This window comes from Echiichthys vipera, assembly GCF_963691815.1.
Source record: "Echiichthys vipera genome assembly, chromosome: 13".
Classification (NCBI taxonomy): Eukaryota; Metazoa; Chordata; class Actinopteri; order Perciformes; family Trachinidae; genus Echiichthys; species Echiichthys vipera.
The window spans coordinates 7,675,140-7,819,318 of record NC_139838.1 but is presented as its reverse complement, the minus strand read 5'-3'; the positions used below and the strand labels follow the sequence as shown (position 1 = coordinate 7,819,318).

The 144,179-nt window shown below is 43.3% G+C and overlaps 5 protein-coding genes across 6 annotated transcripts; 2 read left to right on the top strand and 3 right to left on the bottom strand.

Moving 5' to 3' along the window:
- Nucleotides 1-2,194: 2,194 nt before the first annotated feature.
- tpbg1b (trophoblast glycoprotein 1b) lies at nucleotides 2,195-5,191 on the bottom strand. The gene is made up of 2 exons (XM_083926234.1): nucleotides 4,717-5,191; nucleotides 2,195-4,396 (listed from the first exon to the last, which is right to left on the bottom strand). The coding sequence occupies exons 1-2, from the start codon at nucleotides 4,968-4,970 to the stop codon at nucleotides 3,547-3,549; spliced, it is 1,104 nt and encodes a 367-aa protein (XP_083782360.1). The 5' UTR covers nucleotides 4,971-5,191; the 3' UTR covers nucleotides 2,195-3,546.
- Nucleotides 5,192-7,707: 2,516 nt separating this feature from the next.
- On the bottom strand, nucleotides 7,708-18,639 carry tmem222b (transmembrane protein 222b). The gene is made up of 6 exons (XM_083925376.1): nucleotides 18,500-18,639; nucleotides 17,472-17,556; nucleotides 16,509-16,540; nucleotides 16,303-16,399; nucleotides 16,079-16,209; nucleotides 7,708-11,696 (listed from the first exon to the last, which is right to left on the bottom strand). Exons 1-6 carry the CDS (start codon nucleotides 18,616-18,618, stop codon nucleotides 11,609-11,611), a joined length of 552 nt encoding a protein of 183 aa, XP_083781502.1. The 5' UTR covers nucleotides 18,619-18,639; the 3' UTR covers nucleotides 7,708-11,608.
- A 12,057-nt stretch (nucleotides 18,640-30,696) lies between these two features.
- On the top strand, nucleotides 30,697-37,072 carry LOC310955446 (membrane progestin receptor alpha-B-like). The gene is made up of 2 exons (XM_083925263.1): nucleotides 30,697-30,781; nucleotides 33,793-37,072. Exon 2 carries the CDS (start codon nucleotides 33,822-33,824, stop codon nucleotides 34,884-34,886), a length of 1,065 nt encoding a protein of 354 aa, XP_083781389.1. The 5' UTR covers nucleotides 30,697-30,781; nucleotides 33,793-33,821; the 3' UTR covers nucleotides 34,887-37,072.
- Nucleotides 37,073-45,676: 8,604 nt separating this feature from the next.
- On the top strand, nucleotides 45,677-46,741 carry LOC310955805 (membrane progestin receptor alpha-B-like; the record flags this gene model as incomplete). Its single annotated transcript, XM_083925850.1, has 1 exon — nucleotides 45,677-46,741. One exon carries the CDS (start codon nucleotides 45,677-45,679, stop codon nucleotides 46,739-46,741), a length of 1,065 nt encoding a protein of 354 aa, XP_083781976.1.
- A 12,883-nt stretch (nucleotides 46,742-59,624) lies between these two features.
- arid1ab (AT-rich interactive domain 1Ab) lies at nucleotides 59,625-115,339 on the bottom strand. 2 transcript variants are annotated; one of them, XM_083925347.1, is made up of 20 exons: nucleotides 114,092-115,339; nucleotides 91,305-91,526; nucleotides 88,000-88,695; nucleotides 86,334-86,450; nucleotides 72,880-73,120; nucleotides 71,428-71,517; nucleotides 70,929-71,099; nucleotides 70,092-70,392; nucleotides 69,373-69,518; nucleotides 69,160-69,254; nucleotides 68,867-69,076; nucleotides 68,552-68,756; nucleotides 66,322-66,454; nucleotides 64,818-64,993; nucleotides 64,610-64,739; nucleotides 64,308-64,427; nucleotides 64,057-64,153; nucleotides 63,045-63,864; nucleotides 62,064-62,194; nucleotides 59,625-61,978 (listed from the first exon to the last, which is right to left on the bottom strand). In XM_083925347.1, exons 1-20 carry the CDS (start codon nucleotides 114,989-114,991, stop codon nucleotides 60,056-60,058), a joined length of 6,924 nt encoding a protein of 2,307 aa, XP_083781473.1. In that variant the 5' UTR covers nucleotides 114,992-115,339; the 3' UTR covers nucleotides 59,625-60,055. The 2 variants fall into 2 exon arrangements, with proteins under 2 accessions (XP_083781473.1, XP_083781474.1); XM_083925348.1 differs by lacking the exon at nucleotides 91,305-91,526.
- Between the last annotated feature and the right edge of the window lie 28,840 nt (nucleotides 115,340-144,179).

Here is a 144,179-nt window from a genome sequence, read left to right as displayed (position 1 = left end):
CCGATGTTGTTACTTTCTCCCCATTTTCAGATCCCATTCCTGCTGGAACTTGTCCAGTTGTGTCCATTTTGAAGACTTTATTGGTGATTTTCCATGGTAGAAAGTGCTGATAACGTTACTCCACAGTCACTTGCCTACTAACTAAGTTACATGAAGCTTTTGGTTTCATGGAATACCATTTCACAGATGAGAAGTTGTTTTTCAATATTTTACGAATGTATTGAATTTGATATATTAAAAAAGGTAGGTCCTAATCCGTCTTTAAAGCTAACATTAAGTGACTGTCCTGATATCAATTAAGCGAATGCTTGCTTATTTCAGGTATTAAGTAGTTAGTGGGATAATATTGCAAAACTTACATTTTTATATTTTTGGTTGATTACAAATATGACAAAGTAGCCCACTCCAAGGAGATGACTTCTTGACAAAAAAAATAATTTGACATTTTACAAGAAAACAGTTGCGACAATTACCATGATTCAGGTGTGTGTGCACATACTGTGAGCTATTAGCTCCAGCCTTTATGAAAGTGATAAATGGGAGGCCTTTGGCTTTAATGGGCAGTTGGGCCAGCTGTACCAACTCCTTCTCGCTCTTGCATCCTCTGGCCAACCCAATTAGTCACATTGATCAAGTGAGCAGCAGAACAATGGCTTATACCCCGCTGGAACCACTTCTGTGGTTTAGTCACCACCTTCACACTGGTTGGACATGATGGATCGCAACATACAGGAAGCTGGGTGATCTCACATCCCAAATAAGTTCATTGTTAAAAGAAGGAGGGAAGGAAACTAGCCTTTGTTGCAGTTGTACGCATGTTTTGGTTTTACAAGTGGGAAACCAAATGTAAAGCAGAATGCATCAGATGTCTGTGTGATGGCGAATATAAATGATGACATGTGTACTTAGTTGAGAAAGAGACAGCTGTATTTGTCATACCATGCCAGTGGAGGGGGGTAGATGCCACTTTGTCTCTGTCGTCATGCTGCTGACTGTTGTGGTCTCTTTTTAACATGTTCAATTCCTCACAGATGTGGGGTTCACTTTTAAGGCATATTCCCTATCATGGCCATTAAACCCATGTAATGGCGCCAAGATGTTCGCAAAGACAGAGGCCTATGAAATAAAAAGCCTGCTGTGCTCCAGACAAACACTCTCGACACTGAAAGAAAAACATAATAATTTGAGTATTTATTTTGCCTTTTACCACATGCTGCACATACAGCAACACAAAGCTGTTAAAGTTTCTAAAACGGCTTCCTTGAAAGAAAACCTCGGCGGTATAACAAACGGCTTGTGGGAATACAAAACATGGCAAGCAAAGTTGAAATAAAGACGTGATCTTTTAATCAGATATGTGCAGCATACAGTCTGAAAGAACACTGTAATTGGACACTTTTAACAAGCCTCTCTTTTGCACCGGGAGTAATGGAGAACGTCTGGCTGCATTTGTAAGGTTCCTCTTTTCATTGCATTCCTGCTGAGAAAACCTTACACGGCTTAAAGCAGACAGACCATATATTTTTCAAACAGCCAGACTCATAAAGAGGGAGAAAAGGCACGGGTCCTAATCCACACTTTAATGAGCGAAAACGGAAGTAATGACATGCAGGGAGTAATCTTTCTTCTCTCCGCTCCGCCAATTGACACCAATAACCCGTGGCCGGCCTAATGCCCCGCCTGTGACATGTCGTGTAATAGGAAAGGAAAACTTCTCCGGGGATTTTCTCCCACAGGCAATTATTAAGAATGATGACACTTTAACAATAGCTGGATCAGAGCGCTCAACTTTGTCATCATGAGTGAATCCTATTATGCGGCGGCATAATGGCCGTCTGTGAAAGGAGAAAGAGAATGGGTATCACAAGGCATCTTTTTGCGCTGGAAAACAAAGCTTATTTGAGGCGTCTCGCCATCCGAGCCGGCCTTTGTGTCAGCGTGCGAGCCTCAATTGTTTTCTCCTCTGCGACTAAATGCCCCGGCTTAATGTGGTTCTGCAGCTCGGAGAAATGATAGGACAGTTTAGTCCAAATATTATGAATGCATTCATTTATGCTGATCACATTTGTATCAAATAAGTATACAGACATCACAGCTTTCCGAAGCTTTATTTTATCTTTACATGCATTAAAATTTCTCTGTTATAAACATTTCTGGATTGTTATCGGAGACGTTTGGAGAACATCTTGACAGGATGAAGATGCTACTTTGGTTTCGAACAATGGGAGGCTGTTCCAGTCAACCCCCCCACCCCAAATACCTAGATAGCTAGCAATTTAGGCAATAAACACTTTAAGGAATGGCAGCTTGCCATCCCCTTTTCTCTGTCTGTGTGTGTTTCACTTTGTAGCATCTTAAGGCCACAGAGAGGTGCTTTTGCCAAATGTTTTGTTTGGGCTTCATGCAGGTTATAATTTGATTTAAACATGCATGCAAAATGTAAGGAGTGAGCAACACATTTACTGACATACACCTCCGGATTTTAGTGTTATTCTAAGAAATTGCTCTTTGAAAACAACTTAAAAGATACATTTCTTAGCAAGACTCCAACTGTAGAGAGTGTAGAGAAAAACCAAAAAGGTTAAGAACTTTCTTTTCATAAAGCTCACCCCTTCACTGCTCAGAGCAAACTGCTGGATCAAACAATGTAGCTGGTGTTTCAGAATCATCTGTGTCTTATCACTGGAAAAAGAAGAAAAAAAAAAATCCCTAAACAGAAAAATATGGAGAGACAGACTTTTCTTTCAAAGAGCCTGCAGAGCGGCTGTTGTCTTTAAGGAGGGAGGGGAGATTGCTTTCAGCGGCCTCAGCCCAGGACTGGTTCTCATCATTTTGACAATAAAACTGGAGCAGTTGAAACAAAGCAACGGTTCATGAAAAAATGAGGGGGCTAGGAGATTTCCGCCGGTCTGCACTGAATTGTCCCCCTGTTTAAATCCAACAGCCAAAAGAGGAGCAGAGTGGTGACTTTAGGGAAAGCTTTGGAAAAGCTTTGGGAGGCTTAATTCCTCTGCGGCACCCTGGGGCTAAAGGACGTAGGGATCAAAGGGCTTGAAATGGTTCAAAGATGAATGAGTGATTGTGCTTTAAATTCCCAGAGGTTTTTTGTTTTTTTTTGTAGTGTCAAGGATTTTATTGCAGCGTTTTGTTGCATTTCTTCAAGATCTGAATCAGTTTAATGAGTGTGCCATGCAGAGTTAAGGTCAGATCACTGTTGATTAGGACACAATACCTAACTGACTTTATGCACTTGTTGTTGCTTTTGTGTGGACACAAGGAGCAGGCAAGAATATAAGAAATGACTCTGCACTCCCTGTACAACATTCATGTCCATTTGACTCACAAAGGGGGACATTCTGTATTAAAAGAGCACATTGGTAATGAAAAGACAGGCAGTGCATGCTTTTAACAAGGCTGAAAGATTATTAACACTATGGTATGTACATATTTACAGACAAAACTGTACACTTTTTACATTTTGCTGCTGATAAATGCATTAGAAAAGAGTCCAATTCATAAGAAAATACAACAGGGGTGATTGTCCTCTCACACGTCAGCGCTCGTGGAGACCTGTGATAACCTGGGGTCAGAGTCGATCTCGAAGCGGTAGTGGTAGCCCTCCCACACCTCCCGGCAGGCGTCCCGCAAGTCATTGATGCGCTTCTTGATGCCCTTGCGGTTGAGATAAAGTACAAAAAGGAAGATGAGGCCTACGAAGCCCAGGACAATACCCAAGAAGACGTAAGAGGTCTGCAAAGCAAGGTCGGCCCCTGCACCCCTCTGGTGGCATCCCAGAGTCAACGTGCCCACAGCGAGCATGGATGTGTTTCTCATGCTGGCTGGGAAGGCGCACACGAGGCCCTCAGCATCACCGATGCGCCCCTGCGATCTGTTGAGCCAAAGAGCAAAAGGTTCGATTCCACACGTGCATGTAAATGGGTTTTCCCCCAGCAGAAGATCAGCTCTAGGTAGGGTGTCCAGCTCTCGCAGGCCCTCCTCGGGCACCATCTTGAGGGCGTTGAGGGTCAGGTCGAGCTCCCCCAGATGCTCCAAGCCCGAGAAGGTGGAGTTGTGGATGGCCACCAGCGAGTTGTTGGAAAGCTGGAGCCGCTGCAGACTGGTCAGGTGGGAGAAGATACGTGAGGGTAAATATATGAGGCCGTTGTGAGAAAGGTCCAGACCTTTCAGGTTCCCCAGGGAGCTCCAGCGGAGAGAGGTGGCCAAGTCCATCACTGACGAGTGGTTGTAGAGAGCTCGGCTCAGGTTGAGCTCCCGCAGAGACTGGTTCTGCACAGTGAAGGCCTCGGGGTGAATGACCGCCAGCTGGTTGTTACTCAGATCCAGGGAGCGAAGGCTGCGGAGTCCGGCGAAGGTATGGGATTCCACCTCGGAAATTCTGGATTGGAGGAGATCCATGAGACATCATTCACACGTTCAAATCCCAGACAAGAGCAGTATATTATATAAAGCGATGTTTCCAGAATCGATTTATTTTGAGGCAAAAATTCAATTCAATTGCAGTTGTCATTTTAATACAAGTTGAACGCCCCCTTTCTAGTGTAATGCAACCAAATTGATGAAATCTTCTTGGCTGCTCTATTTTTGGAATAATGAGGACCTATGTCTGAGTATAAAAAGTAAGTTTTGGACTGTCCATGATATGTTTGTTGTTATAATTCTGACAAAAAGGCCCAGGAGTGTGCAGGAGAGTCTTACCTGTTATTACTCAGAGACAGGTTGGTTACGTTCTCCAGCCCTTTAAAGCACTCCGGACCGATTCGACTGATTTGATTCCCGGTTATAAAGAGATTCCGGGTGTATCCGGGGATCCCGGTCGGGACACTCCGCAGGTCTCTGGAGACGCACTTCACGGTGTGAGCCGCCTCCGAGCACTCGCAGCGCGGAGGACACGACGCGTAAACGGAGCCGAGCAGCGCGCACAAAACAACGCGCTGCGCCAAATCCAGCATGTTGGAGAAGAAAAAGTGTGTGCTCCGGGTGCGGCGAGCATGAACCAAAGAGAAACGCGCGAGAAAAATGGGTAAATGAAACGCTCAGCTCCTCCAAGACATCATCATCAGCTGTTGTCCCGGCTGGGAATGCGCTTCAACTTTGCATGTGTGCAGAAAGTGTGGCCGGGAGGCTGGGTCTGATTTCCATGAGAACAAAACCGGGGGTCGCGCTGATCAGAGAGGGGGTGTTTGATCCTTTTGCCGTGGAAAAGCGGGGCGTCGCTTCTTCTCCAACAATGAAGTTAAAAGGACCATCGCCTGGTGAGATGATATGCGGGGAGGGGCTTCTCCCCTGTCCGGGTCCACGAGATCTTTCTCTCAGCCTCGAGTAGACGCTGCTGCTATGAGAGAGGAGGAGAAAGTGTCTGAGCTCTCAGCTCTCCTTCTCTCCGCCTGATCCTGTGGCGTTGGCCCATAATGCAGTTCTTTTCACCTGGAATTTGGGTCTGGAAATCTGGACTTTTAGGAATGCCTGCAGGACTGCAGAAAAGGCAGAACTATTGCACGAAATGGGTAGAATACATGTGGCATAAAAGTCCCACCAAAGCACAGATTAAAGTGTAATCACTGCCTAAAATCACCCTATGGTTTTTTTCTGGCACTTATACATCAAATAAGCAGATTTTTTTTTATGTAACAACTATTAAAGGAGAAATCTGGGAGAGTCGCTAACAGCAGGACGTGGCTAACACTGATTAGCTCGGGGCAGTACGGTGAAGGCATTAAAACTTCTTTTTTAACCACTAATGCTGCTGAAAATAACACCAAACCTCTACAGTAGCAGTATACGAGTCCCTACACATAAAACGAAGCACCTTCCTTTGGGATTGACTTTGGTAATCCACTAGAATGGACTTAACTATGAGAGGAGCTGGTACAGGGGCCAGTAGGTAAGTAAGCTCTTTTAATAAAATCTGCGTTCACTAACCACGTTGTTGGTGCTTCGGCCTTCACTGTACTGCCCCGAGCTAATCAGTGTTAGCCACATCCGACTGCTAGCGACTCTGCTGGATTTCTCCGTTAATAGTTGTCACAAAAAAACTGTCTCTGTGCCTTATTTGATGTATAAGTGCCGAAAAAGACCATGGGATGATTTTACGCTGAAATGATACTTTAATAGTCAGGGATAAGTCTTATTTTATTACTGTGATTTTGTTTTGTACGTTTATGTATTTTTACAGAATTATACTTAAAATAAGACATTTTATATTACTTACTTAGCCTAAGACTTAGACCTTTGGGATGACTCCCGCAAGGAAATTGAGTTTCCATCACCTTACAAAAACACAAGGGAGGTGTAAAAAATACAGTATAGGATAACCAATAAACTCTTGGCTAAATAAATACAGGAAGTATAAAAAACAAAACAATGAACAGTAACCAATAAACTCTTAGCTAAATAAATACAGAAAGTATAAAAAAACAATAAACAGTAAGCAATAAACTCTTAGTTAAATATGTATATTTATATATATGAATATAGGTCAAATAAAATTCACGGAAAATGAAATCAGATAAGTGTAGAGAAAGCGTATAAGATAAAATCTGTAGGACAGAAATGAGCAGTAAGATTCAATTATTGCACTTAAGTGGTGGATACAGTTATTGCACAAAAAAGAAGAAGATAAGTGTCCAGGTGTGTAAGAGAGTAAGTAAAAGTACCAATACAACCGTGTACAAATAATGTGTTACAAGTAGGCCTATCCCAACAGCCCTGCATTCAAAACTGTAAAAGTACAAAAGTATCAGCATCAAAATGTACTTAAAGTACTAAAAAATGAAAGTCCTCACTATGCTGAAAGGCCCCTTTCATAGTGAAATAACTAATACAATTGGATTATAATAATAAATGCATTGTTTCCATCACTTTAATGTTGCAGCTGCTAATGGTGGAGCTCATTTTAATCACAGTATAAACAGCTGGGTAGTTTCATTTATCATAACGTATTAGCCGGTTTATATTTCATATTAATAATCTGAAAATGTAAACTAACTAAAAGTTGTGAAAAGTACAATATTTCCCTCTGAGATACAGAAGCAGAAAGCAGCATAAAATGGAAACAATCAAGCAAAGTATAGTACTTGAGCTAATGTACTGAGTTACTCTCCACCACAGCTGTTCACTAGCTGGTGAATGTGATGTCCCCGGTCATTCCCGTCTACCCAGGTGGTATGGTAAACGTGGGGGAGGGGTGTATGGAGGCCAGACTGAAAGCCTTTGATCCCCCTTAACTTGAACACTGTGATGCTCGGCAGGATAGAGCCCGCTGAGTGGGACTTTAGCCACTTGATAGTGGAGTATCAAAGCCGTGTCAGCTTCCCTTCCTTAATGTTTATTCTGACAGCTTATAATGATTATTACAGGAACCACTTCAGGGTGTATTTATAGAAACTTCAGGGGGAGGAGGACTTCCTTTCACGGACTGACTGACAGCCTCGATGAAACGCAGTGGTCATAACTGACATCTCTCACATTGTCATCTCTCCATTAGTTGCATGTATATAGGTCCTGTGCATGTGTGTGTGTTTCGGGCCTGTGTGTTTGTAACACGAATAATAACAGAGTGAAAAAAATTGAATTTCCCTTGCGGGATAAATAAAAGTAATTCTTCTTCTTCTTAATTCAGTGATGGAAATCCCAGTTTACAAAAACAAACAAATTTTCACACATGTCTAGAATAATAGACATCTTTATTGGTATTATAGCTGTAAGTCATAAACACATTCAGAGTTCACACAGTCACTTCTCGCAGGAGTCTTAAATTCCTTGTGGGCTTTATGATCTGCAGCATAAAAGATGTTTTGGGGATTAGAGAAACAAAAGCTGGGCTTAAAATTACTGACTAGTACAAGTATATATGGATAGTGGCACTAATAATAGCATCCCAAGTGTCTTTTGTCAGCGGCCTGAATTGCTAGGACCACAGGTCTCCACATTCCTGGACCTGGCTCCTGGATACAACAAGGCACCTCAGCAGGCAGCAACCAAAACCATTCAAGTCATCTCCGCTCAGTTCATGCACTCCAATAAAGCATCATTGGTGTACTTCTCATCTTCTCAATTTCTATCTCTCCTCCTAAAATATACCTATACAGGTTTAGATTTTTTTTTAATGTCAAAAGCCGTTATAATGACAATGTTGTGAGTTTCATGACGTGATCTCAAAGGGCCATTCATTCATTCATAGCTCAAAATATAATGAATGAGCCGTTTCACTAAAGAAAACAAGTCGCATATTCAAGGACAGTTTCCAACATTTAGCGCAATTACAGAGAACCAAAGGGCTTTTCTTCTGTTTGTTTCTATAGGTACTTTCCACAGCCACATTCTCTAAGTTTGGACAGGGACGTAAAATGTCACGGCACTTTAGGCATAATGAGCATATTTCCAGATTTCTTTTTTTAAAACACATGCTACTTTTAGTAGCATCACTCAGAGTGCAGGGGCCACCAGTCTGCGTGCTTGCACAGTCCCAAAAAATCTCTATTTCCCAATACTTTCAAGCATATTTTAGACTTTAGGGCATAAAATGTAACACTTAGCAAGATCCTTATAATAGGCGTTAGTTAATAGGTAGGTAAAAAGGGCCTGATAGGATTCTTGTTAATATTATTATATATTAAGTGTTATTAATAGCATCATAAATGTGATTATTAGATTAGATTATTATTATTAGTTAGATTATAAGACATTTATAAGCACTCATGAGAAACACTCGTATGCACTTATTAACAGTTTACTATGCTTACGTGAGCAAAATGCCTTGTAAGGGTTAATACATCCTTTATAATGCAGTTGTTAAAATATACTTAAAGAGAGATGACATGCTGCAAAAGGCTTGAACTGAAGCTGGCTGCCGCAGGTGCGCACGCTCTTTGCATCTCTCCCAAATGAGCACTACATGTGGTCAACGTTGACACGGTTGCTGTATGTCATCCCGCTCTCTTTAAATATCTTTTTAAAAGTTAATTGGTGCATTGTAGGGATTTACTAACAGTTATGTGCCATTGTCCTAGCTTTACATCTGGTAGCTGCAATACAAGCAATGCATAGTTAACTGATAATAAATGCATTCCTCATAAGTGCTTATACATGTCTTATAATCAAACTATAAACATGTTTATGCTACTTTTGACATTTCTATTGTTATATTAACAATAATAATGTTATAACCATCATATACCCTATTAACTGAGGCTTATTACAAGGAGCTTCATATAAAGTCTTGCCACATAAGGTTGTATACGCAATAAAAGAGTCAACAGTCCTGAAGTGTCACCGAAGGCTTCAAAATCATTGTTCAACTTGAATCTTTCAGTTTCCTTGTTTGAATGCTTTGAGAAACTGACTGCAGCTCTAATCTACAGAATCTGTATAGCTACACACAAAACAGTTCAGACTATTGCATCTACTAATCAGGCATGTCAGAGTCTAATGTAATATTTATTCTTGCTAAGGTCTGCCAGCAATCACATAAAACTTGAACAAGATTGAGAGAAAGATATGGAGTAATAAATATAGAAATCCATCACGAGGCAGTTGTCTGCAATGAAATGCAGCTGATTATTAATCAAGAAGCCACAGCATGTGTCAGAGATCTTTCTCAAGCACTTGTATTCTTGCATGCGACACACACGTGCTGGCATGCAAACGCATGCTCTCTCCGATCGCTGTGTGCGTGACTAACGCACACGCGTGATCGCGCACTCACTCAGGCACCGATCTGCTTTGCTGCAGAGCAGAGGATATGTAGAAGTGAATTAAAGAGGACAAAAATGACACTGTAAATTATTCAAAGGAGAAATCTGTATAGTGAGCGATCAAGTTTGCAAAGTATATAAAGAGCACCTGGTGTAGAGTATAATATGTGATCAAATATTTACAGGCAACATGGGTGAAACACACACAAGAGGCCACAGAATACGTGCTTCCAACAGAAGCCCAGTGAGGAGAGTAAAGTCTAGAAATCTGGCACTGTTAACCCTGACGTTAAATCCTCAAGAAAGAAAAAACAACTGATTTTAACTAATAAGATCAACACTTAAATTACATCTACTTTGGATTATTGCAGGATGTTGGCCGGTATATATCAAAGCTTTGTGAAGCAGCGCTGACATTTCACAATGACCTTCGAATGTGATCTGCAGAGGTGGAGAACAGCAGGGGAGACGCTGGTCAGACGCTGGGGGGAACTGGGGATATTCAGCAGGGGTCGGCGAGTGTGAAAAAACCTGAGGATCCTGGCTACCTGCTGCTTCTGGCAGCGCCGCGGACAAAGAGAGGGCTCAACACTTTTTTCTGTTTGATTGCAAACAAAAAGGGGATTTAAATCTACTCACGACAGCCATGGCAACGGATTTCGAGTGCCAACCATCATATGGAATCAACGTTTTGTTTTTTAAAGGTGTGAAAAATAACTATAAAATGTAATGTGTAAAGGACTTGTGAGAGGGGTTATTTCTAGGCACTGGCTCTTGCTTCTTCCAATAAAGTCAACATTTGAAATGGCAAAAACAACACATCTCTCAGGGTGAACAAAAAGCTTGAGCGGGTTTCAGAACTCAGACACCGACAGGCTGTTTGTTCAATAACCGTGGAGTCACCAACGAGCTGCTCCACTAAAGAACAACATATATTCAAGGACACAGTTTGACTTGGTCTCCCATTCTCCTGCATTTGGCACGAGTATAGGAAAAACAAAAGCTTAACTATTCTGTTAGTTTCATAATAGTTCCCACACCCACATTCATTTAGGTTGCTACAATCTGATGATCGGTAGTCAAAGGCATGAAAACATTTTCCTGTAAACCTATTAAAGTAGTACCATGAGGTGATATATGTAATGCATGTATAATGCATCTGAGAAAATATTCATTTTTAGAAGACGCAGCCTTTTTTCTTTTTTTAAATATGCTACGGAATTAAGTAAGAAAATGCAGAAAAATACAAACTGCTCTGGCATGTTTAGCTTTAGGTTGCAGCACTGTACACGAGCTACATTAGATCAAGCATGAAATGCACTAAAATCCCTAGAAAGGCATCTAATTGATTTAACATGTACTCCCCGGTACAAAAATGGCATTCCGGAAGCACTGAATCATGGGATTACACTCCCAATCCATTACAAAGTAAGATAATCAAAATCTGAAAGCAAGGCATGAATGTGTTCCCTTTGAGAATTCGACAATGTGTGTTCCTCTATCCAACTATCAAGTCTACATTTTGCAGGTGGCCATGTCTTAAACCTGCTGTTAGGCTTTTCAATAATCCTAATCCATTAAGTGTGTTTGTTTGGCGGTGAAGTGGTCAGTCACGTTTCTCCAAATAAATGACTGAATATCAATGAGTTTCCATCACTAGGGCGTTCCAGCTTCAGCGCCACTAACTGGCCGCCTGCTTCCCACAAACCAAGCATGTGTCGGCAAACGTGTGTTAGACATTCCTGTTCAACAATCTTCTCTTGGAGGTAAGCAGTCTTTATCTCCTTGATTACTTTTACGCTTGACACCCTGTGATGCACCCCCTTGTTGGCTAAAAGGTCAACCCCACATTCGACCTGCGGGGGTTCCACTGTGTCCTTAACCTGCTTCCCAGGTCACCGCAGGTTGAGGGCCAGAGCCACTGTAAGGATGACGCCATTCAGCATCAGGAAAGGCAGCCAGGTCTTCAGAAAGCCGGCACAGCTGGATCGAGCAGAGAATATCCACAGAGAGGAGAGGAGAGGAGAGGTGAGGAGAGGAGAGACAAAAAAACATGGGGGTGAGGAGAAGAGCATGGAAAAAAACCCACAAACTGATCTCTTGGCATCAACATTTCAGTATGGACAATACGTAAAAAAACAAACAAATAAAAACAAACAGCCAGACCAGTTTATCAGTCAGCTGATATCACAAGATTTTATTTCATCTGTATTTTACATATTATTTTTTCAGCGTTCATTTCTAGAATTGGTTAAAATTTTAATGCATTGTACGTATAACAGCCAAACTAGATGGGGAGCAGAAGCAGAACATACAGAGGTAGGGTGCAGCATTGCCCACCATTTATGTTTATCATTTTAAAACAGATTGTATTTGGGCTGCAAACTCGTTAGGGTTCATGTGTAGACGGCTTTAACGCTGCCTCCCTTTGAGCGGAGTGATACTAATATTATCGTCTCGCAGGTCTCTGCTGATCGTGGTGGTGCTTGCTGCCGTGGTCCTACATGACGCTTCCTGCTGCTATTGTCACTGTTACTCATATATACTATCACTAGTTTAATAAACTATAAAATTTGTAGCTGTATTGTAGCTGCTATTGCCACTACTCATCATTGATCATGTTTGCCACCATAATTATTATCATTTTCATATTCTGTCACCTTAGCTGTGCTTGTTTCTACTATTCTGTTGTATTAACTGCCTTAACATATACGTCATATTCACATTACTATAAATATTATAGTTACTGTTAGGCTTTGCTTGCATCTCTGGAAGTGTGTCTGTCTGTCTCTCCCTGTCCATCTGTGTGTCTTTTCTCTCTTTCTCTCTCCTTTTCTTCCTCCCCAACCGGTCAAGACAGATGGCCGTCCTCCACAGAGCTGGGTCTGTCTGACGTTCCTGCCTGTTATAGGGAAGGTTTTCGTTGCCACTGTACTCTACAGAGGAATTGTTGGGTCTATGTAAATCATAAATAAGTCATTGAGTGTGGTCTTTACCTACTCTGTAAAGTGTCCTGAGATAACTTTTGTTATGATTTGACACTATAAATAAAATTGAATTGAATTGAATTGAATTGAATATTACTGAACGGTTGGCTCTACTCGTAGGGCCAACAGTTCTCAAATCGACTTTGTGTCAGCGTAAAAGCTTACTGCTAGGAGACAAATGTCAAGAGGAACAGATCGCAAAGGGCGCAGTTACCTAATGTAACGTTAGCGATGCAATCTTCATACAGTAGTTATCAACAGCAGTAGCAGCTGGTAATATCACCATTTTAACTGCAACACCATCACTTACAGCACGTACAGTGCAAATGCGCTCCGTTGTGCCAAAAACCTCTCTCCTGCCGTACTTCTCCGCCTTCTCACATTTGTCTGATAGAGTTAAGAGCAACAACCGCTAAAAAGGCCGCGTTCTAACAGTGCACTATACCTGACTAACAGTCACCTTTTCTCTGCTAAACACAACTGTTAAGATCGCTAAAAGCGAAGGGGGGGATTTCAGCACCGTCCTGCTCTACAGTGAACTTAATTTTGCTAGCTACAAACAGGCTAATCTAACCGCCAACAGCCTAATTACTTCAAGAAGAAGTTGTTTACTGTCAACTTGTTCCTTCAAGTTTCACATAACTTAATCTCGTAAATAAGTTAAGTTGCCTGAATCATCAAAAGTTAGGCATCAGGAATGAGATTGGTAGAGCCGGTCTATTCCCATGGCTACATAGGAATATGCAATGGCAACAGGTGACGTGACACAGATGACGCAGGCCCACACTTCTGTGGCCCACGTTGCTGCTTCAATTGGATATGATTGACGCACTGTGCTGCGGGCACCCCACGACATCCGCGTCGCACCGCCTACGCAGCCCGTGGAGTTTGGCTGTAATGTATAATAATGTTAGATGCTCTCATATGTTTACGAAAGCAACCTTTTGAGTCCCTTTGCAGAGTCATATCTTTTCACTCACACAAGTCTGTTTTTGTTCCAAAATTCACTATATTGATTGCCATATCGGTATCAGTGAGTTTTTCCCCTTTAAAATCGGTATCGGTCTCGAAAACCCCATATCTATCACACACCCCTGCTGAAAAGCAAAACAAGTAGCTTGTACAAATAAAAGCTGTTACGATACTGAGAAAGCAAAGTAAAGGTCGCTGATGTCGTCGCCACTGTTAACCAAAGTGACTACGGAGGGAGGTGACTACAGTGACTTTAATCGTCTTATCTTATCAGCTTCTTATCAACGATCACTAGAGACCCACTGGGTTATGTAGTCCAGCCATGTTACACCAGTATCGAAGGCCTTCGGGAGAAATGTCCTAAATACACTCTCACTACAAGCCAAGAAACAGTCTCTCTCTTTCTCTCTCTCGTCCTGAGACACAACAGGTTCAAGGCATAGCAGTAAAATCATGGCCGGTCCCCTGGGATCACAGGGAGCAACCTCATTCACAAGCTTCAGCCCTACTTCTTATGTTGGCTTTGAAAAGAGCAGCTTTAGATTATAGGGCCGGCTGTAGTTTGGGCCTTAAAAGCAAACAAAATGCTGATATTTTTGAAAAGAGGATGATGATGATGATGATGATTTCAAAACATTAGAAAAATTGCAACTGTACTGCTACTAGTATTTCACCTAAAGACAATAAAGTGTCATCAACATGTCTAGTTTAGGCTTATTTCTGCCTTTGCCAAAAATGTTGCTGCTAAACAGTTTTAAGCTAAGTGGCCACTTTGTTACTGGAACAAAGCACTCAGCAGCCAGAGGCAGGGACGAGCAGGGATGATAGATTAAACACCCCCAGTTATTGCCACTGTTTATAATTGCGACATTATTGGTCGTTTGGAAGAGCAGTTGGTGGCCCTGAAGGCTCTGCTATAGGTCTTGCTGCCTACCTATTACAACAAAGTTCAGCAAAGACGTGGAACAGCTCAAGGGTTTTTGTAGATATAGAAATGACCAACACTTAAATTCCACACTGTTCTAACTGGCACACGATGAGTTGGTCATAATGTATTTGAGGTAGAAACGTCAGTAGCAAATATCAAATCAAATTCACACTTTATTACTGACTCACTATATTACTGAATGTAACGTTAGGCCTACATCTAGATGCTGTGGGTTTGGAGGTCTGAGAGCTGCAGGAGTACCTCAGCAGTCCATGAAGTTATTGCTCTCATAACCAATATTAGCTGCCATGTTTAAAATTGAACCTCACTACGGTGTTCTGAGCAGAGGAGGTCCGCTGGCTGCTCATTTATACAGCGTATACACTGAAACACTGCTGCGCTGTGCCGTCCAGCTCAGCATGTGGTTATACTGTGACACCCTGGTGTCAGTTTCAGGCAATTTAAAGAAGATAAACACAGTCGACGGTCTAGCGTAATGCCAATGTGCTCTGGCTGGCTTCTTCCTAATGCATGCTGCCAGCCCCTCGGACTATACATATATTTAATGCTATCAACATGTTTGAAGTGCTGACTCATAGCTTTGTGTCTGTAAGTCTAGAATGCAGAGACATGAGCAGGCATCTTCCAGGGGATGCTCTGCCAGGCCTGAATGGCAGCCATCTTCTGTTTGTGCTTGGTTCAGGAGCAGCAGGTGGAACACCTGTTCATTTGGATTAAGATCAAGTGCTATGCTTGCTATGGTTTACCTACTATGGATGTGAAGACCCTCAAAACACCCTTTAGCTTCATAGTTATCAGTCACCATTTCAGTTTAAATCCACTGGAGTAGATATGGCCTACTACCATGGAAATCACACCAGTGTCTTAATAGTGCCCTATCTTTCTATGCTATTCCAAATGATACCTTTTTATGTTTAATATAAGGCTTTGTGCTACAAAAAAACGCCAGTATTTTCATGTCAAATCTAGCCTTGGGACTCTATAGCCCCTTTCACAGATGCACTGCAAACCTGAAATGATCTCGACATTACCCAGAGAAGCTGTATGTGAGAATGCAAAGGTCTGAATCAGTTGAATCTGAGCTTACTCTGCCATCCCCCTAGTACAGAGTCTGTGTAGTGTCTGACCGAGCTAGTGTGTGAATAGAGCAGCTCATTGTGGAGAGAATTCACAGTGAGCAAGGGGACGTGTGGATGACATTTATATCATGCGGCTGCTGCAAATCCAGAAGAAAACAAACATCAGAGGGGGAAGAACACGGGTGATTTACTTAAAGACGTCAAGCTAAATGTCTAACTGGAGAGACAACAAGATTTGTGAAATTCTGTCGGTAAGGGCCAACGCTGAAATCATCAAACAAATTCAAGGAACGGCGGTTGTTTATGACCCAATGGCGTCTTCTTATTTACACACGTTTGTTTTCTTTCTTTTTCTACATACATTCGACATGTTCTTACCTGACATGTTTTCCATGGATCAGAGCAAAAAGGCAGAGGTTGACCATGTTCCAGGAGGCGCTGTTTTCATATCGCATCAGATTCAGAGCCATAGCGACATGTGAGTGACAGTTGTCACAGCAAAGGTTGTGCTTAGGAGAAAATAAGAGTACAAATCATCACTGGTTTATACTTATATAAATAAAAGGATATAAAAAAAAATGTCCCCAAGAATGCTTATTTACCATCCTGTGCTTATATTCCTCTGAAGCATCGTGCACCGCTGTGTCCCAGGCATTGGAGCCACTCGCGTAGACTTTGCTAGCATCGAGCATCCAGTACCTACAGTCAAAGAGAAACACCTAACTGCTACAGAGAAATAGGTTTGGTTCTATTTCTTTGTAGCAATATGTTCACTGACACAACAAGACAAAGATTTGTATTCACTTACTTTGTTGGTCTTCCAAAAGCCATGTTGTCTTCCTGCAAAAAAACGACAAAATGTTAACTGCTTTTTATTATTCCAAAACAAATACCACTATTATGTTCCTTTAATCCGCCTGGGCTCATTGTACGTCCTTTTTTCTATTAGACTAATACTAACCCTACATGCAAACAGCCAGATGGCAACTTTAGGTTTTGGTGTGCTACTAATTATTTGGCAGTAAAAATTTGAACCTAAATCAAACAGTTAAAAGATTTTTCAATTTAAAAATGAACTGTTTCTAGTCCTTCTGTATGTACCTGTTTCTGAAGAGCTGCTGTGAAGCTCAATGTGTATTTCTGCTGTAAAGTTGTTCATACTAACATGGGGGTCTATGGGGATTGACCGGCTCTTGGTGCCAGCCTTAATAGAATAGAAATAGAATAGAAATACTTTATTGATCCCAAGCTGGGAAATTGCAGTAAGTGGCCATTCGAGGAACTGCAGCTTTTGTCACTTCTGTGTTGGCTTCGAAATATGTCCTTGAGATGATCAGATGGTTACTAAATTAAGAAATGTGCCTCACAGCTTGTATTCCTTTTTGTGCCAAATGGGGCATTTGCTCTGTTAAAGCAGGGGTGCCAACGCAGAGGGCTTCTGCAAAACAACACACAACATCATCTGGCAAGGTGCTGTGTGGATCAATCCAGCACATGCAAGTGCACCTCCTTCCCGGATGATTCTTTTTGTAACATGGACACAGTATTTCAGTTCATATAGAACAACTGCAACCATGATAACGCTCCAAAGTATTAAATCCTTCCTCATAGACTGCTGTGCAGTGTTTAGCCTTTTCGAGCTTACGGATCTTTAACTTTAAATGATTTTTAAATGTGTTAGTGTGAACTATAGAGCCAGTGTACTGTACTTACTTTAACATACAGGCTAAAATATTCTCTCCAAATCGACTTATGTAAAGTTATTACTCACTGAGACAAAGTAAGGTCCAGCAAAGTCCCGGATGACCCCAGTGGAAGTGCATATTCCCATGTGGCCAATGAATGGAAGCACCCATCTGACCAAAAACACAAACATGCAAAGTGAATATTACAATAAAAGTAGCATTTATGCTCTGCACAAATAGTCACAAAATCACAGTAAAACTGAAACTCTGGTTTTCACCACAGATCAGGTCTCCACTAACATCCTTCCAATATCTGTGTATATTGAAATATAGAACATATAAGGTATGTTGGAGTCCTGGGCCCCAGGCTGTGGAACAAACTCTCTTGGGGTTTCTTCAGTCACAGCTGAACCTTTCTTTTCTAGGTGTTGTGCTTGAGTCATGACTTGAGTTGGGATGCCTGTTGTAATATAATATGGCAATCATATTTTATTCCTTTAATATTTTATCCTTCTGTAAAGCACTTTAAAACCTAGGTTTTGCACTCAGTTACACCCGAGTCCACTGACATAAAAACGGAGGCAATAATACTTGCAAAAGCTGTGAAAATAAATTATTTTCCTCCAACACAATACATACACACACTTTTGGAGAACCGTTCATTTAGGACTAACACTAAAATAATCCTTTGGACTATCAAACCGTTTTAAAACAATGTGACAATATGTCACTGACAAATAGTATTCAAGCATTGTAGCTGTCACAGCAATACGGTGCTGACTGTGGGCTTAGTGAGCTGTAAGCTTCACGTTTACAGTGTAAATCCGTTTCTGTGTTCTTTTCTTTTCCATTTTAGTTTAATTTCTCTTTATTTGTTTTCTAATTTATTCTTATGTATGCGCCCAAACACATTTTCATTTCCTGCTCGACTCCCAACATTAAAGCATGGTGAATTCATATTCTGGACTCTTAACTATGAGCGAGTCCACGCTGAAATAACACATTTTTCACAGGGACTCAGCAACAGGATGGTACGTCTGCTAGCTAAAGCTAAAGCTAATGGAGCTGTCACTTGCTCCCGTGTCCGGGGGTCTGGTCGGGGGCGGTAACTCACGATAACACGGGGATAGGTGTCCACACGATACAGTAGGGGAAGCGACTGGTTTCCGGGTTAATCTTCTCAGACGCTATGCGATAATTCTTCATGGTGTCTTTTTCAACAACATCCGCCATCACCAGCTGTGGAAAATGAACTTCATCTGTCCCACTCACAGATGCGTCACGTCACCCGAACTACACGGAACGAAACCGGAAACGTTGCGAGTATAGCTTCTAAATAAAATTCAATACGTGCCCGTTTTGGTTATAAATACGGTTAAATTTAGGGATGCGCGCCGTCAAAATTAATTCCTGATATTCGCGTAACACCGGGGAAACCCGCACTAGAAAAACAGAGCCTGGCAGTTTATATATTTGGCAATATAATATTTAGTGGGTAAAGGTAGATTTTACGTTGAAAGGTAAAGCCGGAAGCGCTTTCTCTTGTTCCAGCTGGCTTGATTCTGTTGTCTGTCTGGTGCTGGTGTCGGCAGCAGCAGCAACTTCCGGGATCTGTGCGAGCCAGAGGAATACATCAGTCTCGTTAAACTTTAGTCAAACAGGCCAGTTATTTTGTTTACAAATAAATTTAACACTTCAAGAACTTCAATTCACAACTATTTAACTGCCACTCTCAGAAGTAGCGAATGTATTCAGTTGGATAACAGAGTCAAAACAAAACAAGCGAACAGAAAACACCATTCAAATGTTTTATTCAGATTTCTTTTGTTTGGTTTTGGGGTTTTTTGTTTTTTTTTCTTATATTGTTAATTAAACTCCAGCAAGTGATGCAAGTGATGGTTATGTGTTTAAAACAGCATCGTAGACTAAGTAGATATCATTTCCTAGGCAAAAACACAAAGACTTTTCTGGTTCCAGTTTCTTCAGTGTGCAGATTTGCTGCTTTTCTCAGTTTTAAATAAGCCAAAAATAGGAGTCAACGTTAACCAGATTGCAACAGAAGCTAACTCAATGGATTTTGTATCTTCAATAAGTCCTGAGTTAGGAAAAAAAAGCCCAGAAACATCCCAATAAGGGAAAGGTTCAAAAAAAGACCCAAATATACTCTATGAATTCGCCTATTCATTCTTTTTCTCATGCGAATAGGGGGGAAAAAATAACCTTCAGATATCACCGTGAAAATGACTGAGTTGATTACTTACATCAAGACAAACAAAAAATGTATTTTAAAAAATGTTTGTCCACATGGGTAAACGGTACATAATGTAATTATGTATGTGCTAGTTTTCATAAATACCAAACGGATCTTAACATTGGGTATAGCCAGGGGGAAAAGCCCTTGAATCTTGTTGACATTAAAACTTGTAATACATCTTTTGTTTGTCTTGATGTAAGTAATCAACTCAGTCATTTTCATGGTGATATCTGAAGGTTATTTTTCCCCCCCTATTTGTTTGAGAAAAATAATGAATAGTTGAATGCATAGAGTATATTTGGGTCTTTTTCAAAACTTTCCCCTATTGTTCAACCTTTTTTCATTATACGAATGGACTAAAATATAAATAGAATAAATTTGGGTTTGTTGCTTGAACTTGACTGTGCAATTCAAATATAATTACACCGCGGGCCAAATCTGGCTCACGGTGTAATTATATTTGGCCCGCAAGATCATATCGAGGTTCTCTGAGAGCTGGCCCGTGAGTCTAAAGCACATTCACGTCTACTTTTCTGTTAACAAACATGAGCATCCATGCTACCAGTCTCTTTGGACAAACTTATTCCACCCCTCCCCAAAAACGGTCAAAAGAAAGATGGAAAACAGGAGCTTTCAGCAGCGGTTGGAGGCAGATTATCTGTTTATGAAGGTACAGAGCTGTTTGTCTTGTCTGCAGAGCCACCATGGCTGTAACCAAAGAATCAAACCAAAGAAACACCATGACAAGAACAAGGACATGCACTGAAAAGGTTCAACATTACACATCTGGAGAGAAGGGAAAACATGCACATTTGCAGTCTTTTTTTCTTAATTTATTTTTTTAGTAAATATTGAGTTTGGCCGCAACTTTGTCCCAGTTTTTAAATTTGGCCCACTGTGAATTGTAGTTTGACATCGCTGCTCTAATGCTTCTTCCCTCACTTCTGGAGAGCAGGACACATTTCAATTTGATAACAAACGCTGACCAATCAGAGCAGACTGGGCCATTTCAGCAGGGGGTCTTAAAGTGACAGTCGCTAAAAGTGAGTGTCTCAGACAAAGGGCGAATACAGCTATGTTTTACTGGTTTCAATTGAAATGGGCCCAACCCTCTCAAAGGCCCCAACTGGTATGCAGAGTTTTAAAACATGTAATTCACCCAGCCTTTTCAAAGTTTTTATTGGCCACCGGGCCCTGTCTGTCTCTTATCATTCTTGTTATTCATGAGAGCGTGCTGTGTACATGTCCCAGGGCTTGAGGCGTACTGGCCATTGGGAGCTTCAGGAAATTTTCCATACGGCCACTCCATCCCGGGCCAAACCAGCCGGCGGTCATATTTCAATTTCAAGTCATCAAGTCAAGTCAAGGACGTATCAAAACAGGTGACCTGGCTTTCACAATTGCAGACAACTCAAAACAGAGCTCTGGCCTGGCAGTCAGACTGGGTCACTCTAACGCCCTTAGGGCGTGATCACACTGTCCTTTTGGCCGCGGCCAAAACCGGTTTTTCAGCTAAAGTCTAGTACCTTTAAGCCATGTGAGTGCATCCGCTCTGCGCTCAACTGCGGCCAGCGGACCGTCCACGGCCCGCTTGAAAGAGGTGGGCTTTAGCGGAGCCGTTTGCACATGTACGAGCACGAGCGTGCGCATGTGTACGAGCACGAGCCCGTGTGAGCAGACCCTAATACTGTCAATTTAGAGGGGGGATGCGAGCGGCTGAACTGCCCCTCTCAAGTTGGAATGCTCCGCTTTTTGTTTAATCCGTTTGTCTCAGCCTGGGCCTTGGCTGGGTCTTACTTCCCTCAGAGGTTACGCAGAGGGAACTGAAAATGTCGAAACAAAAAAAAAGGTGGTGGTGGAGAAAGAAATAGGCAGCACGGAGAAGTTGAGATTACAAAGCAACATTTTAAAGTTTAGTATTATTACTTTTGTTGTTAGTTAAGTCCAGTTACTATAGTGGAGGTGATGCTGGGACACAGGGTGACTGTAGTCATGGTGATGATGAGGAGGAGGAAAAGCATGAAGAGGAGGAGGACAGTCAGGAAAAACCAGCAAAGATACAGTGAAAGGTACAAGTGCAGTGTGCATGGCTGGATAGGGCTTTGTTCTGCTGTCGCCACTCCGTTGCTACCATTCAGTCTAAAGCCACTACTGTTGCTGTAAAACGCTGGATAGTGGGTCGGAATCCCATTCGGTGTTGGAAGTTTGGAAGAGCCACATGATTTTATTATTTTATCTGTATTCAAGATAGTCATCATATAAAGAATTTATATACTGCATATCAAACCTGTTGACTTCAAATATTTAGTCCCTGGAACTGGGCCCCACTTTAGCTCTTGAAACGGGCCCCCAGATGCGTAAGACCGCCTCTGGGTGAATACGGCTATATTCAGACAGACAACTGATTAAAGACTGTAAACGTGTTCTAGTAGAAACCCAAAATACAAGTATGAATGTGAAAATGAATGTCCCCTTTGTAGCTGATTCGGTTCAGTTGTTTCAGAGGTACCTAAGGTTGCACTCACACTGTCCTTCCATACCGTTCCCAATCACGTTTCACAGCTAAAGTCTAGTTCGTTTGACCAGTGTGAGCGCAACCGTACCGCGCCTAGTTGCGGACAAGTACCCTAAAGCACGGGGCACGGTACTGATGGACAGTGTGAGTGCGCCCTAACAGTCCCAGTGTATTTCAATGGGACAGAGATAAATGTCTGTTAAATATATACTTTAACCACCCAACATGAACTTACGGCAACTTCCTCCAGTCACCAGGCCACATCATTTCATCCCAATTTGAGACAGAAACACTATTTGTTTGGGCATAGTTGTATGTATTGTATACAGTACCGTATGTCTATTAAGCAACTTTTGGGAACACTCAGCCAAACACTTCTACAATAATTTGTCAACAATAAGCCCCGGTTTTGAGTTGGAACTGTATTGCACAGGTCCATTGTTTTTATCCAAACTCAATCCTACCACACACACTTTAATGGGACTTCTGTTAGGTTTATTGCAAAACCACAAATTTGATTTCATGCCAGCGCAAACAGAGCTCTCCAGTATGGAGGAGCTGGAGGGCTGCAGCTTTCAAAGGGGTTATCTATGGCAATAGTGGAAATGGAAACAAAAGATGAACCCAAGGGATCTACTGGGGCCCTGTGTACTCCATACTGGGTCCCATTAGATGTGACAGGTGATATATCGTACGAAGGGCAAAAACAAACTACTCAGCAAAAGCAGGCAGACGTTGATAAACGAAGGCACACTGGGCTCATCATCGGGGAGCGGAGGGAATTCTCCGGCAAAATGCCACCTCGATATCTGGCTGAGCCATCCAACCCAATTAGGCCAGAAGATGTGCAGCTTTAGGGACTGTAACTCGGTGACATGTTATCCTTTTCAGTCAAAGGTTTGTAAAGGAAAATGTCAAGTGTCTGCTAGTTTCCACTTCAGCTCCCTCGGCTGTGGTTACACAGCTGAGAAATAAAACGAGGGTCTAATTCTTCACTTTTAGAAACCCATTTGAGAATGTGTATTTATCAGAAAGCTTGCATAAAAGAGTAAAGGAGGTAAAAAGTTGTGATGAGTCGATCCTGGTTAAAGACAGAGAAAAACAACTCTCCAAGTAGTCATTTTAAAGCGACACAGCACACTCCTACCATGTCACTTAAAAAGCTCCCCAGAGGAGAGGTGCTTGTCACGAAAGGCTTATGAAACCTTGTCAAATGTCTCAAATCGATCCATTGATTCAGTGCAATTTGTTGAAATTGTGATATTGATTTTCTGTTCGACAGTACACTAAGTTTCAAATGTGACATCTCTGAGGCAAAGGGAGGTCATAACCCAGAGTGTATGATGTGCAAGGCTACTGTAGGACCCCGACAGGTCAGAGAGGGGAACTGTCCTGGGAACAAAGAGCACCGCTTAGTTTGTGGTCATTTGACTAATGGAACATTTTCTAGGGAACTTGCACACATAGCAGAACATAGACTGAGATGATAGGGGCCAAGAAGGTCCTGCATGTTTATAACTGAGGCCCTGTAGACCCCTGAGTGAAAAAACAAGTTTTAAAACCATTATTTCACACGCTGATGAGCTATAAATATAACTAAAAACATCTCAGCAAATTATGTGTGAAAAATCTATCTATTCTAAACTGATTTTCCTGTTCAGAGTATCAAAGCATAAATGATCCAATTTGTTGGAGAATGAAGCAGCTATGAACACCATGATTAAAATAGGGAACACTGCCCCTCTGTGGATATGCAGAGAGGTACCGGACATGGTAAATGTTCCCACAGTGGGTCTACGCAGGGCTGCCCAACCCTGCTCCTGGAGGGCCACTGTCCTGCATGTTTTAGGTTTCTCTCTGCTCCAACACACCTGATTCTAATGATGTGCTCGTTATCAAGCAGGTGGACCTTGTCACAGGTTTGATAATTGTTAGACTCAAGTGTGTCAGAGCAGGGAGAAACCTAAAACATGCAGGACAGTGGCCCTCCAGGAGCAAGGTCGGGCACCCCTGGTCTACAGCAACTCTTGTGCGTCACTGTTTTAGCGTCACTGTTTCAGCCAGAACATTTTTATGGCAGCTTTCTTGTCTTTTAAAGTAACAAGTGGGAGTTGTGTTCTTTTTTTTTTTTTTTTTAATCAGTGCACAAAAAAAATCATTAAAATCTATGTTGTTGCTAATAATTGCAATATCCCCAACTGTAAATAATGTAAAAATAATATAGTAGGTCAAAAAGTTGCAACACGGTGGTGTGGTGGTTAGCACTGTCGCCTCACAGCAAGAGGGTTCCTGGTTTGAATCCCAGATGGGGCCCTTCTGTGTGGCCTATTTGTTGTATGGCGCATGGTCTCCCTGTGTCCTCGCACAGTCCAAAGACATGCATGTGTTTGGTTAGTTGATGACTCTAATAAGGCCCTGGCCACACGAGATTTCGTTTTCCTATAAACTATATACATACTATAATATAAATTGCCCCTAGGTGTTAATGGTTGTCTGTCTCTATGTGTGATAGACTGGCGTCCTGTCCAGGGTGTACCCCGCCTCCCGCCCAATGTCAGCTTGGATCGGCTCCAGCCTCCCCGCGACCCCGACAGGGACAAGAGGTTTAAGATGGATGGATGTCCCTATTATTAGTATACATCAAATAAGTGCTTTTGTTTTTTTTCATAAAAAAAGAACAGTTGCATTATGTTAACAAATGGTCATGTAAAGGGTTAAAATTCTGAAATGAATGTTTGCTCATGATGATCAGGACAGATTATTTAGCACCTTTAATAGTAATAATAATTATAGTAATATTAAATGCAGCACAATGTGCTTTACAAAAAACTAAACTAGAGTGAAAATGAGTGAAAATACAATAACCAAGTCATAAAAAGATAAAATAGTGTAGTAATAAAACAAGTTATATATATATATATAGTTTTTGAAGTAGCAGGTTTGTACAAAAGCAAGTGTGAGAAACGCCAAAGTTCAGACACAAAAGCGTTGTCTCACTGTAGGACAGGTTGGACTTGTTCAGCACATACAGGGGACGTGACAACCAAACACCTGACTGGCTGGATCACAGTGTCAGGGGCTCCACCCCCCTCCCCTGTGTGTGCACCCTGTCACAGCAGACTGGACATTGCAGGTTCATTGTACACCCAGACACAAAACCAACAAACCTGGCACCAGTTTTCTGTGTCAGATGGTTTGTGATCATTAGATTAAACGCAACTTTATAAATGTTATGTTAAAAGTAACTATCTCATCTTCTCCCTTATTTGTGACTTTTAAAAAAAGTCAATGCACTTTATAAGTATTATGTTGGTATATATATATATTTTTTTTTTAATCATTCAGCTCTTTAGCAGATATTGTTTTTCAGTTTAATGCAAATCTCCTATTTTCAAATTACAGTAATCAAATCACCAAAAAACAAACAAATGAAAACTCATAAACACAGGCTTTTCCCGTCTCTGGAGGCCTTTGCCGTTACTGGCATTTTAATTCATGCCAATTTTGTGAAATACTCATATTTTTTATTTGAAACAACAAATTGATGTTCACACACACCATGTCCTTTTCAGAAGTTCAACTCAGGATGCAGTGGTAAACATTAAAAACAGTCACAAAAAGCAGAAAATTTCATGTTGACATCTCGCGTGAAAACTATTCAAAAAAATGAAACGCAACATGGTAGAAAATTCATTGATCATAGACAATATTGGGGCGAGAGAAAATAAAATATAAGAGGCGTGGAACAGGAAATTATTGAGCAAGTAAGTGTGGTTAGCAACAGGAAGTGTGTATTTCTTAGTGATCATGATAAATGGAGCGAGAGAGGGAGTGACGGAATGAAAAGACGCGTGTTTATCAGAGGCCAGATGTCTATATTCAACATGTGTGACATTCAGAGGTCCTCCCAGAGCCAAGGCTGAATGAAGAACCAATGAAGAACATTCTGTTAAAAGAGGAACTTAGATACAGTTATACATGAATCTTCTGTAGTTGATTGTAAACCCATATAGTTACTGTTATACTGTCCAGGATGCCTCAGCGGAGCCTGGTTCACTGTTCGTACATATACCTTATAAAAGAAATGTCATTTTTATGTAACCCGCCTATTTATTATTATAGGAATGTATCCGGAGCATAGAAGGCGATGTAGTATAAGAGCGTTAAAATCTGCGTAGGGAGGAGGGTCAGGGCGGTGGATGGGACCCGACACACCGGACTTGCCCCCGGGTGAAGTTTGGTGTTCATGTCCTGGAAGTGTTAAGACAAACCACAATCTTTCCTCTAATCTTAACTAAGTTGTCTTGTTACCTAAACTCAAGCAACAGTAGTTTTGAGTTTTCAATCATCTTTTTTTTTTTTTTAAAGTGTAAAGCCTTTATTTAATAGGGCAGACAGGAAATGGGGTGAGAGAGTGGGAGGGGGCATGCTGCAGAGAGCCGGAGGTTGGAGTCGAACCCGCAGCCGCTGCCTCGAGGACCTTCAGCCTCTTTACGCGGGGCGACTGCTTTAACCACTGTTCCACTGGCCACCCCCATTGTCATCTTTTGTTGCGTAAACTTAGTCAGTCACGCAACGGTAGTTTTGTTGCCTAAACTTTAACCGGTTACATAACAGTGGTTTTATAGCCTAAACTTAACCGTCAACTTTTGGTCCCTAAATTTAAAAGGTTGAATATTTAGAATCTTTACTAAAAGCTTTTTTTTTTTTAAATAATACACCCATAGGGCATTTGAGGGGTACAGAATAAATGCATTGCTTTATATTACATGATATAGTAATGAATGATATATTTTGTCTGAATATATTTTGTTTGAATTAACATTTTAAAAATTTTCGACAGGTTTGACAATGACTTTCTGTCACGTTCTGTTTCCATTGTAGCAGCCAATAGCGTTCGGCGTTGCGGGTTGCCAGGGTTGCCTGTTGTTGGGTGCAGCTACTGTAGGCTGACACTGGGTGAAATTGAGTTTGCCAAACCAGCAGCTGAGTGAGCGGAGACGGGCAAACACCAGAGTCAATATAGGCCAAGCATTCACTCCATGGACTGAGAGAAAGGAGAGAAACGGCATTAAAACGCACGCTGAAATGGCTACGCTTCTCCTTGATCGGTAAGCTAACTGTCATCTTTACTTAGTTGTAACGGCTAACGCTAAAGGCTAACGGTAACTGTCAGTCAAACTCCTTTGCAAAACTTGTTTTTATGGTGCGATTTCCTGGAGGGGATGGGTTCAAACAGGCTCAAACAGACTTAAACGGCCTCTGGTCTCATGTAGGCTACTGGGCCAGATCTGTGTCCAAGACTGGCAACAAGACTGGTGGAATTATGTTTTGTTGTTGTTGCGACTACGATCTTGAGACAGCTCATTCTCCAGATTCAACCTTTCTCCGGTCATGTGCCAGTGGTTTTGATGCCTAAACTCAACCATCATCTGTTGTTGCCTAAACCTAAATTGGTCACATAACAGTGGTTTTGGTGCCTGAACTAAAGCGTCACCTTTTGGTGCCTTAACTTTGTTGTTTAAACCACTGCAGTCTGGTGCTCGTCACCTCTTCACAGTCTTAAATACAGTGTCATAGTTTGTGAGGTATCATACGATTCCATTGATGAGAATACGGTGCCTGGTTTACACCTGTTCTAAACACCAGAACAGACTTAGATATTTATACAGCAAACCGTAACTCTGATTTTAATAAGGGAAATGTGTCACTAATCTAAATGACCCTGAGGCTTTCAAATAAATCTCATCTATTAGTTTACATGCAACTGTAGCTTCATTTGCCCAGTGTGCAAATATAACATTATTTGAATGCTCCCATAAGCATTGAAATGGGGCCAGTTTTTCAAGTATGATGTGAATTTAACCCTGTGAGGTTTCTTTGATGAAATCCTGCCTCCTAAGTCAAACTAGCAGAGCCAAATTTAGTCATTGTAAGTGGAACGCCAGTTGCTGGTGTCTGGTACACTGTGAACTAATTTCCTCCGGGCAGGAGAGAATGGTTGATTAGGACAAACAACTTGTGAGCGGCTGGAAAGCAACTATGTGTGTTTTTAATCCCAGTTCTCCGTCTGCAAGAGTCTCTGATGTTATTTTAGTGAAATGTGCAGTCACACTGGGAAGATATTTTACATCTGCGATGCTTTTCCGCTCCTCTTGTCATCCTTAAGTATACACACTCTCACAAATATGCAAACAAGGGACTAGTCTCTCTGACACGGACTGCCTCTACGCATAATGCCCCCTCTAACCTAACCGTAACCACCCAAATGCCTTATGTTCTAACCCTAACCATAAAAACCAAGTCCTCACACATCTTTTTGAGAGGTAGGGACAGGATCAAATGTCCTCACCTTCCAAAAACAACTCCTCTCATGCGATCCTCTCCCAAAGAAATGTACTGTTCGTTTTTTTTTCTGGCAACATTTGCAATGTAAATACTGCATGTAGGGTTTTCCAGGGCCTCAGTAAATCAAGTTTCAAACAAAGCAATCACAGACCCTGTAAATGTCTACCTTCACGGTTGGAGACAGTGTTACATGCTCACATGCTCCAAAATGAGTCTTGGGAAATATGCAGAGACACCGGACGGTTTACAGTTAGCAGAGCCCACGCCCCAGGGCCAATTCTGACTGTAGCTCAGGCTAAATGCAACTAGTAGCTTTGTTTGTTATGGATCCAAACATAGGAGCAGCTTATATAATATTTACTATTATGCACATTGCGTATTTCCTTCTTCTTTGAAAACTAAAAGGCTCTCCTTTCAGTCTAGTCCAGTTCGCATGAGCTAGGACTTTCCTTTTGTACATTCACTTGTGAGGAGTTCGTCATCCTCATTTTACCTGAGCCATTATTTCAAAAATAATTTAGCCCTTTAGGGGTTTGCAGGTGGGGAAAGGGGTTCTACTACCTCCTATAATCACAAAAATATTTGAATAAACGCCTTTAACTTGTCCCCACATGCCTTCCGGTTTTATCATTGAAAACCTTTAGAACAGTTTGAAGTATCTCAACTGTTGATTCAAATAATGTGAAAGTAGCTGCTGCAGCCTGTATGATAGGCTACACGCAGGGTTCTCTCAAGCAAGTGTAAAAACACCACTCCTCCTGAGGGGATTCATTGACAAAGAATGTTCCAGGATTCACACCCACACAGTCACAGTACCTCTCCGTGCCTTTCTCTGCTCGCCACAAATGCTCCTATTTATCTGCTTTATCATCTTTGCATCCAAACAATCTAATACACATAGATAAGAGGTTGTTTGGTCGTAATGTCCTCTCAGATAAAATATCCATTTACACACACACACACACACACAGACACACACACACACACACACACACACACACACACACACACACACACACACACACACACACACACACACACACACACAAAACAACTGTCTTTACGACTCCAGCATGAACATATGTTATTGAACTGAATTGTCTTTATTGTCATTGTACCAGCACAACTAAATTTACAGTACAATCCCTTAAAGTGCAGTTGTGTAGGCCTATGGACTTTTTCAGAGATGTAAACATAAACGTTCTAAATGTGCCCTACTGTATTTCCTGTTGCAGTGCATGTGAATGACATAAACTGACAGGAAGTTACCAAGGACCAAGGCTGTTGCCTAGCAATGGAATTCCGTTGAAGAGGTCTATAGAAAGTGAACAATGTTAACTTCATAGACCTCATGGTTGTCTGTCGCAATTCTTATCCTTCTCCAGGTCCACCCAACCTGTGTGTAGCTCGTTACAAGGCGAGTGCGACAGTGTTTCCGGTTTAACATTTCAAAATAAAACACTTAGTGACGTTTAAACCGCAATTTGAAGGTTAATACATTCTTGCTTGGACTGACTAGTTTACTGTTTGGTTAGATACAGATTAAATATGTTTGACCCATAGACTGTGGTTTTATGCTCTTGTTACATACTTTATACACTCGCCTTATTTGTTTGTCCATTTCTTCTATTCTATAGACTATATGTTCTTTTATTTTTATCATTTGTATTCCTTATATGTATATAATTTCCCTTCATTAATAAATAAATATAAATATTGTTAAATAATCGTAGGGAACCAAACATGCTAAGCTCCTTCATGTAACTTAAATATAATCTGCTTGTTGTTTATCAACATGCTAAATAAATCAAATCAAATCATAGGCTACATTTACAACACAAACACACACGCGCGCGCGCGCACACACACACATACACACACACACACAAAACAACTATCTTTACGACTCCAGCATGAACATGTGTTATGTCTATGGACCTTTTCAGAGATGTAAACATAAACGCTCTAAATGTGCCCTAGCTTATTTCCTGTTGCAGTGTATGTTAATGTGATAACCTGACAGGAAGTTACCAAGGACTAAGGCTGTTACATATGATTGGAGTTTTCTGTATTATCCCTCCGTTATTCAAAGAGTAGCGCTTTTATTTAGTTCTGGTGAAACAGGTCCACTTCCGGCTGTGCTACGGTTATGTAGCCTGACGCTGCCTCCTCACTTCAGAACAAGATCTAATCTGTTGAATATTTGTCTCGGCGGGCGGCGGAGGAGGAAGGAGAGGTCGTGTCAGCAGCCACTGAAGGAAACGAGGAATCACTGCGAGGTGAGATTTGGTTAATAGTCTGTAAACATGTCACCTCCTAAAGTGATGCGCACTCGGTTTTCATGCGTTCCGCCTGTGTTTCAGGCTGTGGCGGAACTTTTATTAACTGTGTCTGGGTCAGTCCCGGGCCGTACAGTACCATACACACGACTCTGTTCAGTGGACACAAGAGGTGCGCCAGGGCCGAGAACAGAAAAAGGGGGCTCTAACTTAAGGGGGTGGGGTGGGGGGGATTTCTCATGCTGTGAGGATAGACTTGTTTCTCTGTTTCACCCACTCCTGTTTAACTGGTCCTATCACTAAAACGTGTTATCTTCCTGCCTTTTACTCTCCAACATGTTACGGGTTGTTGTGCCAAAAGGGGACCATACGGTAAGAACTGATTCAACAGGAACTTTTCAGTGACAAGGGAGATGCTGTAGTCCCTTTTCTTGCAGATAAGAAATGGCCTTTATGGTTTGTAGGCGCTCTAAATTTACCTAAACTGTTAAAAAAGGACTGGATGGGTTATAAACAAGGTCACAAAGCAGGTAAAATAATGCACAGGGACCAATAAAGTATATCTATCTATTTTGTAAATTATGGTCCCATTCAAAGTAAAATCGACAAAGCAGAGCATGCCTCAGGGCGGGGCTACAGCTACCTGCCAATCAGGAGAGAGGCTTAGTAATGCACCTCACTGTGAACTTGTAAATAGCCGTGAACTTGTTTCTAAATGTTTGGATGTGTGGACAACGCTTAAAAAGCCCTGTCCTCTTGTCCAAATATGGTCACTTCCTGCTTAAAAGAAAACAAGATGACAAAAGGCAAATGGCCAAACTTGAGGCTTCAAAACCATAGTCCGCAAACTGAGGACATCAGTGTGGTTCGCGTCGGGCCAAACAACTCCTCCTAGGTGTGATATAGTCCCAACATACCACAACCTCTCGTGAGCTATTGCTTTTATATAACGGTTAGTAAGTAGGAAACATCAAAGTGATGGACAGATACCAGTTTAAAACATATCTATTCATCCTCCATAGTTCTTACAAAGAAATAGGCCCTCCTGGCTGGCGGTGGAAATTGAAAGTACTATCGTTACGTAATTTAGCCTTTTGCTGCCCTGTTAGCTTAACCTAACATAGCCTAACATTTTTAGCAGAGCTTGTGACGTTTCTTGAACTGAATAAATACCACCCATATTTAACTAAACTGCTTTATTAGCTCAATCGTCTTATAACTAAGATATCTGCTGAAAAATCTAAGCAAAAGAGAGGGTTTCTACTGCCCATTGAGTCAGACAACCTAAGCTAACGTTAGCTAGCAGTGATCATGACATTTTCACGTATTACTGAACTGCTTTGCTAGCTCAAACCTTCTGCTGAAATAAATCTGCTGATTCTTTTTTCCCACGGAAAGATTCAGCTACTGCATCCGTGAAGATGTAGGGTTAGCTTAAACTAAAGATAGCACTCGCCACTGTGTCACCAACACATTGGCGCAGCTGATGGAAAATTCCAATAACATAGAGCGTTGTAATAAAAATAAGACTAACCAATCACTTTATAAATATGTTTAAACCTTCAGCAAGTAAAGGTAAGAAGAAGAATTCCTTCATTAGTCCCGCGAATGGGGAAATTCAATTTTCACTCTATTATTTTTCATTTTACACACACACAGGCCCGAAATACACACACAGGACCTATATATATGTAATTAATGGAGAGATGTTAGAGTGAGGGGGCTGACAGTGACTGGCGCCCCGAGCAGTTGGGGGTTCGGTGCCTTGCTCAACAGCACCTCGGCAGTGCCCAGGAGATGAACTGGCACCTCTCCAGCCACCAGTCCACACTCCATTCATGGTCCACACAGGGACTCCAGTTCCTAGCCCAGTCACCTATGGACTGAGCTACTGCCGCCCCACTGTAAAGTCCTTATACTGTATACAAAGATGGAAGCGGAGTGATATAGAATTGTGTCCGGGAATTGGACGTCATCGCTGTGATATACAGGAATTATATAACGGCTAACAACCGATCAGATTGCTTGATTCGAGACATCCGTTTTATAATCCCCCACAGTCCACTGTTTACTACATGCAGCTACATGCTAACGGCAGACAAAGCTGTAATATTGGTTGCTTGTGTTGTTCTTTGCTCCATAATTTAGTATCACAGTTCTACTGCAACATGTTCGGTTGTGTTGGGTTTGATTTATAAAATGTCCTTTGCAGTCGTAAGGAGACGGAATAGCGGAGCGGAGACTAGAAAGTGCTGACCAATCAGAGCAGACAGGCTTTTGGGAGGGGGGCTCAAAAGAGACATTCGCTGCTACAGATCAATGCAGACAGAGGGTGGAGCAGCCATGAGCAGTATGAGAGAAGTACAGTTTTTTTTTTAGTTGTCCTCTGTTCTAGTAGAAACACAAAATACATGTATGAACCTGAAAAAAGAGTCAAAAAGGTCCCCTTTAATTGCCTTGCCTGTGAAGGAAAAAAGAAGAGCGAAAGCCCTAAACCCAGAGTTGTATTTACTGTATGGTATAATTGTAAGTTCTGGCGTCGTCATGGTAACCTGACATGTTGCCGCAAAGTGCTGTCCCGTTTGTATTTATACAATTCTGAGCACTCGAAGCCTCTCGCACTCAAGCACCAGGTGACGTCAGTTAAGGCTGTGAGGGCTCAGGGCCTAGGAGGGACACTGGGATGGGGCCATTACCTCAACATCAGCTGCAAAGACACAGACTTGCGGCCAAGTTGCATTGTGATACCACGCTGTATTTTCCCAATTCATAGTTACCAATTTACGAGCATCATTCAGAACCTACAGACTAACAAAGTAAATGTCAACTAAAATAATGAAAACAACATTTTTTCCCGAAACATTCACAAACATACAGGAGGAGACACATCTTATTACTCATGAACCATGCTACAGCATGTTTATGTTATGGCAAAAATGTATTTTGATTTTGATATTTATATTTTGACAAAAAACACTAATTTTTGTGGACTCTTCTAATCTCCTCTGCAGGAACCGACCAGTGTGCAGCGCTCACAGTTATGGCGACTATTGTGATGGAGCGAATTGGGCGAGTGTTCATCAGCCTGCAGCAGATCAGGGAGGTTCCTCGGATGCTGACTGAGGCTGCACCCTCCATGCCCGGCACCGTAAGAGACACCGAGGTTCCTTACTACTTCAGAGAGTGCTACGTCTGCACCGGCTACCGACCGCTCAACCAAAACTGGCGCTACTACTTCCTGTCTTTATTCCAGCGCCACAATGAGACGATCAACGTCTGGACTCACCTGCTGGCGTTTTTAGTTATTCTGGTGAAACTACTGCAACTGGCCGAGACTGTGGACTTTGTTAGTGATCCTCATTCGTGGCCCCTGTTGGTCCTGATCCTGTCCTCCATGATCTACTCAGCATTCAGTGCAGCAGCTCACCTACTGGGTGGCAAGTCTGAGCTGTGCCATTATATCTTCTTCTTTCTGGATTATGTTGGGGTAGCACAGTATCAGTACGGCAGCGCTATAGCTCACTTTTACTATGCTGTGGACGAGAGCTTGCACAGACACGTACACGGGCTCTTCATGCCCGCAGCAACGGTCCTCAGCTGCCTGTCATGTCTGGGATGCTGCTACGGCAAGTACTGCAACCACAGCCTACCGACGTGGGTGCGCAAGGTGTGCCAGGTGGTGCCCTCGGCGCTCGCCTATATATGGGACAGCAGTCCTGTGGCTTTAAGACTCATGTCTTGGTCTGCAGCCAGCAGAGACACAGCCATTATGTACCACTTTGGCCAGGTGGCTTTCTTCGTCAGCAGCGCAGTCTTCTTCACCTTCCCTCTAATAGAGCGCTGCTTCCCTGGACGGTGTGATTTTGTTGGACAGAGTCATCAAATGTTCCATGTCTTGCTGTCTTGCTGCACCCTGTGTCAGATCCATGCCTCCCACGTTGACTACGAGGGCCGTAGGGAGCTGTACTCACGCCTGCATGGGAGCGGAGATGCTGATCTCTTTGTGGGGCTGTACGTGCTCACTGTGGTTGTATGCACACTAATTGCTGCCGTCGTGCTGACGAAAGTTAAAAAAGTACTTGACTCCAAAGCCAAGTCCAAATAATAAATTAGATGTTGTAGGAAATGTATGCAAAAGCGTTTGTGCCTTTCCTTCCAGACTTACTGCTTTTATAGAAAGGGAACTAATTACAGTGTATGCTACTGGCTTGTGTTGTGTATTGTGTAAACAGCTGTAGAAATGTGAACATTTCATTCCTGTAAGTGGTAGATTACAAGAGGGCTACATCGTGATATCAGGAGTTAGTATTTGGGTACTAATTTGTATTTGAATGTGTGAAATCATTAACAGTATTTGGCATGTTTTAGAAAAGACTGGTGCTTTTTCTGAAAAGTAATCAGACTATATACGGCCATATATAAGATCAGTGATGTAGCAGTTCCATTGGATTTGTTAAATTATCCGGTTGTTGGATTTGTTTTCTTTTATCCTATAATACTGGGATAATATGTGGAATTGCATTTAAAATGTGCAAATATTTATTTTATGTATTTTTGAAAGTCACTTTAGGTTTTGTGATTAATTAATAATTTAGGGCAACACGGTAGACTGGTGGTTAGCACTGTCGCCTCACAGCGAGAGGGTTCCTGGTTCGAATCCCAGCTGTGTGGGGTTTGCATGTTCTCTGCGTGGGTTTTCTCCGGCTTCGTCCCACAGTCCAAAGACATGCAGGTGTTAGGTTCATGGATGATTCTAAATTGCCCGTAGGTGTGAATGGTTGTCTGTCTCTGTTCGTCTCTATGTGCCCTGCAATAGACTGGCGCCCTGTCTAGGGTGTACCCCGCCTCACGCCTGATGTCAGCTGGGATTGCCTCCAGCCCCCCGCGACCTCGAAAGGGGACAAGAGGTGGAAGATGAATGAATAATTTATTTACATTATGGGTTTAAAGTCCCCCTCCACTCAAAAATATGTTTTTCTTCTTGTTCCTCCTGTTGGATGTTTGAGTTTCCACGTTTATTGGCTGAGAGTTGAAAATCAGACTTACAGGGGCGGGCTGCAGAAGATGATTTTTGACATCACAACTTATTTGTCACATCAAATACACATGACAAGCAGACTATTTGTATATGCTGTTATACATGTCTGGAGGGGGATCTTTAAAGTTCTAAATAAATCTACCATTTTACAGTGTAATGACAATGTTGCCACATGCGGTGCCTCATTGTGCCTTGAGAGCTAATTGTTTACACATTTTATGTACAATGAAGCACCCGGTTGGTGCTGATTGAGTATTACCTTGTGATTGTTTCTGTTCACCCCCCCCCTAAATGCCATCAGATAATGGCACAGTGTGAGGATTCTGCAGAAATGAAAACCTTTTCCATTTTCGTTCACACGTAGGTTTGAAAGCTGATGATGAGCTGTATTCTTCATCCCCACTCTGAGATTTTAACCTTTTTGTTGTTGTTGTTGCTTTGCTAGCAAAAGTTCTGTGTCCTAGCACATTTAGACATGTTGATACACTGCCTTCAGATTTTAATACAGCTGGATATTTTTTATGAGGGATCTAATATATAATCAAGTCGAAATATAGATATGTCTTATTTTAGACATGTACTAAACATGGGTGGGCTGTTTTGTATTATGCACATTGGAATGTTGGCAATCACTGTATTGTGTCTTATTGGGAATGTCGATTGTGCCTTTTGAGTCTATAAAGGAAAAGTGAATGTGGGTGTTTCATGAGTGTACTAACTACAGATAAAGGTACTGTGATAATGAATGTCTTTTGGAGATCATACCCAGCACTGACCAAGATGGGTTGAGTTAAACATCTCTTGGAGACAGAGCTGATCTGGAGCAAGAAATGATCTTTTCTCTCTCTTTTGCTCTTTTTATAAAAGCACAATTTTTTTCAAAACCTTGAGTTCCACGTGTGTAATACTGACTTATGATGTGACTTCTTTCTGGCCACTGTGTCAATTTCTCCTTTCACTACATTCCCCATGAACAACTCGGATATTAAACATGTCTGAAAAGAGGTTCAGATGGATGGGGAGAATTGGGTTTTAATATATCAGGATCGCGCTGACCTTTGCACACTGTGCCAGGAACAACAAGTACACGTTATCATCATTGTTCTCTTTAAAATACACTATCATGAACATAGCCTACCTCCAAGCCAATATAATATAGATTACCAAGCTGTTTGTGATGACAAAAGTCACGAGTAGAAGTTAAACTTCACTTTGACTCTGATCTAATGATACGCTCGGCCTCTGACTGTATGATTAACTCATAGAGAGAATGGAGTTCTACCTTATTGCGCCTGATTGTGATAAAATTGTTGCAGATTCTCTCAACATTATGTCAAACCTGTATGATTTTGCTGTTTATTGCCAAATTAAATGAATGCCAACCAATGGCCTCCTGCTTCTGATATCCCAAATCCACCTGCTGTTTTGCTTTTTACAGACAACAAAGCAACAGCAGCTCCTGTTTCCTCCACTGGGTGTTCTTGGGATGACTCAAGACCAAAGGCTACAGAATGAGATGAAATGATATTGCTTGTAATGTTTAATCACATGAAAATGTATGGTAGGCCTAATATTACAGCCACCTTGATTACACTGTGAAAAAAGACAAATGCTTTAACATCTTACTGTTTGTTAAGGATACCTGATAATGCAGGAACTGTAATCTGTCTTTATGGAAGACGGGTGGAGAAATGCTGATTCACCATGACAATCTCTGAATAGAATCACAAATCTGATGGCTGTTTCTCCATGGATGTCTCCCAGTGGTTAATCGGCCTCCATAGCAACCTGTTAAACAGGTTCCGGGGCTGTTATTTACATACTTGAAGGATACCGCGATGCTATGCATTTGTGCTGGTGATTTGCAACAACAGACTTGTGATTAGCACAAAGTGAACCTGTGTCTTAATGTACTGAGTCATCAACATAAAACGTGGACCTGTATGCTAAGAAAGTAAGTTGGCACTGTATGAAAGGGAAGCATATCCTCTGCAATGGGAGAAAAGATATTTTAAAACCAAATGTTTTTTTCAGTCTACATCTTACCACTTTGGTGACCCACCACCATGAAAATGTACTTCACTATTTGTGCAAACTGAACCAGTAAAAGAAAGGCATGTCATGGAGGCGGCTGTGACCTCATCAATGTAGGAAATGTGTAATGTTGCGGCAATGCCAGGGTTCCCACGCATCCTGGAAACCTGTGAATTTAGAGAGAGAGGTTATACAGTCTTGGAAACATCTGGAGGAGGATTAAAATGATCAGATATCCTGGAAATAATCTGTAATCCTGGAAAATTGTGAGATAAACTGTGGTATGTATGACACTTCAAAGTTCGTTTTCCAGACACAAAACAGAATGGAAAAATGCAATTTACAATGCTGCCCTTTCATCCCTTCCCAGGAGATTCAACAATCTAACCTCAAAGAACTGTTCACAAATGGCCTCCTGTGACTCCAACGACTGTCGTTAAGACTCAATAGAGCACTAACGAAGTCGAACCAAACTTCCCACCAACGACTGCCACTCTAGGGACGGTCGTTGGCACTTGGAGCACAAAGGGTTCCAGTGACATCATCGGCCTTGTGAGAGGTTAAATACCTGGATCTCCTCACCAGTTAGGGCGCACTCACACTGTCCTCCCGCACCGCGACCCGGACTTTAGGGTACTTGCCCCCCCTCCCTCTCCCCCCGCGCCCCAGCCCCTTTTGTACTCACACTGCCTGGGCCTCGGCCAATGCTTCTTGCTGTCCATACGACATCACGCCGTAACACGTCACACGCATTGATGTGGGTTTTCTCCGGGTTCTCCGGCTTCCTCCCACAGTCCAAAGACATGCAGCTCCACCCAACCATCAGGGATCTCTCCATAGGAAAGTGATCGAGCCAATCAGGACCGTAGGGCGGGGTTTTATAGATGTGACAAAGCTGAGAAGCGACTGTTTCAATGGCAGATCACATTTTGTGTGAGGAAGCAGGCGTCAACATGGATGCTGCTATGTCATCTGTGTTATCCAATCTAGAGAATCTTCTTTAAAAGAACACCAGAGAACGGCTCTGAAGGCTTTTGTTGGTGGAAATGATGTCAGCTGTTATGTTTGGCTTTTCCCTGCGTTGTTCTCATCAGCGTCACTGGTTGGTTTTGATTTGAGTGGTTGAAGTAACACGTCAATAAAGATGACGGACAAGTGGTTTATCCAATCATATGGAAGTATTTTTAATAAGGCCAAGCCTCCTGAAATCACTTTCCTATGGGGCGATCCCGATGGATGAGCGAAGCAAGGCTGAACCAAATTCATCCGGTGAGAGTCAGGTTAACTTCAAGCCCCCCTCCAGTCAAATGCTTTCTTTCGTCTTGTTCCTACAGTTAGATGTTTGAGCTTTACTGTGCAGGATGATGTATGTGCAGAGTTTGATATGAGAAAGCTGTTCATTCATATTCATCTGCTGAGAGTGGAAAGTTTCTATGTGCTCATTAAAAAATTGATTTTAAGGGGCCGGCCTACGAGCATGATTTGTGACATCACATCTAGTACAGAAGTCCGTCCTGGTTTGATGTAGAAGCAGTAGATGCCTTTTTTTAGGATTTTACTGTGGGAATTACATATTTGGAAAAAAAACATACACATTATTATTCCAAACAGACTATTTATTTATGTCTTAACACATGTCTTGAGGGGATCTTTAAGGACATGTGCTAATATCAGCCACTGGTAACCTGTTCGACCTGCTGTCTCAACTTAAGTCATCTCCCAGAGCTGTCAAAGACACAATATAAGATTTTTGTATGTAAGAAGCAACGTGTTCTCATGAAGACGTTCGTAGCAAATCCTACGTAAAGTTATGCACAGGTATTCATAGAAATTCCTTCAAAACGCTGACTGACAGTGGGAAGGACTGGAAGTCAAAAAAAGGCTAGGACGAAAGTGCAACAACGCACAAAATAAACGTTACATGACTGATTATCGCCAACAAAAGTTGACGGTTAGGGTTAGGCATAAAAAAACAATTGGTTAGGAGTAGAAAAAAAGTTGTGAAGGACCGCTGGTCCACCACGGAAAATCCCCAACCTGGAGGTGCACCCATGCACAAAAATCTACATTAGGTGACTGATTTTAGTTAATAAAAGTTGACGTTATTGTTGGGCATTAAAACACTTGTTTAGGATCAGAAAAGAGGCTGTTGATTGGTTTACTTTTGATGGTACTTTTTGATGGTATTTGAATCCCGTTGTCCTGACCAATTATTTTTGTCAATAAGTTTTTTCACTTAAGACTGGACATAGGTGTAACTTGGATATACAGTATGTAGGCTTTTTAAAAGTAGACACCAGTAATAGGTGTAGCCGTCACATGAAATGAACCTGAGACACTTCATCATGAACCCTGCATCCCATTATTAAAAAAGACGCCATAAAACTGGGCCTACCTGTTAATCAGGTACTTATATAGGTCATTATATAACCGTTTCTGAGCAAGTGCTGTCCTGTCTTTTCAAGAAAAACTTCTGGAAAATGTCTTGGAAAGGTCCTGAAAAAGATTTCTTAAAAAGAGTGGGAACCCTGAACATGTGTGAGCTCTCTGTGGGGTGTCTTCTGGCCAAATGAACCTCGGAGCTGATCAGGTTTGGGTAACAGCCCTTTATTTGATCTGCGTCTATAATAAAGGAAAATGGTTGCGTTCAATCAACTGTCGTGGACAAACAGCGCATGCTCTCGATGTTATCCTCCCCCATTGCTTTTTGGATCACCCATTTGTTACAGTTGGTTTGACATTTTTCATGCTTACAAAATGAATTAGAGTATACAGTATACAGTGATCGTATAGATTTAAACGTATGTAAATACAATAAAAAAGTCTGTCTCTTAAATTATGAAATAAAGTAAAATACCATAACAAAGAAATTACATATATAAAATATGTCATAGAGTTCTTAAACTGGACTGTCACCCTTGTTTTATATTTTGTATTTTTAACAATGATGTAATCTACTTACATAACATTGTAATTACACCACAGAACATAGGATAATGGTGGAGTTGGGCGGCAGTAGCTCAGTCCATGGGAATCGGTGTGTCGCCGGTTCAAGTGTTGAGTCTGTGTGGACCATGAATGGAGCATAGACTGGTGGCTGGAGAGGTGCCAGTTCATCTCCTGGGCATGCGTGTATTTCGTTTATATTTTTATTGTTTTTGTTTTTTGTAGTGTCATAATCATGGATCACGTGTAAAATGAGGCTATAATGTATGATTTGCACATGAGGGTGATGGATCACTATTTGACTTTAATAAAGATACCGGCCTGCTATGTCTTAAACATCACTGTAAATCAGACAGCGGCAAAAAAAGACGCTGCATTTCGAATGTTTTGCAGTCATGTCCAGAAGAAAACAGGGAAACCTACTGGCGGATTTCGGTTTGAAAAGAAATCAAAAACGAATGACTCTTAGGAGAAGCAAGAGGCTAGTTCTTTGGCAGAGGCTAGCCTGAGGACAATTGACACCACCGTTGCACTTGCAGGGACTGATGCCAGTGAAAGCCCGCCAACAGCCGACGTATCAGAAGTTGCTAATGACGGTGTCTCCAGCTGCCTCTTTCTCCCGGCTAGCTGGACCAGCCAGCAGTGGAGAGAATGGAAGTCCCCTAACACCTGGTTTCCCTAAGGATGAAAACTTGGGATGCACAATTTGCAGAGACACAAAAACTCTTCTGCTTTCCGAAAAGGTAATTGGCAGGTCATTCTTGAAGTCACAGAAACCAAGCAAAAGAAGATTCTGCCAAACAGAGTACTTGAGATAAATTAAAAAGTTAAAAGAAGAAACAGCATCTTCATTCAGATCGGCCTACATGGTGGCCAAGGAAAGACTGGCATATAAAAAGCTTCCATCTTTAATGAAACTACAGGGGCTCAATGGCGCAAAAGTAGGCACTGTGCATACATCTGATAAGTCTGAAATTATAGGCCATTTTGCACGGCATATGCGGATGATGCAACTGTCTGGATGTGGGTCACCTTAGGAAAACCCTGTCTGACCCATGTAGTAAGTGCAGCATCCTTCTACTCTCTGTGAGAAAGCAAAGGCTGAATCAGGTAGAAATGGCTCCTGTTTCCATTCTCCGTGGTCACCTGTGTCCTTTATCAGAATCAGGATTCTGTTTTCTAAGATGGATCTAGGTTCTCAAATGCAACAGTATACCCGCTGCCCCCGTGTGGTCATGGACATAGGTAAATATGTTGAATCCAACTAGCATTTAGTTAGAAGCATATTGACACATTATTGAGATGGCTGCAGGGTAGCTGTCTGTCTGTGTACACACAAGGGTTTGTCAAACAGCTGAACTAAGGCTTCTTTATCTCAAGCGCAAATATCCAAACCATAGTGCTAGTTGTGCGTTTAAGCTTGCTTAGTACTTGTTACTTATCTATGAAGTGAGTTAGGCTTTTTCATCGTTGTTCCATTGAGCTCTGGTAAGAACACTTTTGTTGCCATTTTGTTAATTGTCACATCTGTGTTATGTAGAGTAACATCGGCTAACTAAAGGGGGTGTGTATTGTTCTTTTTCCTTCATTGTCTGGGTTGCTGCTGTGGATGTTAGATGGACGTTTGAACCTCACTGGGATCTAGCCAAACTCATGCAATTTGACTGTAACTATCAGACTCCAATCAAATACGGTCATCTGTCTCATTTCATTTCGTAAATAGAAGTTGCTGGCTCTGATCCGCCACATACATTTCAGTAATAAGTTCAGTAAATAGAATGTATGTGCTACATTTGGCCTGGCAACGAGGACTCCATTTCTCAGAAGGTTGTTGTTTTTTTATAAATCTCATCTGAAAACTAAAGATCCCAAAAAAATATTTTGCTGGTTTCATTGGAAAACATCTGTAGCAACAAATACTTCACTGACATCTAAAATAATTGAAAAGTAATAACAGTTAATTAAATATATGCATCCATAATCTTTCAGTGTGGTCAGGATGAGCATTGATAAATGAAGCCCCTTTTCACATTGTTAAATAATCCAATTTAAATCATTCCCCCCTGGGATTATTAAAGTATTTATGATTCTGATTCTGATTAATCGTTGGTTAATATATACAATTCACACTGCACTTCTACTTACTATGTACCTAAGGTCACTTTCACACCTGACCTCTTTGGTCCACTTCAAATAAATCATGGTTCATTTACACAGATAGTCTGGTTGATTCTGGGTGGTGTGAAGGCTCAACTGGACCAAACAAGCGAACTCTGGTCCGCCCGAAAACATGGGTCTCAGTTCGCTTGCAAGTGAATCCCAGGGTGGTTCATTTGAGGTGTGAAGGCAAATCGTACCAAATATATGAAGTGAACCAAGAAACAGCTGTGGTCTGGTGTGGGCGAAGGTTATGACCGTCGATGGTAGCAGTAGCTCCGGTTAGCTGAAGAGCTCAGCAGGCAATATGTGGCACTTTTCTTCTAATAAACATAAACCATACCAAGCTTCTTCACGGCACTATCTCTCATAAGTTTACATACAAGAACAGAGGCCAGGTTCCTACAACAGCACATTACAAAAAGAAAGAAAGTAAAGAGAGCCGTTACTCCTGGTGGAGAGCAGAGGTGTGTGTGCTCTTCTTCATGTCCAGCACTGTACTCTAAACAACAGAGGCACCACCTAGTGGCGCTAAATTTAGAAAAAAATGCCAGTTACACAGTCAAGGCCAACACATCATCGCCTCGCGCTCTCGTCCGTCTTCTCCTTCTGTGCTATCTCGTCTGCTGCTCACCGTGGTCGCGTTCTTCTGACATATTTATTTGATAGGAGCACCAAAGCAAAACCAGTTAACCTAGAGACCACATAATTACGGCCATTATTTCATCTTTCTAGCTAACAAGCACGTTGCTAGGTTACTATACGTAAGCATACATACGTACTCGGCCGTATCGACGACGTGGCGTTACAGTGTTTGGTTTTGTTGACAGGTTTGTTCCGGTAAAAACAAAAGTGCAGTGCGAGTCCACTGAAGTAAAGCTAAACTAACCTAACTTTAACATTCTCGAATTCCATTTTTTTTAACCCCATTTCACACTGGCAACTTTTAGCTCTGGGTGGATTTAATAGCCACCACTGCAAGTGGTAGCATTAGGATCTACTGCGCTTGTTTGGAGCTGATAGTATAAACACAAGTACATCATGTCTGTGGTGTTTGCAGCCGCAGCCCCTTTGGCCTAGGGATAAGTGCAGTGTGATAAGCCCAATAGTCCCAGTCTTTGTATAAGGCAAATGGGCTTAAGATGTTTTCTGTCACTCATCTGAACTATCTAATATACCACTGAAACATTTGAAAGAATTTGATTGAATCTACAATTTATTCTTCTGAAATGGCTTAAAGCCTAGATAAACATTAACTTGAAACTCGAGGCCTTGATTGAAACTTGAAACTTGAGGCCTGTGGATCAAGCAGTGCTTTGACTTGCCAAATCTTTTGTGATACTATTATGCATTCACTTTGAGACACTTGGCCCGTTGGTTCCTTCCCACAGACTGTGCCCTTCCTGGTTCCCCATTGAAAGCTCTCTGCTGTCCCTTACAACCAATGCATTTCTTAACTCCTCAGCTACATACAAGTCCCCCCTTTTTATATCTGAAAAATATCAGTAGGATGTTCAACTTAAATCCGTATCTTCATCATTTTGTCTCCTTGTCTTAACTATAAGTTACAGGTGGGAGATCAGTCTTTTCTGTATGACCCTGGCATTAAAAGGGAGTTTTAGTGCTGAAGGTAATAAAATTAGATCCTTCGCCACTTTAAAGGTAGGATTTGGTCTCAAACACAGACTTGTCCAGCTAGAACAAGTTCAGTAGATCATGGAGCTTATTAAGAGAAAACTACTTGTTGAAATTGCCAAGGCGATATTCTGATCCGATTTGTGTTTTGGAGATATCCCAAAATTAAAACCTTTTAGTTTAATATATATATGTATATATATATATATATATAGCTATTCCTTACATCATTTTAATCTCTCATTTCACTTCTCCTCTGTCTCATTAGTGCTGGATTCAGACATTTTTGGTGGTGGGGTGTAAAGTTATTCCCTATATATGGAAAATGTATTATTCCCCTAGTTGATGAGTGGATTACTCAGATTGGAGAGCAGCATTTGAAGTTGTGATGATTGTTAGGCTAAATGGGGAATTCATTCTTTATGGTATTAATGTGTGTGTATATGTATATATATACCAAAGGGTTTTAATTTTGGGATAACTCCAAAACATAAATCGGATCAGAACATCGCCTTGGCAATTTCAACAAGTAGTTTTCTCTTAATAAGCTCCATGATCTACTGTATGATCTTGTTCTAGCTGGAAAAGTCTGGGTTTGAGACCAAATCCTTCCTTTAAAGTGAAATATCCACTGTGGCTATACCACTGCTGTACTAGCATGTTTTTTTTAAAATAACCAAGGCACTTAAAAAAAAAAAAAACTTAATGGTGAGCAAAATTAGAGAACAGTCACTATTGTGTCAGAAGAGAAGATTTCATTTTCCAATCAAACCGCAATTGTCATAGAGAATCTCTGGAAAATCCTTAGTGACAAAGTAATGTCTAAGAAACCCACTCCAATTAGTGAACTGTGGAAGAGACTGAGTCAGAATGGACCAAGATCAAACCAGAGCAGTGTGAGTGATGTCCTGTGGGTGCAGATGTGCTGAAGTCATTCAAAGCAACGGCCTCATATTTGAATCCTATAGCCCTAAGAAAACATGGTTTAAATCTTCTCTTCTGACACAATGGTTACTGTTCTCAGGTGTGGACTAGTCCTTCTAATCTCCTCTGCAGGAACCACCCAGTGTGCATCGCTCACAGTTATGGCGACCATTGTGATGGAGCGAATTGGGCGAGTGTTCATCAGCCTGCAGCAGATCAGGGAGGTTCCTCGGATGCTGACGGAGGCTGCACCCTCCATGCCCGGCACCGTAAGAGACAACGAGGTTCCCAACTACTTCAGAGAGTGCTACGTCTGCACCGGCTACCGACCGCTCAACCAAAACTGGCGCTACTACTTCCTGTCTTTATTCCAGCGCCACAATGAGACGATCAACGTCTGGACTCACCTGCTGGCGTTTTTAGTTATTCTGGTGAAACTACTGCAACTGGCCGAGACTGTGGACTTTGTTAGTGATCCTCATTCGTGGCCCCTGTTGGTCCTGATCCTGTCCTCCATGATCTACTCAGCATTCAGTGCAGCAGCTCACCTACTGGGTGGCAAGTCTGAGCTGTGCCATTATATCTTCTTTTTTCTGGATTATGTTGGGGTAGCACAGTATCAGTACGGCAGCGCTATAGCTCACTTTTACTATGCTGTGGACGAGAGCTTGCACAGACACGTGCACGGGCTCTTCATGCCCGCAGCAACGGTCCTCAGCTGCCTGTCATGTCTGGGATGCTGCTACGGCAAGTACTGCAACCACAGCCTACCGACGTGGGTGTGTAAGGTGTGCCAGGTGGTGCCCTCGGCGCTCGCCTTTATATGGGACAGCAGTCCTGTGGCTTTAAGACTCATGTCTTGGTCTGCAGCCAGCAGAGACACAGCCATTATGTACCACTTTGGCCAGGTGGCTTTCTTCGTCAGCAGCGCAGTCTTCTTCACCTTCCCTCTAATAGAGCGCTGCTTCCCTGGACGGTGCGATTTTGTTGGACAGAGTCATCAAATGTTCCATGTCTTGCTGTCTTGCTGCACCCTGTGTCAGATCCATGCCTCCCATGTCGACTACGAGGGCCGTAGGGAGCTGTACTCACGCCTGCATGGGAGCGGAGATGCTGATCTCTTTGTGGGGCTGTACGTGCTCACTGTGGTTGCATGCACGTTTATTGTTGCCATCATGCTGACGAAAGCTAAACAACTGCTTGACTTCAAAGCCAAGTCCAAATGATAGATTGGCATAGATCAATCTGGCTCTGTTCAAAGGTACAAAAACCCACCTATCAGCACCTCTGAAATTTAAAGGGATAGTTTTTTCATGTCATTTGAATTGTGCCACGAATGAAACATATTACGTTTGTCAATTTTAGTAATTTAGTTGCTGCAAGATAAGAAACTCAGTGAGTAAATTACATGTACCATTCATGCTACATCTGACCAATTAAGGGACATGCAAGCCTGAAAATGTTTCAGTGCTACAGTGAACGGTAATCCCTCCACCCCCTTTACCTGTTTTGGGAAGTACTATTCAGCCTGTGAAAACAGTCATGATATCCTTGGTTGCTATGAAGGAAGTGTTCTCAAAGCCTGAAAAAATAACCCCTTGTGATGTCATCAGGGTTTGGCCTCCACTGAAAAAAGTGTTTTCTTCCACTTCTGTCCTCTAAAATGTCTCACTATAGTGACTTGTATCTGGGAAAAGTTTGTCACTAGAGATGTGTTTTCACAGTCTTCTGCTGGAGGAGGAGATGTCTGTGCACTTCTCTGCGATTTGAAATTTAAAGTTATGCTGGGCAACTTTTGTTGCTACATAACTAATCCATAAACCAATCACTGTCTAATTTCGGAAACACTATTCTGAACGACTTTGACACAACACCAGCAAACCTGAAAATCCAGCTCAGAGCGGACTGTCAGTACAGAGAGAAAACACACTGCCATCGTAGCTCTCAGACACAGACAAGTCAGAAGCTAACAAGCTAACAAACAGAAACTAATAGAAGATGCTTACTACACTTAGCATTCTGATATGTCTGCTAGTCACTGATTTTAGTGACAAATATTCCTCATCTGAGTCCGGGTCTGACTGATGCTGGGTTCAGGGCGCTGAAACTATAACTTAGTTGCTGATCGCTAACGTTAGCTCCATGGGCGGGCAGCCTGGGCTCCTTGTCCGTCTATCCACCTGTGGGGCTCCAGGAATAGCACCTGACATACCGCAAGTCGGGGATCCGCCCAAGGAGCTCCCAACTCCCCACCACCACCTGTCTGAAGCTGGCTCAAACAAGTAGGCCTTTGGCTGATTCTCTGTGATGTGTTAAGTCATCGTGATGATCCGTTTGCGCACGCTTCTCTTTAGAAGCTAGAAAAATAGAAGCCTTCACAAGTGAGTGTGAAACGTACCACGTAGGCCAGATGCAGAATTTCCCAATGAGGGAAAAACAGATAATGGGCTTCCATCTCCATCTCTAAGTTTTTCCACATAGCATTCAATCATTGCCTACTAGCCAATCACAGCACAGTGGGGTGGGACGAGGCAGGACAAAATGTGTGCAGTGAAGTATTCAGTATGGATTCCGATATGAGCGTCCTCACAGCGCTCACATGGCCAGTGATTGGATTTGAACCACATATGGAAGTGGCCCAGATATGATTGGGAGAAAAATGGGATTTCTGTGTCCACACCACTACTAAAAATCGAATGTGTGTCACATAAGAGCAAAAACAAACTTGGATTCGTGCCACGTTTGCTTGTAAAGTGAATGTAGCCTTAGTTATCTTTTGTAAGTAATTCCTTATGTAACACTCAGTTTTTACAAGGGCACCTTTCATATGGTTGCACTGTTCTATTGTTGATCATATCATCTCAACTGACACCCAAGGCTTTTCTATTCCCTGACCAAGTTATAGAAACCATCTAAAGGAGAAAAGTCCTAGAGTTGGGATCTTGCTCTCAGATGAATCTAGCCAAAATAATACCTGTTTCCCTAAGTGGAGATGAATTCACATGTATTTGAGGTAAACACATCAGCAGAAAGACCTGGTTTATTTTCTCTCATGAGCAGAATTGATTTTCTACTTCCTCCGGTCTGAATCTCAGAGAGGATATTGTTCACCCCACTCAGATAATTTGACCCTCCTGGATGGCTCTGCAGTCCGGCTCCAGTCTCACTGTGTGTCGGTCCTGATCCGTCCTGCACGGCTCACTTACTCCCCTGAAAACCTGAATCAGCTGAATTATGGCACTGTTGGACCCTCTCCCACATTCCTTCCGTCTGACTCACAATAGGAAGGGGCCAGCCTGCTTCCCTTGTGATAAATTCCAAATTACATTTCATCACTACTCATTAGACTTAATGGGGCACAGAATACTTGACATTAAGCAACGATACACAGCTGATTTGTCTGTTTCAGTATGTCGTCATTTTGGCAGTCTGGATCATTTCAAGTTACTTAATGGTCGAGTGGTTAGCCAGAGTGTACGGAACTGGACAAAACCAGATTGAGGCCTAGTCCACACGAACACGGGTATTTTTTAAACCAAACTTCTATGTCCCCGGGTTAAAACACGAATTCCCAACCACACCACCGGTGCAATAAAAAATATCTCCGTCTACATGAAACCACAAAATCCGCCTCAAACAATATCATGCACATACCAACGCAGAAGGTGGGGATAGCACTCCTTACAGGAAGGCCATATTAACCAATCACAAGGCTGAAAAATACTTATTAAAAATAACAATAATAATTTTTATCTTAATAGATCACGCTGACGCCTCTGTTGCTGGATGTGGTTGAGTAGATGTATGAGACACACACAAAGTGCTGCTAAGTTGCTAAATGGCACCAGTATTTTGGCTCAGTCAGCTGGTCACGTCTAGAGCGCTCCACACGACTCCATGGATACAACTGACTGTTTACCGTCGCACAGTGTGACGTCAAACAGTGTCAACAAGAATTTGCAGTTTTCCGCTGTTGTCCTGTCCACACGTGACCGCTGAAACCACACTTTTTGCAAAAGTTCACCCTGGACTCCGGTTACAAAACTCTGGTTTCAGGAGCAACAACTACGGTTACGTGTGGATGAAAGGACAAACACAGCAGAGAAAGACGCAGTCAGAACTTTAATTTGTCCAATATTTTGGTTTGTGACCAAACACTAAGACATCCCAACCTCAGCTCCCATTTGCGGTTATTGCTAATTCATTCTCAGGCTAACATGGTAAACATAATACCAGTTGAGCATCCACATGTTAGTATTGTCATTGAGCTCTCATGCAGTTTGTCAGACAGAAAATCTACAGAATCCCTGAAATCCAGACCGATGATATTTTTTATCTTGTGCACTTATGTTATTAAGATGTGGGCATAAAATATGGGTCTTGTTGGACATATTTTCATATAATGACACATCCACGTTATGAAAACAAGATATTGTTTTGTTAGCACAAGCTAATGATCGTGAGCGCATGAGATGAATAGAATATTGGTGTCACTTTAAGGCACAGAACATATACTGTAGGTAACTAATGGGGACTGCAGATGCAAATGAGCTGTTAGCTAACAGGTACAATTGTATCATTGTGCGTTGCCCCTGTCAAATACACAATCAACTCAACTAATGCGTTACTCATGAGGATTTAATGCATGAATAAATGCAGGGGGCATCCTCGATACCTGTTGCTCACAATTAATTTAACAACATCAACGATGCAAGTCAGTTAACACTATACTTTCATAATTAGTTCATATATTCATTGATTTGCCATCAGACGATTGGGATGCCAGGTAAACCCGTGATCATCCGCCTCTGAAAGTTCAACAGGACCTGTTCTCATAGAAATATGAAGACATGTTTGATAAAATAAATGTCAGAGATGTTTGTTTGTTTGTCTTCTAGTTTGTTTTATGGTGTTTATGTAATAAAATAAAATTCTAAAATATGTTATTTTAGTTTGAGAAAATGCAAATGATATGTGACACTTACATTGCTTCTGCTTTCAATTGTTGTATCATTATTAACAAATAAAATGTTATGCTTCTGGATTATTTCTTGCTGTTCTACAAGGCCAACCCTGGTTAATGACATATATTCTTCTCACAGGTGTCCAACGTCACAGCTTGTGTGCATATTGATGTAGGTTTGGTGCCATCTAGTGTGTAAATGATGTGTTACAAAAATGCTTCCTCTTGAAATTCTCTGTTAGCAATCCTTTGCATATAAGGTCTCACCCATTTGCAGTCTGGAGATCCTGATTTTCAAGTTTTGCATTTTGGTAAACAAATACAGAGGAAACACTACTGTTGGCTAACAGACATGTTACTGTAATGCCAGGTGGTTAAAATGCCATATTACGACTTATTTTTGAATATTAAATGTGCAAAAGGTTTCAAATGTTGGGTTACATTATTGATGATGAAGACTGCAAATACTAAAGGTCATGTGTCAGGGTCGGGGGAAGCACCGAGTCACGAAAGCCTGCATCGAGCCAATGCTGTTGCTTTTGTTTTCTGAAGAAAAAACAGTTTTGTAAAAGTCCCTCTTACCAGATGACAGGTGCAGTGCTCAGACTCGTGGGTTTAAACACCTCAGTTGGAGGACCGAACTGTGTCGGCACTTTAAATCACAGGATTTGGCTTCAAAACAAAAGTAAATGAGCATCTTAAAATAAGGCTCTCCGGCCCTCAATGTGGAGCTCTAAACCAAAGGTGAAATCTTGCAGGTACAACACTGTAAAGTGTATAACGCAAAATGCTTATTGTAATTTAGGTGGCCCTCACTGTTCAGTCATGTTATGGGAAAGATCCGTCTACAAAGATTAGACAAAGAAGAGTCTTGGCTTTGCTCCTTGATTTTATTTCTCAAAGCGTTTCTGCAGAAAAGGACTGCGCTCTAACGCACACAAACACAGGCTGCTGGAGAGACGGACACAGAGCTAAAAGGCAGTTCTCATTTTATACAAAAACATGAACACATAATCAGCGTTTAGAAGGGTGAAGCCCTATCATTAGTCCCAGTCATATCATAGGATTTCTCAGTAGCATACGAACAGGCAGTAACCTTCGTCACACTTCGTCTCTATCACAGGGTAGGAAGTACCTCAGAGCTGAACATTGTTTGCTCAGATAAAGAACTTGTGCGTCACGAGGGGACAGAGAATGTGTCTTGTCCTGTGGTTTAAAACGTGTAAATTGTCATTTCCCTCGTTTGCATTTGACTCTGTACGCAGCATACATCATTTCTTCTTTCATGCCCTGTCACATTTGTTCTTTTTTACATTTTGTGTGGCGTGTGTCTACATGTGTTTTGTATTGTTCACTCATAGCTCTGAAGTCAATATTTCATCACTTAAAAGACACTCCACTGATTTTACACAAGATCAGTTGACTAGTCATGAGCAGCGCATGGTATTTGGTGGCTTGGAAGCTACATGGTAGCTTTACAAAGCTGCAGGCACATAGCTTCATCTGTACAGGTGAGGTTCGGACGTTTTCTTCTTCTTCTAATGTTGACGGCCAGATTGGGGTCTGGGAGCAGCTTCGGTTAGTCCAGGGCTCAGTGGACAGCTGTGGGGCTGCAGCTTCGGGGGATGCTTGACATGTTTGGCTGGTTCAACTTTGACAAAAAGCAAGTCATGAATATTTATGATTTATATAATTAAAGACAGGAGCTAATAAGATGTTAATGATATGTAGATGATAAAAAAATCCAATCGACATACAGGATTTTATGTTACCTGTAGCTTATCATAACTTTATGTTTATATTTGCAGTTTGAATATGAGTCTTAAATTCCAGGTCAACAGAAACATCCCCGCTGTCGAGCCTGTGCTCCCCATCCTCTTGACTGCTGGGGGAGTTAGGGTGTTGGTGGGGGCTCCTTGATGCTGTTAAGGTTCCTGTGGAAGACTTCGACTTACACTTCTCTTTATTGATCCTTTGGGATGATTCCTGCAAGGAAATTGAGTTTCCAGAAGTTTACAAAAACACAAGGGAGGTATAAACAATACAGCAAAAGATAACCATCAAACTCTTAGCTAAATAAATACAGAAAGTATTAAAAAAACAATAAACAGTAAACAATAAACTCTTAAGTCAAATATATAAGAGGTAGATATAGAATTTTGAAGAAATGTGCAGAAAGGTAAATCAGATAAGTTATATGTAGAGGAAATGTATAAAAGAGATCAAATCTGTATGACTGTGTATGACAGAAATGAGCAGTAATATTAAATTATTGCACTTAAGTGGTGGATACAGTTATTGCACAAAAAAGAAGAAGTATCCAGGTGTGTAAGAGTAGATTATGAATTGCACTCAGGCCTCTCAGACCTCAGGAGGAGGAGGTTGCCAAAGTTGTGGTGATGGTGGTGAAGTCCTCGAAGGGAGTGTCACTGTTATCTTCAAACTCATCACCATCTTCTTGTTCCAATCATCCCAGGTCCAGTCAGAAGATTCAGCACTGTCAGAACATTGCTCTCATCTATTCATCGTTATGGTAACCTGCTAACGATGGGCGTGTCCGTGTACATCCAGAACAGGGATCGGCTCAGGGTTTGTGTGTGGATGTGTGTTCAGTCGCACTAGCGATAGGCTAAAATAATACAATAAGCAACTGAAGCTAACTTTATTCATAAACACCAACCAGTACAGTCCACACAGGCTAATGTTTGCTAAAGTGTTCTAATTGATTTTCACTGAGGCCCGATGAAGACACTCTATTTTACGTAGCCTGTTCATCTAACATTTTTTCACTGATGTTCAGTCATGTTTCTAACTGCAAATCTTTTGTTTCTTATATTTTGTTAGTTTCAGAGATCAGGATGACTTGGTAACGTGTCATCAGGGTCACGTCTGCTTGGCTTTGCGCTCCAAACAGGTGGCCTGAAGTTCGAAAAGATGTGCTCATTTACCAGACAGAAAGGTTCTGACCAAAGATGCATTCAAGTTGCATCGTGGGAAATGTAGGATAGTGTTTTTTAAGCCTGACTCATACTGGGGACTACAAATCAGGGCATGTAGTCCCAAAACATTGTGAGGACTCTGTAATAGCACTAAACATTCCTAGCTAAGAGTGTTCTCTTAAAACCCATTCACAAAGCTGCTGAGAGCAACTTTTACTAAAGGACTGGGAGAACAGAGAGTGATACAGGCTACTGGTGCTTTTATGAGGTGGATTGCCTGCAGTAACCATTTAGGATTCAATTCAATTCAATTCAATTCAATTTCATTTATATTGCCAAATCATAACAAAAGTTATCTCAGGACACTTTACAGACTAGGTAAAGACCACACTGACTAATTTATGATTTACATAGACCCAACAATTCCCCGGTAGAGTACGAGGGCAACGAAAACCTTCCCTATAACAGGATTGTTTGTGATTGGCTCTGACTTCTTACTTTTTTAGAGATTCAGGAGCTGCTTTTAACGCAAAAAAAAAAAGGGGGGGGGGGGTCCCCAAAAGTAGGACTCACAAGACCATTTAAGAGTTACTAGGAGCTACTTTTAGACTTAGACTAGATATTTCAGCCTCTGCAGAAACTGTTCTTAGCCCAACTGCAATAAAGTGCACTTGGCTACTAATCAATGGAACTTTTAAAATGAAGCCCATATGACATGGTGGTGGATTGGTTTTCTTGTGTGATATTCTACATTTAGCTCACTAGCTCACATCAACACTGAAAAACAGGTTTCGCTGTGGCCTGGAATCATTGAATACCTCAACGCGCTGTGTGACTGCTATGGAGGATTCCCCATCCCTCATCAACCGCACCGGACTGGACACTTTCTTCCATGTCCCCAGAATAAATTGTAAGAGGCGACCAATTCCTAAATAAATCACCAATGAGCTCCTTCTTTTGTATTGACTTTGGTAATTGACTTGAACGGGCTTTACTATGAGAGGAGCTGGTACAGGGGCCAGTTGGTAAGTCTTTAAAACACTCTTTTAATAAACTCTGGCTTCACTGACTACGTTGTTGGTGTTTTGTTTTCTGTGTAGGGACTCTTCTCATGCTACTGCAGAAGATTGCTGTTATTTTCAGCAGTATTAGTGGTTAAAAAAGATGTTTTAATGCCTTCACTGTACTGCCCCAAGCTAATCAGTGTCAGCCACGTTTGGCTGTTAGCGACTCTCCGGAATTTCTCCGTTAATAGTTTATACTCGTAAAAAAAAGTCTCAGTGGCTTATTTGATGTATGCCGAAAAAGACCATGGGATAATTTTTCACCAGAATTACACAAGGATAAGAGTAGGTCCTAACGTGCTGATTTAGGAGAAACTCTTGAAAATGAGGGGTGATTCCAGAAGAACCAGAAGATAAATGTTCTATCCAGACCACACATCCTGCAGCAGTTCATTCACTTCCACATTGAAGTGTTTCTATCATAAATTCACTCTTAGGGACTCATTCCCTCTCAGCCAATCACTGAGGGCAGAGAAGGGATGAACGTGATGTCATCCATAGCAACGAGGTCAACCCCGCCCTCTAGTCTCAGTTTAGGAGTCCTTCCCACTCCTAAGAGTTGGTCTCAGAGGCTTTGGGAACAGGTTTGAAGAAATGACTCTTAACTAAAAACTTAGGAGAACTCTTAGCGCCAAGATCATTTTTTTTTTGTGAATACGGCCTCTGAAGCAGGGACACACTGTACTGAGCCGTTGTGGCCAGATGAGGGCACCACACCCTCAAGAGTAGAAAGAGGAGCCAGCTGAAGTACAAGAAGAAACACATACTGTACATTAAAGACGAAAGATATATTTGACAGCCTGTTCAGGCAAATCTTAGCGATCTCTGACTGTGGCCTGTGCTGGAATCAATATCTGAGCATATAGATATTGATAGGGTTCCAGTGAGTCGTCTGTAGTCAGGGTGTGTGTGTGTGTGTGTGTGTGTGTGTGTGTTTGTGTGTGTGTGTGTGTGTGTGTGTGTGTGTGTGTGTGTGTGTGTGTGTGTGTGTGGGGGGGGGGGGGGTCTGACAGATTTGTAAGGTGCTTTGTTGATGCTATTTTAACAGCTCAAGAATCTCTTTAGACATAAGGGAGACGGTTGGCAGTGTGTGTTTACTCGTAGCTGCCATGATTGTTTGTCATGTCTTCAGGCCTCAGCGGGTTCAGGTGCTGCTATGAATGAAATGAAATGCACAGGATCCATCAATAAAAGAGGAAGTGACTGAATGTTGTTGTAATTGCACCTGTAGCTTCCACTGTCTACTTGGTGTGGATCCGGACTATTACACAGATGTAGTAGGTAGATTCCTCTAATCATTTTGGGATGCAGCTGCAGATGGGCCGGGTAATCCTCATCATAGCATGCTGACACAGAAGATTAATTATATTTATTACCTGATCCACAGCTTTCTCTTTGTCATCCTTAAACACTGACTGAGCAGCTTACCACTGAAACTGTACGAGAATCATACTGGCACTTTGTTTCAAACAATATGCTTTCTTGTCCAATTAGTTACACTCTTCTACTTCTGCTCTCCTACAGATGTTCCCTGAGGAATAAACCGAATATCCGGATAAAAGTGATACACAGAGCTTCATGCCCATCAGATGCCAGTTACAAAATGCTCAGAGTATGTCTTCTGAGTGTCTGTAGTGACAATAATTCTTCTAACAACCATCTATTTACCCCATGGAGGGATTACTAAAGGGGCTCACCGGGCACAGGCCCATGGGTCAGAGTGTCGTGGCCCCCTGACATCCACCTGCAAAATGTCTCGAAAAGAGACACGTACCAACCAGGAAGAGACTCAAAATGACCACAAGAAACCATGAAGCGACTACAAAGAGACAACAGAGACTAAAACAGTTACAAAGAAAAGCATAACAGCTGCCAAGAGGCTCAAAATGACTACAAAGAGACACAAGAACCACTCCTTTATATGTGTGAATGCAGGGTGTTCACTTTTAACATACCACAGTGGTGCTACTACTTTTCCTTAAGTAAAAGATCTGTGTACTAATTCCACCACTGTTCATTTGTCAAATACAGAAGTATCATGGTGCCATTACCAGTACATCCTCTAGAGGGGGGAAATGTGCAGACAACAAAAGGACCATTGATGAAGAGGCCTCACATATGAACTTAAAGCCAGCCAAAAACTGCCCCACATACTCTCCACTGTGTCCCTGTGGAGCTGCAAAGAGCCTCATCAACACAGGCTTTTAAGTGTCCCATTAAAAGCCTCCAACATTCTTTTTTAGCGTAGCTTTTAATCTGTTATTACTTTCTCCACTATCATTTTATTATGAACATTTAATCTTTTATTTCCTCTTCTTAGCCACATGAGCAGCACGGTTCTACTTACAGCCATGTCAGTTGGCCGGTCCGCCGCTCTGGAGAGTGAAATATCTCAGCGACTATGTACTTTGTATTGTGTAATCTGGATTTGGTCTTCAGCCATTTCTATAGCAACCGGACTTATAAAAATATAAGATGTGACATTATCCATGTCCACATCTGTATCCAGAATCTAGAAATGACTGTCATTATTTCTTTCTTATCATAAGCTTATTTCAGCTTATCATAAGAAACTAAAGGTATTATCTCTCTCTTTTATAGATATGGGTTTCTACCTCACCTGCACATGTAAATGTAAAAAAAAACATGTAAAAAACATAAAAACTACGGCATGGATTGGATTGCTAGCCTCAGCTGTACTTGCACCCAGTACTAATAAGGACATGTTATCATGCTAAACGCTAATTGTGAACATTACAGCTGCTAAACATCGGCGTGTTAGCATTTAGCTCAATGCACGGCTGGGACAGAGTACAGCCTGGACATGTGAATGCTCTGCCGTTTACACTTTTCTCTCTTTTAGAGGATCTTAGATACGGGTTTCTACGTCACCTGCACGTTTTTTTATTTCTATTTCTATTTTTCTGTGATCTTTCTTTTAAAAAAAAAATAAAACATAAACTACTGGATGGATTGGACACTGTTCTCCCAGGATGAGTTGTAAAAACCCTGATTTCAAGGTTAAGGTCAAATTTTTAACTCTGTAATAAAAATGCTAAAAAATGTTCAAACAAAAACATGGCTTACTTTGAATCAGCATGTTAGCATTTAGCTCAATGCACTGCTGGGACAAAGCACAGCCTGGATATGGGAATGCTCTGCCGCTGACTCTTAATGCGTGTAACCTGTATATGAACGGTGCTGCATAAATATGTCTAAGTGCATCATCAGAGTTCATGAACAGGCTCTACTCAGGTTTCCTTCAGGAGACCCATGTGCCTTAATGTGTTTAAGTCATGTTGTGAAAAGGAAGTGAGGACTTTACCGTGGATTACTTTGTTTTCATGTCTCCTCTGCAAAAGAGATCTTGATGTCAGAGAGACTTCCAGAATAAATAAAGCTTAACTAAAGGAAACCACATCAAGAGCTGGCAGAGCTCTTTGAACATTGGGCCGGTGCCACATTTAGCTCACGCTGACGATTTTATGGATGCTATTTTGTCTCGCCATCGAGGACTACAATGGAAATAAATATTTAAACACCTTAATATGCAGTCTACTGGGGTGAAATTGATGTTTTGTGCCACCCAAATTAACATTAGCTCTCTCTAAGCCTGTCAGACGCTTGGTTTGTTTTACTGGCTGCTGTGGTATCGGGCATCTCTACCGCTGATTGCTCTTAAAAGTGAATGCAGCTTCTGTCACAATACCACCGATGAAATTCAGAGATAATATTTACCCTGAGAACTGTCTCTGCGTACCAAGCACACTCTGCCTGTTCACAGCGCCCAGTACTGTAAATATGTATGTAAATATCAGCAAGTGTGATCCAGGGGCGAGCACAGACACGCAACATCGGGGTGAGATGTCAATCGATGCATGGATCCAAAACATGGCTATGCATTTGATAAGCAGCATATTCCACAGAGCATCTTCTGCATCCATGTGTAGATTTCAAACCATCAGCAGAACACACTGTACGTCGCTTTAGCTGCATCAAATTGTCTCCGTGCACATGAAGTATGAGGCGAATAAAAATAAATCAGGACTTTATTTACTGCTGCCTCAACCACGCGTGAGGGGAATAATAAATAAATCCACAGCAAACGTCTTACGAAGATTTAATGTACATTTATTCTTAACACGTGGAACATATAGTATAAAGATTTCATACTGAATAAATGATATTCATTAAGCCAAAAAAAGGAAAAAAGAGGAATTTACATCAAGTTTTTAGCTACATCATCTGAAATACAAATATGCAGAATCCGCATCACTGGAAAAAAAAACAAAAAAAACAAAACAAAATAAACAAAAATAAAAATGGTTTCTTCATCAAGATCTAGTTCGTCGTTTATGAAGGAGCTCAAATGGAACCGCAGACATGATTTTTTGTTATATTCTCTACACCCAGACCGGAGACAAACTGAAACTTTGAAGTTGTGTTTGTTGGGGGTGGCGTTGGACAGCAGCTAAACGCCCCCGGAGCGCGATGCGAGCAGGGTGAGGCGCCTAAGTGACGGAGAAGGGTAGGCGTCAAGTAATCACATGGCGTACTGGATGTGAAACTTGTAATCGTCGGAGATTAAAAATGGTGAAGAGCAACAGAAGTTTGAGAAAGAGAGAGAAGTGTAATGTACAACATCATATATACACTGCAGCTTGGACTGCATCTAGAGCTGAGGACCAGTCCTAAAGAGGTGACTTTTTAATATAAGGGTCAAGTCATACAATCAAGGGACAAAGAGAAGAGGTCGGGGTGTTGTAGGTTCACCATACTTTGGGGGGAAAGCCGTTTTCTCTCTCGACATTAACTAAAACTGTTTTTAAAAACTACAGTTTGCTGCCAAGCCAGCGTATCTCAGTGTGAAACAGTATTATTACAGTATGTTTACAGTTTTTAAGGTGTACAGTACAGAAAAAAGTCCTACAATCTACTGCACAGGCCTCCCATGACAGATGTCTGTTCACAGCCAATAATGTGGTTCCTGTGGGGCTGAGTATATAGCATCCAAAGTTACAGCAATTATACCACACCACAGTCCGTGAGTCTCTGTAGCCTCCAAACATGAACCATAATATTGTTTAGTCCGTGCCCTCTTCCCCCTGCCGACCCCCCCACCCCAACCCCACCCCGAGGGAGAAAGCGAGCACATGTATCCCCCAAACTCACTGTAAACGAGACAGCAACTTTGGTTACAGTTTCTTCTTTTTTTTTTCTGGAGATTTTCTTTTCATTAAAAAAACGAGTCCTTTCCGAAGGGCAGCGCACTCCTATGCCTGGGTCCCAATCTGCTCTTTGTCAGTATCTTTCCATTTCAGACGTTTTTAAAATCCACGGCTACTTCATGATATTCCTTCCTTTAGTGAGAAGCAGGGGTAGAAAGACAGTGGAATCCGAGGTGATTTTGCATAAATAAAAAAAAAAAAAGAGAGAAAAAAAAAGAAAAGAAAAAAGGACAGTCGGTTTTGCTCTTTTTCACTCACACGCAACAGACACACGCACGCACACGAAAAAAAGGGGGGAGGGGGTGGGGGAACGGAAAGAGGCAGAGCTGAAACCTCCCCACGGCTGTCATGACTGGCCAATCAGAAAGAGTACGTCACAGATCACTTGGGACACCAGGGAGTTCATGAGCGGGGACACTGAGATGTCCAGTAGCCGCGACTCGTACAATGTGAACTCGGAGTGGTTCTCGTCCACCTTAGCCAGGGCGTGCAGGGCCCGGGCCGCCCGCCGCATCATGTCCACGCTGGTTGGCTCAAACTGAGGTCCTCCTTGCAATTGTAGCAGGGAGCTCTGGCTCTGCTGGTACTGAGTGGCAGCTAGGCTGTCCTCCAGGAAGCCCAACAGGTTACCCACGCTGGCCTTCTGCACAGCAATAGCCCGCGCCGCTAGGCTGTCACCCTGGGCCAAGTTAGCCAACAGGACGACCGCCATTTCCCGGCAAACGGCAACCTTGCGTTCACCGACCAGTCGCACCAGCGAGCCGTACAGCTTCTCTAAGCGGCTGAACGGTGGCGTTGCCAGAATGAGGTCGACGTTGTTGTCCTGGATGCTGAGCTTGCTGAGGGTCTCGAGGACCAGTCTCTGGGGGGAAAGTGAGCCGTGGGGCCCCAGCGTGGGGAACGGGTCCAGGGCTTCTGCTGAGGGGCAGACAGCCCAGTGAAGCAGGCCGTCCAGCAGCGGCAGGCATATGCTCTCTGGATAGATAGAAAGGTCCAGCTGGCCCGATATGTTCGCCAGAGTGACCAGGCAGTTCTCCCGTAAGACCTCGAGGCAGTCCCACCACCACTCGTCTCTCTCGCAGCTCACGCCTTCGTCCTCCTCCTCCTCCTTCTCGTAGGTGACCGGGGCCTGTTTGCGTTCGGGGTGCCTGTGGTGGAGCAGCACCAGGCGGCCCAACAACAGCAGCAGGCCCGGGTGTTTCGACATCTCCAGGTCGTTCCCGGGTACGAAGGAGAGACTGCGCACGATGTTGGAAATGCAGATGCAGCGCCGAGCTAGCGAGTCCTGCCAGTCCGACAGAGTGCTGAGCGGCGTCTCATCCTTGCTGTGAGGCTCGTCCTCCAGGATCTTGATGTTGCGTCTGCTCTGGAGGTCCGGGTTGATGCTGAACAGGTACTTGCCGTTCTCCTTCTGCTCTTCTGCGCCTCCGCGGACCACTTCCTCTGTGACCGACCCCGGGCGGGCAGATAGCACGTCATCGATGGTGGCGGTGACTGGGGCGCCGATGGGAAGAGGTGGAGGGGTCCTCTCCACCGGAGACTTGTGAGGTTCAGAGGACTGGGGCTGCTGCTGCCGAGGTTTGTCCTCCCCGCTGGACTTGGATTTCTCAAGGTTTTCTGTCGCAGTCTCGGTCGCCTGGACCTTCTTGCGGCCCTCGGTGGCTCCTGGCTTGCGCTTCCGCTGTTTGAGAAGGTCCATCCGGCTCTCAAAGTGGGTCTGGATGTGTTCGGTAGTGTCACCGCCACCGATGCTCCAGTGTGTCAGGCCGCTGTCGAAGCTCTGCCGCTGCCCAAGCTTAGACGAGTGGTTAACCAGGAAGGGGTTCTTCTTCCGCACCACCTTGATGGGGAGTTTATCGAACTTGCTCGCCTGCCTGGGCTTTTCGGAGTGGAGGTTGGGGTCCTGGGAGGACCCTGAGGTAGAGGTATTGGGCTCCTTGATGGAAGACTCCCTTTCCTTCTCCTCTTCCTCATCCTCTGAGGACGCGTGTTTGTCAGAGCTGTCCTCTTCCTGTTTCACCTGGATCAGTGACAGGGTGTCTGGATTGGCCTTGGTTTCCTCTGCCTCCTCATCCTCCTCGTCCTCTTCGTCCACGTCCATGCCCTCGCCTTCAGGCATGAGGATTTCGTCGTCGGGATCCTCAGCGGCGTTGGGGTCTATGAGGGTGCGCTGGCCGGGGTCTCCTACTTCGTACTCCTTTAAGATGCCAAAGATCTCGATGAGGCAGCGTCTGAAGTACTCCACCACCAGCTCCAGGAATCCAGGAAGCTGAGACACCAAAGAAGAAAGTCACCAAAACAATCCGGGACACTCACACACCATGATGTTCTGTTCATGCACACTTAACACTCACCTGGCACAAGTTAAAAGTAGTAATGCTATTGTCGTCATACAGTAAAATGTTAATGGTGTCCAAGGCCCAGGTGCTTTCAGCTAGTAAGCCCGACTTTAGTGACATCATCACTCTCCAAGCCTCAGGAGTGCCTGTAAAAAGAAATTAAATCTGAATTAATATGAGCTGACTTGATTGTGATCAGCCGTTACAGCTCAGACAGGAAGAGGTTCAGCATCTATCTAACTCCCAATTACTTAATAAGAAGCTTTTATCTGTTCAACCATTTAAAATAAGCTCTCCAGCAGGGTGCACCATTCAGGACAGGCAGGTGGTCATTCATCAGATATTTGGTGAAGATTACTGCTGGAAGGGTCAAAAACAGCCCCTCCCACTCTGGTGTATCTCTCACACTGTTCTCAATAAGCTCCATAACATTTCAGGACTCGTGGAAAACGTTGTCTTTTCAACGACGGTACGCATGAATTCAACGTTACGAATGACGGACGAAAATCAAGAGAGTCGATGTGTGGTTGAAACGCAGAAGCAGAATACACAGAAAGGTGACGGTCCTCGGTGAAGCGCAAACATGCATTTCTCTGAATTGCAAAAAAAAGTGCAACTTTACAAAAAGATATAGTTGAATGCAACTACAATGCCATCTTAGTGTTGACAGAAAAAGAGACTTGTTCTGTATTTGTCTATTTCTTTTATAATTGTTGTGTATTCTTATATGGTCTATGTCCTATTTCTGTGTGTTGTGTACAATTTTCTGACGATGGCTCTAGCTCTGGCAGCGCCCTTATTATTGTTTTTCTTTTTTAACCAAACAAATGTTTTTTGGTCAGGGAAAATATTTCCAAGGGGGCATATTATTGCAAAAGGTTTTGAGAAGCACTGCTCTCGTTTATGTTATACTGCTCACATTTTCCTGCGGTCACTGATGTGCACATGCGTGTCTACTGAAAGCACTGAGTGAGGCTTGAAATAAAGGTTCTGTACCAATGTCTTTCATGGTGAGCCGTCTGCGGGGCTTAAGGTGGGGTTGGGAGGCCTCAATAGAGCCAGGAGGGAAGGCCACATCTCGCCTGATCATGGGTTGCTGCACGGGGGCCTGGCCGATGTGAGAGGCGGGTACTGGTGGCCCGGCTTTCTGCACCTTAATGCCCGGATGCATGTAGGGGGACTTGCTGGGTGACGTCCTGCTCTCCATGGGCCGGGGCATTGGCGTTGGGCTCGACACCTGAGGAATGTGGTTCTGGGAAGTCTGGTAGGTGGATGGCAGGGGTCTGGTCATGGGAGGTCCGGAACCACCGGGACCAAACGGTGGCTGCCGCTGGTTGACGTGCCCTGGCCACTGACCCTCGTGGTTCATGCGTTGGTCTGCCGGCATCATTTCCTCTGAGCGGTTCATGCCGTGGTAGCCGGGGGCCTGGCCTGGTACAGGAGGTCCCTGTCGGTTGGGATAGTTGGGGTAGCCCATCTCATTGCGGCCCTGCCACATTGGGCCCTGGGGGCCATCTGGACCCGAAGGCATGGAGCTTGCCATCATTTGGGGAGGCATTGGAGACTGGGAGTTGGGGCCTGCAGCTGGCGGTACTCGATCCCGGCCAAAAGGGAAAGGGAACTGGTTCTGTGGGCCTGGTGGTCTGCGGTCCCCTCCGGGGTATGCATTATACTGGTTGTACATGTCCTGCTGACCCTGGGGCCCTGAGGACTGGGGTCCTGGCTGCTGCTGGCCACTGTAGGGGACGTTATACATCTCTCCCTCATGGCGCTTGGCTGGAGGGCCGTACCCTCCATCTACGGGACGCTTGTAGTTCTGTAAGAAGACAACATGCATTATACTTCATTAATAAGTATCCTCATACAGTAACAAAAGAATTACAGCTTGCATCTGCTTGTTAGACTGCCAGAACAGACAGGAAAGTATACCTTTAACACATATTTAGTAATAAAATGATGAACCAAGTTGCAATAAGAGCACTGCAAAAGCTGAACAAAATGTTCTTACCGGTTGCTGCTGTGGATACATTCCTGGCTGTTGATTTGGGTAAGGGCCACCAGGGGGTGCTCCTTGGCCAGGGTACTGATTGGGATAGGATTCATGCCTAAAACAATAATCAAAGTTTAAACCATTACATTCCACATGTATTCTTCACAATTAATAAACACTTCTGAGTTCTGAAAAATGGTCACGCTGGCAAAATGCCTTAAAACCTCCATCTTTCTCCTTTAATACAGACCAGTGTTGGCACTACTGACCTTTGCTGTGGTGGAGGACGGCTTGGCGAGTACATCCCTGTGTCGGCCCCCGAAGGCATCATGTTGGGCTGAGGAGCTCCTGGTCCCAAACTGCCGTCAGGGCCAATGCCTGGCTCCTGTCTGTTAACCCAACAAACAACACTCGTCAATCGATCCAACTTAACTGGATAAGTAAAAGGACACTGGAATACTACAGAGCTGATCCCAATCTCCTCAAGCTCTTTGTAACCCTTATCTGTTTTACACATGTAAGTAAGTACAAAATCATGCTGACTACTAGGAAAATAATGCAGTATGTTTACCTTCTGTCATATCCGTAAGGGTACTGCTGCCTCTGGCCCATCTGCATGTTGCCCATAGGGCCTGGAGGGCCTCGGTTATACTGTTCTGCCATCCCACTGTTGGGGCCTGGTTGCATGAACTGCTCTCCAGCTTAAAAAAGGAAAACACAGATTGTTAGCTCGCCATAACTCCTACAGCATCCAATTTGCTCGTTTGACTGTAACTCACCTTTCCTCATGCCACCAAAGGGGTCCTTGTTGGACTCGTAGGGACCCATTCGAGCTATCATCTCTGGGCCCCCCATGCCAGGCTGGTAGCCCTGTGAGTTAGGAGTCATGGCATTCCTTCTGGAAAACGCTGGGTCTCCGCCATCAGCAAAGGGGTCCTGTAGATTAACGCTACTCCTACAGGAGGGCAAGAGGAAGAGAATATTTGCTTCATGTATTTATCAGAAGTTCTTGTTAATTTCATGTTTTGGTGTCTTGCCCTAACAGACTATTCCTTGGCATTAAGGGTGTTCTCACAACTGGCTTGTTTGGAGCACTTTCTCCCTAAAGATCGTTTATTTATGGTAAATATGAACACAGCGTTTGCACTTGGATGCTGGACAAGAAAAGCGAGCCGTAGCGAGTGAGAGGAATCTGCCAGTAGTGACACAGATACGTACTCACAGGGGAGCCGATCAATCCCTGTAGATATGGTTAATAAGATCAGAATGCATATAATACAGGGGAAAATGCAGGTGTGTGACAATACATTTAATTAAAAAAGCTCTCTGGATGGAGCATAGACTTTATGTTGACAGCAGTGCACTGTGGGGCCCTCCCGCCTCGCAGAGACTGCTGGGGAAGTACGAGGTATAAGACTTGAGCTGAGCATGAGGCTTTCACATGTTTACAGCAGACAGGGGTAACGTCTGGCTAGAAGACCAAGAAGTTAGTGAAAATGAGTCGTGGGCAAAACAAAAAAAGAAGGAAAACTGGAGGCAAATTCTTACGGTTTCTGACCAATAAGAGCACAGTTTGCTGCAACTGGCAACTATAGGTGTGAAAACATCAGTATCAGCCGATGCAGGCTGCTGTGTTTGCCAAATTTTTTTTTGGCATTATTTACAGACAGGCGTCCACAGGCAGCTCTGTGTTGCTGAAGACGACCTTTCTACATTCGATAAATGTTCCTTTTTTTTAAAAATTGAAACTCGTAACATTTGTTATCGTCATTTTTAGGATGTACATTGAGGGAGCAAAAGTAGAATCAGCTCAAGAAAATCGGCGGTCAGTATCAGTCAGCGGCTAAGGCTGTCATAGGAAATGACAGCTAACAGGAGTCTAAAACCATAGAAACTGTGTTGCATATATTATATCAGACACGACAATATTACCAGACCCATCCACACATTTCAAGACATTCAACACTGTGGGTAAGAATTTAAGGTTTATATACATTGTGTTTCTCGTTTTATTGTCATTCTTCAAACCCACATGAATTATTTAAACTATTTTTTTTAATTTATTATTCTTTCCTCATTATTACACTCCTCTGGAACGCTTATCAACAAGCTGGTTGATGCGTGTATGGAATTACATGACCGACCATTACATAACTTTACTGTGTTGTATTTCCTGCTGCAATGATCCAATTCGGCCACCGGTATCACTTTCTCTTTATTGTGATGACTCCTGATATTGTTAACATCATAGAAACGTGATATTGTGGCTTCTAATTGACATACCTGACGCCAGGCATTGGAGGCATTTGCGTGTGCGGTGTGGAGGCTGGAGTGGGGGGCTTCAGGTCTCCCCCCTCTGCCATGGAACTACTGGTGGACTGAGGAGTCTGGGGTCCTTGCAGGGATCCGGAACCAGCTGCAAAACAGACACACACACACACACACACACACACAGAGAAAGAGAGAGAGAGAGCTTGTAAACGACACAAGTCCTCTGGTTTGAGAAATTCAAAGATTCCAGAGAATTCAAAGAGCATCATCTCCCCTCCTCCTCCCTTTCGCTCCAGGAATAAAGGCGAGAGTTGATAGTTGATAGTGAGACGGGATTGTCTTGTGGATGGGCTGAGCGCTGCTGGGGGCTGTCAAGAACACATGCGGCTTGTGGCAACCCTAAATCCCATTAAGAAATTCCTGAGCGCTGGCTTTTGAGTGCACAGCCAGCGAAAAATGTTGAATCTTCCAGCTCATCACAGCATGCCAACCTCCCCACCCCCACTTCCATCACCCTCCTCCATCCCGCTCTTGGAGTCACCAGGAAACAGTGATCTAAACCCTGACTCTGACAGATTACTGCCTGACCTGTAGAGACAGCATTGTGTATGTGTGCGTGTGAGTGAGTTTTTTTATGTTGTGTGTGTGTATGTGTATGTGTGTGTGTGTGTGTGTGTGTGTGTGTGTGTCTGTGTCTGTGTTTGTGTGTGTGACATAGTAGCGCTCATCCTTAACTTGAGCTCAGGACTTCTCACTATTAGCACGCCAGTCTGATGAGTCACAGGTTCCCATTCATTAAACTGCCACACACACACAAAACCCCGGGGTCACTGGCAGGTCACATTTATTCACATTTTCTCACATCACCCTCTCGCCTCTCTAGCTCTCACACACATACACACACACTAACCGGCTCCCCCTCCTGCTTTCCCCTTCCCCCTCCTCCCTCTGGGCAGGGATTTCCCTCCACTAAAGATGAAGGGAGGAAAGGGGAGGGGATCTCGTGAGGATGGGAAAAAAAATAGCATGGTAGAAACAGAGTCACAGAGAGAGAGAGAGAGACTAGCATGACTTTTACACACACACACACACACACACACACACACACACACACACACACACACACACACACACACACACACACACACACACACACACACACACACACACACACACACACACACACACACACACACACACACACACACACACACACACACACACACACACACACACACACACACACACACACACACACACACACACCATTCATCATTTCTGGCTCAGTACTAATCTCCAGGGAGTGTTGCCTTGCCTCTGTAGCCCTGGGCCAGGCAGCGAGGACACACCACTGACGGGGCATTGCTATCGCCAAATCACCTCCCGCACCATGCTGCCACAAACAACCCCCCCCCCCCCCCCCCCCGTTCCACTCTCCCCCCACCCCCCTGTTCTTCCTTCGTACTAACTAGAGGGCTGATGCCAGCTGACAAGCACCCTGATGTCTCCTGTAACAACACCCCGGCGCTGACTCAGTGCCCCGTGTCTGACAGCGTGGGTCTCGGCCCAGACTGAAGCAGCACGTGGTCTCTCCTGGTGTGGTTGCTTCTGGCAGCTAAAACCGGAGTCCCTCCAAAACAAACAGCTTCCAGGCGACACATCCTCCTGTGACACCCCCCACCACCCTTAACCCCTGACTGACTGCCAGTTTACACACTGACTTTTAACCAACAATCCAGAGTTCATTGAAAGATTTGGCATGCTGGTGGAATCGCTGTTAACCCCCACCCCCCAAAAAAACAAGTCTGAAAGGACAAGTCTTTCGTCATGCCCTGTGCAAATGCCAAGGAGTATTCCCCCATGAGGTGCGTTCGTGGAACTGTCCAGAGGATGCCGCGCGTTTCTGTGACTTACAGCCACACCGTCGTCATTTACAACTCCCTCCCCCCCATACATGCCAAAATAGCAGTGATTTATAGAGGATGGTGGCCCCGTAACAGAAGATGACAAACGACTTTCTGAGGTCGGCTTTTAACACTGCAATTAATAGGATACAATAAAATACAGTCGTTTATAGGGCAGATGATGTGAGGCAAATAGAGTAAGGAGGAAGTGATGGATTGCGTGGAAACTACACTGCATCCAAGAGAAGAGAGGGGAAAATGAAACACGCTTTCATTCACTGGACACCAGTGATTTAACTATATCAGACGGGGTTGTGTGGGAGGATGCCGGTGCTCACCTGGACTGGGAGGCTGGATCTTGGGCTGGTTCTTTTTGGTGTCCACGTTGAAGAAGTCTGGGGGCGGGTCCTCGCCGCGCTCGATCTTGCACTCGAAGGCGTACAAACACTGGATGTACTGTTTCTTGAGCGAACTGGCCGCGCTGCTCGACGTGCCTACGTTCAGGTTTGTGGCCAGCTCCCTCCACTTCTTGTTCTTGTTCACCTGGTGGGCGACAGAGGAAGGAGTAGGCTCAGAGAGCTGCACAAAAGCAATGCTGGTCTTCTTGAAATCTGTGATATTCGCATCGATTTCAGCCTGAGTCCGGGGCATACCTGGGTAAGGCCACCGATCTCTTTGACGGACACGTAGAGTCTGAAGAGGTCGAGAGGCTTGCGTCCCACTGCGGGCAGGTTGTTCATGCCCATGGCCTTCTCCTCGGCGAAGGCTAGGAATCGATCAACCCACATCTTCCTCTCTGGCTCCGGGCCGAGCTCGTACAGACGGGTGATCTTCTCGTTCGTGATGGTGGAAGAGCTCGACTTCTGCAGGACAGATGATGTGAGAAAATCGTGAATTTGGGGGGGCTAAAAAGCAAGGAGAAAGTCATGGTGTTGAGAATGCATACCTTTTTGGATTCAGGCTTGGGAGTCCCCTCCACTTTGTTGATCTTCTGGGTAGGGGCCATTTTTTCCATGCCAAACTCTGAACTTGGAGCCATTCCTGGGTGTTTAGAGGTTAGAGGTTGGGTGAAAAACAAAAGATTACTACCCTATACCAGCTTTGTAAAGACATAGTAGTACTACCACTTAATAAGGGCTTCAGTGTAGCTTTTACTCACCAGGAGTGTTGTTGGACATATTTGCTCCCATTGGGTATGGACCTGGCCCTCCCTGGTTCATCATACCGTGCATACTGTTCATGCCAGGGCCGTATGGGGAGCCTGTTCCCATCATGCCCTGGGACATGTTAGGGTAGCCAGGTGGCCTAGAGTAGAGAAAACTTGTTTAGGAGGGACACTTGGGAGAAGAGACACAACCAGCTGACTCCATCATGATCCATCATGCCTTTTCTGTTTGATTGTGTAACAATTCTATGCCTTTTCCTTATTTTATGTTTGCTGTCTTTAATTTATTCTGTAGGAAACAATTGACGTCAAATGACTCCAGCAATTGCCAAGCCCCACAAGTGTGTCTATGTAGGCTGGGCTGGCATCCTCGCTGGGGAAAGATGTGATTCACTGAGCATTTCCTGCGTTATCACTCTCTGTCCTTTTGCCTTTTCTCTCACAGATAAGTTTTTGGTCTGCTGCCATCAACTCTGCGGCACACTCAGGCACCAAAGACACACATCAGACCGACTTGCACGTGGGAAGAACCAATCATTCTTCACGATCACACAAACGGCACATACAAGCAAGGACACAAATTCAGCTAAAAGATAAAAAACCTCTTCAGGCTTGAGAGTCTTAATACAATACGTCATACTGACCCTTGACAGTTAACTGCTCCCGTATGGCTCACTGAAACACTAGTGCAGCCAGTAGCTGTAAGCACTAACCTGTTGTGTACAGAGTTTGTGGGTCCATGGTGCATGGAGGGGCCGCCGTCTTTCCTGTTCATGCCTGGAGGGGGGCACATCCCAGACGCCACCTGGGGAGGCATTCCAGCCATGTTTGTGGCCATCGCAGGACCAAAGGGCCGAGCGCCCATCTGCCCCGGGCCTATTCTCCCAGGCGGGATGCTTCCATACGGAGCCCCGCTGCCCTGCCCAGGCATGGGGTTCATGGAGCCGCTCATGCCAGGACCGGTGGGGTAGTTTGCATTGGGCATCCCTGTGTAGCCGGGCTGCCTCGGGTAACCTGGAAGGGTCACAGAAACAGGAATGTAGATTTTACTCTGGTAGCCACAATCATGTCATCCTACTCTGTTTATGAGCGGTGTCGTCTAAAACAGAGAAATCTGTGGAAGGACATCTACTCATCCCTCCCAGATGAGAGTTTTAGTGGCCAGACTCTAAATTTACCTCTGTGCTGCCAGTTCTGACAAGCAGCCTAATGAAGCGGGCTTTATCTGGCCCTCGCTGTTCGCTGCTATGACTCATAGCAGAACTTCTTCAAAGCCCACAGAACACCATCTGAGACTTCAAAGTGAAGTGATATCATTTCATAAATATATGAAGTGAGAGGAAACTTCAAAGCCTTTTTGGAAAAAAAATCTGGGCTATCTATGAATCTGTGATGGTCGCAGAGCGACAACTGTAAACTCATTCATATTTCTAGGATTTGAAGAGAAAAAAAAACAGTGATATAGAACGGAGCAGAGACAAATGTTTTGCAAACTAGTAAAGAGGGTCTTTTAAAGCAACATCAGCTGAACTTCTGCCCTGGGGCCTCACCTTGTGGACCGTACTGGCCCCCCTGAGGACCGTAGTTTCCCATGGAGTTATTCTGGGGATATGGTCCCATTCCAGCATGCATTTGGCCACCCGAAGACTGGCGTGGAGATAAGGCGGAGCCAGGTTGTCCAGGGGACCCATAAGGAGGCATCTGAGGGTTACGCATGTACACTGGAGTGGATTGGGAGAGAACATCATTAGATACACACTTCTTTATTCCCTGAATATGCTTAAACACATCATGTCCCTGTGTGAAGAACTGAGCTCTTTACACACTACAGTACAGCCTGGCAGTCTGCTGTTACCCTCGTTTGACCTGGCAAGTCCACTACAAGCACATTGTTATTTAAAGATACTGCCTGGGGGAGTGTTTACAGGAGGACAGAATGCACACAAATGCAAACAATCACACATACAAGCTGCTGAGGAGGAGGCACACATTCTTGCACTTTTTAAGAACAAAACAGCAACAAGTCTTAAACCATGTCTCAACACTCACCCCTTTCCTGGCCCATGGCGGACTGGTTCATGGAAGAGTGCATGATGGTGTCTGACTGGACGCTGGGCGGCCGGGGAGGCATCTGATTACCTGCAGGGCAGCAACACCACAAGAGATCAGCAACTCGGAAAGGACTTTGGAAATCAGATCGCCTTGGTTATCTTCGGTCTTTGCCTTACTCTATGTTTATTCTCTGTGCTTTGACCTTTGTTTTAGGTCACTGAAAACAGATCTTTTGGAAAGCTTTTCAGAGACTCAGATTTCATTGTTGTCGTGTAGACGGGGAGCTTTCGTCTTGTAACATCGAGTGTGGGCCATTATTTCCTTAGTGAGGCATCACAAATGAGGCCAAAATAGTGCTGGTTCTAACTGTTAATAGGACTTTTTACATGTTTACATATAAATGTACAGTCACCCAAGAGGCATAAGAACGCGCTACAAAACCTTCTGTTTTTGTTTTTTTCCAGGCTTCTGATTGGCCAACTGGTTTGGAACGCTCCTGTCAGGGCTTCAAAGTGTTTTTACATTTTCATTTGGACAGATTTCTTTAAGTGCTGCTTGTTTAGATTGATTGTCTGGAAAAACTCAATGTACTAAAATCTCCTGATGCTTGGACGATAGGCCTTAAACTTTGAAGTATTAGCCATCAGAGGACCATAAGCCAGTCAAATCAAATAAAAAAAAAAAAGACTGTGACAGTGTCCTGTTGGCTGCCTGGTAAAGTGCTCTCCACAATGAGTTGTTGGTGGCATCGTAACTTCTGTTTCTCTGCTGTCTGGATGCTTTACTAGCATCATGTTGGGAGAAAATGTTCCCATCTGGCAAGTCCCTTCATGAATTACAAATGTGATCCGTTGTATTTGTGTGTGAGCAAGTGTTGATTTAAAACTCTAAATCTGTCTGCTGTTCATTTATTGGAAGTCTCACACGGCATCAAACTCTACGGATGAAAAGTTGATTTTTATGATTTGCTTTCCTGGGGAAGTTTTTGATTTTTACATTTTGCACCCTTTAGCAGCTGAACCAATATAATGGCATCAAGTCATTTCGTCATGTTGCTTATTTTTAGTATGTTCTTGCAAATAATCAGCATTTGTTCTTTATCAGGTCTTGTCATTTTAAAAACACAAGTAATGCTATGTTCTCAGTCAAGTTTATTGTGTTTTATTTAATATCATTACGCTGAAAAATTTCTGGGTATATTTGTGCTTGAAAAGTAATCTTGGTTCAGCATGAATGTGATAGTGTCTGTCTTTCCTCCGTGTTAGTTTTATTGTTTTCAGAAAGACTTTAAAAGACAATTTCACTGCAATACAGTAGCACCTTGTACCTGCTGCTGTGAAATCCTTTAAGAGACGCAACAAAGACAAGTTGTCATACATGAGTAAAAACAAGATTGACAGATTTAGATTTTTCAAACATCAGCCAGTGTTGTTAGTATTCCGTCCTCACCTGGCACAGCAGCAGGGGACAGGGGGCCGGTGCGTGAGGGCGTGACGCTGGCGGGGGAACCCACGGGTGATGGCGAGGGACCTCGAATACCCGGCAGGTGGGGCGAAGTGTGCGGAGAGAAGGGCGACTGGGCAGGATTGCTCTGCTCGCCCTGACTGCTGGATACCCCTGAGGTGCTGACGCCCGGGCTCAGGGCCCCCTCTGTACCGGTGGGCAGGTCGTCGATAGAGCCAGACAGATCCTGGAACGAGAGAAGCGATATAGGTTAATGATTGCTGTTACAGGAAAATTAAGTTATATATATCTTCTATGAAATGAGAAAAAAAAGAAGGGGGGGGGGGGGGGGGTGTAACTAAGCTATATGTTTTTTCCATGTCCAATGTGTTGGACTGGTAGCTTTGAATATTACAATGTGCATTTTCTCACACTTGTGTTTCATTTGCTCTGGCAGGTGCGTCTGGCCCCTCTCCTACTCAGGCAGATTTACAGTCAGTTGAAGAATCCCAACCATTTATCTCATGTGGTGCAGGGTTAAGATGAGTATACTGTCAAAATAGGCAGAGCTGATCCTATATGAATTAAGATTCTTTTACTATGATGCCTATTTCTCACATAAAATGTTCTCAGAGACACATCTCAGTCTACTATTTAGCAGTCATTTCAGAACGTTTGTGATCCAGCCGCCATTATTTTCTTGCTTCAAAACAGGCTGAGCACCACTGTTTCGTACAGTAGCTCTGACTGGTTGTAAGTCTGTCTAATTGGGATCAGTGAGAACTCCTCTTGAAATTGAAATGATGTCTAGGCTAGGTAAAACATTAGCTGAAGCCAAAGACATTGTGTTTTTAACATCTTATTCACTTCAAATCAACTCTTGTCAACTCATTCAAATGTTATTTTAAGCATCATTTCAACAGATTGTAAAGGGACTGGTTGGATGGAATTGGTTTGTTAGAATAAACGTTTCCAAGGCAAAAAACTATCAATCAAACAAATCAGTCCTCCGCGGCTTTGAGGAAGCTGGGATTATGATTGAGTAAGAGGGGAATGAAGTGGAAAAACGATACAAAATATCAGAGGCGTGTGGGTGTGAGCATGGAAGTAAATAAAGCCCAGTTTGGCTTAACCTCTTACAGCTGGAGAAGAAAACTGATTTTTGTGGGACTGTGAAGCCTATTCAGGTTTTCTCCCTGCACATACTCGAAGAAGGAGGGTGAGAGCTTTTTATTTTTATATTGTTAAAGTCAAGTGAAGGCCCATCAAGTGAGTGGAAGTCCAAATGTCCACTGATGCATTACAGCAATCTTTGCCTTAGCAGGGGTGTGGTTGTTCTCTCAAACAAGACTGCCAGTACAGTTATGGACGAAACACACATTTGGGTACAATGACTTCTTTCTCCACCTTGTTTAAAAATACTCCACATCACTCCCATAATGCTGATAATGATCCATGTTGGCAAGAACAATTCTGTTTCTATGGCTTGCAAAGAGAACATGGGGGAAAAAAATATTTGAAGCAAGTCATCTGCCTCGGGAGGCAGTTGAAATAATTGGTGCTGGGCACAGGCTCCGGTGCCATGTGGTGTTGTTATTGAGCCTCGCTGGCTGTGACACAAAGACAGCCAAGCAGGAGAGAAGGTAGGAAGGCAGCCGGTGATGATTATGTTTGTGGGAAGGTGAATGTTTACACACTGGCCACTCACGTGGAGCCCATGTGCTTGCTCAGAAATGCAAGCTCATCTGCCAGTCACATCCGAGGAGGGAAAAAAAATGGGAGGAGGAGGAGGAGGGGAAAAAAGCACTCATTGGAAGGTGGCCAACTATTCCCATAGAAATCTCACACTCGCAGGCTGGCTGCAGCCCCGAAGCCGGCGGTTTTGCACTTGAAACAGCGCCCGTTGCTATTTTTGGGACGTGACCTGATGGAGGAACCCCAGAGGGAGTGACAGGAGGAGAACGCTGATTCAGAATCCACCCTGTTCTCTCTGCCCTCCCTCCATCTCTTCCTCTCACTTCGGTTACTGCACAAACCCAGGCCTTTCTGACCTGCATAGGAGATGTATGTGGCAGCCACAAAACCATCAGCATGCGGGCTTTATGTATGAGAACACCCCTCGAAAGTGTCTTTGGCTGGCACCCAACAAATTTTCATAAATGTAAAAAGAGGTCACAACGCTGAGATCGCAGAGCTCTGGAGTGGAGAGCAGAGATCAAAAAGCATGACATTCCTTGCTGAAACAACCATGGCGGGATCTTATTTTTCCAGCAGCCATCATCGTCAGATGACCCCCCCCCCCCTCCAGACAAGCACCACCCCACCTCCAGTCAGACATCACAAGACCGGTCATCTGACGGAGGGCTCAGTCTGAAGGCCCTGGGCCAGCCGCCACGATGACCACCCCCAGCAGCTGCCATGCTCAGAGCTTCAGAGATCAGGGCATGTCGCCGCAAAACAAAGACCCTCCCTGACCCAGACCACAGGGCAAAAAGGTCAGGGGTCAATTCCTGGGGTTATGCCCTGGAGTCGCACCTCGGCAGGAGGTCACTTTGGACGGCTGCACAAGACACACACACTTCAGTCACAAGGCTGGATCCTTCTTTTTTTTTTAAATTCCCTTTAAAAGGGGGAGTCTGGGTACTCTGGTAGGCTGTATTGAGTTTTATTTAGGAAAAGTTTTATATGGCTGCCTTCGGGAGACGGTTTTCCATTGGCTGTCTCAGTTTTAATCAACGCGACTGTCTACAACAGTGAAGGAGACGTCTTGTGTTTCACTCACACTAAGAGATTCCATAAGGGATTCAAAAGGATGTGGACAAATTGGATTCAGAACTGGATTCAGACTCAAAATACATTGACTGTATACTAAAAAAACTGTTATGTTACTCTTTACCATTTGAGTAACATATGGTAATGTGTATATATACACACAATATACACTTATGTCTATAAACTGATATCTGCATATGAATGTAGAATCTGTAGCAACGAGACAAGATTTTGTTATAAGAATCGTTCTGGTTTCTGTTGATAGCCCGAGTAGTACTGACCAATTACAATAAAGCAGGGGTTGGTTGCATGCGGGTAAACAGTGTGTTCATTGACCGAAATACTGTATTCATATGCAGATATCTGTTTATAGAGACACTGTCTCTCAACTCCAACTCCGTTCTTGTGTCTCAAGTTGCTAATCTGAAGTCTTGGCCTGGATATCTGTTGGCCTGCAACGGAAATCCAGAAATATTGGCTGTTGTCCCCGGAGGCTACATCATCGTGAGACCGGCAGCCAATGGGTTCCAAAAGTGCATATACACCTGTCATGGCGTGCAGCGAAAAGGGTGAGCTCTTTACCATTCTGTAAATATCTGACAACTGACAGCTCTGATCCCTCAGCCTGGACACACACACACTCACACACATGTATTCAAACACACAAGCTCCTACCGACTCCCACTCTGCAGTCATTGATTTTCCCAGCTCAATACTGCACAGCACCAGCCTGTTCTGCTGACTGCACAAGCCGGACAGCGAGAGGAGAGGAGAGGAGAGGAAGGAGGAGGTGGGGGGAGGGGGAGGTTGGTGATACTGATGCTGTGTGGCTCTGCTATTCAACACGCTCATTATCAGAAGGCAAATGATGAAGAGGGCATGGATCAGGCATGAGGAGGAGTTGAGGGACAGCGGGGCGGCTGAGCTGGAGTGTGATGGTTTACGAGCTCAGAGGAAGGTTACAGGAGTGTGATCTATGATGATCATAACAGTTGATAACATGGGGATAGAAAAGAACGCACAGTTTTTCTACATACAGGAAGAAAAGGGGGAAGATGTGTGAGCTGTGTTGTGGAGAAGGAGAGAGCTGCCGTTCTTTCTGTGGAGCTTCTAGCTCCTCTCTATGGCAGCCATTTTGTGTTTTTTCCCAGCACTGCATAACATGGAACTTCAGAGCTGAGAACTGCAAAACATAATGTCTGTTCATAACGTTTGAGGAATAAAAAGAGGCAAAAAGACACTTTTATGCAAAATGCAGTGTTGAAGAGTCGATAAATAAATTCTAAAAATGTCTCTCTTGTAATGCAAAATTGTTTATGAATGTGGAAAATGGCAGAAAGTCTTTACTACTGTCATTATTCCCATATTCTCCACTGCTCCTCTGAGTGTGCCTGTGCTGTCTGAGTCATCTGCTCTGCTCTCCTCTCTGCCGTCCTAATGTATTCCATTTGCAGATTACTTCACTGAATCAATCAAGCCCAACCAGAGCCATTAGTCTGCCAAGCCAGCCGATGTCTTTTTTCTTTTTCTTTTTTGTAGATTTTGAAAAGCAGAAAGTGGGAGAGGGGAGGTTGCGTAGCGGCTGTGAGATAATGAAACATATCTGGAATGTGTGACCCTGGCCGGTGGTGTAACTAGATCTAGAGTGGTGGTGATGGTGGGAAGGAGGGAGAGGAGATGTGGAGGGGGCAGAGTTCATCCCTCAGTCACACACTCTCCCTGACCCACTCTTCTCTGTCATTCTCAGACCTCACCAACCGCCTGGTTGGCAGGCTTCCTTATTCTCAGGCCTCCAGATGCTAAACACAATATACAGGAGAAAGAAAAAAAAAAAGAAAGAGCTCACTCATTCCAGACTGGCTTACACACATGCTTGCACACCCTCTGTGGTGAGGTGATAGCTGAGGAAGAGAGAGTATGGAGGAGGGGGGAAGATAGAGGAAGGGAGAAAAAAAATGGCTGCATCTCAAGGGCTGCCATGGTTACTGCGATCCACGTGGTTGACACATTAGAGCCGACACAGTCCCTCCCCCCTGTTGCTGCCTTCCCTCTGTCTGTCTCTCTCTCTCTCTCCCGGCGGCCTCCCTGCGTGCCAGGCAGGGTCACGGTGCAGTCAGCTACTACAAAAGAAGCAGCCCGTCATTGTTACAGGAAACACAGACGCACCAAAGCTGTGTTCCTCCACCCCCCCCCGCCCCCCTCCACCCTCCTCCCATCGCCTGCTCCTGCTCCACCACCGCTTTAATTACACACTACGCCTCCAGGCCTTATGCACCGAGGACTGAGACACACACTAACACGGAGGGAGGACACAAACACAACAGAGAACTTCTTCACCGTCTTTCCTGAGTCCCTGATGTTTATGTTTACATGCCGACGACCTCATCGGTTAGAACGCTTCGGCACTGCACATTCGCCGCTCACTCAGGGCAGAGTGGGCTTTTGATATCTAAACGGGGTCATGGGAAAAGTCATCTCTTCCCTTTAAAGCGTAAGATCAAGTACAATCTCCTCTGCACAGTTTCTCTTCTCTTTCTCCCAGCTCTGCCTCTGAACGTGCTGAATAGACTTAACTGAGCCCAGAAGCATACTATCCCTAGACCTCTATCAGAGCACTTCAATATGCACGCACACACGCGCAGATGACAGAAAGACAGTAGGTGCTCAGAACACAATTGAGACGGTCTTCTATATGAAACCAACTGTGCTGCAGCAGCATTGGGCAGCAGCAGGAAATGTGCAGGTGCTGAAGAAGAGGACGGACAGGTGGGTGTTGCCGACAGACTCGGCCACCTGCCCAGAGGTTCCCAGCTGCATCCAGGGCCTGTGCCGAGCTACGAGGAGCTCCTGGGAAGTCCGCAGGAGGTTTGGAGAGAGGCAGCCCGGGCCCCAGCTCGAGGTTTGCAGGGCTGAGCTCAACCATAAGGGGGCACTCCCATCCCACTATGAGGGAAGAACTAGAGAAAGGAGGAGAAGCAAGGCAGGCCCCTGCCTCATACAGCAGCAGCCATTACAGGGCTTCACATACAGCACATGCTGATGAGAAACTCTCTATACACAGTTAGAGCGACCTATAGGTGCACCATGGAGCTCTGATCCAATCAGGGCGGTGATATAGATATGAGCCATTGGGCAGATGCCACAAAACACTACTCTGTGGATAAAATGAACATGAGTGTGTTATCTCAATTCTCCAAGATGTAGGCAAACAACCAATGTGGATAGGGACCGGGCCAGTGGGGTGACATAGTGCTCAGAGCCTGGGAGCACCCTGCCGGGGTTAGCTATCTTGTCTGGAGTATCAGTGGCAGAGACATGATGTCTACTACCTCCACAGACGAGCTGCCTCCAGCTCCCCAGTGATCATCATTACACTGCTACTTCATCACCAGCAGCCACGTGGTAAGGATAATAACAGAGACCCAAAAAAAAGTACACGATGAAAGAGTGAACCGGCATAATTCAGAAAAAGAGTCTCAAACTGCTAAGGCATAAAAAATACAATTCATTTGACATTGATCAATACTGTTCTGCTTAACATTCCTGCGTGATACAGGCTTGCAGTCAAAAAAGAAAACTATGAATCTTAATTCGTAGGGAGTTCTTTTTTAAATGCTACACATTTGCCTAATTGAGCCTCTCTGTGGGGGGAACAAAAAAAAGCGGGTGTGCAAGGCACACAAACACTGCAGCAGGCTGTGTAGAGCTAACACAGAGTAGATGAAGGGAGGAGGTAGAGGGGAGGATTGGGAGTGGGGGGTGGGGGGGGGGGGTGGGATCCTGATTGCTGTGAATAATGGGGAGATGGTGTGTGTCTGCGTGTGTGTGTGTGTGCGCGGGGCCTTTTGTAGAGATCACAATAGTAGCAGGGAGTCCCAGGGCAGCGCACAGATGCCCAAGTGAGGCAGGCAGCTGCCCAGCCCGAGGTGAGGGGTGCTGGGATACGGAGGACGAGGGGGCTGGAGTGGCTTGGAGTTAGGTGGGGGTTGTGGTGGGTGGGGAGTCTCCAGACCCCTACAGCCAGTCTGACTGCTTTCCAGAGCAGCAATGCCCCTCCCCTCCTACTGTCACACACATAACGCGTCTAGGGGGCGCTACCAAAGCAACCGACACCACCGGTGAATTAACTAGGGGAGAGAGGGGGGAAAAATAATACAGAGGTTATTTCATAAAGTATGCCTTAATTTCATTGTGAGGCCGGTTTCATCCATCCGGGCTCAGCAGCTCATTCCAGCGAGAGCAGGAGAAAGCAGAGGACAGACAGTGCTGCAGTCAGCCACAGTCTTTGTGCTGCAAAACTAGCTCAGCCCAGCAGAAATGGAGGCAGAGGGGAGGGGCATGGGGAGAGAGTGTGTGCGAGTGCGAGAGTGTATGAGTGAGCGGAGAGAGCAAAAGGGAGAGGGAGAGTGTTCTCTGTGTGTGTGTGTGTGTGTGTGTGCAAGCTCACAAGAGCAAAACAGGGCTTGGGGTTTTAGCAGGCTGAGAAACAATCCACTGAAGCAAATGCAAAACAACACACTTTGTCAGCAGATTGAATTTTCTCAAGTACATTAATTAAAAATCACAGAGGAAAGAAAGGGGTGAGACAGAGAGGGAGCGAGGGAGAGAAACAGACATGCTGGGGGAGGAGGAGGGAAGGGGAGGGGAGGGTTGGTGAGAGCAGAGTGAGAGGCGCCCTGGAATCTGAATAAGACACGCGCACACAGGAAGCAAGGGCCCCAGAATAGCAACAGGAAACTGGCCCCGGACTCTGAATACTGTGAGCGTCAGAGCCTCGCAAAACAAGGCTGTGCTGCACAGCGTTATGAAAGCTGATTTACTGAGAGAAGAGAGAGAGAGAGAGAGAGAGCGAGGAAGGGAAGAGGAGGAGGAGGAGGAGGAGGAGGAGGGTGCAGGCAAGGGAAAGAGAAAACGAGAATATAGACAGAAAGAGGAACGAGAGAGGCAGAGAGTGAAATATATATATTTATAAAAACAGAAGGAAAGAGCGAAATGCAGCAAAAAAAAAAAAAAAACCCAGTGTAATGTGGAGAAAAGGCACGGAGGGGGTTGGGCTGGGTAAGAGAGGAGAGGAAAAAAAGTGGGCCGGCCTTGTCAGGCTGATTGCTCCAGAGCTATGTCGCAAAAACAAGCTTAGCTGCAGCAGGAGAGCAGAGCTGGGCTGGGCAGGGAATGGGGATTGCAGGAAGGAGGGTGAGGTGGGGGGTGGGGGTGGGCGCTCAGAGTTGATCAGCAACAAGACTGGAAGATCCCTCGGTTCCAGATCAGGAGGCTTGGCACATAACATTAAAGGTCATTAAAGGTGGTGGGTGGGGATGGGGGGGTCTGCTGTTGTGATGTGGGTGGTCCCTTAGCTTTGCAAATGCACTGGGTGAGACTGAATTCATGCGAGGGTAGGTCCCAGAGATGTAGTGATACATTAAAAAAGGTGGGAGAATTAGGACATCCAGTTGTCAAAGCAAGATCACCACCGAATTAAGACAACAAAAGAAGAAGAATTATTAATCCCACAAGGGGAAATTCAATTATTTTTCCCTCTGGTATTATATTCAGGTTACAAAAACAGGCCCGAAATACACACACATGGACAAACAGGACCTATATACAGGCAATTAATGGAGAGATGTCAGAGCGAGGCCTAATGGATCTGCGCCCCGAGCAGTTGGGGGTTCAGTTTCTTGCTCAACAGCACATCGGCAGTGCCCAGGAGACAAAGTAGCACCTCTCCAGCCACCAGTCCACACTCCATTCATGGTCCACACAGGGACCGGCGACCCTACGGTTCCCAGCCGAGACACCTATGGACTGAGCGCCTGCAGCTCCCAAAAAAAAAGTAATCTGATAGAAAAGCAAGATTGCCTTTCATCGTTTAAAATTCTCAACATGGCAGCCATTTATCTACCACATATTTTTCAGTTTCATTCGAACTAGGTCTAAATAAAAAAAAAGTAGCAAGTCCACTCCATAAGGACATTGTAAAAGGCAAACATAAATCTATGTCACAAATAAAGTAGACGACTTCAACCCTTGGCCCGTCCTTAAAGATAAAACTGCTCCCGACTCTTATTTTGAAAGGCGAGGCAAATGGGAGGATGGAGGACCAGAAAAACAAACTCGAGCGTGAGTGTGTGACCAACATGTGACCTTCCTCTCGAGTCTGGAGCACATTCAGACACATCAGAAAAGAGGAGCATCACAACCAGTGGGCGGCTCTGAGTGGGATTAGCCCCACAGTGGAGAAAGGGTGTACAAAAGACCTGGGAAAGGACAAGGAGGAGATTTTTTTTTTCCTTTTACAGAGAAGAGGAAAAGGTGGGAGGGAGGTTGGTGGTGGTCTGGGAGTCATTCCCGTTCCCATGGGTTGACATGGAGAGGAAGTGTCACATCCAGGGAGTATGAAAGCCAGTGAGTGACAGCAGAGCATGCTTTACATCTGCTGGAACCACGAGGGTGGATGGTGGAGGTAAGTTGTCTTAGCTGCAAAGAGCTTTCATACCAACTCTGTTCCCCAAATAAAGACAACCAATTCACTATATCTATTTGCACACTGAGCAATATTGCATTGGTGTTGCTAACATGAAGCTCCCTTGAAGAATATTTCTTCAAAACTGGACTGAGATAACCGGCCCCAAAACCAGAACAGAACATTCGAAAGAATCAGTATTGGTGTCAGCATCAATTGTACTAGGAAGTAGTTATTATTATTAATTATTAATTGTGTTATTTTTTTCCCCTACTGACTTGTGTGGGACAGAGTCATTTGAAAAACTGTAGAAGCCAGGGTATCCTGAGATGATGATGATTTTTATTATTATTATTATCATCATCAAAGATATCTTGACTTTTACGCCTTAGAATGGGTCAAGCTCCATCCTACATTTCCCATAATCCAATCGTATAGCATCTTTCATGAGACCATGCCTGCCTCCTAAATGCTCACATCTTTCAAACTCACCAACTCCAGTTTTAACATAAGCTCTGTAACAAAAACTGAGATTACCTTGATGACATCAGCATCATTTTTTTTCATAATGTTTGAAAGCTCCCTCCAGAGCCACAGAGGATATTATACGATCATTCTCAGGAGCTGTGTATGGTGAAATTGTTGTCGGCGTGCCACTTTAATCAGCAACTATGATTATTCATTATAGACTGAGTCAATAATGTGACCTGTTTCAGAGAGAAAAGTACAAAAAGGTCTTTCCGTCTCTGCTTCCTCTTAGCTCTCAATTCATTACATTTCCTAGAAATGAAAGAAATTAATAATTCTATATTCTACCACACAGACTACTTCCCAGTTGTATTGCTTATTGGGCTGTACTCACTGCAAGTTGTTTTAGCTTAGCATCAGCTACATGACTAAAAGTAAAGAGGTGTCCGTGAAGAGCAGCTCCGGGGAACAGGCAGCGTGGTAAATACTCAACAGTTAGACTGTTGTGTCCGGGAGCCATGAACCAGCTCAACCTGCTCGGCTAGTTCCAGTGTAGCTGTGTGTTCCCCTCCCTCCCTCCCCTCCCTGCTCCTCTACCTCTTATCCACAGCCCTTTTCTCAAGCTGACTGTTGCTTTCCTACCTGCGCCTTCCAGCAGGCGCAAAGTCTTCCTGTACTCCTTTATTCCCACCTCAACGGTGGCCTAACAGACGCTGGGTTTTTAGCACCTGGCTCAAACAGACCCATCTGTGCTCGGGATGAGGTGATGTCTGGCTGGCTCTGTGCGAAAGCTACTAAAGTAGCTAAACGGCGCTTACCTCTCAGCCGCAGTTGGATCGGGATTTAAACATGTTCTGAGGCAGATTAAAACAAATGCCTTTGTACAAATCACTGCAGGTGCTCACAAAATAAACATCAAATAAACCTGTAAATCTGCCGCACACATCCTGTGAGGTGCATTTTCATTTGGAAAACATGCTTCGTTTCATTTCACTTAAAGTTCGTTTAAAGACTACCCAACACACACCCTTTACTAGTAGATGTGCACAAAACCACATGAGTATGGATCACCTGAGGTGAATCAATCACAGCAATAACTGCATCTATTGTGTTCATCAAACCACCAATAAATGAAAATTGTTCAGTAAAGTCACATAGAAAATATGGTATCTAAGCTAGGCACTGAGGTTGTTCTTTGAAACACTTGCTTGCTATGGAGACAATGAGCTTGCTGGTGAGCTAAAATTGCTAATTGAACCTGGTTACTATTTAAATTGCCAGTACATTATCTGAGTTTAAGTAGCAATATCAATGTGACACTTTTTAATACCCTAGTTTGAATTCTTTAGCAAAATCCTTATTTCTTTTGAGCAAAATAAGCAAAACCTCACCAACATTTTGATTTATTTATACTGAACAACATGTCCTTTCACATTCACAACCCGATCATTCATCACATTTCACTCTGCAGAGGGAAGAAGGGAAAGATGAGGAGAAAGGGTATCAGTCCATTTATACCTTAGCCAGATTAATGGTTCTCACAGCCAATCACAAAGCAGCAATAGGGAATCCCCGAGAAGTCGAAAGGGAGTAAACAAAAATAGCCCTGGCCTGGCCTGCTCGGCCAATGACTGAGCCCACAGAGAGATGTATAAATAAATAAGAGAAATAAATAAAAGAGGAGGGAAACACATCCTGAGGGCATCCCCTACTGGCGTAGACGGCGTTGCCTCTCATCCCTCCCTCCCTCTGAGCATCTCCCACTCCAACCAATCACTCACACTATTTGAAGTTATTTGCTTGCACTCCCTCAATCCCGCACCCACCTGCCCCCCACCACCCCCTCCCCTCGCCGCCGACTCCGCTCTCTCACTTTCATTCTCTCTCATTAATGATCTCATTTCTCACTCTCCTTCCCTGAGGCCCAGAATGAGGTTAGCCGCGCAGTCTGACCTATAAACACTGCCATGGAAACTGCAACGTGTTACAGCGAGACACCTCTTTAACAGGGAGGATGGAGCGGGGAGAGGCGGGGAGGAAGGGGCTTCTCTCACCTTTGTCTTAGCCAGAGGGATATCGGACGCCAGATTAACTTCACTTCCAACAATCCTTTTCCTGGCGGAAATCTTTTCCCCCCTCTCAGAATATATATATTTTTTCTAACCTGCACTGCTCGAACACACTTTACTCGCTCTTGAAGTCAGCATGTTGTTTTGTGTATGTTGAAGTCAGATGCGAAGTGAGAATTTTATGCGGACGTCAGTGTCTCCCGACAACATGTCAGTGATTTAGCAGGCGCGTCGACGGAAACGGGACACAAAGCTGGGAATCCATCAGTGTCTGCTGTCCAAAGTACTGACTATTGACCCTTCTCTAGTAAAGCATGCAGTACCCACAGTTCTAAAAAGCATAATAACTAAGCTCTGGATCGGTCGGTGCAGCCGAATTCAAGTGTTTGGTGGTCAATTGATTGCACAGTGGGTACACAAAAATTCAATATTTCCCCCATATTTTTAAAAAATGTTCTTCAGTCGAGAGTGTTTGGTTTGGGACTATGCCTACTACTATGGAGCAACTAACTGCTGTAGGGTGATGTTTGCTTCATTACAGAACAAAAAACAGGTGCCAGGGGAAGAGAAATTAACAGGACAATGTATTTTTTTATGAGCTTTAAACCAAGCTATGCTTACTAGTAGTTTGGGAGACGGGTAAGAGAGAGCAATCAGGGCGCGCTCAGTCCAAAGCCGGTATGCACCATTTTGCTCGAAGGTACGCTTTCAATCAGCAGTGACGTGTATATAAACCCTGCATTATTATAAAAGGCAGTTGGGTCTTGGGCAAGACCCTGGGCCGAATGAGTCTCTGGTGTTGACCAAATCTATTCTTAATTCAATTGTGACGCCAAGAACCAGAATTGAATAGTGGGATTAATGTTCTTGTTAACCCAAACCTATGCTCTGTATTTATTAGGGATGCAGCGATGTATCAACCGATATTCACCTTTTTGACTGCCGGCGGTCTTGGCAAACAAGATGACATCCGCCGATCGCAGTGGCTGATAAATTTTGCACTGTCTGAATGTGATGTTGGTTATTTACGGTGGGGCTCGGACAACAGCAGCAAGCATACCCAGCTGCTGATTCGGAGAAGAAGCCACTGGCTGGAAACACAATTGTGGCGTGACGCAAGAGGGCAAGGGTGTCACACCCATGCGTGGTTTGCTTTCAGTGAGCTCTGCATCTTACATCTTGGACGAAACAAGAAAAAGACTGAGATACTTATCTTTGTAAAGAAAACACAAGAGCCCTGTTTATGTTTGTATTTATTCATTATTTATCTTTTATAGTTTCTTATGCTCAGTTGCTTCTCTTGTCGCTTTTAAGTTTTATTACATGTTCACTTATGTTTAACAGAAGGAATATTTCTGTTATGGATACACTGAAAAAATCCTGAAGTGAAAAGGTAGTTGTATAGCCGCTGAAATGGCTTTTTAAGTAGTTATTTTTCATATGAATAATAATATATTGTTTTTATGAAGAGGATTTCTTTGTTTCCTTGTCACAAAGGGTGGGATAAATAACTAAAACTAAATAAGGAACAACAAAACATTGATATCGGCTATCAGCCAAATTATTTTTTTTGGACTGCTTAAAAAACGAATTCGAAATTGCCCGATTTTAGTGGTATTTTTTTTGAATTATCAACCCAGCAACGACGACCATAAGTCAGATGGTAACTAAAAAGACGGGCAGCTCACCGGCAGACTGGATGGCCGGCCCTGCATGCTGTCGTCTTGACTGCTCTTGTTGGAAGCCATGGGTTGGTTGGAAGGAGGAGCGCTGGACTGGGAGCTAAAGGAATCCTGGGAGAGTTCCTGATTATGGGGACAAGAAGGAGATAATGCAATGGATTCCACACATGAAAGGCTCTTTGCAATAGAACACAAATAACACGTCTCCACTGGGCTGGAGAAATGTAGTGAGCGACTGTGATTTGAATCCTTCCTGCTTGGCGTGTCTGTGTCACCATAGGAGAGACGTTTTCCTGGGAAAATTCAGAACTTACTTTAAAGCTATTTGCCCGGGTAACTCACTTGTGGCTTCGGTTTATCTTTTCTTCAACACCATAAATGAAAGAAAAACAAAGCTTCTCTCCCATGTAGTGCTGGAGTTAACTATTCATTTAACAAACTACCCACATTTCACATGCATGAGGATTTGAACTTTCTATTACACAATTATGACCAAAAAGCCATGAAACAAGGGGGTTTACTGTGCAGTTGCTACACACAGTTTGCATCTATCCACCTTTATTATTTGGGGTTTCACTGTAGAAATGATCAGGTGTGGAACTTCCGGTGAGATAGCGGACGTAGTGGCTAACCGCCAACTATTCAATTTAACAAATACTGCTTCATATTTTTAAACAGATATTTTAAATGGGATATTTAGGGTTTTTGAAGTACAGTTTTATGGGGTTCTTATCCATAGTCAGTGTATCAGCTACTGGAGAAGCAGACAAGTATCTAAGCAATGTCCTGTGCCATCTTCAAAAGGCCATCCAAAAAAATAAATATCAGCTATAGACAGGACTGTCTGCTGGGGCACTGAAGCTGGTAAATCCAGCTATGCTCTCCTCAAAGCCACCAGACTGCGCTGACAAAACTTTAACCTCGCAAAAAACATAGATGCTGTCTACCGCTGCCTCGACCCGTTAGTTCGTTTACTAGTTTTGTTCGTTCCTAACCATTTAAAACAACAAAGTCACACAATAACACAAACAATCTAATCGGTTGACGCAGTGGTAGACCAGCAACTCCTATGTTCTGCAAGGTAAAATGTTTTTATCAATGACAAACGGCTTCAGTTCCCAGTCGGACACGGCTGTCTGACAGCAATGTAAAGTGGTGAAAATATTCTAAATATAGCATGTATTTAAACTGATATTGGCTTTTCTTTTAGGCGGTCCTGTTTTAGGCGGTTTACTCCAGCCTGCCTCTCTGACCTGGGCGCGTGCACATTCTGCTGTATTGTCTACTTTCTGTAGCAAGGAATCAATTAAGTAGCCAAATATGCTAGTGTCCGTTATCTGGAGCCACCTATTCAGGTCGTCCTCCCATTCCTCAATAGTAGTAGGCAGAAGTATGATCACATTATCCTGTTGGAGGTGTAACAGGTGGTGTTTTAGTTCCCAGTCACTCTATGGAAGAGGATAAGCGTACCATGGAAAACACTGGTTCCGGTTCACCAATGATAATTCATGCAAGACATAATGGGAGTTAGGAATAAGGTGGACACAGAACTGACAAAGTAAAGCAAACGTAAAAGAGCACGAGTGAGCTCAGGAATCTCCTGCTACACACAGTAATGGAAACACGGATGGGCCTGACACATCACATTATAGCTAAAGTGTGCAGTTATTACCTGTGGAGGAGGTGGGAACCTCTGATATGGTGACTGTTGCTGCTGTTGTGGTGGTTGCTGCAGGGGGGGCGTCTGGGAGTAAGGGGATGGTTGACCCTGCTGGCTGTGACCTGGAGGTTGCTGGGCTTGAGGAGGAGGACCTCCTGGTTGTTGTTGTTGCTGCTGCTGCTGCTGTTGTTGTTGTTGTTGTTGTTGTTGTTGTTGCTGCTGTTGTGGTGGTGTTTGTTGTTGTTGTTGTTGCGGGGGTCCTTGTTGCTGCTGCTGCTGCTGCTGCTGCGGGGTTGGCTGCTGTGGTGGCTGCCCTGGTCCAGGGGGCTGTTGGTAGCCAGGCTGGCCCTGAGGGCCCTGCTGACTTTGGGGACCGGGTCCCTGCTGCTGTTGAGGCTGCTGCTGCTGGGGAGAGACATAGGGTGGCTGTCCTGGCTGAGACTGTGGGGGCTGGCTATAGGGAGGCTGACCTGGAGAAGGCCCATGGGAACCCTGGGATTGTTGGTAGGGGGTTCCAGGCTGCCCATGTTGGCCAGAAGGCTGTGAAGGGTGGCCCTGCTGGGGGTAGGGAGCTCCAGAGCTGCCCTGGGGTTGACCAGCGTACGGAGGCTGCTGCTGGCCAGGGTGAGGGGGGGCACCGTGCTGACCATAGTAGCCTTGGCTCTGCTGGCTGTAACCACCAGGCCCCTGTTGTCCATAGGCTGACATCTAGATGCAGAAAGAGAAAAAAAAGGTGAGGATCAACAACAGCTAACCATAAAAAGGGGAAGAACGGATATGTGGGTAAATATAACCCTGCACAGTTGAATTGCCTCTGAACAAAAACAGCTTTCTTTTGCTACAGGTTTACTATCCCGAGCCCCTCTGAGGAATATCAATCACTACCTGAATAGTCTGCGCACTGGCAGGATCCTTTCCAAAGCTGTAAGAACGATATAAAAATAACCCAATAGCCAAAGTCACCTCTTTGATTTTTTTTTACCATTCATTCTCAGCAGAGCAATCAGAGCATCTCTTCATCTTCCTCGCAGATTAAAAGGGAAAGACAACTGATCTGTCTGTCTGGAAGAGAGAAGAGTGTGTTCCTTGCTACAAACTGATCAGTCAAAGCGTGTGAAAAAAAATCCATCTAAGCGTTGGAATTCAGCCGTGTATCGCTTTAAATTACAGCTGTGAAAATACAAATTGAGTTTTGACTTCATCTCCTTGAACTTCAATATGAGGCTTTTCATATTCCACAAGATCCTGCGCCGAAAGCCTTTCAATTCTGCGATTTTGTTTCATTACCCTCAAGGAGCATGGAAGCAGAAAGCGCTGACCTTGTGAGGAAATGCAGTTCTTAAAACAAGAAGAAGACGGAACAAAAAGCCGGGTTGTTTTGGGAGGGTCCTCAGCTACTCGAAAATTCAAAAGAGAATACAAGATAGTACAGAAGTGCCACACATTTAAAACAACATGAAGTGGCTGTATTGTATTTATCTGACAAAAGGGAGGGAAGCCGTTTTCTTCTCTGCAGGGCACTTATAGAGTCCACGGTCAGACACCAGGCAGGCCAGTATGAGATAATCACACCACACAATGGGACCACAGACAGCTGACGTGGAAGAAAAGGCTTCACTCTACGGGATTCCCTGCATGCGTTTGTCTGTTAAGGCGGACTGCCTGGCTGAGAGAGTTCACAAAGGGTGTTATTCCTGGATTTGAGTAAGTAGCAAACTGGATGTTTGCTGTTTTCAATTGGACGACGCTGTCAGAAAGTGCTGCCCACTGTGCTCGTACACGCAACTGGAATTTTCCCTAACTTGTGCTTTTGAGCATGAAAATAAATCAGAGTGAAATGTTGATGGTTTAGGGGGAGAAATAGCCAGGCTCCATCCAAAGGTACCCAAATATATCGGGCTTTTTCTTTTTATTTAATAGCCATAAAGCGTAGAAAATAGATAATTAAATAAATAAATAAAAGTGAAGCTTTACGGAGAGTTATTTACTGGACTTTTTCTTGGCCAGGAGCAATATCTTTGGAAATAACAAGGTAAGCCACCGCCGCCAGTTTTTATGCTACGCTAAGCTAACAATCTCCTAGCTCCAGCTTCTTATTGAACGGACAAGTGAGAGAGTACTATCAATTTTCTCGTCCGACTTTTTCAAAGAAAGGAATACTCCCAAAACGTTTAACTAGTAGCCAACTATAAGTACAGCTGTATCCATTGTCACCAGCTCAGGCAAAAATAATATTCATATTACAATGTGCCTTTAATGAACCAACCCTGTCTGATGAGCCTTTATCTACTGTATGCTGCCATTTCTACAGTTCCTGCAGTAGACCAAATAAACGCTTGAATGTTTCAACTAACAGGAATGTAAAAATACTTATTAACTTGTGGCCCAGACTTCAAACCATGCCCTGCATCATGACTAAGTAGCACAGACACTCAAAATGGCTCTCTAAAATGTCCTGTCCTAAGGCAGGATATTTCATTTTTAATCACTTGGTTTCACCTGGTTTAGGCTTTTTACTAACAACAGAAATGTGCTTTGGGTCTGGTGATACAAGCCCATTATTTTCTCAGCTCACCCAGAAGCACCGCAGGTTGAGGAGTGGGTTGAGAACTTTATTTAAAAAACATATATTAAAAATATCTATCTATCTATATAGACATAAATATATTTACATAAATAAACATTTACATAATGTATGCTTAAAACATGATTCCAATAAAGATAGGGAAAAAAAACAGACTGTTTGTTATATCAACAGCCAATCTTTTCAGGAAATGTCAGCTGTCAGTCAAAGTTGATCTATCGCACTAATATTTACAATGTGTGCCACTTCAGAATGTGAAATGCTGGCGTCGGGTTGTGCTAACTGGTTAACTAGTATCTTGAATCCATCCTGTTGGTCTCCCGTTTTTTTTTTGTTGAATGTTGAATACAGACTTCCTCGACCTGCTGGAGAGTAATTTCCTCTCACCCGGGCACAGAACATACGTGCTAGTTGGTCGTCGTGAGGCAACGCCACTAGTTCTTCCTTTGATGTTGGGTCTTGGAAGTAAACCTAGAACTTCCGAGCAACACAGTGATAAATAGCGGTGGTAAATAGCTATATAGCCTTCAAAGCATTATCTCATTTATCCAGGTGGCACAAAGACTGGAGAAAGACCGTATGGAATCACTGGGTTGAAGCTGTGATTGAAGTGGTTCCACCACAGAGAAATCTGTTCAATCAAACTACATATTTGACCATTCCAAGTCCATTTTTAACTTCAAGGTTATAATGAAGATAAAAAGAAGGTCGCCTAAAATCAGTAATTACTGACCTGCTGTCCATACTGTATGCCGCCCATAGTGCCAGGTGTTCGGTTCTGCATCGCCATAGGATACCTCTGAGGGCCCGGCGGTCCGTAGCCCTGCCCTGGGTAAGAGCCTGCCTGCTGGGGTCCAGGCCCTGTGGGAGGCCCTTGCTGCTGCTGGGAGTAAGGGTTGGGTCCTACATATGGCTGGCCACGCATCTTCCCTACCTGGTCCATTGGGCTTGGAGGCTGGAGGACACACAGAGAGAATTGTGGTTTCAGTGACCTAAATCAGTGGATGAATGGCCTGGCAGCTCTGAGCATGAACGTGTCAAAAAATTTGACTTCAGAGGTAATTCAGACGTCTGTTGGTCTCTCATTGGTTTGGGGGTTGGTGGTTATGGTGCATCTATTGCCCTTATTAGACTGTGCAGCCACACACCCTAACAAGCTATGTGTGGGTTTTCCTTGAAATAGCGCATTACTCAACAATGAACACAAATGATGACTGTCATTGCAATGTGTCGTGCAAGCATCATCTCATAAACCAGTCACGGTTTAATCAAGGAAATACAGAACAAAAAGCAGAAGGGGGAGGGGAAAAAACAGTAGTGGATTTACTTTCCTACTAGAAAGGGAAAGAATTGGCCATGAATGAATGAATGAGCCCACTATATCCGCCAGGAGCGTTTCCCTGCCCAGGAGATCATTGTGCCAGTGGGTGGATACTGTTGCAGCGGAGACGTTGGGGAGGGTTTCAGTGAAAATAAGCTTAAGGAAGTGGAAGTGTCTGCGGTGGCTGGAGCTGGCCCACCCCACAGCTGGAGACACGTCAGGACAGAGGCTGGGTGATGGTGGTGGTGGGGAGGGGCTGACCTTGGCTGGCTTGGTCTCGGGGAGGTCCCCATGGCCCAGGCAGGCGATGTTACTGGGCCAGACGGCCTGACTTGCTGGAGAGCCGGGGAGGGAAAAGGAGAGTGGAGGAAAAGAAATGGGGGGTGGGTGGTACTTAATGAGGTAGCCTCCCCTGTCAACAGCTGGAGCCAAGGTCATAAAGTGTTTGATGCTGTGTTTGTACACAAGAGATGAGCTTGGTGGAAACTCCCCCACCCCCAAACAGCCCTTCAATGTCACAAAAATTGTACAAAATATCATTAAAAATAATGGAATTCCATTGAACGATAATGAACTGGTCGTCCCCTGGAAATAAAAAAAAATGAAAACAAATCCAAGTCAAGGCCTGTCAGGTCGTATGCCTGGTTGGCACAAACGGATGCCATCCGCTCATCACACCGCTGGCAGCCCGTGTGTTCCCATCAAACCCACTGCAGCGGTTTCTGAAAGTACGTGCCACAATGGGGGCTTTGAAGTAGCAACACCTCCTGGCCTGCTGACCTCGAGCAGCAGATACAAAGCTTTCATTGCTTCCCACGGTTATTAATCTGTGTGTGTTTTTTTCCCTCCCCCGAAAAAACCTCTTTTCCTTGGTTAAGGGAGACAACCACCAGGGCTATTTATAGCGACGAGACGGAGAGGGCAGTCTGCCGAAAATGTAACAGGTCCCAGCTGCACTGCTGTTTGAACCTGGGCCAGGCCTTGCTCTTCCTGGGCTTTAATAAAGCAGCAGGCTTTGGCACTCTATGAATGACAGTGCTGCAATGAGAGAGGGAGGAGGTCGGGTGGGGGGGTGGCTCAGCAGGAGAATGGTGTGTGTGTGTGTGTGTGTGTGTGTGTGTGTGTGTGTGTGTGTGTGTGTGTGTGTGTGTGAAAATACATATGTGTGTGTGTTGGGGGAAGACTGTAGGTGTTGGAGGTGGTGGTGGTGGTGGGTGGGTGGGGGGGGGATCAACAGGCTGTTGGGGCGGTCAACCGGCATTATCCAAGATAACAAATTCCACTCCAGGTTTTCTCTCTAGCCTCCCCCAGGCCACACTCTCCTGAGCTCCTCCAGGTTCAGGAGAGTATGTGTGTGTTATGTGTGTGGAGGAAAGGAGGAGGGGGGGTGTTACTATGTTCCCCAGGGTCATTACCGACCGCACCTTGGGGGAAGAGGTAAGAGGCCCCGGTAGGTACTCTCTTGTGACCTCTAATGCACTTTTAACCCCAGACTGCAAGGGAGGACACCGTACCTCCCTCCCCCAAACCTGACATCATGCCATGATGGGAGTCCGGACACACTGCTCAGCTGGAGACGGATGGATGGACAGGTGCTTTTGTCCAATTATGGCAAACAACAACAATCTTCACATCCCCACAAACAAAGCTGGAGCGACATCTTCCACTGGATAGAAATAGCTCTTTTCTAATGAGCTGCTTAAGCAGTTAGACAGAGCCTCCTGTGTCATCTGAAAAGTGTGCCATCAAGGCCTGAATCCCCCGCTCCGCATGAAAAATGACTGGTATGCTAGCAAACTACAAAGCAGCAACACTAAAGGCAAAATCTATTTCTCATTTAGACAAAATCTCCCGGCGATGACCGGGCCGTAAAACAATCAGCCTTTCTTCCCTACCGATTACGGTCGATATTTCGCCGGCAGCGAGAATATTTCTACACCGGCCTGTGTACCCCGCTTTTCCATTAAGAAGCCTGACAGCTCAGGCCTGGGCTCAGCGGGGAGAGAGGCGGAAAGTACAGCATCAACTACAATCAGGTTTTTCCTTGAGCCACGTGGAGAATCAGTGCTGACAATCCCAAAACATACCACTCCTCTCCCTCTCATGTTTCACTTAGAAAACACTTTATGGATGGAGATAGTGGTCCTTTCTACACATGCACCAACTCTGGGTGCTTATGTGTGGCAGTGCTTCACAGCTCCACCTAGCCCCCTGACGTGCATACCACATTGAATTTCACACACTTTTGCGTCGCTGTATGCACGCAGATTTCCACCCCAAGACACTCGTCTTAAAGGGGGATAAAAAGTGGGAACGCAATGTTACTTTTGCATTTCCTTTCTAGATCGTCTTCGTCTTAACAGGGCCTAAGTATGTAGTATGCAGCCCAGTACAAATCCTTGGAATACAGGATGGTAAACCTCTTCGAGACGTCTTGTTTTCTGCTCCTCGACCTCATTCAATCATTTTATCACGTCTGTGTGCTGCAGACTGAGATGTAGCTGTGGCCAGTCTGCTGCTCTGTTTACCGGCATTTTCCTCACGTTGCTTAAGTTGTTCACATCTGACACACCTTTCCACATCCCCCAAGGTTCCAGAAAGCTTTGGCTGGAGCTTTTCTGTGTGTGTGTGTGTGTGTGTGTGTGTGTGTGTGTGTGTGTGTGTGTGTGTGTGTGTGTGTGTGTGTGTGTGTGTGTGTGTGTGTGTGTGTGTGTGTGTGTGTGTGTGTGTGTGTGTGTGTGTGTGTGTGTGTGTGTGTGTGTGTTATTCATGTGTATAGAGGTCAGGGATGGCTACAGCATACTGTGTTGCTCTTTCACTTAGTTACACAACGATTGTCTCTTTAGAAGTGCGACGCCAAAGCTGGAGTGCTGGTGTTGTAGAGTAAAGACCTTGAGAATCTGAACAGATCTTCCCATGACGTTCCACGCGTCTGAACTTGGGAGTTGGATCAGTGTCTGACCTTAGAGTTTAATCATAACCGATATAACTATGATAAAAAAGAGAAAATCTATAAATATTACAGGTGCAAGGCTGAGAAAAACATGACAATAGAAGGAATGCTTTCTACCCGCATTTCAAGGTGAATAACATGCAACTGAACGTTCGACATAACTGGAAACATAACTAGTCAGCAAGTTTTCCCACATTTGTAAAACCTTCGAAATGGTCAGTGATCTTGTCATTTCTTGGTTTAGAAATCAGCACAGCTGCATTGGTCGCAGAAAGTGATTTGTGATTAGGGATGCACGATTCGATATTAAGATCCGATATTGGTCCGGATACTGACAAATCAGCTGGATTGGGTATCGGATAATTAGCTAGATCCATGGATCCGTTAAATGGTCGCGAGCGTTTCAAATTATAATGTGTTCACAACACTGTAACAGTAGCCTGTTCTGCGATTTTCTTTTATTAATAGTTATGAAATGTGACAATTGGCATGGATGCTAACATTAAAAATGCATTGCGCGATTAGCAATGTAATATTAAACCCTGAACCAACAGCAGTTTTAATAAAGTTTCACTAGTCAAAATGTGACATATTCAAATCAAATATAGCTGGTCACTTATAGACATGTTCTCCTTAAGGTACAGCTAAGAAAAAAGCTAAAGGGAAAACCCCAGCTTCACCTGAACAGCTTAACAGCACAGCAACTACGGCAAGTCTGAGAGGACAAACAGCACCTTCAACTTTCATTACTATGTTATTAGGTTCAGCTGCTGTATTTTATATTCCTGTTTGCACTTCATATTTACAAATAGGTTTCATTACTGTTTGTTATTTACGTTACTTCTAATTCTTAGTTGCTACCTTTTATTTTAGAAGTTTTAAAGAAGTTCAAGCCGATGCACAATTGTTTATTTTAATAACAAATTAATAAATAAATAACAATTCAGTACATTGGTGTTTTTTGTTAGTTACATTTGTTTTACAAAGTTAGGGAATTAATTTTAAGTTTCTTTAGTCTCTTCCACATGGTGAGGTGTACAGTTTATTAATTCAACAATGGGATCGGATTGGTATCGGGTATCGACCGATATGCAAAGATCGATCAGTATCTACACTGAAAAGTTGGATCCAAGTTTGTGATGTACCAGAGGAAAATGTGAGGGGCTGGAGGTGGTGATAGACTCAGTGGAAAGACGATAAGGCATGCAACACTGCTGAGCAGAGTGGAAGTCTGAGTGCTTTGATACACAAATGACTACAATCATCAAGTCTAACACCGTGACCTGCCAACTGTCACATGCTGGTAAAACCTGGCTGGGTTCACTTGAATTATAAGTAAAGGTTTAGAAAATATCTTAATCACAGCCGTCAAATGAATTTGCTGAGAAATCATCATTGCATGCAATGCTTTATGCCAACGAAGGCTCATCGTGGTACGTTGCTTATTTTACTGCTAAACAGTGGACAAACGGTCTTCATAGAATGGTTGAATACTTCCCAGTGAGTATTACTACTAGTTCTTAAAGTCATTCCCAGAGCACCTGATCACATTAAAACACAGCAATTATTTCTTTCCTTCCATTCAAATAGAGCTATGTAAATCTCAAGCTACTAGTAAATTGATATATTTACAGAATATGAATAATACTTCTTTTTTACATTATAAAATGCATGGGACTTAAAAAGTCTGAAGTTATGATATGTAGGGAGACTCACGTGAAAAAGACATTCACTCACTCATTCATTTCTGAAAGCGTCCCAGCTGACAGAAAGATTTGAGTTCCAAAAGGTTCATATATTAATTGATAGATATGAGATATAAAGCTCATACAGGTTAGGGCAATAACCAACACTTTGTTTTCAGTCATTCTTTTTTATGTTTTAGCGCCTGTCTCTTTAAGCCCAGTCTGCTCTGATGGTCAGTTTTTCCAGGTCTTCTGCATCTATGCTCTCTGCAGCGGGGAAATGACTAACAGCACTGTACATGCACTTTCTACCTAAATGTAGTATAGTTGTGTCATCACAACCGTACAGAAGTCATGGCGGCTCGTTTAAAGACACAGTTTCTGAATACGGGCTGTGTGGATACTTTCAAAGTATTTATTTAGCACCTCCGCCTGCTTTATCATTTAAAACGACATGGAAATCTCACTTTTTGCAATAAAAAGGACCTTCAAGAAAATTGGAAAAAGATAAAATATTCATACTTAATTATGTACTATAAACGTGCTCATTACTGACAATGATCAAGATCAATTAAAAACCCCTCAGGACACATTTGCTAAAAAGCCAAAATATTCCGGACAGGATGTTCCCTACTCCACACGAGTCACAGATTTATGACAAACTTTCCACATGCTGCAACAAAGTCCCGAATATGCACACTGGCTGACAACTCAACACTATCTCTTTTTTCTGCTCAGTCATCTAATCAATTTCGGAAAGAAACCCTTCCCCTCCCCCTTTTCACTCTGCCATAAAAAAATAAAAAATAAACACAATTAGCACATGGCTAATCTGCATAGAGGAAAGCCAGAGCACTCTTGGCAGAAGCAGTTGCACCGAGTATACTGTGTCATGACTGGGCTGCTGGTGGATATTGCAACTATTCAAAACTGTGTGTGTGACATGGGGATAGGGATTTGTAAGGGGTTGGGGAGGGTGAGATGGAAAGGGGGGGGGGGTTCTGGGGCAGTGCCTGAGAGGAGTCTACAGGGCCGAGCAGAGCAGATGGACGGGGGGGCAGACGATAAACAACTGCTGCTAATTTAATCCGCCACACGGCCACATGGCCTCAGCTCGGCGCACACACCATTGTTCCGTGTTAAAGCCCTTCGACACGCAACACACCAGCGCAAACACACACCGGCTAAGGCCGCCCTCATATGGTGGCGGAGTCACACACATCACATGTCAAAAGAGGGACAGGATATCCTACCCTCTATCAACAATATCAACTTTGTGTCTAAGAGCAAGTCTCAGACATGCACAGTGGGAGCAGCCCAGTATGACCAGTCTTTAAGCGCTGAACACTTCCACTGCAGAAGCGAAGGGTTAAGTACTTTGCTCCAGGACGCACTACGGTGTTCCTCAGCCACTTTCTCCACTGACATTTTCCCAGCTGTGCAAAAAGTCATGCTGACAACACAGAAGCAACTTTAAAGTGAATGTAGAGGTGGACTCTTCAGAGATAAGAAGCAAAGCCGGGTTTTAACCCTCAATGTCTGGGGGACACATAGAAACAGTTTGTCCATCCAACAGTCCAAAACACCCAAAATATTCAGTAAGAAAAAGCGTATTCAATTCTCACAACTATGACATAACATTTAAATATTTTGCTTGATTATTTGATTATGAAAGTAGTCATTTTCTGTTGGTCGACTGCTCTAGTAGTATGAGACAGTTCCTGATTTCAATCAAACTTTTGCCATGTCCGGCCTGTTTAGTTCGGACAAAGTTCTTGAATTTAACTGAAAGTGACGACTCAGCACTGACCGGCCATATTAACCACCTTCTGCATAACTAAACCAAAACTTTTAGGGATTGGAATCGACAAATTGGAACCGTATGCCTCTGAGATCAGAGTAATAATAAAGGAGGAAGAGAGAGAGAGAGAGAGAGAGGTGCTTCAGTCTGCAGGTGACTCATATCAACAGGAACCTGTCTTACTTTTATATCTGGACGTTAAAGGCACCAAATTACTCGCTTTAAAGAATTCTGTTAAAATTAAGTATATGTATATATAGTTACCATGACGCTATTTAGTCAGAAAAAGTGACAGAATCATGACGTTGCTGTGAGCCGCGTCAAAAAACGAACCTCCCATTGTTGTTTTTTTTCTAAGAGTAATCGTATACCCGTGCGTCAGGTAATGAGAGTATTCGAATATTGAAAGAACTGTAAACGCCCGTCCCTGACAGGTACCGGGACTAAAAACAACGTTGTGGCAAAGCAGCACCTGCTGACACCTGCCTAATCTGTGGCAGCAGGGCGCCTGTTCTCCACAGTTGGACTGATCATTAACAAACTGTGAACACAAATTTAATTACGTTACATAAGTAAACAGTGTTTTGAAGTTGTGGTTGTGAAAAAAGAAATCCTTAAAAGGGTAACTGTGACGGTTTTGATTGAGAATAGGCATTAGGTGTTGGTCAGGCTGTATTGCTGTGCAAAATTATTCCTGTTCTAAAAACAGATTTGGAAAAACGAGTACTCGATTGGCCCTCAAAGAATTGATGCACTCCCTCCATCTTTGAATAAACTACTCGTGCCCACCCTAATCTACAGCCCAAGGTTATCCTTTAGAAACTGATGATATCCAAGCGGAATATTAATTTTGACACTGCAACTTTATTAAAAACTTATTTTAACGATTCCTATCACAGGAGTCACATGGTGTTAGTGTTTTCTCTTTTTCATAAATAATAAGTTCACCAAAACGTACAGCCCAAACACACAGCACAGACCTGGCAGCCACAGCAGAGGGGTATTTTTACTGCAGACGTAAAGCATTAAACAATTTGGACTATTTGATAAATTGAGCTTTTAAACAAAGCTGAAGTATCCAACTGCTGGGCAAAGCTCCGCACCTGAGAGCTAGAGTAAACAAGAAGCCAAGAATCTACGGGGGGAAAACAACCCAAAACGCTGTGTTCTCAATTAAGCAATTAGTCTGACTTCCCACTGCATCAACCTGAGAAGCTCCAACTAGCTGACCGCTGCATGACTCGGGATAAAAGCGGGGAGGGCCCGGGTCGGGTAGAGGGGGCGGCAGCCTGCGCCTGCTGGTGCTATCATCCACGCCGAGCAGAGGCACTGGCACCCTACTCACCCAGATGTTCACCCAGCTGTTCCAAGAAATTCAAAAGATGTTCAAGGAGGAGAGGAAGAAGGGAAGCGGCACTTGGATGACACATCTCAGAGATGAGGGGGAAACCAAAACTACGGTTAATAAGAACAGAAACAACAACAAACAGACGAGAGTTAAAAACATGACTCTGCATCTGCGTGAATTAAGGGTGCTGAGATGGTCCCTTCCATTTCTGATCACCTTATTCCCAGAGACAAGCGGCCAAAAGGTGACTGTCACATATATTAGAGATAGTCCTAGATCTGTTCAGATTCAGTTTGATAGCAGGGGGATTTGAAAATCTTTTTTTAGACTAGTGCTTTCTTTCTATTGCTTTCATTTTCCACTGACAATCCAGCAATCATGCAGGCAGAAATAAACCGTAGAGATGGCACGGACACAATGTCCACACAGACTTTTGACTCAGTTAATGGAAATGCAGCTTGACAAAAAAGTCCAACCTCTAAGGAAGACTGTTGGATATGTTAAAAATTCTAAAAATAAAGCTCATAAGTAGACCTCGAGTTAAGAGTTTTGCAAAACTACTGTTTCAAAAGGGGAAGAATGGATTTGCCCGCTCACAGCATGTAGAGATTTGACCCATACCAGGGTCCAAATGTCAGAATATCTTGACCTCCCCTGCTTTCATTGTGATCATTCTGCACATGTTCACCGCTCTGTAGTCAATGAGGTTAGACTTGTGAATGTGCCTCCACTATAAGAAAACCAAGAAAAAAGCAGGAAAATGACTGTCTACAAGGATGTTATTAGAAGATAGCTAGATCAGAAGGGGGTTGCCCAGGCAGTTGGTATTTTTGGTGAGTTCTTGTGTGTATTTTATTAAGTAATAGCATTGTAAAAGCACTGTGTCAATGACAACTAGCTAGTTGCTAGCCATACATATCTTTCTGCGATCCACAATGCGCAAAGAAAACACCGTACGCAAGTAACTAAACACAACTTTTTAAGCGGCAAAGTGTGTGATTGGAGAAACTGATAGAAAAGTATCAACACCACCAAGGCCAACAGCTAATGTTAGCAAAAAGTGTACACAGTCAGCACCAAAATGTGACAGAGGGCTTAACGTCATTGATACAGCAAGGTTGCAGTAAAAGCGGCCTGTGAAAATGCCATGTAATGCTTAACCTATGGACTAGCCCTTTAACATGACAGTAAAATATGAACGCACGGTATGTATTCAACATCGCACTGATGATGTAAGAATTCAGAAGTTATACATTTTGTAGAAACAAATCTAAGTAATCAGTGCAAAAGCAATTTAAAATAACCTAATACCATTTCAGTTCTCTTGAATTCAACACAAAAAACAGCCTGGAAGAAACATTTATGTTTTAAATTGTACATGGAAATGCAGCACCATGCCATTGCAAGACAAAACAAACACCTATGAACTGTATTTTAGGTCAGTAAATGTATTTTGTGTTCAATACCATACAACCTCAACAGCCCTTCCTTGTGAAGAAACTCGATTGATTAGCACTGATTTGACAGTGGTCATTAGCACTTGAGAGTGAATAGTTCCTGGTGAATGACAACGTAGCTGCAAGGTGCTAACAGGGTCCCAGCACAGTAATGACAGGCCCAGTGCGCTCCAGGAAAAGAATCTCCCGTTGGGCGGAAGTGAGCAGCTTGACCGCCCAGTTACGGACTTCTGCCGCCTGGCCTGTCAGTGTGATGTTCAGGTTGGCGGTACAAGATGGCGAACATCCGTCCTGACTGCCGGTTGTCAGCCTGCCGGGCCAAACTTATAATTTCCAGGTGACAGTGGCTGATTCCCAGGAGAGAAGCAAGGAGCTGAGATAGGGCTGAGAGCAGGGCCAGTGGGTGTCGTGCACATTAAGAGTGAGAAATGGAAGGGAGGAGGTAAGGAAACCAGATGTTCATTTTTTTTTCAAATGAAATAATAGTAAACTCAAAGTGTGTAAACTGCACCTGCAGACACAACTAAAACGTCTTCTTCTTGGTTAAGAACCTGATGAATGTTCAGAGTGTTCAACCCAAAAGTTCTCGTGTGGCTGTTTCGGCAACATTTAATCTGGTTTCTGATTCAAATCGGTCTCCGTTTGAATGATCCGATATCGATTCATAAAATCCCAAGATCCTAAAAGAACCATATGTGATCTCGTCCAACATTAGAGGCTGTTTTAAAGCTAGAGTAAAGATACTGGAATAACAAACTGCTGCAGTGTGCTCATGTGAAATAAAAACTAGATTCATGTATCTGCTTTTGGGTCCATTCTTAATGTTGACATTCGGATTTTAATAAAGGGTTACGGGTTCCTTGTATAATTTACAGCATTTTAATCTCTTTCATGTTCAAGCAAAATCAGTTTTGAAACTGAAATATCCAAAGTCGATTATGTATTCAAAAAATATTCTTTCAATGTTGTCACCAAAACTCAGGTATAACATTCAAACATTATAAACGATACCCAGCCCTGTGAATGGCTGGTTTCTGTGTTTGACTTCCTGTTCGTCATGAGTCATATACTAACATTTCCTCAACTATAAATAATCAGGGTCATTTCATATCTTGAGATGTACAGTGTACTGTACATCACGATGTGGCACGTTCTCTGGTAATTATTTGTTATGTACCACATAAACCATTTTCTGTCAAAATGTATGTGAATTAAACCATTTAATAATTAATTCATTCATTATTTTTGATATTTTATGAAGAACTTTAGTGCAAAATGAACAAAATCATTTCAGGTGAGATTATAAAGAAAAAGAATAATATTGTCCCCAGCTAAACACTGACAGTGTTCACATCCATGCACACAAATAGTGTGATGTAGAAACAAAACTTCCGGAGCAATTTCAGTTTGTTTATTTGTTATTATCAACTTAGATGATTGTAAAGCACGATATCTTGATAAATGATTTAATCACGATACGCTTCCATAGAAAGAAGATAAATGATCATATTGAAATTATCGCCTGGCACTACTTTAACTTGTAAAACATTTTGTAATAGAACTAAATATCCAGTTACACCGTAATGCTTTAACGGCTCATTGTCAGAATGCATTACCCATGCAAAGTGTGTTTACAGTTACGCTTGACTAACGTCCCATAATAAACAGCGGTGTGGCTTATTTAAAGCCACAATGTGAGTACAGTGCAAGAATGGCAGTGCTGCTCGGGTTACAGGAGCACTTCAGCGGGGGCCACTCGGGGAGGAAAGAGCGCTCTCTGCCCCCCGCTCCTGCTCAGAGATAAGACACTTGATGTGTTAGCGGGCGGGGACTTCTCCGTCAGCATTGGAGGCGACGGTGCGATCGGTTACATCACGTTGCCGGGGATCGGCTCGCGCTGCCGAGAAGGATGCTTATTGAGACTGACCACTGGCACCCTGGAAGACCCATTACGATAAGTGTGTCACTCACTACTATGCCAAAAATACCCTGGCTACTGAATGAGGCGAAGCCACTTAAGGACCTGGCTGGGTCACTGCCTGCCTCATGGTGTGGACCTCATGGTTAGAGTCACAACTCTGACACTGACATCACACCGCTCTGCACACGCACACACACACATACACACACGGGCAGAGGAAAACATGCGTGGTCATAATCTGAATCACAGACCAGTCATTTAAATGGAATATTGAGTTTTGTGCATGACGGCAGAGCTGTCCAGCATGTTTCAGGTCTCGCTGAAAAACACATGAGCCGCAGACTGAGCTGGGCTGGAGAGACCGTTGGGATTGTTCCTTTGCGCTCCCTCGTGCAGGGTCATGCAAATGTTATGCTAACAGTTTTGCTTTTTTTCTACAACCATACCAGCAAACTCTCACCCCCAAGTGTCACAACAAGAGTCCAAAGTTAACATCTGCCGGGCGGCAAATAGCGCTCATCAAATGTGTCTTCGGTGCACAAATCACTGTCAGCTGCCACGCACGAAAAAAACAATGGCACTAAATAGCCTCTCTGCTGTGGCTTTGTCTCTGTAACTTTATCCCTGCTGACCACTGGCTGCTCTTTTTTTTTATACCATGAGCTGGCAACCAGATCAAAACAAAACAACTGCTCCGTATCAAACAGGCTGCTAACTGGCCGCCTGGTACACTGCTGTACAGAGAGTGGCGACATTTTAACACGTTGCATGTGTACTTTCTGAAAGAGCTGAAAAGTTAATTTGAGAGTTAGACTCGAGCAATGAAAGTGAGTCTGAAATCTGTCTCTTCTTATAGTGTAACTAATCATTATGTTCATTGTCAAACATGATTATGTTTTAGTCTATTAGCCTAAGCAAATTGTCTGTAACAAGTTGCCAGAGGCCAAAATGATGTTCAAATTGTATCTGGCCAACAGTCCAAAACCAAAAAGGCATTCAATTTTGGGCAGCAATTAGTCATTATTTTCCGTATTGATGAACTTGCTGATTATTTTCTTGATTGATCGTTTTGGTTGATAACCTGTTAGAAAATAGTGGAAGTTGAAATGTTTTCTTTTGACCAGTGGTTTTTGCTTACAAAGTTTCCGTCACTTTTGATTGAGTCTAGAGCTGCAACTTATTACTTTTTGTATTATTAATTAATTTAGCTGTCAATTATTTTCTTAATTCATGGCTCAGCCTATCAAATGTTGTAAAATAGCGAGATAAAGCACAGATTAAAATAGCTTGTTTTGTTCAACCAACAGTCCAAAACAAAGACAGAAAATATAATATATTATAATATAAAAATCTGATAAGCTGGAACTAGTTAATTTTGGCTTTTTTGTTGCAAAAAAAGGATTAAAAGAATTACGCAATTACCAAAAGAGTTGCCAGATACTTGCAGTCAATCAACTAAAAAGTTTTGATTTAATTTACTATGGTATAAAACTAGTTAATGCACCAAAACCCTGCATTTAAGTAACCTGAAAAGGCAAAAATGTTGCATTTCTTTCTCAAAAAACATTGTTTTTATTTATGTAGGATCAAAGTGTAACTATGCTTCATATATGTTATTCTTATGGTCTTTAATAGACCAGAAATATTAGTAAACATAAACAAGTAAGTCTTTCCCTAATCCAGAAACTAGTGCTAAAACTTGAATGTGTAATGTCATCAAGTAGAAAGTGTGGAACTGCTCCAATGGGGATTAACTATTGTAGATGACACAAGCCCCTTTCACACTGCCTGTTTTATCGCGGGGCTGTTGCGTCTTTACTACGCCCCGCCTTCTGTGTGCAAGGCGCAGATCGCGAACAGGGGGGATAGTAGAGGCAGTCACAGAACCGCAACAGAACCACAACAGAGCCGCAACAGAGCTGAACCAACGTCTGCGTGAATGGTAAAGCCACCAGGGAGGAACGATGCCTGAGTGATGCCTGAGTCAACCCACAGGAGGGTCGTATAGTGGCAAAGCAGCGTTCAGAGTGATTAATAACTTAGAGAAACATTGAATGCGATAGTCCACCGTCTCTTCCCCTCTCTGGTGCCGTGCTACTATAATGTATAAAGTTGGCAGTTTGTGGGTTGGGTCGGCTTCGAGTGGTTAATTAATGGTGCGGATATTCACATGCACACTTAACGCCTGTTTTTCCTTCTAGAATGCCGCTGTTCTGTGTGGGGGCAGCGTTACACCGCCTCTGCTTGGTTCTGTGGGAATGAGCGAAAGCCGGCGTTGCTGCGTTCCTCCATTGCGTCACTGTGGCGGAATCTGTGTAAAATGGGCTTAAGAGAGCACCCAGGGGAATGTTCTGAGTGTGTAGGAACATTTTCTGTTCAACAACTAACGATACTACAGTAGAATTAAGAAAACAAAGAAATCTGTCTATGGACTAAATTTAAGAATCACCTTAGCACCAAACACTACTTTCCTATTTTGCTGGAAGACAAGATCAAGAACAGGAGAATTGCACTGGATTCAAAATGTGGATACTGGTCCGCTATTGCTAAGATGACTTCTACCACCTGTTTGTCCAAAATGCACTCCACAGCTTTAGTTTTATTAGCCTTGAAAAAGGTCTGTAACAGACTGTATAGCACATTAGGCAAAACAGAAAGCAAGGCCATGACTGGAGGGCACAATCCACAACGACAGACGTCATGATTGAGTTCCACAAGAGACATAAAGCAACTGTTCCCCTTTTCCACTTTATATATGACACATTTCTTTCCTGCAGAGAGCAAAGGTGAGGGCTGTGCGAGCGCTGTGAGGAAGCATCATTCTCTACCTTCTGGTATCAACAACTAGACCAATTTAAAGGTTAACCACTTTATTCCATAAAAACACACACACACCATACGTCATGTAAATGAAGTCTGTAGTCTCACACGGGCTCGGAGAAGGATATTACTATGCTAATCTGGAGCATTTTAGAAGGTAAATGTCAAAAGAAATGAATTACCTTTACATTCCAGCGTGCCCTGATGCAGCATCCCAAGTTTGACATTTGTCCGTGGAGGAACTTGTTTTTCTCATTGCATGTTCACTGTGCAACACTGGGCATACGCTTTATTTAGATTCATAATACTCACTGCCGGGATGTAAATGAACTTTCTGAGTCATTAAACCAAAACATGTCAACAGCATCACTAAATATTGGCTGCATGCAGTAACTTGCTATAGTTTGTGGAAGTCAATAAACCTGGAGGCGTTCAGTCAATTCTATACACATGTGCATGGCGGCTAGCTTCTGTTGTTCAGTCATTTTCTTCTGATGTGCTCTGTATCAAAAATGCATAGGGATGAAACAACGACAACAAGTTAACTAGAGACAAAGACGGGTTTGGAAAATGCAACACTATCTGTGCCTGTCAGGGGGCTGAAGACGGGCGATGTTACCAAAGAAAGACAGATGGCTGGTGACACGTGGAGTAGGAGCAGGTCAGAGAGGTTCCTGAGGCACACACACACACATATACACACTCGCAACGACCACCAGGCAACCGCCGCACTTTATACACAAATACACACAGCTGTCAGGGGCAGACGAAGATCATTCACAAAACACCCAACCACCCCCCTCCCCTGGGTATCACTGACACCGTTTCTCCCTCATACACACACACACCATCCTGTCTCACACACACACATTTGCCGGGAGGCAGCATGCTTGTCCATGTGGCCCTGTGGAGAATCATTACTCAGCAGTGCAGACTAAAGAGCAGAGAGTGAACTTCCTTTTTTTGAATGCTCGGACTTCCTCTTCTCCACGCCACCAACGCCCACAAAACTGTCGTCAGAAACAGTAGCTGGAGGTTGTTCTTTAGGTTTTCTTGGAAATGTGCGTTGTGTTTACTGAGGGGACGGGGCGATTCAGAAAAGATCCAGCCAGCGGTCAAAGAACAGTATAGCAATCTCTAGTGATTGTGTACAGGTTAGTACTTTGTGTGCACTCCAATTTATGAATAGTTTCACACATGAAAAGTTCCAGTTGGAGCGGCAACCAACAATTATCTTCATGACCGACCTACTCCAAAGCCATCTTTAAGTCTATAACGAATGAAAGAAGTTCAAAGTAGAGCCACAACGATTTTCCGACTAAATGATTAGCCTTTCCAACAGAAAAATAATCGCCAACTATTTAAATAGTCGGTTAATTTTTTGTGCAAAATGGCAGAAAATGCTGTTTATTCAGCCTCTCAGATATTTAGATTTCCTGCTTGTCCCTCTTTTATGTCATCTTAAACTGAATAAATGTGCGTTTTGAAATGACATAATAAAGACATTTAAACACATCACATTGCACATTAACCGATAATGAAAAGTGCAGGTTTCTGATTCCTCAGAACCCAAAAAGACTTCTTTGAAACTCTTGATTGGTCTAAAAAATAAGTCGACATCTCAGTGAAATACAACTTACAATTACAGCAAGCACGAACTCTCCCATTTCAAAGGCATTTTGTCTTAATGACTGACCTGACTAAAGTAATAAATATCAATTATCTTCATTATCTTTTGCTCCATACAAATGAAATGCTTACTGCAAGCAGGGCTGCAACTAACATTCATTTATTTTCTTATTGATTAATCTGAAGATAATTTTTTCATGATTAATCATTTGATCAGTGAAGGGTTCCAGTTCCTCAGAGCCAAATGTGATGTGTTCAAATATTTATTTTGTCCGACAAACATGCTAAAACCCAGAGATATTTACATTGATCAGCACGTAGTGTATAAGACAGATTCTGGATGCTTTAACAACGACTCAACACGTCATTAGTTCAAACAGTTGCAGGTTAATATACCTAAAGACACTCTCACAGAAGACTAAAGAATTAATATTTACCTGCTGGAGCAAGACATTTGGAGAATTTTGGCTTATGGCACATTCGCAAATGATAAATCACTGAACAGAGTAGTTGGCAATAAGACTTAGATTATTTAATAATTAATTGGTTAGTCAATGAAGAACATGTTGATCATTGACTGATCCTTTTTCAAGCAAAAAAATAATAATGCAAAAATATGTACTTCCAGCTTCACAAATTGACATTGACATTTTCTGCTTTTCTTTAACTTGTGCGAGAGTGACATAAATATCTTTGGACTGCTGGTCGGACAAAATGAGACATTTGAAAACTTGTGATTGTGAGAAAATGTGATTTTCTTCTATGTTTTCAGGCATTTTTAGAACAAATTCTTAATCCGTTAACGGTAAAAAATAATCTGATAAATCCAAAATGATTATTCATTTTCTGTTGATCTTCAAAGAACGTTTTTCTTTGTTGTCGCTCACTCTGCTTAATATCAGCACACCGGTCTGTTTAATGCTTTAATTAGGTTTACTTTTGAATAACAATGCAGGGACTGACGAGATGTTTGCTCTGTTAAATATGAAATATAGTCCATCTTCACTACTTGAGGGAGTTTTTGACACCACAAAGCTGTCATCAAACTGTTTATTTATTCGCTGCTTTTCCATTTTGCAGTGAGGCTTCGCTTGTACATCCCAGAGCTGTGTGTCTATTTAACTTCCTTGGTTTGGTGCTCTTAGTTGTTTTCGACTGTTGGACTTTGTCAAAGAAACATTTCCAAAGTGTCTTCGATTAGGAGTGAATTCAAACTCAATTTGGGAAGTCCGTCTTGTCAGAGCTGAGTGGGTATACCTGATGGCTCCCTCCCCCTGCGTTGGGCGGAGGAAAACACCTGGCGTTACACCATCAGAAACAACCTCGCTAGAATCTGCTTAAGAGTATTTGTTTGTGTGCGAGGCGTAATTAAAACCTGGAATATTTGCCCTCACCCACCGTTCAATTAACAATTCATCTTAAGCAGGTGGCCCAAGGCAGGTGAATAGCGCCATAAAAATCATCCATCGAATCATTACTGGCGATATATCTGCCAATTAAAGGGCTAATCATAGCGCTGTTGAGTTAAAGCATTTAATAAACTCCGCTAAAATACAGCCAACAGCACTCATCATGGACGGCTCCCCTGCAGACGAGGCCCAATAAAACTGAGTTGCTACGGGGAAAAAATTAAACCATACACTAAACTTGGGAATGGTATTAAAAATATAGACTAAAATATTCTTCAACCCCTTTGAAGACACTGTAGAGATGACGGCGGACTGTTGAGAGATGGAAACTCCTCCAGCCTGTGGAGCCTGTGAAAAACACTCCGATCTTTGCAGTCCAACATCAAACGCATCAGTCCTCTAACAAAATACAGATCATTTCATACTTCTATACTCTTGCATGAATTAAATGAACATAACGTGCAATGATCAAAATACAAAGAGTTGTGGTTCAGCTGCGTTAAAGTGAAAAATATGTACAATAGACATTTTTATATCACAATATCTCTTTTCTTCCAGCCCTACTGAGCGATATAGATGAAGGACTTTATCTCAATATAACACAGTATCTGCTGCTCACGTGTGACATCGTGGGTTATGTAATCCAGTTTAAACCAAAACTGCAAATGACATTCCCTCCCCTACGTCAGATAACATTTTCCAAGAAGTTTGACTTAATATTATTGTCAACATAGACAACAAATTGCGAATCACAAGACATCGATGTGATTTTTTTCATATCGAGTCCATTGAAGGTCCACTGAATTAAGGCCCTGCCTTAATATAATGTGTTGGCCTCATATGACATCTCTCCGCCGTGATTTGACAGCAGCTTGGAAATTATTTACTTCATCTTTCAGTCCGTTGGCCCTACGTGAGAGATGCTGTCCTCCGGGTACCATGTCTGGGATTATATCCATTAAAGTAATGCGCTCTCTGCACCTGCACCACTGACACCAAGGCAGACAAAAAAAGATTCTCCTGCAAAAGCTCCAGTTTTCAGTGATTTTAATTTTCCCCTATTCAGAGACACTAATGAGATTTTGAAACTGCTCCTTTTGCCCGCCGCAAAACTACAGTCTCTGCTACCTTTAAAGTGTGCTTAACAACCACAATGTTCGATTGCCTTGCCAGACACTCCTCTTCCACTTGCACAACGGGAATGAGCCTGGGCTTCTTCAGCAGAGAAGGGCTCTTAAAATACACTAACACGTAGGAAAAAGCTGCATGGGCGGCAATCTAGTGATGAAAAAGTGTTAAGGGCGTTGATTGAGAAATGGAGAGTTTGTGATTGAAAGGATATGAGCACAAACAAAGCGTACTGCAAAATACTACTATCACAACATTGTTTTCTCCTTAACTTATGGACGGGATGCTTTAATGGTACTGTCAAACATTATCTACGTGAGATATTTAGACATCACAGCAACTGTAAGATGCTCATTCCAAATTCATAACTCCAATTTGACACTTGGGAACAAACATATATTGTTTTGTCCACAACACAACGTAGATCAAAACTATGTGGAGCTGATGCTCTTATCCAGTGAGTTTATGCGGTACATTAGACAGTATACGTGAAATTTAGAAACACTTGATTCTTTGGAGCGCTGGAAATTGCCTCTTAACTAAATCCTGCTGATAAAAAGAATAATTGAATTAAATCAATTAAAATAAGTAATTACAGGATATGCTATTCACTATGATATGTCAATAAATAAGAGTATAACCCATGTGGTCAATTTAACAGAATAAAGATGGCCTAGGGCATGGACGCTCACACTTCTCTCACACAGGAAGTGACAATTGAAACGAAAAAAGGGAAATCCAACTTTCCTCAAAACAGCAGCACAGGGCAGACGTGTCAGCATGACATTTATTATTCCCTTTGGTCGAGAAGCACAGATCATCTGGTGAATATGACCACACTGTCTACAGCTGCCGGTGTCAAGTTGCAGAATGTTTGGACATTTAGGTTCAAACATTTTTTAACCCTAACCCAAACCACTAGGTTTTCATTATCAAATGAAAACAGCATCAAGAAATAATCAGAAATAATCTCTGTCCATATTAACGCGGCTAAAAACACATATGTGACCATTAGCGTAAAACTGGTGTAAACAGGAGGCAGATAAGGTCACTCTGCGGTGGTAAATCGTGTCGTATAAGTTAAATACAAAAAATACTTTGGAGGAAGAACAGCAATGATAAAAAAGTAAGAGCAGAGATTTGTTTGCTCGGATGGACGACGAGGTGGAACCGTTTCAGAAAGTAACACGAGTAAAAGCGGTGACATGTTAAAGAAGTACAGTGAGGATGAATTCCCAAAAGATACGTCAACTGATAAGACTGACTAATGCGGGTGTCTACATCATCGTTTCCAAAAGTCTTGGTTTTCATCTGTCCAGACTAAAACGCGACCTCAGAGTTTTAGATTTCAAACTAAAACTGGCTCCGCAGCGTTTCCAAGCGTCTCCGTTTTAAGGGCCCGGAAACACTGCAGCAGTGTGGACATGAGGCGTAAATGTAACAATGCAAGTTTTAAATTAAAACATAGTGGATAAAGCCTAAGAATACGTATGAATGTGCAAAATGTGCAAAGTCTCACTGTGCTGCTCTAAGTGTCCACAATTTGCCTTGTTGTGCTGTGGTGAAGTGGCAATAAAAACGTGTGAAAGGCTTGCACCGTAAAGTTTAAAGCAACATGTGGCGGGATCACTTCTCTAGACAAACAGTCTGTCCTTGATGACCACTATTTTTCCTGGAAGTAAAGTAGTAAAACACAGTACGTCTACTGTCTTACTCACACAGCGTGGCCCGTCGTGATAGCCCTATCATCTAGGGCTGTTCTCCAATAAAGACATTTTGTTGACTGATTGATTAGTACATTAATGCACTGTCAAATAAACAGATCTGCAGGTGAGCTTCTCCACAAAGAATCATGGAAAAGCACTGTGTTTAATTTTGTTTACCGGAGATGTGTCATTCAGCATGAAAAAAACACAGTAAAAAGCACTAATTGACAAGAAAAATCTTAGTTGACTTAGAGCAAAACGTTGACTAATTGACTAAGAGGCAGAAGCCAAACTGCCATCTTTGATTACTAGATGCCTCAAGCAACGTTGTATAAAAAAGGGGTAACGTGCAATACCCAAATGATATAATATTTGGAGAGAGTGCATACAAAATATTGTCCCTAAGAGAAGTAAATTAAATGTCCTCTTTGGGGTAAAGTGGCACAGCAAGCGTATGATCACATGCCCCATTTGTGACAATGCTAAAAGTATACAACGTCATTCTTTACATTGCATGTGCGTCTTAATGCTAAAAATACTCCTCTTTGTAAAGCTACAGCTACACAGATGCTACCTATGACACATTTGGCACTAATTGTAAACATAAAAACACAACACGTGGCTGTTATCACTGAACAGAGAGGGATGGAGGTAAGCACTGTTGACATGGTTACACTCCCAGCATGTGGAAGCAAATTAGGCCACTGTAACCTGCTGAAGAAGAAAAAAAGAAGCAGTGACACTCTGCTGACACCTTGGTTGCTTGTAAACACAAGTGCAGCCGGTCCGAACCTCTCACGTGGCTACAAAACATTGGAGCATACACACACAGACACGTCTCCTCGGCTCCTGATCTGGAAACAGTGGAAAACACAGTTGTACAACGGGGCTTCGTGACCACACCTACTCTATCTGCTGTACCGGAGTCAGCCAGCTCGAACGAGCAGTGCACACGGTGTACCCAGCAGCGAAAAAACTTCAGGAGATTGTCTGAGGTCAGCAGCTAAAAATGATAGTGGAGATGTGATTCAGCAGGAGTGAGCTGAAGGTTCACACAAATACAAACAATGGTGGATCTACATGGGTAAAGTCATCATGCAAATTACTGCAGTGGAAGGAACTGGACAAAAATGTGCTCTCAAACTGCTTTAGATACATACAACAAATGAGTAAATTGTTATTATAAATTATCTATTGCTGGTGCCTAGTGTATATTTCTGTTTATATGGAAGAACAATCAGATACATTTATACAACAACAACAAAAATACAAAGATGTTTTTTTAATATTGCACAAACGCATACAATAGTGCTCAAAATGTGCAGAACCACACAAACACACGGAGACTATGTTGTCTCTGCACGGTGGAGGAACACAGAACTGGGGCAGAGGGGGCTGTTTTTCTGCAGCCTTCCATTAGATGCAATTATAAATGGCCGAGAGCAGAGGGATGGGGAGCCAATCAGATCTCGGCTCGCATGTCAACCTAAGACCAACTGTCTCCTGGCTCTGACAGCAGGATTTTACCTCCATAATTCAAATCCCAAAGCAAAGGCAATCTGCACTTTGCCAACTCGAACCAGCGGGGCCGTGTTTACAAGGCGGCACATGGAGCAAAGACGCGGGGGGGGAGGGAGGCGAACGGAGTCGAACCGAACCACAATGAATGAAACCCTCCGTCGAGATGAATCACAATCACACTTTGATCCGAGTAAACACTCGGAGGACGCAATTGTTGCCATTCACTGGACTCTGAGACACGTCTCCGCTTAAGTGTGCGGCAGCTTTATAACCGACAGAGGGGTCTTTACTTAATGATTATGCAAATGTTATTTAACGGCTGTGTCTGTCGTTTGCATCTCGTATATCGCCTTGACAGCCATTGACAACTTTGATAGCACTGGCGGGAGCGAATCACCCTCAAAGAAGCGGTTTCTCTCCGAAATAACAGCAGTCACGGCGCAGTTACATCCACAATGAGGCTGAAGAAGCACTGCGAAGAAACGTCGCCTTATCTCCCTCTGCACATACACACACACACACTTTCTCCTGACAAACTCTTGCTCTACTTAGTCAAACTCTTGCCCTGTACCCAGCGGGGACACACACACGAATACCCACAACCTGGGAAGTAGTTTCTAACAGAATATGAGGCTTCTTTCTCTGTCTAAACACTGTTGCAGGGGGTGGTGTTGGGAGAAACAGAGAGGCAGCCATTTTAGAGCTCTTGCTACATAGACAATGGCTGGTCCAATGCAATATGCAACTCTACAGTGCTGTTTCTGGGCTACTGTGGGACTTTAACTCAGTCACAGTGTGTCCGTGCAGTAAGTGGGGTTTACCTGATTTCTGTTTGGAGGTTGTCCGGTGTTTCCCGGGCTCATGGGAGGCGGATGGTGGGTCCTTTGTTGCCAACCCGGATGGACCCCACCATACTGACTGCTGCCCATGTCCCCTGGCCCCTTGCTGGCCCCTTCCTGATTGTTATAGTCTCCTTGGGGGTAATTCGGATAGCTCCTGGCGGAGCTGGGGGATGTCAAAAGCTGATTTAAAGTTGGCGTAGAAGTAGGTTGTTGGTTTCCCATGTTATACCTCTGATTATTGTAAGAGGCAGCCATAGCTGTGGTTCCTCCTGCTGGCTGTTGCTTGCCTGGCTGCCCCCCAGCCGCCGGAGGCTGGTTGTTACGCGGGGAATTCATGGCCCCGTATCCTTGGCCCTGATAAGAAGTCCTGTTCTGGAAAGGGCTGTAGTTGTTATAATGGTTTGGGTAGCCGTGTTCGTGTGAATTAGGGGGGTACGGGTCCATCATGCCCGGCCCCGATGCAGCTGCCATGCCAGGGCTTTGTTGTCCGCCATGTTGATGAAAAGGGGCCCGACTGTAGTGCTGGTTGTAACCGTAAGGAGGTGGAGGAAAGGGGCCCGGATGGTGGTGTCCCATTCCGGGATGGTTATTCCCTTCCGGCCCGCCTGAATCATTCTGATTACTGCTATTATTATTTACCCGGGGCAAATTCCCGTTGCCGTTCTTCATGTCAGGATCCCCTCCTCCCCCAGCATTTCCAGCATCGCTCCCGTCCTGCAGCTCCTTCTGGCCAGGAGATCCGCCGTCAGGTCCCGGTTCCTTATTTTCATGTTGCTTCTCCCCCGGTACCGACTCCTCCTGTGTGTCCCGATCCGGCTTTTTGAGTTCGGATGGCGGGCTAGTGTTGAGAGTGGCTACGCTGGCGACCTGAGCGGCCATGATATCCCTCTCTCTCTCTCCCCCACTCTTTCTCTACCTCTCTCTCAGCACGGCGACTCACTCACAAGCAAACTCCGAATAACCATTGAATATAAATACAATTATATTTATAACAACGTACCCGCTGTCCCGGTTCATTCCCCCCTTTGCCCTCCGCCCGGACCGGTATCCGGTAATCCACCGCGACTCCGTTTAAAGTTCAAACAGAGAGGGGAAAGTTTGTGAAATAAAAATATATAAATACAGAGCCAGGGAAATAAATTTCGCCGACCCAAGTGAGTGTGTGTATGTGTGTGTATGTGTGTGTTGGAGGGGGGGCTTCTGTTACAGAACGAGAGCGCGAGCTAGAAATCAACCAAACCAGCACGAGGCTCCGCGAGACACAGCCATCTTACCGACCTGTCGCGAGAAAATGAAAACCCGGAGTGGACTTCACAGTGCAGGCTGGATCCGGACTGTCCTATCTTATAACAACATTGTTTATACCCAAGAAGAGCCATTATTGTTGGTCTAATGCGCTTTAAACTGAGCTCATGCATAAAAATGTCGACGTATTCGAAAAGCCCCGTCCGTTAACATAAAGAACTGGTCATTCTGAGACTAATTAAGTGGTGCATGTAGGTGAAAAGCTTGTGCTAATGAAGACACAGCAATGGGCTGCCTAATAAAGTGAGATTTAGACTTGAAGATAAACATTATACGTGTTTACAAACTGTATTTCCTTTAGAGGGCACGGTTATATGTGCCTAGTGTCTGTGCTGCATGCTACTGGATCTTATTGGTGCTATTTAACTGAGAATGTTCCACAGCTAAATGGCTGAATGTCTGTCCCACCAAGTAAACAGTTAAAACATGTTTTAAATAGCCACTTCCATGTAGCTGCTGTACTGCGAAATGCCACATACTTTGTGTCTACGGTTTTACAGTATCAAACAATTAAAAATTGCCGCGTCCTTTATCATACTAGTCTGCCTTGAAGTCGGCCATAACTACTCAACCATACTGATTGCAAAAATTGTTTCATGCATGAGCTGTGTGTTCTTCTGAGTTACATTCATCTGTGCACTTTATCTTATTAGCTTGTTAAAGGAGTGGAACAAAATAGGCTACAGTGTCATCTTCTGTTAGAGCGGGCTAAAGGGTGGAAGTGACCGCTTCCATGTGTCCACCACAGCGAATGAGAGAGAGAGTACAGGAGGAGGAAAGTAGAGGAAAGCATGAAATCACAACCTGTGCATGTCTCATGTAGTGTATGTGTGTGTGTGTGTGAGAGAGAGAGAGAGAGAGAGAGAGAGAGAGAGAGAGAGAGAGAGAGAGGATAGAAAAAGAAGAAGGATGGGGGATGGACTGAGCCAGTCACAGAGCAGGAAGTGAGGATACAAAAAGAGAAATAGTGGCGGTGGGGAAGTGACAGTGTGTATGCCAGTGCCATTGAACACATCACATGTTATCTGTTATAAGTCAAATCTCACTCCAACACACGAGAAGAGATTTGGAGAAAGCATGAAGTCGCCCTGTACAATTAATAGCAATAGACATCTCTCTCTCTCTCTCTTTCTATCTATCTATCTCTTTCTCTCTCTCTCTCTCTCTCTCTCTCTCTCTCTCTCTCTCTCCCCCCCCACCCCACCCCCTTTCTTCGTGCTCTCTGCCTGCCTGCCTCGCGCTCTCCTAGCAGCAGCAGCAGCAGCAGCCTTCGTGCTGCCTTCATGTGCTGTCGGAGTTTTGAGAATCGCGCCATGAGTCAGAAACGAATGACTCATACAGTATAAAAACAAAAGTCTTACACGTCGAGGTAAAGTCTGACATTTCCCACCTCCGTTTCACATGTGACATGTTAGTTGTTGCAGTCTGTGAAAGCTACGTGATACATTCACCGAAACACATAAGAAGGGAAACACTGATGCAGGATAAACAGGGATCTTTATTTTTCTTTATAGTAAAATAGTGTCATAACGTTCAACGCAGGATCATGTGGAAATATAGGCTAATGAAAATATACAAACGTAGTCTGTTGATGATCTTCTGTGTTAATACATCAAGAGGACAAGAGAGGACATGCAAATATATAGGATATTGTTTATATGTGTTAATATCAAAATATAGTGTGTTATAGTGGGGGAACACTTTGTATTATCTTTTCTATTTCATATTTTCGGCGTTTTATTTCGTAAAGTAGCCCCGAGTACGCAAAGAAACAAATTCCCACTTATGTAATAGTATAAAGTGTGTGTACTTTTAACCAGAAAGCACGAGAATGCTGCGACAACGGGCGTTCACGAGCCTCGGGTGGAGCACGTGAAGGCATCATCGCCGCTTGCAAAAGCAGCAGAACTTTGCTATGTGAATGTGGGGGATGGGAAGCAGCAGCTCTCCGCTCTGCTCAGCCCTTTCTCTCTACAATGCGGGGCTTTCTGCTCACACTGCTCACTCTGTCCGTGGAAAAAGAGATCCTCTTTGGCTTGAAGTTTAACTTAGAACCCAACCAAAATATCACATGTATTTTAAAGCTGCAAAGACAGCTTTTGTATGTTTAATAAAGGAGAGTATGCAGGGTGGAGGGGGTCAACTCAGCTGCTGTCTGCTTATATAGGCTAAGGGAGGTGTGTGTGCGTGTGGGTGTGCGTGTGTGTGCATGTGTGTGTTAGCAGAAGGCGCAGAGACTAGGCTGTAAGGGAGGAGGGGGTGGGGAGCTTCTTTTTCATTCTTTTTTAGCATAAACTTGCTGTTTATTATCAAGGGGCGCAGTCTCTCTTCTTCCCTCTTTCATATATTTTTTAAAAAGAGAACCCCAATCTGCTTTCTATGCTCTGTTTGCCTGCTCTTATTTTAGGCATAGCATGCACAATGTGCTGTATTTTCAGCGCTCACCTTGAAAAATATGTATCTGCTGTGCGTCTGCAAAGTGACTTGAAGGCACTGAGATCATATGGTATGTTAAATCTCTGTGGGAGAGCAACACCATGATGCTAAAGACCTCCTGTGCTGCATGCATTTATTGATGTGATTCTTGTTTTACAAGGATATGGTGTTCTTTAAAATGCCGAACTACATGTCTGGACAAGCTCAACGGCAAGCATTAGGACCTCCTTCACACAGAATTAATAGGGACGCTATGATTGTTGAAATTAAGGGGAGACACTACAGGTGAATAGGGTGAAAACAAAAAGACTAGTAGACTAATAGATATCACCGTGAAATGTCCCTAGTTGATTAATTACATTAAGACAATTCCTTTTCTTATTGCAAGTTCTGAAATTGCATAGTTAAATATACAAATAAGGCATCATATAATGAAATATGAAGTAATTTGCATCCATTAGCCAGAACAGAAATGTGAACATTGGATAAAGCCAGATCCTAAATTCTTTTTTTTCATTTTGTAAAATGATTTTACCCAGGGAATAATGAATATATCTTATTATCATAGCATGTCTGTCAAGAGCCATAAAAGTCCCATTTTGGCCATGTTTTTAACTATAAAAGTTTGTATAAATCAGGCTACGAATGATGCATGAACAAATCCCTCTGTAGAACCCTTCAGAATATAGATCTAGTGAAGTGGAGGATTCTGGCTCAAAGTAAGAAAAAACGCATTTTGAGAAAACATAGATATACTGTCAAATTCCATACGTTTTGAGACACTATGGGTGAAAAACTAATATATGTCACCGTGACACGTCTTTAAATTGATCAGTGCATGAAAAACTGTGGTTGTGCCTGTACTGCCTCACCTTGATATGACTTGGGAAGAGTCTTTTACTCTGAAATACTGAAGCTTAATAAGAAAAAAAGGCATATAGGAGTTTACAGTTGACTGTTGTGTGTGTGTCATCGCTATACTCTATCTGTCGCCACCCACCAGTCACCCAAGGACTTGTTGAAAAAGTGTTACCATGAAAATTTCTCGCTGTAATTCATCTGTCTGGCTCACGTAGCATCAGCTTCACACATCCCACATGGCCTCATAGTATTGTGCCCCATGTCTGCCTTTTGTCTAATTGAGAAGCATTCAAACAAAGAAAAAAAATCTGCGTTTATTTTCAGATTCTTGCACAAATGCTGTCACATTTGGCTCTTTGCTGTGACAGTTGATAGTGTGTGTTGAGGGAGAGGGAGGGGGTATCATGTGACACCCCCCCATCTGTCCCAGGATGATGATTTAAGAGTGTTTACTTGTGCCTCACCGCCGCCTCCCTGCGAGGATGACCATGATGCATCACCTTCGGCCCGATGCCGTGGCTTCCCCCGGCTTTCACCAAGGTAGCGGCTTGGACTTCATCCAGTGGACCTTTTCTCTTGGAATCATAAATTGATATTAGCGGTTGATTAGAGTGAAGAAAAAGAAAGTAACAATGGAAGCGGCGGTGGAAAGCTGCATTTAAAGCCGCAAAGAGCTCATTATTCATGTCATCATGATCTAGTTATGGATGCAAAACACACATTTCAGTGGACAAGCTAGGGTCATAAATATTTTACTAACTTAACGAAGCCATGATATTCTATTTCTGTTAATTTATGTAAGCCTTTGATAATCTTAAATATGCATTTTTAATGTGGTAACTTTCTTCAATTAATCTCAGCTTTGAACAGTAAAAGTGTCACTCTTGTTGAGCGTGTTAACTGATGACTGATCATTCAGGAGTTTCTCTTTTCTTTGAATCCCTTGGGATTCAGTCTGGGAATGGAGCCATACAATCACCAAGACAACCCAATAATGTGGCGTGGAATTTCCTAACAAGAGTAGAGTCGAATCCAGACACACACACACACACACACACACACACACACACGCACGGGGATGCACGGCACACACCCACGTGTGCAACATCCAAACACAGCTCATACCTGACAATAATATACACACTGAGAATTTATGACTGTAGAGAGTCCGTCATTAAAGCATACTTGCGCCAAACAACAGTGGCAATCCCACAATGACGTTGTCCTGGCACGCACACAATAACGCACGCACAATCACAACAGTTGGGTCCAGTCCAGATGGTTGCCAGGCAGCAGTTCAATGCATAGTCTAGAGTGTGTAGAGGAAGGAAGTGCCACTTTGCGAAGTGCAACGGGCATCCGGATCGTTCCCAGACGGTGTGTGTGTGTGTGTGCGTGTGTGGAACCTGCCGTTTCAAACTACACCTGACAAACACACACCCACCGCTTTGTAAACAGTGCAGGGATAAGGAATGTGCAATAAAAAGACCCACGTGGTTTCCTCCAGGGTTCCTTAATAAATGTGGACAATCAGTTGCATATTGGCTTTAAAAAAAAACACAGGCTCTCATTAGAATCAGGGCCTTGGTATAGGTTTAATACAAACATACAGCTTTGAAAGATGAAAGGATATTAAAAAGCACTTGTGGAATTATTCCTCTGCCTTCTAAGGTCATATTTCAGATCAATCTTTCAGCCATTGTTCTTACCTGATTTGATCAAATGGGATCAAACTTTTTAAGAGCCACAGCTCACCCTGAACTGCTTAGCAGACATTCAATCAGTTGCTCCTCTCTCCTTGTATTATTCTCTCCCAAGCAGAGAGATCCTCTCTCCTCCTCAGGTGAAAATAGACTCAATGCCCCACGACAGGCTTTCAAATCAAAGCTGATAGGACATATTCAGGGTACACCGGAGCACTTTTATCTACCTTTTTTCTTTGTGCGGGGTGATAATTTGCTCGGGGGCATTTTTTGGAAAATCTCTGAATCCATGAAGTCCACGCACTCACATAGGCACCGGCGCTGAATTCTAAACACTCTATTTTCTCGCAGTGTGTTCAAGTCAAGTGAAGGAAGGACCCCCGATCTCAACAAAGCCGGCCGAGGTTAAGAGCAGTCAAAATTACGGTGTCCACCCTGCAAGAAGAAGTGTTCAATCTCTTTTCAGTGGAGATGAAAAGAAACCGTGCAGGGAATCATTTTTGTTGTAAGGGAACTCATCACTGCAAGCATACTGGGAACTACTCCATTGTGGGTCACAGAGCCCAGTACGTGAGCTCCTCCTTGACTGACAAACAGTTCCATCTCACACAGAGCATCCTGCCAGCATTTCAGCAGCGAGGTAAGGCCAAAATAAAGAGGAGAAAAGACTGATCAGTGGTCTTACGGAGGAAAACATAAGCAGGGCTCCTCAAAAAAAATGTACTCTGCAGCTTAAAGTGTAATTCCGGCGCAATATCATCCTATGGTCTTTTTTGGCAATTACCAAAAAATCAAATAAGCCATCCAGACAGTTTTTTTCGTGTATGGACTATTAACGGAGAAACCCCAGTGAGACGCTAACAATCGCTAACAGCCAGACGTGGCTAATACTGATTAGCTCGGGGTAGTGCGGTGAAGACATTAAAAAAACAGCTTTTTTAACCACTAATACTGCTCAAAATAACACCAAACCTCTGCAGTAGCACGATAAGAGTCCTTACACATGAAATTATGCACCAACAAGGAAGTTAGTGAACCCAGAGTTTATTAAAAGAGTGATTTAAAGATTTCCTCTCATAGTAAAATCCATTCAAGGTGATTACCAAAGTCAATCCAAAAGGAAGGAGCCCATTGGTGCTTCGTTTTATTTCTCTTCTCATGCTACTGCAGAGGTTTGCTGTTATTTTGAGCAGTATTAGTGGTTTCAAAAAGCCTTTTTAATGTCTTCACCATACTGCCCTGAGCTAATCAGTGTTAGCCACGTCCGGCTGTTGGCGACTTTCCCCGATTTCTCCGTTTATCGTTCATACACGAAATGGCTTCTCCATGGCTTATGTTTGTTCGGACGGAAAAAGACCATGGGATGATTTTGTGCCGGAATTACACTTTAAGTACTACAAACCTTGATTTTAGTGTTATTAATCCTAATATGTATTATTATTATCATCCCTGTAGAAATCTTTCGGGCCAGTCACACCAGAAAAGTCTTCTACACATTGTGTGCTAGCTGGCAAGGTAACAGCTAACACGCTAGCAAACTGGGAAAATGGTAGCACAAGTCAGTAAACGCAACTCGACATGCTGCTCTCACACATGCACAGCAAACCTGAAACTACCTAGACATGACCCAGAGGAGCTGGATGTGAGAACCATAGACCTTTCCAGTCACGTCGTCAAAGTGACCTTCATTCAGCCGCGTGACCAATGGCGAGTCAATCTGTGTCAATGGCATTTGTATCATGCGGCTGGTGTGAAACAGGAAGATAACAAACATCTGAGGGTGAATACGGGGGAATTTACAGAAAGACGCCGATGACAATGTAAAGATGGCGACATTTGGGAACTTCTGTCGGTAATGGTACATTCCATTTACCTCGAGACCTGTAACTGGAAATGATGTCGCACCCGAGTTGACCACGGTCTAGTAACAAGGTTGAAAAACCATTATATTTAATAGGTTAGCCCGGTTAGCTACTGGTTAGCAATACCAGCTGCTGTATCATGCGCTTACAAACACTGTAGCAACATGCCCACAGATGAAAGCTGGACAGTAACGTGTGTACGGTTATTTAATCGGGCGCAATTATGACAGAAGTGAGAATAAACAGTGTATCCCTCTAGCTTTAACTATCGTTGACGCTGGAAGCAGCCATGTTGGATTTTGAGGTGGAGGTTCAGAGAGATCTCCGACTTCAGGAGCACAAGGACTGACGTCAAAATCGGCAGACAAATTCAAAGAAAGGCAAGAGACTCGTTTGTTGATGACCAAATTACTTGACCTTTTCCAATGTCTGTTTTCATTTCACAACTACTTTTTCTCAATTTTTATTTCATGATGCCACTTTTCATCACAAAGTCTTTATCTGTCAATCAAGACAAATATGGCAGCCAATCACATAACTGGCCATGCCCTGTCTTTCTTGATCAACACACAAAGGCTTTTGTAGATAATTAAGTACAATAAAACATCAGGAACGACATTTTGAAATAAAAACATTGGGAAAAGGACATATTGAAGTAAAAATATGAGCAGCGGTTACGCTTCATTAGCCAGTGTTTCTCAAATGGGGGTACGCGTACCCTTAGGGGTACTTTGGAGTACTGCAGGGGGTGCATGAGTCATGTAGTCATGCATGCCTTCTAGAATAATGATAGGATCATAAGTACAATAAAAAAAAATTAAAATGTAAATTTGATAAACCCCATTTCATTTTCAGCATTGTGGCAACAAACGCAATCCCGATTTGTGGTTGAAACGTAGCAGTAGCAAGTGTTTTTGCATATTCAGTGTTTTTCAAAGTTGTTTAGTAAATCAAGACGCTGATGATGCCTCTTTTTTTCTACCAAAACTATTTTTTCATGGTCAGGGGGCATCTCGAAGGGGGTACATTACCGAAAAAAAGTTTGAGAACCACTGGCCTACAGTGAACTAAGTTTTTAGAATGTATTCATTTTTTCAACATTTGGTGGTGGTTATATTATATTTTGTCCGTATTTATTCAACCGCTTGTTCGTTTATTTTTTGTATCTATTGATTTGAACATTTTACAGAAAGGTGAAAATAAAAGACGACGCTGTATTTTGTTTACGGTGCTGGATGATGGACTGGGCCTTCACATTCTCCTCATGTAGTACATTCGAGATAGAAAGACTGCCTAGGCTATGAATATTTAAAACTATAATTGAACCAATTTTTGCGTGTTTGAATTAGTGATTCAGAAGCCATAGGTTTGCAATCAATGGTGGCAGTCAGGGGACCTACGTTTGTTTTGAGGTGAAATAGCTAACTGTAATGCAGACATGATGAACAGCAGAGTGAGCTGGCGGAGAGATGGACAAAATTGACATGTTGACATGAGTGATTAAGTTACCTGTTACAGAACAGCCCCTGAGCATATATCAATATGAACTGTGGCAGGCTGAGAAGATGAATTGGACGCGAATGAATGGATGTGGAAAAAAAAGAATAGCAAGCAGCTGTACTTATCACGCAAGCAAAGTAGAGTCTATGTAGAAACCAAAGGAGCATTTTATGGAGAAACCATTTTCTGTGTGTAATATCAGTATTTTGATACATGGCATTATATTGGAAAAGGGCCGGTGTAATTCACTTCCCGGGCCCCTGAAATGCTCAAGAGACCAATCTTCTCATATATTGAAATTGGATGTATTTCCACTGTTACCATCTGAATCATTTTCTTGTCCCACTCTTTTGGCCTATTGTTTACAGATGCGTCTCTTGTTGTGCCTGAACTCTTCCCTCTTACGGAGGCTGATGTTTGTGCTGTTTCAAGCATGAGTGCCTTAACTTACAAAGGGCAACGATGAAGAGGAATTGGAATACATTAGCACCGCAGTTTGATATGAGATAGGCGGTGGAGTCGATGTTGAAAGAGCAAGAGAATTCTGTATGAATGTGGATAAACTTTGGTACATCAAACAACGTGACAAAAGCTATATGGGAAGACAGGGCCTCCAAAGCCCATTCCCATGTGACAAAAAAACCCACTGACACCCACTAAATGGTAAATCGACTTGTACCAAGCGCATTGTTTCTGACTACTCAAGGTGATATTTCATTATCATTGCAACATTCACCCATTCACACACACTCAGTGCGTTTAGATGCAGTTTAAAACACTGATTTATTTGGGTTAAGGGCATACTCTGGTTTCTCAAACAACATGTAAAAGTACCCTGGGTAAAAGTTTTCATACCGAGATAACTACTTCAGAAATCGGAGCATTCATGCATGTAAATATCTTACCCAGAGTAATATAGGGTTTTCGGTCCACGCATGCGCCAGGGGATATAACTCCCCACTCCGCGGCAGTGGTTTCTGAACCTGAAAATGAATAAACCAGGAAGAACAACGTGAAACAAACGACAAGAGAGCTCCACCTTTAAACCGAGGGCGGAGTTTTCATGGCAAGTAACATCGCAACAAAGAAGACCCATTTCTGTCGTAATTCCGTCAATAAAATTGGCCATTCCCCCCGCTTGTGATTTTGAGAAAGTTGAACCAGAAAAAAAATGCGGTATTCTGACCAGCTGTATGTTGGCGGAGCCGGCTCTATGCTAGGATGCATGTCACTTCCCTTGCTAACTTCTACAACTCTTTGCCATCTCAGCCACAAATTCCATCCATCTCCGTGCATGCGGATATCATTCCAAATTAGTCTGCGCCAGTGACAAGCAAAAAAAAACCCAAGTAACCACCCTGAAATTGTCACTGGCCTTCATGCAGATTTCTGTTGTTTACTAACCCTGTTTTCTGATGTGTTAGTGATTTCGAACATGACATACTATGGATGTGTAAAGAGAACTGGATACAGTATTCGATGCGGAGCCCTGTCAATTCCTGTGAAAGCTGCTCAGTGACGCGTGTAGCCAAAAAAGTTCAACTGCCTCTATTACCTGGATGATAGGTACTGCTTCCACACTTTGAGCCCATAGAGCAGGCGCACTACAGACTGGTTACCCCCGAATGGGGATTCAATTACTTAATTACTTCTAGACTTTCCCACATTGGACCAAACTGATCATTTTCCGACAATAACAAGTCCTTTTTCATGAGCTTTGATGTAAAAAATGTATCAACCCATGTCAAATTGGCTTCAAAGCCCGGCACACTTCCTGGGGTTACACCTTAAAAAAAAACAGATTGGCATACTTCTCATAGTGCCTGTTTTTGTAGGTTTTCATGCTTTGTCTGTATTCATTTTGGTACAAACAAAGTCACCTAAATGAACACGATGATAACCCAAGGGCCTCACCGTCGTGATGGGAATTGTCACCATGTGGGGCGGCACACTTCAGGAATGACCTTTTGCATCTCTGCTAGGACAGCAGGTGGGGGGGTGAAGGGGGTCTAGCACCACCAACCAGTCAACTGTGAAAACAAAACTTTATCTTGACTCTGTGGGGAGGCTGTGAGATAGGGGACTACAAGGCTTTTGAGGGCGGAAACTATTCTTTGGGGCTGATTATTGGCCTGAGGGTTGCGGGGCAAGGTTGAAGATAGGGGGGTTGCTGGCCGGGGGTCGAATCTCAAATCTCTGCATTGAAATGCTGATGAAAGAGAGGACATTCAGCCGTAATTGCTCTTTTGCTGCAACTCCGGGTGACACACCTCCGAGCTGAATACCAAGAAAACAAACCGTGAACGCTGATGTGCTGCAGCTGCCACCTTTTTTCTCCGTGCATGGAGAGGCAGGAGGGATGGTGAGATTAACGAACAAAATCTACTATAATGTGTGACAATAAAGTAAAACGAGGCCGTGCATATGACTTTCCAGTTTTTCTCCATCTGTTGCCAGTCGAGTTGATAAAACATAATCCGCAGTTTCCTCTGAATATGATATGAGAGCTTACAATTTGGAACGCATCATTTGGATCATTTAGGATTTGGATCAGGTTCACATTTGAAGAGGGTATTTGAACCAGAACCTTAAGAGACACTGCTGGGCACAGCTCTTGCCAAATAGGGCATTTATAAAAGGTTGGCACAGGCCCTACATAGTGAAGGCTGGCAAAGGCACGATGCCCACATCATAGTGCCAACCAAGGGTTTTGTTTGGCATGTGTCTCTGTAGTATGGCTTGTCTCCTCCAGACAACTGGCCCAAACACAACTTAGCATTAGGTTACAGAAGCATTACAAACTAAAAGTGATTCATTAAATAGCTCTCAAGAATGAGAATCAATTAAAAACCTACTGAAAAGGTGCAGAATACTGTGGACGTATTCCATATGCCCCCTTTATCCTCGGCTGTCTGTCTGGATTGGATTTTAATGAGAAAAATCGAGGAGGAATCGCAGCCTTTATCATGTGAATTCACCAAACAAAAGTGTCTCTAATATATTGTTTATCAGGAGGAAAACTGAATTAAAGACACACTATCTGTGACAGTGTCTTTACCATGAACCTTCTCACTCAAAGATTCGACTGAATGCCTCTTTTTTTTGATATCCCTCGTTTGATAGCAGCAGGCACCACATACGCAACCCTCACCGAGGCTGTTACAATGAAAAAGGCTCTGGGAACACAGTCAGGGACAACAGCAATGTTTAATTTCAGGCACAGAGGAGAGCCATTTCTGTCCTGAACCTGTACAAATCAAGACAGTGGGGGTAAAGAAGGACAAAATATGGCTAAAGTCATTTATTCTGCCTCATTTGAACCTGCAAGGGAGACCTATTTTAAGAGAAAATAAAAAAAGGAGGGAGGAGGTGCTGAAAACAATGCATTTTAAAAGAGGCTCTTCCCCCAGTGTTCCTTTATCTGTCAGTCAACCCCAGCAACGTAAACACATATTAAGAGGGAAGACAGAGGGGTTTCCATAGCCACAGCTTTAAATGGCACTGTCGTGCTGTACACAGTGCCCCCTCCTCTTTGCAACGCTGTTTATTTGCTGTTGTGTTGGAAGAATTCAGGTTGTGCAGAAAGCGCTGATATTGAGGCACCGAGGAGGCTCGGCTTGCGCTGTTTCCACTGCGAGAGAAAGAGGAGAGAGACAGAAGAGGGCCCAGCAGAAGGAGAGAAAAAAAAACACACACATACAAGGCCGGTTATGCAGAAACACAGATTTAATGTAAGGCTTGGCTCTCTGTTATAAGCAGCGGAGAGAGGAAAAAGCTGGTGTGGACTGGCAGGAAGAGGGAGACGGAGAGTAGAGGAGGAGGAAGCAGAGTCCCGTCGAGCGGCCCGAGGGACGCCTGTCAGCCTGCAGATGGAGGGATTCGGTCCAGTAGAAATCAGTGGCCCTGGGCTGACTGGACCCTCTCTTTGGGAGACACTCCGCACAGAGGGCGGTACCCCTATTGAAGCAGCTCCTGCCCCCCTCTTTGGATAAACACTGCTATAATACACTGAATTAACAACACGAGCCCTGGGGAAATCAGGTCCCCCTACGATAAATTGGCAACCCCCCCGCCCCCATACCCTCACCCACCACCCAACACCCACCAACCGTGATTTTTATGGTTTCAAGCTCAATAACACATTTAATATTAAATCATGTTTACTGGAATCACATGCATGTCCTTGTCTTGGCTGTGTAACCGTTGGGTTGTGATTTCAAACGTGCCATTCCTTTCATTTCGGGTGAACCCACTACATTACATGATATTTCATAAGCAGTTATTGATAGTAGCTGTGGGCTACAGAACGCAGCACGGCCCTTGGGTTTTGAATCTGAGGTTTCAAATCCACGTAAAAAAATAGTTCAAATACTTCACTTGTGGTGTGCTCGGTTCCTCAGCTGTGCGTCTCCCTCGGAGGTCTTTACTCACAATACATAAAACATCAAGCACGTGAGCAAGAAATAATGTTCATCAACACAATGTGCGGCGTCAAAAGGGGACGTGACTGTTGCCGAGCCACATAAAAGAACCCTCCAAACCCTCTGATTCTGTTTGTTCTGTCGTCTCTGCTGGAGACCAGGTAGGAACTCCTTCACTGTGGCTTCTCACCCGCCGCTTAATCTCACCCACAATCACATTCAGTGACAGGCGCACAAAGCCGTCCGGCGAGCCCAACAAGGCTCTGCTATTATGTAACCACTGACAGCTGGGCTTTCAAGGGATGGGTGAACCCCCATCCGTGTGGCAGCACTTTGTGTCAACTAGACGTGGCAGTCAAGAAAGGGCCCGGGTAGAGAAAGGGTATTATCAGGCCAGGCGGAGGCATACAGCCCCAGTAGTGATGGAGTCCAAATCAAAACACTAACATTACCTCCAGATCCTTTATCAGATGTCACGTAACAAGCTGGAACTGTGTGACACACACATCAGTCTGCGATCTGCAGGACAATATAAACAGAAATACATATATTTTCTTGGCATCAGAATCATCTCAGGGGTAACAGAAATGACGGCTCTCTACAATGCAGAAACATGAGAGGACCGGATCCCCCTTTAAGTGCACCCAACAATGTTCTTGGTTGCATTTCAACCAATTGCACTTCAATGCAGATTCCTGTGTGTTTAAAAAAGAAAAAAAAAAAAGTGGGAACGGGCACATGTGTGCACGGGTCTCCTCGCTCCAAAGGGGGTGATTTCTACCCACGGTTTTTCTCAATGTGTCATTTCTTTGAAACGGTGGCACATGACACTGAACACCCCAATGTTTAATTAAACTGTGCATCGCTTCCCTTTAGGACGACATCTCCGACGGGTCTTTGATTCTCCGAACAAACAGCGGAGCCAAAGAACCCAGAGTAGCAGGGGAATAATCGACAGACGGCGTGTTGATTTTGCCACCCTTTCCAAATAATTCCCTGTTGTTCCAGAGAAGAATCACTGTCAGTGGCGGCATTCCAGGGCAGGCAGGAGAGATTGTACAGGACGAGGGCCGCCGTCTAGATACGGTAGATCTAAACATGTCTGTGGTCACACAGACCTGGCCTTCAACATGCTATTTAGCCCAACTGGCTCTGGGTTTGTTATAATCAGGCCCGCCTGAACAGCTCGGCACGCACATAAACTTGTTTAGACCATGCAAAATTAATGACATAACACTTCTGTTTATAAAATCCTTGAAAGTAGACTGCGGTAACAGTATAATGGAGCACAAATGATAAAAAGTGAGAAGATTGAAACTCACAAATTACAAGTAAGTAATAAAAACCATTAAAACTAAGTTATTTAAAATAAATAATATGGGGTATTTTGTCATTAGGAAAAACTACATATCAAAATTCAAGGACCATATCAATGTTTTTGCAAGACTTAATTCATTTCTTCTGCACAAAATTAAGTGCACTACAACATCTGCCTTTTTTCGAAAGCAAGTTGACGGGGTACCACATGAATTTAGAAAAAGTAGGTTATCTTTATTAAGATGAACTACCAAGTAGATGTGTGATTACTGTTCACCTCGTCATATGTGTTTAGAATACGGTTACATATTTTTAATAAGAAACTAGCCTTAAAGTTTACAGGCTGCAAGGAGGCTAACGCCGTGCTAACTTTTTCACAACAGAAACAACATGTCTGCCCTGGTGCAGAGGCACGGTTGGTTCAGACCTGACAAACCTCACCAGTTTCTTTCCTCTGGGACATTTAGTGGACTGCTGACTGACCTTGGGGCTATTCTCGACACAGGGGACGTCCCAGTGTACTGACCACCAGTATAACCAGTTCAATTCTGTGCATGGAGCCGGTGTCTGGGCTCCCACAGTTGAGCCAGAGATTGTCAAGTCTAGATAGAGGTCATAGTACAGCAACCGCTCCCTCCAGTACACAGGCACTTCATTAGCACACACATGCTAAAAAATGTCAAAATGTAGTGGAATACGAACTATTTTACAGTCCCAATTTGGTATAACGTTTTTTTAGACACAGTATAACGCTATTATACTCTTCTCTTGTATTTTTCCACTTTTAAAACGTGTTTTTGCTTCAGATTAAAATCAAACTCCAGTCCGGGTTTTCCACGAAGCCGGAGCCTCAATTTACTGTGTGTGCTTTCAGCGCCGCAGCACACACTGGCAACCTTAAGGATCCCTCCGAGGTTCACTTGTGTGTGCGTGTATGTGACTCTTGTTTTACAGCACGAAACGACACGTAACGCAACAAGTAGCGTCGCGCAAAACATACGATAATAATTCATTTTGATTGTCTTTTCACGGGTTGGTTAATATAACGCGTTTCAACGTGCGTATGCCAGGTTTGGGTAACTTGGCGCACTATTTCGCCCCAGCTGTCCTGTCTTTCTAACGCATACAATACATTCCTGTGTTGTTCCGCGGTGTGACAAGGCCCTGCCTGCCTGCTGTTCCTGTAAACTCCCGCCTTGACTCAATGAGCGAGAGAGGCAGAGAGACACAGAGACAGAAGCGGGAGAGAGAGAGAGTGGAAAAGCCCTATAAACCGAGCAGGCCCACAGCACAGGACCCACACTGGAGTTCATGTTGAATTTTAGAGCACACATCGAGTTTGCTGGGTATAATGAACACGGTAATCACATTATAAAAGAATGATTCACATATCAGAGTGGAGAAATATCAATTTGCTCAGCAACAATACATAATGAATTACTCATTGTCCACTATATTAAGTGCTAACAGACAACAAATGAGTTCCTACTGCTTATGGAGCACGCTGAAATACAATTTCCCTTTATTAACATGGATATGTAACCTTCCATGGCTGTATGAGGATAAGATCTATTGTGATATAGTCGAAAACAAATCAAATATTATTTTAATTCCCATTTTTACAAAGCCAATATTTCCCTCAACTGATGTTTAAACGTAAACTGCCACAGCTAGGTGTTAAACTCATTTAATTTCTGACTATTTTGATCAGTTTTGGTAAATAAATATAGCAGGATGGCTATCTAAAATAAGGACCCCCAATAAAAAGCCACTCCATGATATTCCTCTCATATTCTGGTAGGGCCTTTAAAGTACATCTGTGCCACTGAAATGTGAGTCTGTAGTGCCTTTGTCTTATATTTGATCACCTTTGTCACTAAAATATCCCCATAGCACCGGGTTTATAGCTAGTTTAGCTGCTATTGTATAAGAATTTGTTTTTGTCTTACTACTGTGTGTGTGAGCTAACCAAGAGAAGCATCTCCTTATCAACTGTGCATCTTAACCATCAATTCATTTCTGACCAGGTTGTGAGTAGCGCGATGTGGTTGTATGATGACTGATACTTTCGCAGTTCGATCGCATGCGAAACCAGATTCCACTGCCCCTAAGTGACAGTTTATGGTCTTTGATTTGGTTTGGCTGGAGATTGCCAGGCAACAAAACTACCCTGAGTCCTGAATGAAACAGCCATCTGTTCCATAGCCCGGTAAAACTGAATTCATTTGACACAGGGGCTAATCCTGGAATTCAGCTGTAGATTGATTTTTTTTTGGACTGGAATGACAAAGTAAAAAGTAGGTTACATCAAAAAGCACAGGGACCATGGTGGGATTCAGTGTGAATGCAGTGCCGACAGTGTGCTTGGTCACGTCTTCGTTGACTTCGACAAAGGCGGGATGCATGCAACTTTGAGATGACAAATGAAAAACAAAGGAGACGCTATTGTTTGCGCTGTAAAGCAGGTCATAGCATATAATCCCCTTGTCTGGGCTGTTACACATTGAATGCTGGCCACAAGGCTGTAGTGAAGGCCAACTTAATCGAGTCCAAGACCGGCAGCAGTCGAGTCCGAGCCGGGACCAAGTCTAAAGACAGATGAGAAGTCAAAGACCGAGTCTAGAGCAAATCGAATCCTGTTCAAGACCATAATAGACAATAGTTTTAGTTCTGTACAACTGATCCTGAATCAGCAGCCTAGAACAACTCTACCAGATGGTCCAACAAAGTAAGAGACCAAGACAAGTGCAAGACTTCAAAAGAGTGGCGACCGGAACTGAGACCAAGACTGGACTCAAGTACGACAACCCTGGGGGTCATCCCTATGTTCCCCGGGTTCTATGTTCACAATGTTCCCAGACGCTGGTCGCTGATTTAATTCAGCATTTTGTAAGGGTTATCGGTTACGGTTAGGGGCAGGGTCAGGGGGTAGTGTTATGGTCTACAAAGACCTATTTGCCATTGAATTTAACAGTGATTGTGGAAAAGCTGGGAACATAGGAATTTTTCTTTTTAAAAGCGGGGAACATTGGATATGTTTTTTAAGAAGGGAGTCACATACAAAGCGGGGAACATCGGACGCATTTTTAAAAAAAGGGGGTCCGACGTTCCCTGGTCACATACAAAGCAGGGAACATCGGACCCGGGGAATATAGGTATGCTCCCTAACCCTGGCTGGCAATTCCTTGCTTTTCAAAACCAGACCACCCTCTGGAACCGAGTTGGATTACAACTCACTTAAAGGAATCAAAGCTCCCAGTTGATTCAGGTGAGCGGACTTCAGCCAGCTCCAGTGGCCTTTCCCCCTGCAGATTACCCCACTGCCCTTGACCCACAACACACTGAGGGCAAAGCCCTTTTGCTCAGACGACAACCTCTCCTCCTAGTGTCCCCCAGCTTTATCCGTCCTGCTTCATGCCTGTTAAACCTATATGGATTGTTTTACCCTCAGATCCACGGGGACAACACAATACCCATTGAGAGGGAGAGGTCAGAGGCTCGCCACTGCGACCCTTTGTATGGAGCGGTGCTTGTATCCCATTCTCCACCCCGGCTCAAATCATGTAGCCGAGCGCAAGACACACTTCTGGGCTCACACTAAATCAGCTTCATAAAGGGTGCGACGACAATGGAAACAGAGCTGATCATCTGGCTGCTGTTGTTTCCCTTCCCACACAGTTGTTGGGTTAACTCAGAGGGATCACCCTCCCTCCTATCATGATATCAAACCAATGGTGAGGGAGCAGGGCTGACACTGGCAAATCTACTAATGCTGTGTCACACACACTTCCAGGCTATCTCTTTGTCACAGCTGGTGAAAGTGTCTGATAACCTACATGCTCTCTTTCATCTCAGATGTTGTCTAGTGCTCACGCAGGTCAGAGGGCGTAGCAGCGGCAGCAGCAGTCGGGTGATTATGACACCTTTGGTTTACTTGCAAAGTTAATAACAAGGACTTAGTCACTGTCTTTCTCACGGGCTGGTAACTGTGAGCATCTCAAGAGCTGTTGTTTTCAGGTGGAAACACCAGCGGAGGTAGGTTTGATTTTCTTTCACTCTTCCCAATACGATCACTTTGAGGGAAAATATAATTGGCAAAGAAGGTCAGGAGGAAAGGGCCAGCTGCTAGTTTCAGTGCTGGGATACAGCAATAAGCTTCATTTGAAAAGTATATTTACCCGAGTTTTTCTTGATTTGGAAACAGCTTTGACAGCAAAACAGTCGAGTGTCTGTCTCAATCAGAGAAATGATGATGGTCCACAGGAGTGAACAGAACAAACAGCTCCCTCTTTCATGCCAGTAATTAAAGCAGCAGTGGGTGGAAGAGTGTGGGAAAGAAGCGGAGGGCTGGGTCAGGATTGCCACCTAGTGGCGTGACAACCGTAATGCAGGGTGAGACATGCAAAGAGCTTTCATGGCTTTTTTTTTCTCTGTAGTTAAGAGCATGCACTGACTAATGTGCAATGATATTGTGCACCGTTGAGACCGAACTCCCAGTCACCTTTCCTGAACCCGGCACTCGCACTTCACTCGTATGCGAAAGCACCGACTGGCAGCATCTCCAGGATCTCTCATCTCCTTACACTATGAATGGCAAAAATAATTGAATAGGGTGACCCACACTTGGCAGCTGAAGTGGAGGATGGATTCTGATCCCTGCAATAAGTAGGGCTCAATAAGAGCTGCAGGAAGCCCCGGCTCGGCTCCAGCAGGAGAATGACTGGGTCAGATTAAGGTTGAGGAGTTTAATTATGAACAAGGAAATGAAGTTCTCCAAATCTCTTGCTCATGGGATAATTTTAGCTGAGAGACGGCGGCGGGTGTCTCGGGGTCCGTCTTCTCTCTGTGTGCGCGCTGCAGCCGAAGCATCTTCTGCCACTTCACAATCAGAAGCCTCCTGAGGGATAAGGGGAGGGCGGGTGGGAAGGTGGTGGTGATTGGGGGGTTGGGGGGGGGGGGGGGCGTAGAAGAAGGAGACAGGGATGAAGTGCCACTTAGGATATTGCTTCAAGGACTGCTCTTCTTGTTAAACTCATTGCTGTGGGCATAAATATAGCCAGGCGTCAGATGATTTATTGACACGCGCTCCCTCTCCTGCTTCTTCCTGCCTAACAAGCCTGTGGACAAATGAATTGTCGAACTGGAGGAATTTTGCCTTGATTTACACTCTGTTCCCAGTGCCTGTGGGAAATGGTAAGGGAAGGGGCTGAGTGTGTAAGTACTTGTGTGTGTGTGTGTGTGTGTGTGTGTGTGTGTGTGTGTGTGTGTGTGTGTGTGTGTGTGTGTGTGTGTGTGTGTGTGTGTGTGTGTGTGTGTGTGTGTGTGTGTGTGTGTGTGTGTGTGTGTGAGTGAGAAAGACAGAGGCAGATAGATGGAAGTTAGAGTGTACAGATATTTTTTTCACCATAAGCTTTCTTAAACTACTAAGTGTTATTTTTAATACTTTATATCCTTGTTTTTTTTGGGTGTTAAAGGAGAACTGCACCAACTTTACACATAAAGCTCAGTTTAAGTTGTTTGGACGAGTGCTACTCAATTGTATATGTCTTCTGTGACTCTGGACCATCTTTGTCAAGTCAGGAAAAGTGTCTTCAGGGTGATCTCAACTTCGGCTTAAAGACATATTTATACATATTCGTAACAGAAAGCTCATGCCACACAGTGCAGTTGGAAAGATGTCGACATATACCAGGCAGGAAGTGTCTTGTGGGTCCCCCAACTTTTCAGTTTTGTCTTCATTAGTCGACTAAAACGATTCCTTAAAGCTGCACTGATCAACATTTTTATAGTCACAATGGATCAAATCACTACGTTTAACATGAATGATGTCATTCATAGAGACAAACCCACAGAGAATTATCGTCCACCTTTGCAGTTCCCTTAAGCGTTAGGAAGCGTTTTTGCATCTTTTAGAATATTGTTTCGGTTTACAGCTGCTCAGTGGTGCATGAAGCCAAAAAAGTTCAACCTCCGCATCATAGAATCCCTTGATGATGGGCACTGCTTCTGCACTGTCGAGCCCATAGATGGTGCACCAGAGACTTCCGCTGTTCGAGCTGGCTATTTCCGATTTGGCGGATTCAATAATTCAATCGTGCAACTCTTCTAGACTTTTGAAACGTTATCGGACCGAAGGGATCGAATTCTGATATTAACATCGTCATTTTGCGGGGGTTGTGATGCTCGAAAAAACTTTAAGTTTGGATTTACTTTGTCTTTTTCAGCATGTAAGGCAGTGGGAGAAAGTATTTTTGGGTCCCATGGTTTCATGTGACCGACATTGAAGTTGCAATTCCACCGTTTGGCCATTACGTCAAATTATCTTGAAGTCCGGTGCATTTAAGCTGCAGCGTGTCCTCTTCAATGTTGCTCTACATTATTTCTAGTAGCCTAGAATAGACAAACCAATCACTGGCTGTAGAGAGGACCTTTCACGTTTTTACTCTACCTGAATGCCACGGTAGGATCTACTATCTACTCTGGAAAGGGAGCTGTATTCAGTAGGTTGCAATCTGCAGCATCAAAGCTAGATGTCACTGAATCCATCATGGTCCTGGGTCAGATCCCATAAATAGTGTTAAAAGTTAGCTGATTTGTGATTTGTTAACAAATGAAACCATGACAGGCAGAGGAACAGTTTTTACCAGGGGACTGTTACTTCTTCTCACCATGAGGGAGATACATAGCCTCACGAGTCCATCCTGATCTCTGTGTTCCATTGTATTTTACTCTCAGATCAGTCTGGTAACGTGCAGCGGAGAAAAGAAGAAGTTTGCCAAGCGACCGAACCAATCAGCGTTGGTTTTGAGGCAGATTTAAGTGTGACGCAACAAGAATCAACTGTTCAGTGTAAACAACATGGCCGCTTCCATGGATGAGATGAGCGCAGCTATGGAGCAAGCCGCTCGCTAACACCTTTTTCTCTTGGATTCTTCTGTTGGAATATGGACCAGGCACCTGAAATTGTGTCTTTTATCCGTAAATTTGCCTTATAATATCCTTTACGACAACGCTTTGTTAGTATCTGATAGGCTCCGTTGATCTGATTGGTTGATTTGGCCCATATGTTGGTTATAGACAGATGGTTTATCCAATCAGCAACCAGTATTTTCGCCCCTTCCCAAAAGATCTCCAAAGGAGAGTTCCCAGATGGATATGCTGAGCAAATGAGAATCAATCCATCTCGCGGAGTCAGGTTAGGAGATACATATAGCTGTTAGAAATAGTGATATCTCTGAATTGGAAATCATAGCTCGGAAGCTTTTTTTCACCACAAGATGGTTCATAGCTAAAGTCTGACGATGCCCAAGGTATGCCAGATGCAGTTGTTAGACAATGCATTATCACAGATAAAGTTATTGTAAATGTTCTCAAAAACAGAAGTGAGAAAAACAGATCATTTATAAGCTTACAGACAAAATGCAGAAATTAATCAAGACTTAAAGCAACTCATTCAAGTACATCACGAGTCCCTCTTTTATCTATGTTTGCATTGTTTTTGTGAGGTAAGGTGAAACAAAGAGAGGTCTGTAAGAGAAGAGGCTAATCTTGAGCAAATATTGGGGAACTGCACTGAAAAGTCCTCTTCAGAACTTCCTCAAATGTCTCCCTCTCCAGTGATGAAACTCAGGCGGCAGACAACACGTACTAAACCAAGGCACGGACAGAAGAAGAGAAATGATTCCTTTGCCACAACACTGTGCTTCACCAGCTGATGATAATAATTGCACATCTTATAAGCCGTCAGCACCATGTGCTCATATGTAATTTCTTTGTCTCTCTTTCTCCTCCCTCCCTCTCTCCCCGTCTCCCTCCCTGTTTCCTTCATCCTCGCAGTGTCACTCCCCAGTGCGGGTTGGACGGTGACACATTAGGACTGATTTGCTCTGACAATGAGCTTCTCGCACTAATTTACTCATTTATGCTAATATGATTGACATTTCATTGCAGCACACTCCCCTCCCCTGCCACTGATAGGGCTGGTCGAGGCAGCCAGTAATCACTGACAGGTCCATTAAAGGGAGATTGCATGCAATTATCTCGCTAATTCAGAGGGTTCTTTTAATTTGGCAGCATAAAATTGTCAATCTTGCAAGTGTAATCGGCCTCATTCCCATTTGAGGCCAGGACTAAAAATAAATAAGAGCAGGCTATGTTTCTCTTTACTGTGGTCTAAAGACAAAAGAGATGCAGAGGCAGCAGATGAAAAGGATAGAGACCCTCATCTGTGGACGATCCAGGAAATTCATATTGTTTTTTATTGTCACATTCCTTTCTTGAGGTAAACGCTTGCATTTATTTCATGTTGCATTGTATATTCATAGACACGTCCATATGCAGGAAATCACCCTTATGTAATAGGATAAAAGGACACAAAGGTCCCATATCATGCTCATTTTCAGGTTCATATTTGTATTTTGGTTTTCTAATACAACATGTTTACATGCTTTAATGTTCAAAAAACACATTATTTTCCTCATACACTCTGTCTGAATATCCCTGGATTCACCCTCTGTCTAACGGCTCTGTAGCAACACTTTCTGTCTATATATAGTATAGTTGTGACATCACACAGTTTCTGAATACAGACTGTGTGCATTTCTCTGTGGCATGAGCGTGTTGATACTTTCACAGTATTTATACAGAACCTAGACCTTTATCATAAAAGCCAACATGGACATTTCACTTTAATCATCACTAAGGGAAACTGGGACGTCGCAGGGTACCGGAAAGAAAAGAAGAGTAATAATGAGTTCAGATCTAATGGAGTTTGAAATTATATAGCCAAAAGTATGTGGACACCTGAACATTACACCCTCCGCATGAATGTGCTGCTTTAACAGCCTACTTTTATCTAAAAGATAAAAAGTAAAATCCTCAACTCCTTACATGTTAGAGAGTTGTACAGAGATAGAGATGAGCACTCACCGCCTGAGACATGTTCTGGAGATTAACAAATGCAATATAAACTTTTTTGAAAAATTAAAAATGACATGTTTCAAAATAATATATCACTGAGATGAGAATGTTTACATTCTTTTAAAAGTATGAAGAGTAAAGCTGCTGTAGGGCAAATCCCTGTCTTTGATTTGCTGTTCCTGCTTTGGGCGTATACGTATGTGATTAATCATGTGATCACTGGAAAGTTTTATATCTCTGTAAGTAGCAGAAGGTCTGGATAAATGTGTCTCAATTAAGTGGAAATCCTTAGATAGCTGTTTTTTTCACATGACATTCTTTTCGCCCAAGGCTATACAGTTCACACTGCACTTCTACCAGCGCTGTTGTGTCTGTTGGAATATCTTTATTTAACCCTGTAAAACACTGGCAATTTTTAGCCCCATGTTAAGTTCATTCCAGGTGATAACTAAGCCCCCACCACAGCGACTTCCTGGTTGATCCAATCAGGAAGTGCCAAAAATTGCAGTTCTCTGAGTGTCCACTAGGGGCAGGTTTCATCATAGAGCAGTTTCTCATTGACCCCCATGTTAAACAGGCCGTTTTCACAGCATCATTAAACCTGTTTAAGGCCTGGTATAAAAAACATTCTAGTCTGTATGTTCAGGTCATATCTCCACGACAACACTTAGGGGGGCGAATTTGTTTTGTACCAGATTAGTTTTTATTTTATTGGAGGTTAAAGTTTTTTGAATAATTAGGGGCGCAGACTCTTGAGTGACAGCTAGCCTCTGGCCCTCACTTCTCGTCAGCCAGATGGAGGTCACATCAATGTCCTTTTTTGGTATTTTTTGGTTTCGACTGGTATGCTACATCCATTTTTTTATGCAGTCCATGGTTGGAACATGTTTATTTATCCTTGTTTCACACTGGCAACGTTTAGCCCCATGTTAAGTTCATTCCAGGCGATTACCCTGTAAACTAAGGGCCAGCAAGCCTTAGGCTAAAGTCAGGGTTGGCTCACTTGGAATGTGCCAGGATTGTTCCAGTGTGAAAAGCCCTAAAGATTTCTCTTGATTGAACCAAACCTTTACAAGCCTCAGATTGAAAGTAAAGTATGTAATTAATGAATTTGTGTCCATATTCTTTTGTCCATATAGAAAGTATAGTCATGTCAACACAAAATATGTTGAATAGAATGGCTGAATACAAAATATGAGACAAAGCATTATGAGAGCATTATGTCAGCATTATGGGGCGAAGACATAGGATCAAAAACATGCAAATAAGGGGAAACAGGACATAGTGCGGGAGGAATTAAATGGGAAAATGCTTTCAATGTGTCATAATGTCATGGATAACATTCAGAAAACACATAACGCAGCACAGGGATTCCTGTATGAAAAGTGTGTCATATTCTCATTGACAGGGAATACTGATGTGCACAGTGTCGGGGTGAGTAACCAGCTATTCACCTCATCAGTACAATCAGTCCATACATGTAAATAACACATTACATGTTTCAATGCATTTCTCACCCCTGCTTTAGAAAATTATACAGCTATAGTTTATTTCATTCCCACAGACTGTCATCCTCCCCCCTTTTCCGTGACTGTTCTCAGGACTGAAGGAGTGATTGGTCATATCCCCATAAGAGCGAGGGTCCCTGAACGCAACCACCATTCAACAGCCATCAACCGGTCCAGAGAAACACTGGAGTGGATGAGAAAGGCTGCGAGAAGTGGACTCTATGTGAATGAGAGAGCAAACCCTTGGCATTCAGTGCTTGGAAATGGCTTTTCATGCCTCACTCTCAGAGAAGCCAATTGGGCTGTAATGCGTAGCACGTCCCCTCTCTCCCTCACTGCAGGCGATTCAATTACCTCCCATGCAAATTGGCCGGGGCTTTCATTTCTAGGAGGCAACCCTGGTAACTCATAAGGCATCTCATTGGTAATCTCAGCAATTAGGGAGCTAATGCATCTGTTTGTCATGGTTTGGAGGGAGTGAAAGACACTGGTGCAAATGAAAGTGTCCAATTCAAAGAGCCGGAGAGAAGGGAAAGAGGTCCGACATGAATGCAAACTCACTTATATGAATTCCATAAATATGATGAGATGTTTCTCTGTGAAGTCCAAATCTTCAAAGCAGAGAGAGGTGTTCAGGCTGCTGCTGCTGCTGCTGCCGAATTCAAATTGCATTCTAAATGTATACATTTTCACGCGATAACGCAAAGAATGAGCGATTATACAACAATCCTATGCGTTTGCTATTCTCGTGAATCCATTCTTCTGTTACCGTTCACGTTTCAGCCCAGATTTTATTGTTTATTTAACCCCTCATGAATAAAACATCCCGCCGTCATTTGTACGGCATGCTGTTGCATTATATCAATCATTCACAAAGCCTGCGCCTGTAATTTGATTCTCGGTGTAATATTCATGGCAACAAAAGCAGGCCTGGAAAAGTGAAACTGTGGAGAAGTGCAGTTTTGTCACCTCTCTATGTGATTTGTGGCGTATTCATCATCAGTCTTACACATTGTACATTGTTCGGGGTTCATATTCAGAGAAGATTCAATTATTCTATCCAACATATGGAAGACTGGTGCACAGCCACCACAACAACAGGCTGTCCTCATTCACTGTTCTTACATATACCTATGAAAAGAGATGCACTGTAATTCATATGTAATCCACAAATTTATTACCGTAGAAATTATGTCCTGAGCATGAAGGAAATGCAGTGGCGTAGTATCAGAGCACCAAAATCTGTGTAAGGATGAAGGTTTGAGTGGTGGATGGGTCCCAAAACACAGGATTGTCCCAGGACAAGTCATTTTGTTGTGTAAACTCAACCGTCACCTTTTTGTTGACCAAACTCAAACGTCACCTTTATGTTGTCTAAAACTTAACAGTCACATGCATGTACCGGTCATTGTTTCACAGCATTAAATAGAAAGTCATATTTTGTAAGATATCATATGAATTATGCATAAGTGTGCAAAAAATATCACACAAACCTGTTAAATGTGTTGACTACAATGATACCCAACTTACGGCCCATGGACCAAATCTGGCCAGCGTAAGTGTGCCGGGTGGCCCGCCTATCTTTTTATATTTCACAATTAAAATAAATTCATTAACACTGGGATTTGTTTTTGTACTTTTTATGTTAGAGGATGTACCATACCCCTCTGACCCCCTGACAGAAGCCTGGGCTAATGGATTGACCCGCATGATTCGCATTTGCACAGCATATCCATCTGGGAACTCTCCTTTGGAGATCTTTTGGCAAGAGGTGAAAATACTGGTTGCTGATTGGATAAACCATCTGTCTATAACCAACATACGGGCCAAAAACAACCAATCAGATCAGAAGCATATGACGCGCTAACAGCATCGAGGAAAGCTCAGAAAGTGCACATCATGTTGGTAAAAGATATTTATCGTTTGTGTAACGTGAATTTACAGATAAAAGGCCCAATAACACATGCCCGGTCCATATTCCAACAGAAGGAGCCAAGAGAAGAAAGAGTTAGTGAGCGTCCTGCTTGATAGCTGCGCTCATCTCATCCATGGAAGCCGCCATGTTGTTTACACTGAACAGTCGCTTCTCGTTGCATCACAAACCCGCCTCAAAGCCAACACTGATTGGAAGTTCACTTGGCAAACTTCTCCAAATTTTCTCCACCACATGTTACCAGATCTGCGAGTAAAATCGGTGGAGCCCACGGGATCAGGATGGTCTCACAAGGCTAGCGTACACCTGGCCTCAGTTAAACATACAATATGTAACTTTCTTCCTCTATGGGTCTCTCAATAAAAACAATACCCAAAGACACAGTTTGGTGATGCTGTGAAGTAGCGTGGGATCACGGGAGTTGCCGTCAGTGCAGTCACTTTCTCCTGATTAGGATTCTTTCAGTGTTCATCGGGGTTTTCCAGATCAGGTGATTAAAACCAGTAAAAACACCAGTGAAGCAGTGTCACCTGACCTTGCTCAACTTGATTCACTGATGAATTCAGATCCAGATGATATGGGTGGCAGTAGCTCAGTCCATAGGTGAGTTGGCTGGGAACTGTATGGTCGCTGGTTCAAGTCCCTGTGTGGACCATGTGTGGATTGGTGGCTGGAGAGGTGTCAGTTCATCTCCTGGGCACTGCTGAGGTTGCTGTTGAGCAAGGCACTGAACCCCTAACTGCTCAGGGCACCGGTTACTGGCAGCCCCCTCACTCTAACAACTCTCCTTAATTGCATGTATAGACAAACGTCTGTGCATGTGTGTATTTCGGGCCTGTGTGTGTAACATGATTAATAATAAAAGTGAAAAAAATTCAATTTCCCCGTTGCAGGATAAATAAAGTAATTCTTCTTCTGATAGTCCCATGACTGAAATCTTTCATCCAGTTAAATATATAGTTGAAACCACAGCATTGACTTCTGCACAAAGGGACTACGGTGCCACTGATATATGGAAGTACACAACTTATATAACACAGTTCTCGTCATTTTTTAGACATTTTAATGCAGAAAAGTTACATATTATACATTTAACTTGAAGATAAGAATTTCAAAGAAAAGTTTAAGACTTACAGACCTTTTTTAATTGTTTTATCTGATAAATACTATTAATGTTTGTTTATAAATCTTTGCAAAAGTGGCCCCTGCACTGCTACAAAGAGCACGGTGGTAACTATTGTGGCCACCAGAGGGTGACCATGCATTATTTAAAGACTGGGTATGGGGAGGCAACAACTCCATAGGCAGACTGAAATTAGCATAATGTCACAGCAAGCAGCAGCCAGCGAAACAACATATGTTCAGACATCTTTATTGAAAACTCTCTTTAGATTTGTTCACATTTTCCTCTGGCGTTCTACACAGAGACAGCTACCCAGGCTCTAAGCAGACTTTTCCTATCCAAAGCCTTCATTTGTACAGATGTTTTCCTCTCCGTTATCTTCCTCTGTAATAAACACCAGGGGGCCATTTAGCCAGAGATCACTGCGAGGATCAATGAAAATGTCACCAAACGTTGAAAGAGTGTCAGCAGCTGTGTCTCTTAAAAGCAGCAGAGGAGTGACAGGAGAGTTAGGAGAGGCCGCGTTCACATTTATAAGGTGATCAACAAGCTGGCACATCTGAGTGGCATCATTTATCTTGCGGGGATGCTCAGCTAGAATGCAGCTTTTTGAAGTCCACTGAAGTCCAAATCTTTCAATTTGATGTAATGTTGCAGTCATACAGAAAACAGTGTGTGTTGAGCATCAAACTACATCAATAAAGTGTTGGAAAGGAAGAGATAAACAATATATATAAACTGCTTATCTAACTAAAAAGCCACTTAAGGACGAGACCAGACCAACTTATTTTTTTTCATCTTCAATGAATCTGTTTTATTTATTTTTTAAATAATTGATTCATTAAGCATGAAACTTTATTTTTGACTTTTCCTCTCAACATTAAACCCCCTGAAAACTCAATTTAAAGGTCCTGTATTTTGATCATTTTTCAGGTTCATACTTTTATTTTAGGTTAGTACTACAACATTTTTACTTGCTTTAATATTCAAAAAACACATTCTTTTTATTTTACTGTCTGTCTGAATATACCTGTATTCACCCTCTGTCTGAGGGCCCGTCCAGACGATGGCGTGTTATCCTGTAACCGCACGACTTTAGTATCGTTTTGGCCGACCATCCACACGTAGCCGGCCTGTTTTACTTTTCATGCTAAAACAGTGTTTCAAAACGATCTGTGT

Coding starts and splice junctions, on each gene's coding strand:
- tpbg1b (XM_083926234.1), bottom strand. CDS start 4,970: ATGCTGGATTTGGCGCAGCGCGTTGTTTTGTGCGCGCTGCTCGGCTCC. Junction 4,397..4,716: donor CTGTCTCTGAGTAATAACAG/GTAAGACTCTCC, acceptor CCTCCAATCCAG/AATTTCCGAGGTGGAATCCC.
- tmem222b (XM_083925376.1), bottom strand. CDS start 18,618: ATGGCGGATGTTGTTGAAAAAGACACCATGAAGAATTATCGCATAGCG. Junction 17,557..18,499: donor ACACCTATCCCCGTGTTATC/GTGAGTTACCGC, acceptor GTTTTTGGTCAG/ATGGGTGCTTCCATTCATTG. Junction 16,400..16,508: donor GCTTTTGGAAGACCAACAAA/GTAAGTGAATAC, acceptor CTTTGACTGTAG/GTACTGGATGCTCGATGCTA.
- LOC310955446 (XM_083925263.1), top strand. CDS start 33,822: ATGGCGACTATTGTGATGGAGCGAATTGGGCGAGTGTTCATCAGCCTG.
- arid1ab (XM_083925347.1), bottom strand. CDS start 114,991: ATGGCCGCTCAGGTCGCCAGCGTAGCCACTCTCAACACTAGCCCGCCA. Junction 73,121..86,333: donor GCCGGCCATCCAGTCTGCCG/GTGAGCTGCCCG, acceptor CTCTCGTTCCAG/GATCTGTCTGGCTCTATCGA. Junction 62,195..63,044: donor GCTCACCATGAAAGACATTG/GTACAGAACCTT, acceptor TTCTTTTTACAG/GCACTCCTGAGGCTTGGAGA.